Genomic DNA, 144,160 nt, shown 5'->3' on the forward strand with positions numbered 1-144,160 from the left:
GCAAGTTTCTTTTCTCCTTTCCTTTCTTTCTGTTTGGGGGATGGGGCAGAGAGAGAAAAGAGTCTGCTTTCTTTTATTTGGACCACTGGAAGATCAGTCTATTCATTTTTGTTGTTGTTTTGTTTTGTTGGGTACCAGAGACTTTATCAACTGAGTCACATTCCCACCAGAGATTGAACCCAGGGTCCCTTCACAACTGAGCCACATATCCAGTCCTTTTTTTTTTTTTTAATGTTTTATTTAGACAGGGTCTGCTAAATTGCTTAGGGCCTCACTAAGTTGCTGAGCCTGGCTTTGAACTTGTGATCCTCCTACCTCAGTCCACTGGGATTACAGGTATGTGCCACCGCATCCCACCCAAGACACTATTCTTTAACAGAATAATACAAAGTCATCAGTATGCCAAAATTTTCATGACATAATATATAAAACCTGAGGAAAATGTTATATTTTTTTTCTTTTTCCAAGTATTTCTTGGGAATAGATCAGCCTAGGCCTTGCTACTCCATGCTTGCTTAGAGACAGGCTATTGATTCCATATATTCATAGGTGAAAACAGCAGAATCATATAACACATGACGTGAAGCCTTCCCACCTTCTGCGGCTAGAGTGTCCAAGGTTCCCATGGCATGTTGGTAGAGTCCTAATTCTCATTTTTTAAAAAGTCATAATTCCCAATGTCATTTGGTCTACCACCAGCACAATTTCTCTAACTCATTTGGTCTTTGTACATCTCTGAGTCATATTTCTTCACAAATGTTGACTATATTTTTTCTCAGAGGAAGCAGAAATCATAGATTAAAATCCTCTCCTTTTACCTGCTTGTTTATAAATCAACCCTAATCTGCACCTCTCTTCTTATTATTACAATGAAGATGTCTTTCCACCAAATAAAAAATAAAAGGGCTGATTCATGGATGGACATTGGTTTCTGCCCCATTTTTCCTTCTCAAGAACTTTATTTATTTACTTTTTAAAATTTCTTTCTTAGTGGTACTGGGGATTGAACCCAGGTTTGCTCTACCACTGTGCTACATCCCCAGCCCTATTTATTTATTTTTTGCAAGGGGTTCACGAAATTACTGAAACTTTGAACTTGTGATTCTCCTGCCACAGTCTTTAGTCATTGGGATTACAGGCCTGCAGCACTGTGCGGAGCTCAAACATTATCTTTCAGTTTGATGATGTTGATAGACAACCTAGAGATCATGAGATAACCAGACCACCATGGCCAGTGCTATGTGCCATGATTAAGAAAAATGAGGCTGGGTGCAGTGGCACATGCCTGTAATCCCAGCAGCTCAGGAGCCTGAGGCAGGAGGATCCAGAGTTCAAAGGGAGCTCAGCAAAAGGTGCTAAGCTACTCAGCTAAGCTACTCAGTGAGATCCTGTCTCTAAATAAAATACAAAAATAGGGCTGGAGATGTGACTCGGTGGTCAGGTGCTACTTGAGTTCAATCCTCAGTACAAAAAAAAAAAAAAAGAGAGAGAGAGAGAAAAGTGAATTTACCAGACTGATCTCTCTGCCCAGGCACTTCTCATTTTCAAAGTTTATGCAGTTACCTTTGAAAAGAAGGACCCAAAACCCCCAAAATGCATTTCACCATTGGGCTCCCACACTTCTCCCTTTGAATGTTTATACTGCTTTAATGCTTGCTTTCCTGAATAAATCTCTGCTAAATCAATCTTTGTGCTTCACTTGATACACCTTGACATTGCTTTCAATGGTGTAAATCAAAAACCTATAAGAGAGCTGGGAGTGGTGACATATGTCTATAATCCCAGTGACTCAGGACACAGAAGCAGGAAGATCACAAGTTTGAGAATAGCCTCAACAATTTAGGATAGTCCTAAGCAATTTAGTCAGACTCTGTCTCAAAATAATGAATAAAAGGGCTGGACAATCCCAAAAAAACAAAATCTGAATGTTTTCTCTGATATGTAGATGGTAACACATAATAAAGGGGCAGGGAAGAATAGAAGTACTTTGTATTAGACAAAGGGGAATAAAGGGGGATGGGAATAGGAAAGACAGAATGAACCAGATGTAACTTTCCTATGTTCATATATGAATACACAACCAGCATAACTTCACATCATGTATAACTACATGGGAAGTTATACTCCATGTATGTATAATATGTCAAAATACATTCTACTGTCATGTATAACTAAGAAGACAAAGTTAAAAAAAAAAAAAGAAATTATGTGCAAAGAAAAAATAATAAAATAAAAGGGTTGGAGAGTATCTCAGTGGTAAAGTGCCCCTGGGTTCAATCTCTAGTACAGCAAAAAATAAATTAATAAATAAAATAAAAATAAGTAAATGCATAAATAAATAAAATGAAATATGATGTAATAGTTGAAGTGGTTTGCTTTCCTAAGGACATAATCAAAACATAAGTAGTGACAAAAGTCACCTAAGTAGAGCCAAAAAAAACAAACAAACAAACAAACAAACAAACCAAGTAAAAGCTTAGGTTTACAAACAGTAAAATACTAGTTTGTCTGTGATTTTCAACTTTAAGCCATTTCCTAGGATTCAGTTCTAAAAGTATTAGAATGGGCCTGGGGTCATACCTCAGTGGTAGAGTCCCTTAGTGTTGGGGAGGTTCTGGGTTCCATCCAAAGGAGTGCAAAAATAATATCATGACATGGTTGTCATGTCCTATCACACACATTACTTTTTTTTAATTTGTTCTTTTTAGATATACATGACAGTAGAGTGTATTTTGACATACATGAAGTATAATTTATTCTCACACATTACTTTGTTTATATTTAGTTATTTTTTTTAGTTGTAGTTTGGCACAATATCTTTATTTTAATTATTAATTTTTATGTGGTGCTGTGAATAGAACCTAGGGCCTTGCACGTGCTTGGCGAGCAATCAGTAATAATATTGATGATAGTAATAGTAACAAATATTATCAATAAATTCAATTTCTTCAGCTTGGAGTAAAAGTTTAATAGTTGTTTTTTGTTTGTTTGTTTTTGGTACCAGGGATTGATTCCAGGGGCGTTTACCACTAAGCCACATCCCCAGCTCTTTTTATATTTTTATTTAGATATTTAGACACAGGGTCTCACTGAGTTGCTTAGAACCTCACTAAGTTGCTGAGGCTGTCTTTGATCTCATGATCCTCCTGCCTTAGCCTCCCAAACAGCTGGAATTACAAGCATGTGCCACCATGCCCCACTTGGAGTAAAAATTGAAATAAAATTCATATTAGGGGGCTGGGGAAGTGGCTCAAGTGGTAGTATGCTCGCCTGGCATGCGTGCGGCGCTGGGTTCGATCCTCAGCACCACATACAAATAAAGATGTTGTGTCTGCCGAAAACTAAAAAATAAATATTAAATTCTCTCTCTCTCTCTCTCTCTCTCTCTCTCTAAAAAAAAAAATTCATATTAGGATTCAAGGATGACAATTATCCTAAGTTAATCTATATCTTTAGAGCAATCGTGTGTGTGCGTGTATGCGCGCGCGTGTGTGTCTGAAAACTGAACTCAATGGCTCTCTACCACTGAGTTACTCTTTTCTTTTTCTGTACCAGGAACATTATACCTCTGAGTTATATCTCCATATTCCCACTCTTCTTTTTTTTTTTTTTTTTTTTTAATTTTATCTTGAGCAGAGACTCACTGAGGTGGGGACGACTTGGCAAAGTAGCTGAGACTGAAAAAAATGTTCAATGTCTCTATTAATTAGAGAAATGCAAATTAAAGGTACACTGAGGTTTTACCTCACTACAGTCAGAATGGCAACTATCAAGAATAAAAGTAACAGCCAGTTGTGGTAGTGCACACCTGTAATCCCAGCAGCTCTGCAGGCTGAGACAGGAGGATTATAGTTCAGTACCCACCCCCCAAAAAATCCACCAAAACAACTAGGAATGGAACCACCATTTTACCCAGTCATACCACTTCTTGGTATATATCCAAAAGAGTTAAATTCAGCATCATACACTGACACAGGCATACAGATGTTATAGCAGTTCAATTCACAATAGCTAAACAATAGAAACAACCTAGATGGGGGGAAGGGGTGTGCGTGGGGGGAGGGGGTGAAAGGGTGGGGAAGGAGGAGGGGGTGTGGGATGGGAAGCTGAGGTTGGGGGCATGAGGATGGGTGTATGGGGGACCATGGGATGGTGGATGAGGCAGAAGGATTGCAATTAAAATTTAGTGACAGCAGCAATTTAGTGATACTTCATTCAAATATTTTAAGTGCTGGGAATGCAGCCTAGTGGCAAAGTGCCCCTAGGTTCAATTCCCAATATGGCAATGTACAATAAACAAATAAAATCATATTGAGCACCTTGTGGTGCATGCCTGTACTTCCAGCTCATCAGGAAGCTGAGGCAGAAGGATCTCAAGTTCAAAGCTAACCTAGGCAACATAGTGAGTCTCCTGTCAAACAAAAAGAAAACAGCATAACAAGAATACAATCAACCAACTTTTTTTTTTTTTTTTGGTTGAACTCAGGGGCACTTAACCTCTGAGCCACATCCCCAGCCCTATTTTGTACTTTATTTAGAGACAGGGTCTCACTGAGTTGCTTAGCACCTCACTGCTGCTGAGGCTAGCTTTGAATTCGCCATCCTCCTGTCTCAGTCTCCCAGATGTAGATGGCCACAACACTTTTATTTTATTTTATTTTATTTACTTTATAGGCATGTGCCACTGCACCTGGCCAACCAACCAATTTTAAATTGGAGAAAGGAATAATGGTTTCACAACAGTGTGAATATATTCAATGCCACTAAATTGTGTTCTAAAAAATGGCGAAAATTGTAAATTTTATGCTACATATTTTTTAAAGAGGGGGGAGAATTTTTTTTTTAAAAGAGAGAGTGAGAGAGAGAGAATTTTTTAATATTTATTTTTTAGTTCTCAGTGAACACAACATCTTTGTTTGTATGTGGTGCTGAGGATTGAACCCAGCGCCCTGTGCATGCCAGGTGAGCGCGCTACCGCTTGAGCCACATCCTCAGTCCCAACATATTTTTTATTTTTTATTTTTATTTTTTATTTTTTTTTTTAAAGAAAGAGTGAGAGAGAGAGGGAGAGAGAGAATTTTTTAACATTTTTTTTTTAGTACTTGGCGGACACAACATCTTTGTACGTGGTGCTGAGGATCGAACCCGGGCCGCACGCATGCCAGGCGAGCGCGCTACCACTTGAGCCGCATCCCCAGCCCCCCCAATATATTTTTTAAAGAGTTGAAATCATTAAAAAAATTATTTGTAATTGTAGAGTTGTAACTGGATAGCATCATTTATTTTATTTGTTTATTTTTATGTGGTTCTAAGGATCAATCGCAGTGACTCCCACATGCTATGCAATGCTTTGCCACTGAGCCATAACTCCAGCCCATACATATATTTTTTATTACAATAAAAATATTTGCTAAGGGGCTGGGGTTGTGGCTTGGTGGTAGAACACTTGCCTAGCATACATAAGGCACTGGGTTTGAACCTCAGTAACACATAAAAAATAAGTAAACAGGGGCTGGGATGTGGCTCCTAGCATGCATGAGGCACTGGGTTCGATTCTCAGCCACATAAAAATAAAATAAAGATATTGTGTCCACCTAAAAACTAAAAAATAAATATAAAAAATTAATTAATTAATTAATTAAAAGTGTTGTTGCCATCTACAACTAAAGATATTTTTTAAAAAAGATTTGCCAAAACATGGGGAAGGGGAGAAAAAAGGACTTGAATAGAAATTTCTCCAAGGAAGATGTACAAATGGCCAATAAACACATGAAATTGTGCTCAACATCTTTATTCATTCCATAAGGGAGCTACATATCAAAACTGTTATGACATTTCACTTCATACCCTTGAAGAAAGAAAGAAAAAAGAAGAAAGAAAGAAAATAATAAAGGTTGGTAAGAACATGGAACACTTCTTGCAGGAATATAAATAGGGTAATCACAGTAAATATAGTTTGTCAATTACTCAACAAATTAAATATAGAATTATCATATGATTCAGAGACAACCCATTTGAGACAAGGCATTCCTAGGTACAGTATATGCCAAAAACAATTGAAAAGAGGTCAGACAAAAGCCAGGTGCAGTGGTGCACTCCTTTAATCCCAGGGTCTGGGGAGGCTGAGGCAAGAGGGTTGCAAGTTCATGACCAGTCTGGATAATTTAGTAAGACCCTGTCAAAATGAAAAAATAAAAGTGACTAGGGGGGCTGGGGATGTGGCTCAAGTGGTAGCGCGCTCGCCTGGCATGCGTGCGGCCGGGGTTCGATCCTCAGCACCACGTACAAACAAAGATGTTGTGTCCGCCAAGTACTAAAAAAGAAATAAAAATGTTAAAAAATTCTCTCTCTCCCTCTCTCTCTCACTCTTTCTTTAAAAAAAAAAAAAAAAAAAAAAAAAGTGACTAGGAATGTAGCTTAATGGTATAGCACCTCTGGATTCAATTCCCAGTATTGTAAAAAAAGTTAAAAAATAAAAATAATAATTAAAAGACTAATAAATAACACTGAATTGGGATTTGGTAGTAGAGGAAGATATTTGTTGAAAAGTGCTAGAAGTAGGCTTTGTGTGTGTTATGTTTGGGGGTGGTATTTGGAATTGAATTCATGGGCTCACACACTCCTGAGCCCCATCCATAGCCTTTCTTTATTTTGTTTTGAGACAAGGTCTCCCTAAATTGCCTGGGCTGGCCTGAACTGTGGTCCTCTTGTCTCAACTACCTGAGTAGCTGAGATTACAAGCCTGTGCTAGCAGCAGGTACTCATAGGGTGAAAAGAAAAACAAAGATTAGCAGTTGGAAGCCCAAGTTTTTTGGGGGTGCGGTTATAAGGGATTGAACTCCAGGGTACTCGACTATTAAGCCACATCCCCAGCCCTAGGCTGGCTTTGAACTCACTATCCTCCTGCCTCATCCTCCCAAGATGCTGGAATTACAAGGCATGTGCCACCACACTCAACTGGAAGTCCAATTTAAGAGTCCAGAGGGCAGTCAGTGACATTTCAGGATTCTGAACTTAAGGATGGCATTAGCATTCTCACTTGATCACTTCAAAGTTTGTTTCGCAGAAACTGGTTTTGTGTGTGTGTGTGTGTGTTGCTGGGGAATCAAACCCAGGGCCTTGTGCATGTGAGGCAAGCACTCTACCAGTCCTGCTTTTTATTTAAAATTCTTTTTGTAGTTGTAGATGGATAGAATACCTTTATCTATTTATTTATTTATTGGTATTGGGCATTTAACTCAGGGCACCCAACTACTCAGCCACATCTCCAGTCCTATTTTGTATTTAATTTAGAGACATGGTCTCACTGAGTTGCTTAGCGCCTCACTTTTACTGAGGATGGCTTTGAACTCGAAATCCTTCTGCCCCTGAGCCACTGGGATTACAGGTGTCTGCCACCACGCCTGGCTAGAATATCTTTATTTTATTCGTTTATTTATCTATTATTTTTTGGTGTGATGCTGGAGATTGAATCAAGGGCCTTGTATACGTGAGACAAACACTCTACTAACTGAGCTATATCCCCAGTCCTTGTTTATTTCTATGTGTTGCTAAGGATAGTTTATTTCTGTGTGCTGCTAAGGATAGAACCCAGTCCCTCACACATGCTAGCTTTGAACTCTGTGCTCTGCCACTGAAGTACAATCCCAGCCCTTGCAGAAACTTTTTTTTTTTTTTTTTTTAACTGAAGATTGATCTCAGGGGACTTAACCACTGAGCCACATCTCCAGCCCTTTTTCATATTTTATTTAGAGGCAGGGTCTCACTGAGTTGCTTGGCACCTTGCTAAGTTGCTGAGGCTGGCTTTGAACTTGCAATCTTCCTGCCTCAGTCTCCCAACTCCCAAGCCATTGGGATTATAGGAATGTGCCAGTATTCCAGCTTGCAGAATCTTTTGATAAAGAATATTAGACTGTACTTTTTTTTTTTTTTTTTGGTGGTGGTTGTGCTGAGGACAGAATCTTGAGCTAAGCATAGGATGTATCAATGACCTATCCCCAACCCCTCAGATTGTACCTTTGTTTTTTAGACAGGGTTTCACTATGTTTGCCAGGTTAGGCTCAAGTAGTCCTCCTGGCTCAGCTTCCTGAGTAGTATGGACTATATTTATGCACTACCATGTCTAGCAGATTACACATTTAACACCCATAGAGACTAGGAAGTCAAGTCAAAGACTAGCCATCAGATTTTGCATGAAATATTTATAAGTTGGGTGAATTCTTCCCTTCTCCAGAGGCAAAAAGTATCATAAGTCACAAAGGATCTTAAACGACATTCCTTAAGTGACATTCCTTAAATGACATTCCTTACTTTACAATAACCAGAGAGGGACCATATTCGGTCCCAGGTATGAGATACCAGGCTAGTATCCTTCCAGGAAGTTTTATTGGCTCCATATGATCAACCTTAGTTGTTTTTTGTTGTTGTTATTTGTTTGTTTGTACCAAGGATTGAACTCAGGGGCACTCAACTACTGAGGCATATCCCCAGCCTTACTTTGTATTTTATTTAGAGAGTATTTAGAGATAGGGTCTCACTGAGTTGCTGAGGCTGACTTTGTTTGAACTCAGGATCCTCATGCCTCAGCTTTCCGAGCTGTTGGGATTACAGGCATGCATCACGGTGCCCGGTTCAACCTTAGTTCTTTAATGTTGCCTGGTAATATCTGAAAATATGATATTTGAGTCAAAATCTTGGAAATATAAGCAATAATTGTGTCCTATTACAAAAACATCTTCTCATTAAATTTGTGCAAGCTATTATATTGCCATGAAAATAAGAATATTCAATAGTTTCTGCAGTCTAGACGGGATACGTAGGGACAAAAAGTTTGTTCCATCTTTGACTCACAGAGGCATACTTTACTAAATTACTGTAAAATATACATAGCTAGTGGAAATAGTTTCCTTAAATCTGGAGGATGTGGTTGTAACTCAGTGGATAAAGCCTGCCCAGCTTGGGCTGGGGATGTGGCTCAAGTGGTAGCGCACTCATCTGGCATGCGTGCGGCCTGGGTTCGATCCTCAGCACCCCATACAAACAAAGATGTGTCCGCCGAAAACTAAAAAATAAATAGTAAATATTAAAAAATTCTCTCTCTCTCTCTCTCTTAAAAAAAGAAAGCTTGCCCAGCTTGTATGAGGCCTGTGTTAATTATTAGCAACACACACACACACTCTCTCTCTCTCTCTCTCTCTCACACACACACACACACACCACTGCTTAAATGTGGAAAAATAAAATATAAAATAACAAGTAATATTTTTTAAAATTATTTTTTTAGTTGTAGATGGACACAGTAACTTTACTTTTATGTGGCGCTGAGGATTGAACCCAGTCGCTCACACATGCAAGGCAGGTGCTTTGCCACTGAGCTACAGCCCCAGCCCAAGAACGAATAATATTTATGATTTAAAGAAAAACTGATAATGCTACTACATGGTCAAACTTTGAAAATTATATACTAAGTCAAAGAACCCAAACACACAAAAGGCCACACATTGCAGATTCTACTTATATGTCTAGGATGGGCCATTGAAGAGAAAAAGATTAGTGGTGATCAGAGTTTTGATGAGTGGAGTGAGAGGATAAAGAGAGCAAACTGGGCTCTCCTCAAAGTTATCTATGATGCATATAGACCAGTAGTTTTCAGACTTTGCCAAAATTTGAGTTATTCCATTTTGTAAAGCAGTAGTTTGCCATAAGTTATTCTACTTCTAAGTGTTTAGGTGGAATGACTCCATACCTTGCTTGTACAAGCAAACAACCACCATCTGCCTTGCATAGGCATGAAGTAAAAACCAATAAATAAATCCTACTAATAAAAATGACCACCTTTGAACTGACTGAATTAATCAGCAGCACATGAATACATGACATATCAAACTCACATCAGAAAAACCAGGCCCATGAGCATATGGAACACATCAGACCACTGTATGAAGCAGCCCTCCTACCTGAAGCCCCATAAAAGGAGTAGCACCCTGAGACTGGTCATTTCAGTACCCTGACTCCTTCACCTGGTCAATATCATGAGCCTTGTCCAGGAAGATCACCACATCACAAACTTCTGAATGTTGGTCCTCAGGTTATAGCACTGTGTGGTTTCTCTTGCTCATGGGCCACACCAAGCTGACACTCTGAAACTGTGGTCTGACCACACCTTGGTCCTATGCTTTGACAGCTCTACACCCTGAACAAATTCTTCTTCTTTTTTTTTTAATATTTATTTTTTAGTTTTCAGCGGACACAACATCTTTGTTTGTATGTGGTGCTGAGGATGGAAGCCTGGCCGCAGGCATGCCAGGCAATCATGCTACCGCTTGAGCCACATCCCCCGCCCCTGAACAAATTCTTAAGCTAGTCCTTAATATTTTTTTTTTGGTGGGGGGTTCATACAAGAGATTGAACCCAGGGGCACTCAGGCACTGAGCCACAGCCCTATCTCTATATCTATCTTAGATACAATACCTTCATTTTATTTATTTTTCTGTGGTGATGAGGACTGAACCCAGGGCCTCACACTTGCTAGGTAAGCGCTCTACCGCTGAGCCACAACCCCAGACCCTCAGCCCTATTTTGTATTTTATTTAGAGACAGGGTCTCACTGAGTTGCTTAGTGTCTCGCCATTGCTGAGGCTGGCTTTTAACCGTCTCAGCCTCCTGAGCAACTGGGATTACAGGCTTGTGCCACTGCATCCAGTGAGCTGGTGCTTAATATTTTATTTATTTATTTATTTATTTGTTACCAGGGATTGAACCCAGGGGCGCTTAACCACTGAGCAACATCTTCAGCCCTTTTTATGTTTTATGTTCAGCTACAAAATCAGCTTGCAGAACTATTATTTGGTTCCATTCTTATGTCTAGAATACTTAACACAGTGTGTGGCAATTTTAGATTTTCCTTAATTCATGGTAGCAGAGATGGCAACTAGGGGTAGTAGATTTAACAGATGAAACAATAAAATGGTCAGCAAAATAAGAAAATCTTGCTAAATTGTTTAGGGCCTTGCTATATTGTTGAGGCTGGCCTTGAATCTGGGATTCTTCTGTTTCAGCCTTCTAAACTGCTGGGATTAAAGGCCTATGCCACCTGCTGGGCCTGGTCCTTAATCTTCTGACCCCCTACAGTGACTATCTGCTTTCTGTCTTTACTCTTAGTTCAGAGTCAGAACACCTGCAGCTGCTTTAAGCCTTTTTTAGTCTAGTGTAAAGTGTGTGACTTGAGTGTTTTAGCTATTAAAAATTAAGACTTGGGGCCGGGGCTGTAGCTCAGTGGCAGAGCACTTGCCTAGCATGTGTGAGGTACTGGGTTCCATATTTAGCACCACATAAAAATTAAAAAATGAAAAAAAGGCATTCTGTCCATACAAAACTACATTTTTTTTTTTTTAATTAAAAGATTGGAGTAAAGAAACCTGATTGTTTGGCTTATGACCATCAGGTGACCCACAAGTATTCAGTGAACTGACACTGATGAAAACAGTGTAAGTTGTGAATTTATTGTTATTCACTAAATTGTGACACTGTGGAAAGACACCAAACGTGTTTTGTCTATGTAAATGACATAGCTCACTCACGACAGGGAGTTAATAGGTATTATCTATAGGTGTAGGTGTAGGTTTCTTATTTGGGTGATGAAAAGATTTAATAATAACAGCGGTCATGGTGGCACCACCTATGAACACTCAAGGCCATTAAACTGTACACTTTAAAATAGTCCATCTTGGCGCAGTGGCGCGAACCTGTCTGTGGTCCCAACTCTGGAGGCTGAGGCAGGAGGACCGCTTAAGCCCAGCAGTTTGGGACCAGCCTGAGCAACATAGAAGACCCTGTCTCAAAGAAAAGAAAAAAGTCCATTCAGTATGTTAAGTCAAATTTACCTCAATGAAAAAAAAGAGTTGAGACGTCACAGAACATACCCATTCCTCCAACTAAATGTATTGTTAAAAAAAAAAAAAAAAAAGGAAAAAGAAAAATCATAAAATGGCGTCGGCCCTCGTCGGATCACGTGACCGCGGATTCTTTCCTTCCACCCACTCTGGTCAGCCTTTGCCTCAGAGATAGCGCACAGACGTAGCCCGCTCATTGTTAGGCTGAGCCAAGGTAACCCTTCTTCACCGCGTTCTCGTTCTACCAGCGCAGTCAAAAGGGCTAGCCTATGCGGGGCGAGTTGGAGAGCGCGTACGTAGGACGTCAAGCCGTAAGCGTGGTTCCTCTGGGAAATTGGGAAAGGAGGCGGTGAGGAGCGAGAAGGGGAGGTTGGCGCATGCGCATAAGGCTGACGGGTTTTGAAATGGCTTCGGTGTTAGCCGGGACCCGACTCAGGTGAAGGTCTGGTCAGCGCTTGATTGGAGCGCGGTGGGCGGGCGCCCGGGGTTCTTAACACCTGTCCTATAGCGGAAGGGTCGGGAGGCTTCGTTTTGGTGGCACGGAGGCCCCAGGCCGGCGACCGTGGGGCTCTTGTGGGACTGGGGCGGGAGGGACGCGGTCCCTTTTGTGCCGGTCGGACAAGGCCCTGTGCTGCCCGCCCCTCCCCCACCGCCTCTCTCTTTCCCGGTCGCCCCTCAGGTGTACCCAGCGCCCCGCAGCCTTGTTCTGACGGGCTGCAGTTCGCGGTCCCCCTCTCCGGAGCTGCTACGGCTTTAGCCTCGAAGCCCGGGGCGGGGGTGGGGGGCTCCCCGTGGCGTGGGTTTGGGGATAGAGGCTTTCTCCGTCGTGCGCCGGACTTAAGGAGGCCTGAACTCTTGTGTGTCCCCGTGTTGGCGCTTAACCCAGTGTTGTGGGGCGGTGGGTTCCGCCTTCCGCCGTCTGCGGCCCGCGAGGAGCTGGGGCCGGAGGAAGATGGCAGAGCCCTGGCCCGTCAGAATCGCGGCGCCCGGGCGATGTGCGGGCGGAGATGATCGCATTTTCTGACTTGCCTTTGGCGGGAGTGGGGTCTTCGCATTGGTTCTTTGAGGGGCATCCGTTAGCTCAACTGCCTTTCCACACGAGGGAGAGGAAGTCGAGGGCAAAGGAGGTCCTAGTTAATTCCATACCAGAGAAATTAGAGATGTTCGTTATTTTGATGATAAGTACCTTTGTTCGGTGTCTCGTCCAATTTTCCGTTATTGATTTCACCATCACTTTGGCCCCAATCTCCAACTCCATCGCCCAAAGAAACACGAAGGCTACATATCCTGTGAATATGGAGTTGTGAACTTCTTGTTAATAATCTGGTGGATAGAGCAGGTTGTCTTCTGTTTAAATGTGACGGTTTATAGTCATAGAAAGAAGTGCCCTTTAAGTTTGTCCCTAAAATAAGGGTACTTTGGTGATCCAGTTGATGTAAAATGTTTTTGCTGCATTTGAAGTGTTGTTCATTTGCCCTTTTCCTACTTGCAGTTATTCTACTTAGGAAGATGTCCTTGAGACTTTAAACATTTCTTTTAGATAATTGTGATATTTGTAGTTTGGATGAACTTTGAAACGTGGATCCTTTCTTAATAGATTGCTGCTATAGAAGAAAAACAAGTGAAGGTTTTTTTACCCCTTGCATCATGGCTCAGTTTGGAGGACAGAAGAATCCGCCATGGGCTACTCAGTTTACAGCCACTGCGGTATCACAGCCAGGTCAGACTGCTGAACACATGTACTGTAAATGAGTGTGTGGGTGTTGGGGGGAATCCTGTTATAGTTAGGTTATGCATGTTATGGTAAAGTGTTTGCAAATGATGTGTCGTTTATTTGTGAAGACTTTTAAAAATTTATAGATCAACTAGGGAAAAAAGTGATTTGCATTTTGGACAGTTTTATAGGTTTTGTTTTGTTTTGCAGTGCTGTGGATCAGTTCTTCCCCCTGCCCCCCCTACCCCCCCCCCTTTTTTTTGGGAGACAGGATCTCCCTCCTCACTTGCTGAGGGTCTCACCAAGTTGCTTTTGCTCAGGCTTGCCTCAACTTCCTGAACCACTGGGTTTACGCCTGGCTAAGAAGTGACTTAGATTTGGTGAAATCAGTTAGTATCAACTACTGTGTGTCCAAAAGCATGTGTTATGCTCTTATTCTTTAATATACTGTTTTAGCTGACTTTTTTTTTTAAATAAAGTTGGTGTTATTTTATTTGGACCTTTATTTTATTTATTTATATGTGGTGCTGAGAATCAAACCCAGTGCCTAAAACATGCTAGGCAAGCGTTCTACTACACTGAGCCCCAGCCCCTGACTTTTTTTTTTTTTTTTTTAATGGTGCTGGGAAGCAAACCCAGGGCTTCCTACATGATAGACAAACTCTCCTAAGACTCTAGCCCATCTCCAGCCCTTAGCTGACTTATGCTGCATGTTTTGTTTTGGATTCAAATAAAAATAGCTGTTATTATAGAATTATATTGTCTATAGCTATTTACATTTACATTGTGATCATTCGAATGTATGTCATAGACCTTTGTTTTTATTTAAAGATGGATGGAACAAAGGAGATAACAAAGTTTATACAACTTTTTTTTTTTTTAGAGACATTCAGTAATATATAGGTATTCTCTTTTTGGATTTGACAACAAAGACTCAACATAAATAATAGAATTTTGTAAATGGAGATTCCATAAAATATGTGGTACATGAAATTATTTATGGAAATTCTTGGAAATATCATCAATCACAATTTTTCAGAGCCTAAATTTATGCTGCTATATCATCACTTCAGTAAATAAGCATGTTATTTTCTTTATTATTATTAAGTATCTATGCTAGCTTTCTTCTAAAAAGCCTATAATAGGTACTAGTGTTTTGAATAAAATATCTAGATTCTAGTTGCCATATTTTGGACTACTTCCAGAATATTTGATATTTTCTTTCTTTTTATTGAGATTGGGGTCACCCACACTCACCTCAACCTTCCCAAGTAGCTGGGATTTCAGGCATGAGCCACTGCTAGAGTTTTTTTTTTTTTTTAATTTCAACAAGATATTGAGACTTTTTGAGTAATAGTGCCAATTTTACTGTATTAAAGAAATACACATAGCTGGGCATGCTAGTGCATGCCTGTAATCCCAGTGATTGGAGACTGGAGAAGAAGGATCACAAGTTGGAGGCCAGCCTAAGCAATTTAGAGAGGCCCTAGGCAACTTAGTGAGATCCTGTCTCAAAATAAATAAAAAACAGCTGGGGATGCGTCTCAGTGGTTAAGCACCCTTGAGTTCAATCACCAGTACCAAAGGAAGAAAGGAATACACATAGCTGTAATCCCAGCTACTCCTAAGGTGGAGGCAGGATGATTGTAAATTTGAGGGTAGCCTGGGCAACTTAGTAAAACACTGTCTTGAAATATAAGCTAAGTAGTTGACACACTCTTAAACCTAGCTGGGCCATTGAGCAACTTAGCAAGACCCTGTCTCATTAAAATGAAAAGACTGCAGTTATGACTCAGGGGTGGAGTGGTACTTAGCAGGTACAAGGCCTTGGCTTCAATCCCTAGTATTGAAAATAAAAGAAAAAGATATGGCTTAGGGTTGGTGAGGTAGTTCAGAGCAACCATATGCCAGCAATATCAGTATCTGAGTCCAGTGTCAAATTGGTGACCATGCAAATCATACAAAAAATAATTGTCCAATTTTTTCTTTTGTGGTATTTAGTATTGAATCAATAGCCCTCACACATGCTTGACAAGTGCTTTTCCACTGAGCTACATCCCCAACTCTTTTTTAAAAAAATTTTTTTTTAATTTTGATATAGGGGTTGAACCCAGGGGTGCTTAGCCAGCCCTTTTTTATTTAGGGACATAGTCTGGCTAAGTTGCTTAGGGCCTTGATAATGCTGTCTTTGAATTTGGGTCCTTTTGTGTCAGCTTCCTGGAGTGCTGGGATGACATTCTTAGGCCACCACACTCAGCTCTTTTTTTGTTTTGTTTTGTTTTGAAACAGGGTCTCCTGAAGTTGCTAAGGCCTTCCAATTTTCCGCCCTCCTGTGTAGCTAGGTTTACTGTCATGGGCTACCAGGCCTGGTTTTAGCATTTAATTTTTTTTTTTATGTTTATTTTTTAGTTAGTTGGACACAATACCTTTATTTTACGCATTTTTATGTCGTGTTAAATATTGAACCCAGGGCCTCGCACATACTAGGTGAGCGCGCTACCACTGAGCCTCTACCACAGCCCAGCATTTATTTTATGAATAATTATTTATGTTAATTTGCATTTGTACTGTTGTATAAAAAGTGGCTGAAAATTTTAATGCATTTACACATAATGCATTTATACAGATGAGACATGTAAATAATGTTAAAAATATTAGTGAAAGCCTGCTTGTCAGCAGTTTATTGCTGAAAGTGCAAAATTGAAGCTTTGAATTGTTGCTGTTTAGCTTTAATACTGAGCCTATTGAGTTCAGGAGTCAGTAATTCCTGTGTCATCATATGTCATCTTTAATTTTCTTTTCCTTTAACCCCCATCTCAAAGATATCAAACTTTTTTTGTAGTTCTGGAGATTAACCCATTGAATCCAAGGGCTATCTACCACTGAGCTACATCCTCAGGCCCTTATTAGTTTTTGAGACAGGATCTTGCAGGGTTATACAGGTTGGCCTCAAGCTATTGATCCTCAGCCTCCTAAGTCCCTGGGATTATAGGCATGTACAGCCTGGTCTGCCTGACTTTTCCCCTTTTTAAAAATGTCTTGAATTATTCCTCCATCCTACATTTAGGACCAATGCAGTATTTGGATAATTTGATCAGTATTAGATTTCTCCCATTTACTGCTCTTAATTTAAAGTTTCCATTCCAAAGTCTCTTACGTAACTTTTTCAGATCCTTTTATTCCTTTCCTAAACCTTTATATCCTACTCTTCAGTCAGTGTTTAACATCGATTCTTTAGTCACAAAGCTCTTTTTCTCTGTCTTGAGGAAATAGTCTTTATTGTTCTCTATTTATTTTTATTTTATTTTATTTTTTTTTTAGAGAGAGAGAATTTTTAATATTTATTTTTTAGTTTTCGGCGGACACAACATCTTTGTATGTGGTGCTGAGGATCGAACCCGGGCCGCATGCATGCCAGGCAAGCGCGATACCGCTTGAGCCACATCCCCAGCCCCCTCTATGTATTTTTAATTTTATAGTTGTAGTTGACACAATACCTTTAATTAATTAATTTATTTTTATGTAGTGCTGAGGCTCGAACCTGGTGCCTCACAAGTACTAGGTGAGTGCTCTACTGCTGAGCCACAACTCCAGCCTCTATTGTCTTCTATTTACTTATATTTAGTTCGAACTCCTTTTTTTTTTGTACTGGGTACTGAATCCAGGGATGCTCTACCTCTGAGCTACATCCCCAGCCTTTTATTTTGAGGCAGGTTCTCACTAAATAGCTCAGGCTGGCCTTGAATTTGTGATCCGCCTGCCTTAGCCTCCTAGGTAGCTGGGATTACTGGCATGCCTGACTACTTTTATTTGATTACTCTCTTACTATAAATACTACTTCTTATATCTCCTAAATAACCATAGTTTCCTAAAGGATAATTTCTATCAAAATTACTGATTTAAAAAAATTATTTTTATGGTTCATTATTTCTCCCATTACTCCATTCTCTCCTTCATCTACAAAAATTTCTTTAGAATATAGTTCAAACTCCTTGGGATACTATTCGAAGTGTTCTGTCTTTCCAGCTTAATCTCTCATTTCTTCCACAGTTGACATAGTGTTTGTTTTTTAATATTTATCTGATTTTCCGTATCCTGCCTGAAGTGCTGTCACATTATTTTCAGTGGTAGCAATACTAGGGAACAGAACTTCAACTTCATTCGTGTGTGTGTGTGTGTGTGTGTGTGTGTGTGTGTGTGTGTTGTGCTGGAAATCAAACCTTGCCTTGTACATGCTAGGCAAGTACTCTGCCACTGAGTTACATTCCAGCACTCAGACCAGAGCTTTAAGATTTGAAAGTTGTTTTTTTGTTTTAAGACTTTTTTTTTTAGTTGTTGATAGACCTTTATTTTATTTATTTAAATGCAGTGCTGAGAATCAAACCCAGTGCCTCACACGTGCCAGGCAAGTGCGCTACCACTGAACCACAACCCCAGCCCCTGAAAGTTGTTTTTTTAATACTTTTTTTAAAATTTATTTTTATAGGTTCTAAGGATCAAACCCAGTGCCTCAAATGTGCTAGGCAAGCACTCTACCATTGAGCTACAATCCCAGCCCAAGATTTAAAAGTTTTCTGTTGTGTAAGGAGATTTAGAAAAATTTCCAGCAAATTATTGACTGAATCCTTTTTGTTTTAAATTTCAAAACTGCCCTCTCTTTTTTTTTTTTTTTTTTTTTAAGAGAGAGAGAGAAGAGAGAGAATTTTTAATATTTATTTATTTATTTTTAACTTTCGGCAGACACAACATCTTTGTTTGTATGTGGTGCTGAGGATTGAACCCAGGCTGCACGCATGCCAGGCGAGCCACATCCCCAGCCTTTGACTGAATTCTTAGTCTTTTTTTTTTTTTGGTGCTGGGATTGAACCCAGGGCCTTGTGCATGCCAGGCAGGCACTCTACTAACTGAGCTCTATTTCAAGCCCCTTAATTAGTCTTTATATCAATTATTGAGTATAGAAATGCTTTCAGTATATTTCCTTTTTACTGCCTTTTCACTTTGGTCCGATAATTAGCTTTTAAAACTTCCACATTTGAATCAGTGGCATAAATTCCAAGATTCATGCTTTATAAGCAAATAATTACAGGTATAATATGTATATTTGACCAGTATCCCTTGATAGAATTGGATATTTCTAACCTATAACAATTGGTAGAAAAGAAAATTACCACAAAGTATGATAAGTAGCACATGCAGTAATCCCAGCTTTTTGGGAGGCTGAGTTAAGAAGATCACAAATTCAGACCATCTGGAACAACATAGTGAGACCCTGTCTCAAAATAAAAACACAAATGGCTAGGAATATAGCCCAGTGGTAAAGTGTCCCTGGGTTCAATTCCTGGTACCATTAAATGGATAACAAAGGAGATTGCTGCTTATATGAATGGACTTACCCTGTTTAAAAACTGCTAATTCTAAGTAATACCAAATTGTCTCTGAAACATTTTTCTAGGAGTGAAAAAGTACACATAAAAGCAATTAGTGCTGGACTGTGGTTGTAGCTCAGGGGTACAACCTGGCACATGTGAGGCATTGGGTTCAATCCTTAGCATCACATTACATAAATAAATAAAAATAAAGGGAAGGTATTGTGTTCATCTACAATTAAAAAAAAAAAGCTATTAGTGCTCATTACTAATAAATATTTTTTTCTTCATCCTCTGAATGTTCTCATTTAGTGAGAACTGAAAGAGTAGACTGATCTGTTTATTTGTTTTGTACTGGGGATTGAATCCAGCTACACTCCCAGCCATTTTTATTTTTTAAATTTTGAGATGGGGTCTTGCTGAGTTGGTGGATTCACTTAGTTGCTGAGGTTGTATTCAAACTTGCAATCTATTTGCCTCAGCCTTGCAAGTTGTTTGAATTACAGGGGTGTGCCATCCCACCCAGCAAGTGTACAATTCTTATTTGTGAAGTTGAGGCTTTTCTTATACTGTATGTTTTATAATCTGGGATATTTTTGTTCTATTTTAATGACATATATTAGAAATTATAGTGAAAATTTAAATATGAACTTTGGCTGAGAGCATAGCTCAATGGTAGAGTGCCTACCTTGCATGCATAATGTTGTGGGTTCAATCCCCAGTACTATACAAAAAATATTTTTAAATAAGTAAATAAAATTTAAAAATAAACAAACGGCCCCAGGACTGCATAAAAAAATTAAATAGCAATGGTTTGTATCCATTTACAACTAAAAACATTAAATAAATAAAATGTTCAATTTGGATGTTATCAAACTCTGGAGCAGACCACCTTAGACTTGTCCTGAGTTTTCAATTCTTCACTGTCAGATGCTCATTTTGAAATTAGTAAAATATTTTGCTACCCCTTTTTCGGGGGGGTCCTGGGGATTGAACACTGAGCCACATCCCCAGCTCAGTTTTGTGTTGTATTAGAGACAGGGTTTCACCGAGTTGCTTAGTGCCTCACCATTGCTGAAGCTGACTTTTAATTTGCCATCCTCCTGTCTCAGCCTCCCCCAAACCGCTGGGGTTACAGGTATGAACCACCGTGCTCAGCTATGTTTTGCTACTTTTTTTTGTTTATTTTTTAGTTGTAATTGGACACAATATCTTTATTTTATTTATTTTTTGTGGTGCTGAGGATCAAACCCAGGGCCTCACACATGCTAGGTGAGTGCTCTACCGCTGAGCCACAATCCCAGCCCCTGTTTTTCTACTTTTGTGATGGTTTAAATTCTGGTGTTGTGGGCTGGGCATGTGGCTCAAGCGGTAGCATGTGTGCGGCCCGGGTTCGATCCTCAGCACCACATACAAAAAAAAGATGTTGTGTCCGCCGAAAACTAAAAAATAAATATTAAAATTCTCTCTTTAAAATAAATAAATAAATAAATAAATTCTGGTGTTGTGACTTTAGGCAGGGTTTTTTTTTTTTTTTTTAAGCTTTTCTGAGGTTAGTTTTTTCATCTGTAATTTGGGTATAATTACTTCTCACAGGGTGATTTTTGAAAACCAAATGAGCCAGGCATGATCGTGCCCCTATAATTCCATCAAGTCTGGACATTGAGGCAGAAGGATTGCAAGTTCAAAGCCAGCCTCAGCAAATTAGCAAGGCCCTAAGACACTATCTCAAACAATAAATTAAGCTGGGCGCAGTGGTGCATGCTGAGGAGGCTGAGGCCAGAGGATCATGAGTTCAAAGCCAACGTCAGCAAAGGCAAGACTCAGTGAGACCCTGTCTCTAAACAAAAAGTAAAATATGGCTGGGGATGTGGCTTAGAGGTTGAGTGTTCCTGAGTTCAATCCCTGGTACCAAAACATATAAATAACTAAAATTTAAAAAAAGGACTTGGAGTGTGGGTCAGTAGTTAAACACTCCTGGATTTAATACCCAGTACCAAAATAATAATAATAACAACAACAACAAAAATAACAAAAAATAGTAGCAACAAGAACAATAATAATGATTTTCAAAAACCAGTAACAGACCAGGCATGTTGATGCATGCCTGTAATCCCAGTGATTTAGGAAGCTAAGGCAGACAAATTTGAGATCAGCCTTAGTAAATTTAAACTCCCTCCCCCTTACTGTAAAAAAAATGAAGGTCTGGGGTTGTGGTTCTGTGGTAGAGAGCTTGCCTGGCAGGTATGAGGTACTGGGTTGATTCTCAGCACTAAATAGCCTAGCCTTGTGCATGCTAGGCAAGTGCTCTGTGACTGAGATATGAAATAAGCATCCATTGACAACTAAAAATATATTAGAAAAATTAATTAATAAAATAAACCTCTCTGAAATGAAGGAGTGAGAAACAGTAAATTCGATAGGTAATTAAAGAAGAAAGACACACTTGAATGGTACCTGATAGAATTCACCAACAAATAATTCAGTGTTGCATAGAGGAGACTATTGCCTGGAGCACTAGCCATCACTTGATTTTAAGGGAGTGGGAGAGCTGTTGTCTGCTGGGATATTAGATAATTCCATTTCTTTTAATTTCTTTTAATATTTGAGATTGGGTCTTGTAGTGTTGTTCAACCTGGTCTTGGGTTGAACTGGTCTTGGGTTAACTCATGGGCTTAAGTTAACCTTCCACCTCAGCTTCCCGTGTGGCTGGAACTGTAGGCATACTCCACCACACCCAATTTTGGATATTATCTAAATGGTTGCTCTCAGAACCCTCACATAACACTGATTTAGTTAGGATTTTTACATTTTATTTATAGTACAGCACTGTTCGATAAATAGAATATTCTGTGAAGATGAATGTATTCTATGTCTGCATTGTCTGATAGTAGTACTTACTAGGGCTGGGGCTGTAGCTCAGTGGCAGAAGCTTGCCTAGCATGTGTGAGGCACTGGGTTGGATCCTTAGCACTGCATAAAAATAAATAAAGGTATACTGTCCATTCACAACTACCAAAAAAAAAAAAAAGTATTCACTAACCATGAGGCTTTTGAACACTTGAAATGTGATTAGCATTTCTTTTTTTGTACTGAGAATTGAACCCAGGGGCACTCTACCACTGAGCTACATTCCCAGTCCTTTTGTTAATTTTCAACTTTTTATTTTGAGACAATTTTTTATTTTGTTCAGTTGATAAGGCTGGCCTCCTGCTTCAGCCTCCCATATTGTTCGGATTACAGGCATGAATCACTGCATCTGAACTGAATTTCTAGTTTCACCTAATTTTCATTAAATTGAATAGCCACATGCAGGGTATGGTGGCATTTGCCTGTATAATTCCAAACTTAGGAGGCTGAGGCAGGAGGATTGCAAATTCAAAACCAGTCTGAGCAAATTAGCTAGCCCTAAGCAACTTAGTGAGACCCTGTCTCAAAATAAAAAATTTAAAAAATGGGTTAGGGTTGTGGCTTAGTGGTAAAGTGCCCCTTGGTTCAATTTGTGGTACCAAAGTTAAAAATCAACCAATTAATGAATAGAATGACCACATGTGACTTGTTGGTAGTATTTTGGACAATGCAGTTACAGAAGGTTATAGCACTTGGGATTTATTATTATTATTATTTTTAAAGAGAGAGGGAGAGAGAGAGAGAGAATTTTAATATTTAGTTTTTAGTTTTTGGTGGACACAACATCTTTGTATGTGGTGCTGAGGGTCAAACCCCGGCCGCACACATGCCATGCGAGTGCGCTACTGCTTGAGCCACAACCCCAGCCTGGGATTTATTATTTTTAAAATATGATTTTTGTGGCATAATTTCTTATTCTCAAATTAATGATAATGAATACTTCCTATCATTGAGTTCTGTTTAAGGGCATAGCCTAATATCTCAAAAGCTGCAATAGTGAATTGACCAGTGAGCTATATGATTGTGATAAAGTTATCTGTGTACAGATCACCAAAAGTTTTTTGTTTTTGTTTTTGGTAGTGTGTATTGGATCCATGGACACTTTTACCACTGAGCTACATGCTCAGTCCTTTTTTGTTTTTAATTGTTTGAGAAATGGTTTTGTTAAATTGTGAAGGTCTTGCTAAACTGCTGAAGGTGGCCTGAAGCAATCCACGTGCCTCAGCCTCCCTAGTGGCTGGGATTATAGGTGTGCAGCACCACACCCAGTTGTTTGTTTATTTTTTGAGACAAGGTCTCACCAAGTTCCTGAGTCTGGCCTCAAACTTGTGATCCATTAGCCTCAGCTACTACTCAGCAGTAGTAGGGATTATAGGCGTTTAACACCTTGACCAACTAGTTCTTTTTTTTTTTTTTTCAGTATTGGCAACCTAACCCAGAGCCTTGCATATGTTAGGAAAGCAGTGTACCATGGAGCTACATCTCCAGACCTAGAAAGTGACTTACTTATGTAGGCGAATTCCCAGTATCATTATGTTGCTTTCTCTCCAAATAACATGAGACAGCTTTTTTGTTGTTGTTTGTAAGGTATTGGGGATTGAACCCAGGGGTACTTAACCACAGGGCTACAGATCCAGCCTATTTTATTTTTTTGAATACAGGGTCTCACTAAGTTGCTTAGGGCTTCACTGAGTTGCTGAGGTTGGCTTCGAATTTTCAGTCCTTCTGCCTCAGCCTCCCGAGTCATTGGGATTACAGGCGTGCCTGGCTGGGGCTGCCTTTTAAATTTTAAATTGCATGTATTTATCAAGATTGCTTTTTTTAATTAATTATTTTTTAATTCTAATTAGTTATAAAGACTGCTTTTTTGCTATATATATACATATGTGGAAATACAAAGGATAAGACATTACTTGGTATATTAGTGTGGGAATGTAAATAGCTTTTTTTTTCCTTGGTAGTAAGAATTGAATCTAGGGATGTTGTACCTCTGAGCTACATACCCAGCCCTTTTTTATTTTGAGATAGGGTCTTGCTAAGTTATTTATTAGGGCCTTGCTAAATTGCCGCAACTGGCCTGGAACTTGTGATTCTCCTATCTCAGCCTCCCAAGTCTTTGGGACAGGTGGGCATACCACCACACCTTGCTCAAATAGCTCTTTTTAAATTAAAATACATATATGTGTGTGCTTGTGTGTATATGTGTATATGGAGAGAGATATAGATACAGCTTTTGTGATGCTGGGAATCAAACCCAGGGCCTTGCTTATGCTAAGTAAGTACTCTACCTCTGAGCTGCATCCTCAGTCTAAAACAGTAAATTCTATATTAGTAAAATAAGATAATTTCTTCTTTTCTTTCTTTTTTCTTTTTTTGGTCATGCTGGGTATCTAACCTAAGACCCCTAACCCAGAGCCTAGTGCTTGCTAGACAAGTGCTCTGCCACTGAGCTATTCTCTCAGCCCAGATAATTACTTTTTATATTTCTTCCTAAAAATACTTCAGGAGGATATGGTAGTCACTTTGTCTAGATAAGTTTGTGTGGTTTTATTCTGATGTGTAATTTTATAGACTAATGTTTTCTTATATTTACCATGGCATGAACATTAAATATAAAGCCTTTGGGATCTAGAGGGACATGAATCAGTTAAATTTAACAAACATTACTAAAATTGTTCTTTTAGTTTTTTAAATTAGACTGTAATGCTCAATTAAGCATTCTTGGAAAATTCATAGAAGGGATCCAATAATCTTAATTTTTCACCACCCTTTTAATCTCATTTTAGCTGCACTAGGTGTTCAGCAGCCTTCACTTCTTGGAGCGTCTCCTACCATTTATACACAGCAAACTGCATTGGCAGCAGCAGGCCTTACCACACAAACGCCAGCAAACTATCAGATAACGCAAACTGCAGCATTGCAGCAACAAGCCGCGGCTGCAGCAGCTGCATTGCAACAGGTGAATTTCTAATAGGTTTTAATATGGAATATTGAAGACTGTGATATCTGAGTAGCTAGGATTGCTGTCTCCATTTTTTAAAAAAATGAAGAATTGTGGCTCTTGTTATGATTTTTTTTTCTGACGATATTATACTGTATATGCCTAACATGTATAGGGGGAAGTATAGTCATATAGTGAAAATTCTTTAGTTTTTAAATTGGACATTTCTCATACCTCAATTATTTGAAAAAAATTCAGCCTTTGATGGATTCCAGAATATAAGTAATAATAATTTTATGTATTTTAGATGTTTATTCTAGAAAATTTCAGGGTAATTTTGGTTGTGTATTTCTGTGTATATATATCGCTTTTTTTGAGAATAATATGTTGATAGCCATATTTTTCTTTGAATAATCTTTTTTTTTTTTAATTTTTCAGCAATATTCACAACCTCAACAGGCCTTGTATAGTGTGCAGCAACAGGTTAGTTTTTCTTTTCCATGTTAAGAACTGATTTTAAAAAAGCCATGTGTTCCAAAATTCAGTTGACACAGATTTGTATTTATATGTCTTTTAGCTATCATAATATGTGACTTGAATTCTTTGGTGGGAGTAGGGGATATGGAGTAGGAAAAAAGAGAAGGTCCTAAAACCCCAAATCTTCAACTAGTAGCCAGTCTTCTGAGACAGTATGTTGAAGATAATCTGGAATGAACCACTCTGATTCTTTGGACTATGCTCCTGTCTGGACTCGAACCTCTGTGCTACTCTGCTGAATTAGATCACTTGGGAAAAGTAAAAGCTCTTTTTCTTACTTGAAACCTAATCCTTTCGTGGATCACTAGCTTTCAACCTTTATTTTTTAGGTAGTAGAATTTACTGAGTTTTTGTTTCCTTCCCTCTAATGAAATGATGAATGAAACCCAAGATACAAAATATTTAAATAAAACTGTTGAAAATGGGAGAAAGCCTCCCCTTATAGTTTATACCCTATTCCTGGGCATTTTAGAACAATATGAAAATTCTTAACTTAGACTTAAAACATGTTTCTTTGGCCCCTTAAACTCATCCTCTAATCATTTCTCTTAAGGTCTTACATCTGGGAGCTAGGAAGTGGTAAGAATATACACAATTATTCAGGAAGGAAAGTTTGCCCTGCTGAAATCTAGATAAGTTTTAGACTAAGTACCCATTCTCATCTTGTCCATAGCTCGGAGGTAGTGTTCAGTCCTTATGAGTATTATTGTTAAAAAAGTTTTAGGAATAGGGATGTAGCTCAGTGGTAGAGCATTTGTGTAGCTTGGGGTTCATTCCCTAGCACTGCCTCCCACTCAAAGGAAAAAAAAAATTTCCAGGACATATATCTCTCACAAGACGAAAATGGTATACAAAAGAGGATCCAAAAATTGGATCCAAGGACAATATTGAACCAGGTGTGGTGTTGTATACCTGTAATCCCAGCTACTTGGGAAGCTTAAGCCAGAGGATCACAAGTTTGAGGCCAGCCTCAACAATATAGTGAAGTCCTATCTCAAAATATAAAGGATTGGGCTGGGTGTGGTGGCACACACCCGTAATGCCAGTGGCTCAGGAGGTTGAGGCAGGAGGATTGCAAGTTCAAAGCCAGCCTCAGAAACTTAGTGAGGCACTTTACAACTCAGCAAGACCCTGTCTCTAAATAACTCAGTGGTTGAGCATCCCTGGGTTCAATCCTCAGTACCAAAAATAAATAAATAATAAAGGGCTAGGGGTGTTGCTCAGTGGTAGAACACTTGCATTGCATGGGTGAGATCCTGGAGTTTAATCCACAGTACTGCCAAAAAAAAAAGACAGTGTGTAGGAATATTAGGACTTCTCAGTCCATAAGCTCTTGTCACCAGATCCATAGTCTATTTTCATCTTTGGCTTAAGCCCTTTGGGCCTTGAAAAGCATTTCATTTTCTCTGAAGATTACAGTATTTCGCTAGTACTTTAAACTTCTGAAAATGGACAAGAGACTAATCTCACAATTACCTTGTTTTTAAATGCTCTGAGAGGGGCGTTGGAGGGTATGTGGCTCTGTGGGTGGTAGAGCACTTTCCTAGAGTGCACTGAGGCCCAGAGTTCAATCCCGGCACCACATAGAAAACTTGTCATAAATTAAAAATACCTGTAGACTTATATTTATTACGTTATGAAACACTATTAAAGATTTTATGAGCTGGGTGTAGTGGCACCTGCTGTAATCGCAGCAGCTCGGGAGGCTGAGGCAGGAGGATCACGAGTTCAAAGCCAGCGTGTGAGGTACTAAGCAACTCAGTGAGACCCTGTCTCTAAATAAAATACAAAAAAGGGCTGGGGATGTGGCTCAGTGGTTGAGTGCGACTGAGTTCAATCCCTGGTCCTACCCCCACAAGAAAAAAAAAATTATAATAAGGTACGTTGAACCACATAAAGATGGTGGTACTCAGCTACTCTTACAGAAAAAAAAAATAGTATTTTAATAAGATTGAAACTCTTAATAATTGGTTACTGCAGGTAATCTGAGTAGTTTGAATTAGAACTTCATATAGGTTCTATTATCCTCACATATATTGTTTTTATTCCAGAATTTATAAGTTTTCCTCCTCGCTTCAGTTCCTTTTCCTTTCTAATAATGGTGTATTTTTCTATTATCAGAGAAACCATATGTCAGAGTGTATGGTTCTTCATGGTATGCATGTCTATGGCAAATCCAGCCATTAGGAGTGCTTCTCATATTGCAGGATATTTATATATAAATTGGATGGCCAATTTTATTCTTTGGTACAATTACTAAATTGATGATATTGGATCATTTCTGTAGCATGGTAATTAGCATATTGTGGAACTAGAAATCTTTAGGGAATTGTGGACTTTTTAGAAAAATTTTTATGGTGTTATTTCTATGAAATAACAACAGAAATCATTTTCTTTATTAAATATAGCTGTATGTGTGACTTCTTAATACTAGGTATGCAGTTAGAAATAGTTGTAGGTAGACTTATGCTAATTATGTGTTACCTTTCACATTTTTAAAAAAATAATATTTAAAAGTAATTTTTCCATTTATAAAACATCTATGAAACAAAAATTGATCGTTCCTTTTCTTTTGTATGTTTTTTGTTTTGTTTTTTTGTTTTTTTCCTATTTTCAGTTACAGCAACCCCAGCAGACCCTTTTAACACAGGTTAGTTTGGCATTACTTTATTTCTTTTGATTATCTGAATAAAGAGTAGACTAATGTCTTATTTCTATTCTAGTTTTTATTTCAGAGTTTAAAGTTATTTGTTGTATTCACATAATAATTTAGCAGTATATTGCTAAATAAAGGTGAAAATTTGTTATTGTGTTTTGATTGCAAGCCCAGCTGTTGTATAGCTTGAATAAATAAGAATTTTTATTTTAAATTTAATACTGATTTTTTGCTTTTATATTTTCTTTATAGCTAAAGTTTTGGAAATTTTTAGAGGTTTAATTTTTAACTTGACCTTAGTAGGTAAAGTCATCATGTTATCAGTTTGATTTTTGAGCAACATTAAAATATTTTGGAACTTTTGGGCCTGATGGTATAGTTCTGGTAGAGTGCATGTTTAGCATGTGTGAGGCCCTGGATTTAATTCATACCTAGCGCAAAAAATAAAAATAAAGTTTTGAATTTTTAATATGTACTGCTACCTTAGGGCTTGTTACAAACAACTTAGTTTCTGTCATATAATTTTTTTTTCCTTACAACCCTTTAAAAGGTGTTAAAAACATTCCTTGCTTATTAACTAAGGCGTTGGGCTTTATTTGGCCAATGGACCATGGTTCACTGGTATTTTTGTACAGTAAATATTAAGCAGTTGTTAAAAATGGAACAGAATTCCCATGCTGGGGATTGAACCCAAGGCCTTGTACATGCTGTGTACCCCCTCTTACCACTGAGGTCCACACTCATCCCTAGAACTTAAGTATGAATGTAAAATTATATCAGATATGGGAGGTAGAGGAAAAAGTATGGTGCAATATGCATTGTATGTTTCCATTTACTTAAGAGGGAAGAGGAAGATATCATTTATTAGTGTGTGCATTATCTCCAAAAGGCCCTTGATAGTAAAAGGTGATGTGATTGCTTCATGCATAGGAAACTGGGTGGCTGAGGAACAAGGATAGGAGAGAAGCTTTTCACTGTGTAACTTTTTGTATCTTTTTAGTCTTTTTTAAAAGTAAAGGATTAAAAGTATTTTTTAAAAGAAAAATGCACTACATTTAAGAAATCAATTATACTGTTCTTATTAAAGAACTGAAATCCAGTAATACCGATCTTACTTTCAATTCCCAATATGAGAATTTCAAAATTAAATAGAATAGCTGTAGAAGTTTCTTTCCTTACCATAACATCTCCCAGTGTGTGCCCATAAAGTATAACTATCTTAAGATGTTAAAGAAATTTTTTTTTAAGAGAGGAGAGAGAGAGAGAGAGAGAGAATTTTTTAATATTTATTTTTAGTTATCGGCGGACACAACATCTTTTTTTGTATGTGGTGCTGAGAATCGAACCCCGGATGCACGCATGCCAGGCGAGCGCGCTACCACTTGAGCCACATCCCCAGCCCCTAAAGAAATTTTTTGAGGTTTTTTCCCCCCCACTATTGGGGATTGAACCTGGGGGTACTCTACTACTAAGCTACATCCCCTTTTATTTCTGAGGATTGAGCCCCTGAGTGCTTTACCACTGACTTAAATTCCCCAGACCTTTTGTTATTTATTTATTTATTTATTTATTTATTTATTTATTTTTAGACATCAAATTGTATATTTTTATGTGGTGCAGAGGATCAAACTCAGTGCCTCACACATGCCAGGCTAGTGCTCTGCCACTGAGCTATAATACCAGTCCCTTTTATTTTTATTTTGAGACAGGATCTCACTAAGTTGCTTTTGGCTTCCCTGGGTTGCTGAGGTTGGCTTGAACTTATGATCTTCCTGCCTTAAGCTCTCAAATTGCTGGGATTATAGGCATGCACCACCATACCTGCCTTTTTATTTTGAAACAGGGATTTGATAGACTGTCCACAATAGTTGTGAACTTGTGATCTTCCTGCCTCAACTTCCCGAATACTGGTGCACCACCAGACATAGTGGTTTTTTTGTTGTTGTTGTTTTTTGAAGTGGTGTCTTTGCCATGTTGCCCAGTTTCATATAAAACTTATGGATACAAGTATTCCTCCTGCCTCAGCCTCCAAGTAGCTTGGACTACAGGAAGAAATTTATTTATTTTTGGTACTGGTGATTAAACCCAGGGCACATAACCATTGAGCCACATTCCAAGCCCTTTTTGTTTTTTATTTTGAGACAGGGTCTCACTAAGTTGCTGAGGCTGGGCTCAAACTTGCCTAAGTTGATGAAATACTGAGTTCCTTGACTATATTTTGGAGTTTCCTAAACCTTTAGTATGCTGATAAGGATTTTGATTTTTTTTTTGTTTGTTTGTTTTTTGGAGGGGGGGTGCTGGAATTGAATCCAGGGGTGCTTTACTACTAAGCTACATTTTCAGTTTTTTTATTTTGAAAAATGGTCTAAGTTGCTGAGGCTGGCCTCTAACTTGTGATCCTCCTGCCTCAGCATCCCAAATAGTAAGGATTATACAGGTATCTGACATTACACCCAGCTTTTTTTGTTTGTTTTTTTGGTGGTGGTACTGGTGCTTGAACGCAGGTTCTTGCATAGACTAGGCATGTTCTCTTGCACTGAGCTACATCCCCAGTCTTTTCTGGACTTTGAATTTCTAAGAGGGAGTTAAAATAGTGTTTTTACAACTCATTGCACAATGATTCTTTTGCCTTGGAGCAACCCTGAAAACACTCATTTAAGGAAAGTTATGGATGAAATAAGTTAAATAATTTTATAGATTTTCAGACTTAGTTCTCTCAAGGTGTACATACATGTATTTTATAACTTCATATAATTTTTAACATTTTGGGCTAAAATTGTCATTTTTAATTTCCAGGTAATTTCAAGTCATTATCTTAATATGATGTTGATTTTCTTCAATAGCCGGCTGTTGCGCTGCCTACAAGCCTTAGCCTGTCTACTCCTCAGCCTGCAGCACAGATAACTGTATCTTATCCAACACCAAGGTCCAGTCAGCAACAAACCCAACCTCAGAAACAACGTGTTTTCACAGGAGTGGTTACAAAGCTACACGATACATTTGGATTTGTGGATGAAGATGTATTCTTTCAGCTTAGGTAAACTTCATTAGGTGTTGAGATGACTTATTGAATTCTGTATAAAGTACTCGTGATAAAGATAAGCTAAAATTTTCTGTTTTAATCATTCAGTTTGTATTATGGTCCTATCTGTGATGTGTTTGGGTGGAAAAATGTGGTTAAGTATATGTTTTGATTATTGAACACCAACTAATTGTGAATTCTTTTTTTTAGTTGTAGATGGACACAATACCTCTATTTATTTATTTATTTTTTAATGTGGTACTGGGGATCAAACCCAGTGCCTCACACATGCTAGGCATGCACTGTGCCACTGAGCCACAACCCCGGCTCTAATTGTGAATTCTTTATAAATATTTTCTTAGAACTAGGTGGCATTTCTAACTCTTCATGGGCAGACTTTGAGATTGGGGGTTGATTAATTATGACTTTTAATTCCTAATATTCTGGTTTGCCATACTGATGATATAGACTAAGAATTTTTTTTTTTTAATTGAAAAGTTAGTGAACAGGATCAAATGGTTGATGGACAAACATTGACAATAGTACTTTGGTTCCTTTATGGTAGTTGTAGGCAATATGAATTTTCTTAGATATATCAAGAATATTTCTAATGAACTTCTTTAGAATGGTCACATTTGGGACTCAGTTGCTGTAGAAGATTTTTGTATAAAAGGGATTCCCATTTTTTTTGTCTTCTTTCCAAAACCTGAAGCAAATTTTACTTTTGGGCTATAAAAGTTAGTGCCATAAGCAGAAGGGCATAACTTAGGAGATTATGAGGTGGTAAATTATTTCTTGTACTTCAAAACTTCTGTTTATATATAGAGGGTGAAACGTTCAGTTCTGAAATGAGTCTACAGATATATCTACTTTTGTAAGAGCTCTCCAGTCTTCCATTTCTGGTATAGTGTGTTTTATTTATTTATTTATTTATTTTTAGTTATAGATGGACACAATACCTTTATTTATATTCATGTGGTGCTGAGGATCAAACCTGGTGCCTCAATTGTGCTAGGCAAATGCTCTACCACTGAGCTACAACCCAGCCATATAGTGTATTTTGTGTGTGTGAGTGTGTGTTTGTGTGTGTGTGTGTGTGGCTGGGGATTGAACCCAGGGCCTTTTGCATGTGAGGCAAGCACTCTACCAACTGAGCTATATCCCCAGCCCCCTAAAGTGTAGTTTTAAATGCTAAGTGTATAAATTTGAGGGGGGGGGGCGATGTCTTTTTTTTCCCCCCCAAATATTTTTTAGCTGTTGATGGACCTTTATATTATTTATTTGTATGTGGTGCTGAGAATCTAACCCAGCGCCTCACACATACGAGGCAAGCACACTACCACTGAGCCACGACCCCAGCCCCTTGGGGGGCGATCTCTTAATTGTGTTTATTTTTTTTCCCCCAGTGCCGTCAAAGGGAAAACTCCACAAGTGGGTGATAGAGTATTGGTTGAAGCTACTTATAATCCTAATATGCCTTTTAAATGGAATGCACAAAGAATTCAAACACTACCAAATCAGGTACATAAAATATTGAACTAATTATCATGGAAATTTGGTAATTGAGTCTTCCATTTGACAAAATACATTTTATCTCTTTTGTTTTTATTAAGAATCAGTCCCAAACCCAACCTTTACTGAAGACTCCTCCTGCTGTACTTCAGCCAATTGCACCACAGACGGCATTTGGTGTTCAGGCTCAGCCCCAGCCTCAGTCACTACTGCAGGCACAGATTTCTGCGGCTTCTATTACTCCGCTACTGCAGACTCAGCCACAGCCTTTATTACAGCAGCCACAGCAAAAAGGTATTGCCTGCATGTATTCTTGTTTTTAATTTCAGACTAATGTGTGTTATGATTTATTTGTTCAAATATAAAGAACATGCTTTTAATTATAAAATAGGCAGGGACATCCAGGAGGTTGAAAAAGAAGTATCTCTTGAGCAAGTGAGTATATGACCAGACTGGGCAATATAATGAGACCTTATCTCAAAGTATCTGATAGGGACTTTCAGGAAACTTGAAAGGAAGCTTAAATATCCTGAACAAAACATCCTGTAATTCTCTACCTATATGGAAGTAGTTTTGTTTTATTTCTTGTAGTGATAACAAATTCAGTGAATAGGAAATTCAAAGATATGTTTCTTGTGTACTTAAATATCAGAACTGTTATCCCTTGTGCCCCCTTTTGGTATCACATACCAACAATGTTTTATTTATACATGTGAATCTTTTCTTTTTAATTAATTAATTTTTATTCATTTTATTGATTTATTTTGGTACCAGGTATCGAACCCAGGGGTGCTTAACAACTGAGACACATTATCAGCTCTCCCCCCCAATACATGGAGTATAACTTACTCTAATTAGGATTTTATTCTTGTGGTTGTACATGATGTGGAGTTACCCTTGTCTTGTAGGAAAGGAAAGTTATGTCTGAATAATTCTATTGTCTTTTCTCTTTCCCTCTCCCCTCCCTTCCCTTCATTCCCCTTTGTTTAATCCAATGAACGTCTATTCTTCCCCTCCTATCCTTGCTTGTGCATTAGCATACACATATCAGAAAATTTAGCCTTTGGTTTTTTGGGACTGACTTATTTCACTTAGCATTGATATTTTCCAGTTCCATTCATTTACCAGCAAATGCCATGATTTCATTCTTTATGGCTGAATAATATTTCATTGTGTATATATATATATATACCACATTTTCTTTATTCATTCATTTGTTAAAGGACACTTAGGTTAGTTCCATGGTTTAGTTATTGTGAGTTGAGCTGCTATAAAACATTGATGTGGCTGCATCATTCTAGTATGCTGATTTTTAAGTTCTTTGGGTATAAATCAGGGAGTGGGATAACTGGATTAAATGGTGGTTCCATTTCATGTTTTCTGAGGAATCTCCATACTGCTTTCCATAATGGTTGCACCAATTTGAAATCCTCCTGTACATGTGAACTGTTGTTAGTAATTCTGTTATGTTATTGGGGATCAAACCCAGGGGTACTCTACAACTGAGCTACATGCCCCAGCCCTTTTTATTTTATTTTTGGTAGTGGGGATTGAACCTAGGAACACTCTTCCACTGAGCTACATTCCTTGCACCCCCTCTTTTTTTTTAATAGTTTTTTAAAATAAGGGAATGTTTTTTATACCTTGTTTTTATTTATTTGTTTTTATGTGGTGCTAAGAATTGAACCCAGTGCTTCACATTCTAGGCAAGCACTCTACCACTGAGCTACAACCTCAGCCCCTTTCCAGCCCTTTTTATTTTTTGAGACAGTGTCTCACTAAGTTGCTTAGTGCCCTCACTAAATTGCTGAGGCTAAAAGCCTTGAACTTACTATTCTGCCTCAGCCTTCCCAGTTTCTGGGATAGTAGGTATGTGTTGGCTACATCCAACCCTTGTTTATTTTTTATTTTGAGACAGAGTCTTGCTAAGTTGTCCAGGTAAGTTGTTTGGGTTTGCCTCTAACTGTTTCAGCTTCACGACTTGTTGTATATACAATTATGTGCCACTGTGCCTGGGATTATACAGTGTTTAAAATGGCAGTTAGCCTGCTGCATGCGTGATACAGACCTGGAACCCCAGCAATTTGGGATGCTGAGGCAGTAGGATCAAAAGTTGGAGGCCAGGGGCTGGGGTTATGGCTTAGTGGTGGAGTGCTCGCCTAGCATGTGCAGTGTCCTGGGTTCGATCCTCAGCACCACATTAAAATAGAGGTATTGTGTCCAACTACAACTAAAAAATAAATATTAAAAAAAAAAAAAAGTTGGAAGCCAACCTGGACCTGTTTCAAAACAAAAAATAGAAAAGATCTTGTGATGTAACTCAGTGGTAGAGTACCCCTAGGTTCAATCATTTTTATTTATTCATTTTTTAAATAATTTTAGTTGTAAATGGACATAATAACTTTATTTTTTTATTTTTATAGATATATAATTTGGCATTTTCTCTTTCATTGTATGTTACTATACTAGAGCAAAGTGATAAAATGTATAACTCCATGGTATAGCTATAGCAAAATGATAAAATTAGGTTCTAGCATAATGGATTATTAATTTTAAATGAACACCTGATTGTTCACTACTCAGGTCAAAAAATACACATTGCTTGCTGGGCATATAGCTCAATTGGTAGAGTGCTTGCCTAGCATGCGTGAGGCCTTGGGTTCAATCCCCAGCACTACCACCACCAACAACAAAAAACACATTGCTAATACTTGTGTGTAGTTCTGGGGATCAAACCCAGTGCTGTGTTTCATAACTGGCAAACACTCTACCAGTGAACTACATCCCTCAACACCCATGTGCCTCCTTTTTTCTCAAAGTATATATATCCTGAATACAATTTAGCTTTGTCTGCTTTTGAACTTAATATGAGATTCCACTTATATCCTATCTTGTAAGGTTTTTTACACCATTATGTTAAAGTTTTTCCTTCTATTTATTTCATGTGGGTATAGTTTGTTCATTTTCATTGTGCATTTCCATTGTATGAATATTGTACAATTATCTGTTTTCCTTTAGTAATCATTTGGTTATTTCTTGTTTTGGTTTCTGTAAACATTCTCCTGTGTTCACAGACAATGTGTGTGACTTTTTCTAGGGTATGTATCTTTGAATGGAATTGTTGGGTGTGAGGAGTACATATATCTTCTTAGATAATATCAAACTGTGTCCAAACTAATGGTTTCCTCCAAGTATCTGACAGTTAGTTCTCTGATCTCTGATTTTTTTTTCCTCATAGTTTTCTTAAAATATCTTATTTTACAATTGTGAATTGGGATTTGAGTACCTATTTGTTTGTTTGTTTTGATACTAGGTTTTCAAACCTGGATCTCACATACTTAGCACTCTACCACTGAGCTACAGTCCTTGCCCTAAGACAGGACCAGTTCTACAACAAAATGTGTAAATCATGATAACTGTGAATGAACAATTTTATTCCCAATTGTTAGACTAATTTCATCTAATCTCATAATACTTTTGTACTTTCTTTAAATGTGTTAATTTAATTTAATTTTTTTCTGTATTTTTTTTTGAAGCTGGCTTATTGCAGCCCCCTGTTCGTATAGTTTCACAACCACAACCAGCACGAAGATTAGATCCACCATCTAGATTTTCAGGAAGGAATGACAGAGGAGATCAAGTGCCTAATAGGAAAGAAGACCGAAGGTATGTTTTAAGAATATTAATATAGATGGTGGTGGTGATTACTCAAAATGTGAATGCATTTAATGTCACTGAACTGTGCAGATAAAATTGGTTAATGTGATAAACTTCGTGTCACATACATATAACATTTTTGCCGGTTGGGGGGGGTGTACCGGGGAGTGAACCCAGGGGTGCCTAGTCACTGAACCACATCCAAAGCCCTTTTATTTTTTGCTTTGAGACAGGGTCTTAAGGCCTTGATAAATTGCTAAATTGCCCAGCAACATATCATTTAAAAAAATACATTTTTGAAGAGTTAAAAATGTCTTGTTTTTATTACCTATTACATTATTTCTTTAAAAAACTGCCATCATGCCAAAAATATTAGTAATAATTTTATATAAATTTACTTTAAGTCGTGAAAGGGAAAGAGAAAGACGTAGATCCAGAGAAAGATCACCTCAAAGGAAACGTTCCAGGGAGAGGTCTCCCAGAAGAGAGAGAGAAAGATCGCCTCGGAGAGTTCGGCGTGTTGTTCCACGTTACACAGTGCAGTTTTCAAAGTTTTCTTTAGATTGGTAAGTTCTTTTTTTCTCTTTCAGTTATTAACTTTGTAATTTTGTATAGATTAATTTTGAATGTGTTACAATCAGGATATTTTACCTGGGAATATCATTATGTGCTGACATTTAGTGCTCTTATAAGGATAGAAATGCAATTTGAAGTAGTAATTTATTTCTCTGCCAGAGTGTATTATTTATAGTACTCATAACTTTAATAAGTTATCAACCATTCAAAAAGAAAACCTCTAAAGGAAATTCTGTTGTGATGAAATCATTGCTTAACATTAGAATTATTTAAGATCCACATTTATTGATGAAGATCCACATTATATGTGATGAAGCAATAACAAGTAAACCAATTGTTTGTTTCAAGCTTATTTGTGGTAATATAGTATAAAGTATGAATTGGATCTGCGTATGTTCTGAGACTTATATAATATACATGTGTTTGTGTCCATAAATAAATTATTGAGCTTTTGGAATCAGAGGTTGTTACCAAGAACTTCTCAGTTTCAGCTATAAAATCCATTAGCTTGCAGAATTATTGTGTGGTTCAGTATTTAGAGCACCCAGAGTGTGGCAATTTTAGATTTTCCTTAATTGATAATAGTAGTGAGTTATGATGGCAACTAGGGTTAGTAGATTTAACAGATGGAAAAAGCAAATGGACAGTAAAATAAGAAAATCTTTAAAAGCAGTGTCAGAACTATTTGGCATAGGTGCAAATAATGTGTGTACTTGAATGACCTGAGAAGATATTGTTACACTTCAACAAAGAATAATTTTTAATATTTATCATGTTGGCCTATCAAAAGTTGAAATTTCTGCATTTTCAATTCTAGATCTGATAAATAGTGTGATTTAGTGTACGAATACTAAGAAATTCTTAACTGGTGACTTTGCTTGCTTATATTACTTCATTGTTTATTTACTCTTAACTTTGGCCAGATTAGCAAGTACTCTTAATTTATACTAGTTTTGTTATTGTCCTTTGTTACTATTAGGCTTAAAAAAATCTGTTGGTACCAAAACTACTTCATTCCCCAAGGTACTAAATAGAGGAGCTCTAATTTTTATGCATCTTTCCCAGTATTAAACACTATATAGGAAGAGTTGGTCAGATACATAATTGAGGCGGGCGCCATGGCTCACCCATAAATCCTAGCAGGTTGGGAGGCTGAGGCAGGAGAATTGTGAGTTCAAAGCCAGCCTCAGCAACTTAGTGAGGCCCTGTCTATAAATAAAATATAAAAAAGGGCTGGGGATGCGCCCTGCTATCAAAATAAATAAGGATATGAAATAGAACAGCTCCTACTAAGATCACTTTCACAGTTTCACTTTTACTGCTAACAGTATCAATCGAACCCATTACAAATAAACATCATTTTAAAGTTTCCATGTCTCCTTAATCTGTAGTTGTGGAAATCAAATTTTTTATACTAATCTAATTATGAGCACTTATTTGCAATTAATGCTTTATGTGGACTTATGTCTGTTTTATCATAGATTTTATTCCTATGGGGTAAAACTTCTAAAATTCTGGCACTGAGAAACTATTACCTATACTTTGTTTCTTAAAAATAAAAATCAAATATATTTTGCATACTTTTGATACAATCTTTATTTATTTTTTAGTTTTAGGTCGATACAATATCTTTATTTTATTTTTATGTAGTACTGAGGATCGAACCCAGTTCTTCATACATGCTAGGCAAAGTACTCTACCTCTGAGCCACAACCCCAACCCCTTGACAGAAGCTTAACCAGATAAAGTATAATTATATCAGTAACCACAATAGAAAATTATCACAAAATAAAATAAAATATTATTTTATTTTGTGATGCTGGGATTAAACCAGGGCTTTGTATATGCTAGGCAATTAGTCTTGTTTCTAAGCTATATACCCAATGTATCTCTATTTTTTGTTTTTAGGTGTCTGATAAAGACATCTCTACATAGAGATTTTTTTTTTTTCTTTTCTCCTTCCTTTCTTCCTGTACTAGGGACTGATCCCAGGGGCACTTTACCTATGAAGTATATGCCCTGCCCTTTTTATTTTTATTTTGAGATGGGGGTCTCGTTAAGTTGCAGAATCTGTCCTTGAACTGCCCATCTTCCTGTCGCAGTCTCTTGAGTTGCTAGGTTACATATGTGCTCTAACATGTCCAGCAGAATTCATGTATGTGTTTCATTTTTTGTGTGTCTGTGTGTGTGTTAATGGCGTTGAACCCAATGGTACTCTAGTGAGCTACATCTCCAAATCTCCAGCCATTTTTTTTGTTTTGTTTTGAGACAGTCTCACAAAAGTGCACTCTTTCTGTCATAGCCTGATGAGTTTCTAGAATTGGACCACCTCACCTACTCATTATGCTTTTTTTTTTTTTTTTTTTAGTTAGGCACAATACTTTTATTTTATTTATTTTTATGTGCTGCTAAACCTAGTACCTCACATATTCTTGGCACGTGCTGTACCCCTGAGATATAACTCTGACCCTCAATTATGCTTTTTAAAAAATTTTTTTTATAGTTGTAGATGAATACAACATCTTTATTTATCTTTATGTGGTGCTGAGGATAGAACCCAGGGTCTCACACATGCTAAGCAAGTACTCTACCACTGAGCTACAATCCCAGCCCATCAGTTATGTCCTTTTGTTCAATTGTTTATCTTTGAGTTTCTCGCCTTTAAAATCTGCTGTTTACGGGCTGGGGATGTGGCTCAAGCTGTAGCGCCCTCACCTGGCATGCGTGCGGCCCGGGTTCGATCCTCAGCACCACACATACCGCCAAAAATTTAAAAAAAAATTGCTTTTTTGGGGAAAAGGAAACTAATTTTTTTAAAAATTTTTATTAGTTATTGATGGACCTTTATTTATTTTTTGTTTTTATGTGGTGATGAGAATCGAACCCAGTGCCTCACACATGCTAGGCAAGCACCCTACCACTGAGCCACAACCCCAGCCCCAGGAAACTAATCTTTAAAATATCAGTGCCAGATTTAAAAGGCAAGAGTTCTATTTCCTTTATACATAATAATAATAATTAGGTATTGATTTACTTAAATTCTTATAGAGAAGTATAGAGGTGTAGGTAATATAAAGAACACATATATATTTATTTCATTTGTATTTTAGTATTTGATTTTTAATTTAAGTGTAGTGATCTACAAGCTTACTCTAGAATAGAACTTGAATTTTTTCTTTGCTGAATAAGTCTGATTGAGGGGTATTTGAGTACTAATTTGGTATTACTCTTATCCCTTCTTTGTATGTATTTTGTGTGAATTATGATTTTCTCAAGTAACTTACATTTTAAACTAAGTCAAAACTACTTTTGTTTCAATCTTCTCTAGAGCTGTGGGTTTTCTTTATTTCAAAGCGTCTTCTCTAATGAATTATAAGCTACATACAAAAAGTAGAGAAGTAAAGGTAACACTTAGATACTGATAATTCAAAATTGCAACTATATACAAATTTTGAAAAATAAAATTTTCACATGTCTCCATCTGAATTTATACTTCATTTAATTAACTATTTTCAACTTGCTTTTTACTCTGTAAGGTTATTTAGCTTCAGAATTATGTGAATGTATAACCTTTGGTGTAAGGCTGCTTATTCACTACTTATGTCTGTTTTTCAGTCCTAGTTGTGACATGATGGAACTAAGGCGCCGTTATCAGAATTTATATATACCTAGTGACTTTTTTGATGCTCAGTTTACATGGGTGGATGCTTTCCCTTTGTCAAGACCATTTCAGCTTGGAAATTACTGCAATTTCTATGTTATGCACAGAGAAGTAGAGTCATTAGAAAAAAATATGGCCATTCTTGATCCTCCAGATGCTGACCATTTATACAGTGCAAAGGTTTGTATTTGTGATTTACAGCTTAATTTCTTCTAGTTGTTCAAAAATAAGAGGATATGTGGAATCATTCTTTTTTTGGGAGGGGATATGGGGGATTGAACTCAGGGGCACTTGACCACTGAACCACATCCCCTTAAGTGATTTAACCTCTTTGTGCCTCACTTATTATGCAATAAAATAATGGTTGTTTTAACATTTTAATCCTTATAAAAATGTACAGATGAAGTTGAAAGTTGAATGTTATGACTTTTTTGTTTGTTTTTTTAATATTTATTTTTTAGTTTTCAACAGACACAACATCTTTATTTGTATGTGGTGCTGAGGATTGAACCCGGGCCCCACGCATGCCAGGCGAGCGCGCTACCGCTTGAGCCACATCCCCAGCCCTGTTTGTTTGTTTTTTGTACTGGGGATTTAACCCAGGGACACTTTACCACTGAGCTACATCCCCAACCCTTTTTATTTTTTATGACTTTTGGCCCCAGATAAAACTTAATATTGGTTCAATGTACTAAATTTTTGTCTTTAGGATAACATTCAGAATATGGCTTATCAGAGTTAGTTTTCTTTTGGTTTAAAACATTGTTTGATCTAAAATGCATCCCTTAAATCTCGAGTGGTGGCAGGCAGACATTCATAGTCAGGTAATACAGTTTGTTGAGTCAAGTTGGCAGTTGTGAAGGACTCAATTTGGTTTGTTAAGAGATGCCCCAAGCTGGGAGTGGTGGCTCACGCCTGTTATTCCAGCAGCTCAGGAGGCTAGGCAGGAGGATCTCAAGTTCAAACCCAGCTTCAGCAATTTAGCAAGGTCCTATCTAATGAAATACAAAAAGGGGTTGGGGATGTGGTTCAGTGGTTAAGTGCCCCTAGGTTCAATTCCTGGTACAAAAAAAAAAAAAAAAACAAAAAAAACCCCCTCAAACCTGATAGAAAAGAATTCCAGAATATTTCTATGAAAATAGCAATAGATTTTGCTATAATGGGATTTAGAATGTCTTTGGATGCTGTTAAAGTTCTTTTGAAATTAACCTACCATCCCTATTAATATCATCATTGTGGGTGGCTCAGTACTTTTTGGCAAAGGGTTTGAGAACCTCATGAGGTAAAATTTTGTTCCATTTTCTTCCAAAATATTTTCTATTTGTAAATTAAAATAATTTCAAAAATTAAAAAACTTCCCTTGATAAGTTAAAACTTTATAAGGTATTTAATATTTTAACTTATTTCTGTAACATTTTGCATCCATTTTTATGAGAAATTTCAAATAACTAAAATGTGAGTTTAAGTAGTAGTGCTTCTCATTTTTTTTTTACATTACATTAGACTTTTGACAGGATTGAATTATTTGACTATAATAGGTAATGCTGATGGCTAGTCCTAGTATGGAAGATTTGTATCATAAGTCTTGTGCTCTTGCTGAAGACCCACAAGAACTTCGAGATGGATTTCAACATCCTGCTAGACTTGTTAAGGTAAAATAAACTATTTGTTTTATCTTTAGGTGTATATTCATTTACCTTAGTGCTTACTGTATATATGTGAAATTTAAAAACAGCATATTTTTAATCTTGTTTAGTTACTAAATGATTTTAGTATTATTAAGGTACTCACAATTTATTGATACAGATGTCTTTCTCACTGCAGATTGTGGCTATACTTTATTTGTGTATAATGACTTCAACTGTCATTTTGATTTGTTCATATTTGTAGCATATTAAAATCTTAGTGATAATTGGATTTAGAATGTCTTTGGATGCTGTTAAAGTTTGCATTATAGCTTGTTTGAATGCTAACTGAAGAAATATTATAGAAGGATGAGTTATGATGTGTAAATCCTATTCCATTGCTGAAATGCAGTGTGGAACACGATGAACTGAACTCTTCCTTGACTGACAGATATCTGAGGTAGTAAAAATGATATTGGAAAGGTTTGTACCTTTCCTTTTCAAGTATTTATTTGTAATTTCACAAGTTATATAATGTATGTAAGTGATTCTTTGTTTTAAATTAGTTTTTAGTGGGCATGAAAGGCAAGGATGAAGCCATGGCCATTGGTGGGCACTGGTCTCCTTCGTTGGATGGACCAGACCCTGAAAAAGATCCCTCCGTGTTGATTAAGACTGCTATTCGTTGTTGTAAGGCTCTGACAGGCATTGATCTAAGTGTTTGCACACAATGGTAAGTATCAATTCATTTCTTGATTAGAAATATTTAATAGATTTGTAGATGTTCTTATCGATCAGCCTTTTCCCCTTCCTTATTTTAGCAACACTGGTCATGCAGGTAATCTCAAAGGAAAATCCCCATTTGTAGCAAAAGTTTATTTGGTGCCAAAAATGTTTTTTTGGAAAAAGGATTAAGAACTAATCAAAATATACTGAAAATTTAAATGTTTTGTTATGCTGTACTTTGGAAGTTTGGTTGTATGTTGAAAATACTTTTCATTTCATGTATAGCTGGAGAAGATCGTCAAGAGAGAACTTCATTTCATTATAATTCTTTTGTTATTAAATGATGTAGTTGCTGATTATTTTTGTTCAGCCATATTTTCTCTTGAGGCTTATTTGTCCTATGTATTTTAGTATATTTCTTGTGACTTAATTGAGAATATTCTTTTTTAGCACATGAAATCTGAACAGCTATCCAGCTTCTTCAGGTATTATCTAAAATATGGGTAGCTTTGTAATCAAACTTGAAAATGTGTTGTGGGAACTTATTCTTTTATTCAATAAAATATTGTACAAATGTACCAAAAGAGGAACTATGGCTTCTATAATTTTTTTTTCTTTAGACCAACCTCAAGTTCTTGCAGCAAAATTTCTTTACTTGATGTGCTACAAGTGAACTAGGGTCTTTAAAATGTATTTTAGAATTTTTTTTCCAACATGCTTCTTCCCTTGCAACAGGTACCGTTTTGCAGAGATTCGCTACCATCGCCCTGAGGAGACCCACAAGGGGCGTACAGTTCCAGCTCATGTGGAGACAGTGGTTTTATTTTTCCCGGATGTTTGGCATTGCCTTCCCACCCGCTCAGAGTGGGAAACCCTCTCCCGAGGATACAAGCAGCAGCTGGTCGAGAAGCTTCAGGGTGAACGCAAGGAGGCTGATGGAGAACAGGCACTGAACGCTAATCCCTTTTTCTATTTCCGCTTCTCACAGGCACAGGAACACAGGCACAAATGCACACCACACACTACATAACAAACACACATGGAGGAACATAAGTGGTAACAGCGACTGGTAATCCAGCTTTCAGCAGTATAGTTGAATGTTCTTTTCTCTTAAAAATTCTGTCTATTATGCTAACATTGAGAGTGTTGAGACCTCAAAGGAAAATAAGTTGTGCTTAAATTGCACAGAATTTTGTTTCTACCATAGATCTAGTTGCTGGAATCTGGGACCAGTTGTTGAGCAAGATTAAGTATTAAGCCATTTTAAACATTTTGCCATTTTCTAAAATTTAAAAGATTTTCTCTTTCATGGTCATCAGTTCTAGTCATGGATATTTGAAATTGGACAACCACAAGTCTGAGAGATTTGAAATTTCAGGCTATGTGGCAACGTCTTTGGTACATTTCAAAGGTCTGACTAAATCAGTCTTTGGGTGGCTTGAAAATTGGGGCAAGATCACACACTGTGTGGTTAGTGGAGACCGGCAGTGTTTGTGCATCCCTGATATCCTTTGTGTTGTAATTTATCACCCTTTTGTGTTTCACAGATCTGGCTTTGATTGGCTGATGAGTGTCTTTGTGATCAGTTAAAAATGATAGAATGTATGTACGTGGACTTGCCTAAATAATAACTTTAGGAGAAGACAATCTGAAACATTTGTGACCTTGCACAGATCAGCAACAGACTTTTAAAAGTGAATTAATTTTATTTTAAGGTTTCAAAATAGTAATTATGTTCTTAACTTTGTATATTAGGATGAAGAAGAAAAGGATGATGGTGAAGCTAAAGAAATTTCCACTCCTACCCATTGGTCTAAACTTGATCCAAAGACAATGAAGGTAACTTTGAAAATTATGGTTTTTAATTTGAAATCTCTTTAACAGGAATACATAATATTGGTGAGAATGATGGTAGTATGTTTTTCAAATAAAAACCATTCAAAATGAAGTCTGTCTTGGCACCATGGCACACATTTGGAATCCCAGGTTCTTTGGAGGCTGAGGCAAATTAGAGGCCAGCCCAGGTAATTTAGCAAGACCCTTCCTCAAATAAATAACAAGGGCTGAAGATTTAGCTCAGTGGGGTAAAGTCCACTTTTTTTTTTGGAGTTTGTCCCAGGCCCTTTTGTGCTATACAACCACTGTACCTCTGAGCTACATCCCCAGCCCTTTTTATTTTATTCTGAGACAGGATCATGCTACATTGTCCAGCCTGGCCTCGAACTTGTGATCCTCCTGCTTACCCTGTGCCATCAGGTCTGGCTGTTCACTGATTTTATATAACTATAATATATTGTATTTACCTGTGAATATATACATACATGTATAAATAAAAAGTGATGTTAAATATCAGTCTAGCTAGTAACTGTAAAATGCTTGCAATTTCAAAGTACCTGTAGTATCAGGAATATTGTTTTCTGGTTCAGTAATTGACGAAGAAGGCAGAATTTATCACTGGGCACAGTGGCCTGTATAATCCCTGTGGCTTGGGAGACTGAGGTAGGAGGAGCACAAATTCAAAGCCAGCCTAAGCAACTTAGTGAGACCCTGTCTCCAAATAAAATATAAAAAGGGTTAGAGATGTGGTTCAGTGGTTAAGCTCTTCTGGATTCAATCCCTGGTACCAAAAAAAAAAAAAAAAAAAAGGAGGTGGGAGGCAGCAGAATTCTTACACTTATGGGGCTGGAGTTGTGACTCAGTGGTAAAGCACTTGCCTTGCATGTGTGAAGCACTGGGTTCAATGTTTAACACCCCATAAAAAGAAATAAACAAAATAAAGGTATTGTGTCCATCTACAAGTAAAAAATAAAATTAAAAAAAAATATTAAAAAAATAATTTCTAAACTTATGTAACTTAAATTCAGGGGTCAGAAAAGAAACAGGAAAAAGATGAACTTGATTTAAAAATAAATTTAAGAGTAAAATGTAGAGTGTATGCCTCTAAACTGTGAAGGAAATAATTTAATAATTTATTTGAAAATAAGTGGTTAACCTGCATTGGTTTTTTTCTTCTGGGTGTCTCTAGCCCAGTTATCTTAGTATTATTTCTGCTGTTTTGTATTTCCGAACTATAATCTATGGTCAAGATAGAGACTGATCTTTACTTCACCTTTTACAGTTTGTTGTTAGCAAATGCCTTTTAGTTGACTTTTGTTCTTAGCACAAAACAATTTTTCTACTTAGTTAGGAACAATTTCTTTCTGGATTTTTGTTGTTTTGTGTTTGTGGGGTTTTGGGGGGTTGGGGGGAGACTGATTTTTTTTTTTTTTTTTTTTCCCTTTTAGTACATAGGATTGAACCCTGGACTACTCTATCACCACATTATATCCCCAGCACTAATTTCATTTTATTTTGTTGTTTGGGTTTTTAAGAGTTATAACACATCTCACTTAGTGTTGAGTTTGGCCTTGACTTGTGAACCTGTTATCTCAGCCTCCTAACTCATAAGTAGCTGAGATTACAGGCATGCCCCACCTAGCAAGGCTTGAACCTTGACTTTAAACTCATTGATTTTTTAGTAAGTAGACAATGTATGTCATAAGAATGTCTTATTTGTTGAGAACCACAGTTTAGTCAGAATGATGCCTGGCATTTTTACCAGAGGGAATGGTTGAAAGGTGACCCTGCTCCGGGATTAGGGTAGATCCTGCTGGGAATAGGGCAGCTCCAGGATTAGGGCGGATCCTGCTGCCTTGGGCACAGGAGTTCCCTTTCAGTTCTCTTGGGGTTCTGAGAATTGGCTAATGGAGCCCAGTGTAGGCAGTGTGTTCCCAGGAAGTGTGTGTAGAGTGCTGGTGAGAGTTCGGGAATAAAGGTTGCTGAACCTACAAGGCTGTGTGGTGGTTATTTTGTGCCCAGCCACACTGCGGCAGTTATTCTTTAATTACTTCCAAGTTGTCATCATCAATATCAGGTTCATATAGGGTACTCAAAAGATTATAAAAACATTGACAATAAGACTAAGACTATACCCAACACTTTTTTTTAAAACTGATTGTTTTGATGTTAAGTTCTATATTTTATTTTTATTTATTTATTTTTTTGATACTGAGAATTGAACCCAGGGCCACTTTACCACTGAACTACATCCCATAGTCCTTTTTAATTTTTTATTTTCGAATAGTCTTGGTAAGTTGTATAGGGTCTTGCTAAGTTACCGAGGGGTGCCTTGCCTCGACCTTGGGTTCCTCTTACCTCATTCACCCATGGAGCTAGGATTATAGGTGTGTGCCACCACATCCAGATTCTGTTTTCTTTTTTATAGGATACAAGTAATATATTTAGTTGGTTGATTGGCTCAAATCATGTTGTATTCAAAAGTTGGATTTTAATCATTTTCATTTAACGTCTTTTTTTCTCATGTAATTGTTTTTCAATTTTATATTCTATATAGTTTATGTATTAATACTTGTTAGATATTGCTTTTTATTGAATGTGCAGATTCTATACTTTTTTGAAGTGAAGGACTGTTGTAAGTAAATCTAACAAGGTGTGCTGGTGCAACTCTGTAATCCCAGTGACTTTGGAAACTCTGCAGCAGAAGGATTACAAATTCTAGTCCAGCCTCTGAAACTAAGTGAGACCCTATCTCAAAATAAGGTGAAAAAAGGGCTTACCTAATACCCGAAAAGGTCCTGTGTTCAATTCCTAGTATTTCCAAAAAAAGGTTAATAATTAGTAAATCTGTTTTTCTCCCTGAGTTCAGGATATTTCACACACACACACACACACACACACACACACACACACACACAATTTTAATAGTTTTATTTACTTTTTTGGGGGGGCGGTACTAGGGATTGAACCCAGGCACTCTAGTAACTGAGCTATATTCCCAGCCCCTCATTTATTAATCTTTATGTCAGCTGAGGATCAAACCCAGTGCATCACACATGCTAGGCAGGCCCTGTACCACTGAGCCATGATCCCAGCCCCCCAGGATATTTCTTTAGGTAAATTCCCAGAAATTAGAATTACTGGGTCAAGGGTTAGGGGGGATAGATCAGTGGCAGACCACCTGCCTAGCATGTGCAAGGTTCTGGGTTCAACCTCTAGTACCATTAAAAAAAGGAACAGTAAAAAAAACTTTGAATCATCTTAAAATGTTTTGAATTATTTTCCAAAATATTCTATACATATCACCTGTGTGGGTTTTTTTTTTTTTTTTTTTTTGGATACCCAGAATTGCACTCAGGAGTACCTAGCCACTGCCATATCACCAGTCTTTTTTTACCATTTTATTTATTTTTTATTTTTTGGTACTGAGTATTGAACTCAGGGGGCACTTAACCACTGATCCACATGTCCAGCCCTATTTTGTATTTTAGTTAGAGAAAGGGTCTCACTGAGTTTGCCTAGCACCTCAGTTTTTCAGAGACTGGCTTTGAAATCACAATCCTCCTGCCTCAGGCTCTGGAATTAAAGGTGTGCACCACATTGCCCAGCACCTTTTTATTTATTTTGAGACTAAGTTGCTCAGGGCCTTGCTAAATTGCTAAGTTGGTCAGGGTCTTGCTAAATTGTTTACTAAGGCTGTCCTTGAATTTGAGATCCTCTTGCCTCAGCCTTCCAAGTCACTAGGATTATAGGCATGCTCCAGCACATCTGTCTTTTTTCATAAAATTTTTTTTTAAATCAGGTAAAGGTATATAGTTTGTTTATATCCCATTTTTTTTTCTATGTTGCATACATTTAGGTAAATGATCTCCGAAAAGAACTAGAAAGTCGAGCCCTTAGTTCCAAAGGATTAAAATCCCAGTTAATAGCTCGATTAACAAAACAACTTAAAGTAGAAGAACAAAAAGAAGAACAGAAGGAATTAGAGAAATCTGAAAAAGAAGAGGAAGAAGAGGATGATAGGAAATCTGAAGATGATAAAGAGGTATTTATTCAACATTTGAATATAGTTGTATTGGTATTTCTCTTAGTATGTTGGGTATTCATGGAATATATGACTTCACTTTGTGTTTGTGTGTGTGTGTGTGTATTGTTTTATTAAGGTATGTAAGGTAAAAGTCGAATTTTTTCCCACAGGTGCTTTACTACTGAGCTAAATCCCACAATCCTTTTTATTTTATTTTTTAAGTTGTGTATGGACTTAATGCCTTTATTTGTTTTTATGTGGTGCTAGGATCAAACCCAGTGCCTCACACTTGGGAAGCAAGTACTCTACCACTGAGCTACAACTCCAGCCCTCCTTTTTATTTTTTGAGACTGGGTTTTTTCACTAATGAGCTGAGGGTGTCCCTAAGTTGTTGAGGCTGACCTCGAACTTGTACTCCTGCCTCAGGCTTCTATGTAGCTGGGATTACAGGCATGTGCCACTGCACCTATCTAAAAATTCATACCTGTAATGAATAGTTCTGCAATTTTTTAAAATTATTTGTTCTAATTAGTTGTACATGACAGTAGAATGCATTTTTTAAAAAATGTTTTAGTTATAGTTGGGCATAGTACCTTTATTTTATTTGTTTATTTTTATGTGGTGCTGAGGATCGAACCCAGCTCCTCGTATACGCTAGTCGAGCTCTCTACCGCTGAGCCACAGCCACAGCCCCTAGAATGCATTTTGACATATGATACATATATAGAATATAACTTCTCATTCTTGTTGTACGTGGTATAGAATCATACCAATCCTTTAATCATATGTACGTTCAGTAATAATGTCCGATTCATTGAACTATCCTTCCTACTCCTGTACTCTGTCTCCTCTCTTCACTCCCCTCTGCCTATCCAAAGTACCTCTGTTCTTCCCTAACCCCCTGCCCTCATTGTGAATTAGCATCCACTTATCAGGGAAAAAAAAAAAAACATTCAGCTTGAGTTCCAGTGAAATGCTCATGCCCTAATTGTGATGCTTCTAAAGTAATATTTTTGATTGGATTCTACTCAAGAATAGACCAAATTATTCAAGCTCTTTTGTACCTCAGTTTTATATCTAATACATTTATTCCTTAGTGCATAAGTTTATTGTGTTCTCTGAAATTGAGAACTAGTGTGTTTTAGCCCCAGTAATTGGATAAACCCTTAGGGTTTTTAAATGTGATGTATTATAAAATACCCATCCACAGTTCCTAAAGAAGTTCTTTGAGAAGTTAGTGACATAGATCAAATTGTAAGGAAAACAATTGGGTAAATCTGAAAAGTGAAAAATTTTATAAAGCAAGTTGTGTGAACTTTTCAGAATGTGTCCACATTAAAGAAAGATTCTTAGGAGCTGTCTTAGATTGAAGAAGGTTAGTGAATTTGACTGGATCTGGGCTAGGGAAAAAATGTCATTAAGAATGGTATGTGGGGGCTGGGGATGTGGCTCAAGCGGTAGCGCGCTCACCTGGCATGCGTGCGGCCCGGGTTCGATCCTCAGCACCACATTCAAACAAAGATGTTGTGTCCGCCAAAAACGAAAAAAGAAAAAAGAATGGTATATGGGGCTGGGGATGTGGCTCAAGTGGTAGCACGCTCGCCTGGCATGCGTGCAGCCCGGGTTCGATCCTTAGCACCACATACAAACAAAGATGTGTCCGCCGAGAACTAAAAAATAAATATAAAAAAATTCTCTCTCTCTCTCACTCTTTCTTTAAAAAAAAAAAAAAAAAAGAATGGTATATGGGGGGCTGGGGATGTGGCTCAAGTGGTAGCGTGCTCGCCTGGCATGCGTGCAGCCCGGGTTCGATCCTCAGCACCACATACAAACAAAGATGTTGTGTCTGCCGAAAACTATAAAATAAATATTAAAATTCTCTCTCTCTAAAAAGTGAGGAGCTAGGCAGCTCAGTGAGATCCCGTCTCTAAATAAAATACAAAATAGGGCTGGAGATGTGGCGCAGTGGTTGAGTGTCCTTGAGTTCAATTCCCAGTTCTGGGGGAAAAAAAAAAGAACAGTATAATTGGAGAAATTTGATTGTATATGTAGTTGTTACATTAGATATTATTGAAGTTTTATTAAATTTTGTGGGTGTGATAATGGTTTTGTGATTATGTAGGAGAATTACCTTTTTTTAGACAATACATGAACTTGTGATTTCTTATCAATTGGGCGATAAAATACTTATTTTGGTGATAACATTTTTTCAGAATTGACCAGTGGGAACCCTTTTAAGTTATATGTCCTTTTTACATATCCTCATCATTTTTTGAAGGATTTCTTACTTTTTGGCCTGATAGGATGTTTCAGTCTTATTGTGTACAGTTCTCACTTTTGGTCTTCAGTCTTTTATGGTCAGGAACCCCAAAGAACCTGGTGTAGTAGTACACACCTGTAATCCTAGGGAGGCTGAGGTAGGAGAATTATAAATTCAAGGTCAGCCTGTATAACTTAGTGAGACTGTTTCAAAATGAAAAAAATAATGGGCTAGGAATATTGAGTAGTAGAATGCCCCTGGGTTCAATCCCCAGTACAGCAAAAAAAAAAAAAAAAATCCAAAAGATATCCAGAAGAAAGAATTCGGACCCATAAAAGCTACTACCCTTAGTAAATTTGAACTGTTCTCTTTTTTTTAACCCTTATAGTTGTTTTGGTCACTCTAAAGAATTTTAGGTATTTTGCCATTTTTCTTTATATGGTGTACATTTTTTGAATACATACATATTGTACATGAAGGTTTAAACCATGAACTAAAATTTCAAAATCCAGGAGGAAGAAAGAAAACGTCAAGAGGAAATGGAACGCCAGCGTCGGGAAAGAAGATACATTTTGCCTGATGAACCAGCCATCATTGTGCATCCAAATTGGGCTGCAAAAAGTGGCAAGTTTGATTGTAGCATCATGTCTCTGAGTGTCCTTTTGGACTACAGATTAGAAGATAATAAAGAACATTCGTTTGAGGTAATGTTTTATGTTTGAATCAGGATCCAGATAAGGTCCACATATTGTGTGTCTCTTAAATCTCTTTTTCTCCCAATTGCTAATTAGGAAAATCAACAGTTTATTCTATAAAGTTTTTCATATAAATTACTTTTGTTGATTTTTTTAATCCTATGGTATAGTAATACCATATGCTTGTGTCCTGTATTTTCTATAAATTGATAGTTAGATCTAAATTCTTAATCAAGTTGTGGGCTTTTAAAAGAATTTTGAACTTTTTGAAGAATCTATTGAAATCCTGAGTCTTAGCTTTAGAACTATTTAGATAAGGCCATGCATGGTGGTACATACCTGTAATCCCAGTAACTCAATAGGATTGTAAATTCATTGCCAACTTGGGTAATTTAGCCCTGTCTCAGAAAGATAAAAAGGAGAAGGGGATGTTGCTCAGTTGCAGAGCGGCCCTGGGGTTTTTAGTCTCCAGTGCTATAAATAAGTATATTTTAGTGTATAAGTTGATGAATATGTGGTAGCTCTTACCATGGCTCTCTGCATAATAATAATAATGGATATTCCATACTCAGGGTTTTTAATTGTTTCAATTGCCTGAAATGTTCTTCTAGATATCTTCATAATTCATTTATTCACTGCCTTCTAGTCACTTTTTTGGGGGGTGGGGGGTACTGGAGGTTGAACCCAGCGGTGCTTAACCCACTGAGCCACATCCCCAACCCCTTTTGAATTTTATTAGAGACGGGATCTTGCTGAGTTGTTGAGGCTGGCTTTGAATTTGCAATCCTCCTACTACAGCCTCCTAAACTAATGAGATTACAGGCCTGTGCCACCATGCCCAGCCTTCTGGACACTTTTTAAATGTCAGAAAGAGACCTTGTCTAACTACTCTTTCTCACTTTCTTTTTATAAAATACATGCTAGGCAAGTGCTTTACCACTGAGTTGCATCCCAGTCCCTTTATATGCTTGTTTTTCTTGTATTTTGATATTAATTGGGTTATTTCTTATACTAGGTTTGTTACCTTTGTGCTGAAATAATTTTTTTTTTTTTTCTTTTCACTGCTGTATTCCCAGCCCATGGTACATAGTAGGCATTTGATTAAAAACTTATTGACTGGGTCTGTAGTCATAGCTTAGTAGCAGAGAGCTTACCTAGGATGTGTGAGGCACTGGGTTTAATCCTCAGCACTACATAAAAATAAATAAATTAGCTAAAGGTATTGTGTCCATCTGCAACTAAAAAATATGTAAAAAAAAAAAAAAAAGTATTGACCAACAAATGGAAATATAAACAAACCCTTATAGAATAAATAAAGTATTGTGAAGATTAAAAGTTTCGTTAGGAGTATAGAATTCTTTTTTTCTTTTCAGATTTTCTATAGTAGATTATATTATAGTATTTGACTAAAACTATACTAACCTAATATTTTATATCTTTGAAACATTGTTTCAGCATTTTGAGTCTTTGACATCCATTATTATAACTATATTTTAAATGTACTTAATAGATTCAGCAAATATTTATTAAAATTATTAACTGCTATATTTAATATTTCTGTTGCATTTGTGTTAATTTTCATATCTTTTTATAGGTTTCATTGTTTGCAGAACTTTTCAATGAAATGCTTCAGAGAGATTTTGGTGTCAGAATATACAAATCATTACTCTCTCTTCCTGAGAAAGAAGACAAAAAAGAAAAGGATAAGAAAAGCAAAAAAGATGAGAGAAAAGATAAAAAAGAAGAAAGGGATGACGAAAATGATGAGCCAAAACCCAAACGGAGAAAATCAGGAGATGATAAAGATAAAAAAGAAGATAGAGATGAAAGGAAGGTCTGTAATTATTTCCATAATTCCTTCTTTTAGATTGTAACAAATGATGTTATTTCCATCAGAATATTAAAATACGAAGCCAAACTGTATTAGAAAATTTGTCTTTTAATTAAGCCAATTTCCCAAACTGCTGAGGACCTCAATAAGTTGCTAAATTGGTCTCCAATTTGAGATTCTCCTTCCTCAGCCTCCTGAGTTGCTGGGACTATAGGCATAAGCCACCACTCCCAGCTATTGTTACTCTTAAATGTATTACTTTGTGGATGCTGTGGTTATGGCTCAGTAGTAGAATGCTTGCCTGGCATGTGTGAGGCACCACATAAAAATAATTAATTAAATAGAGAAGTGATGTCCATTATACAACTAAAATAAAAAAGCTTTACCTTTTTAAGAAATTTATAGTTTGAAACTATTTTAAGTAAATACCTTTTTTTTTTTTTTTTTTTTTTTTTGGTGATGCTGGGATTAAAACCCAGCTCATTGCACATATGCTAGGCAAATGCCCTACCTCTGAGCTACATCCTCAGTCCTTTAAATAAATAAATGTAATGGACTTAATGTTTTCTTACTAAATTTTAAACTACAGAAAGAAGATAAAAGGAAAGATGATTCTAAAGATGATGATGAAACTGAAGAAGATAATAATCAAGATGAATATGACCCAATGGAAGCAGAAGAAGCTGAGGATGAAGAAGATGGTATGATTCAAATTTTCTTTATTCTGATTATGTTTGAAAAAACATTTGTTTGCTGACTTTGTAAAAGTGAAATCTATGATTTTGATATTTTTTATTAGAAAGTTAAAATATTCTCTAATGAAATATATTAAGTGATTGTTGTTCACTAATTTTTAGGTGAGAAGGCTATATTTTGGTGCTTTTGGTTTTTGTTTTTTATACTACTGGTAATTGAACCCAAGGTCTACAAAAGCTCCACAAGTGCTCTAAACATTAAACTGCATCCCTGACCCTTTTATAGAATTTAACTCAGAGAAAGGGTCTTGCTAATTTTCACAGACTGTACTTGAACTTGAAATCCTCCTGCCTCAGCCTCCCAAGTAGCTGGGATTACACGTGTACACATATGCCCAGCCAGAATATATTCTTTGAAAAATAATTTGAGTGGTTTATTTTTATTTTTTTTTAATTTGTTTTTTAATATTTATTTTTTAGTATTTGGCGGACACAACATCTTTGTTTGTATGTGGTGCTGAGGATCGAACCTGGGTCGCACGCATGCCAGGCGAGCCTGCTACCGCTTGAGCCACATCCCCAGCCCTAATAATTACCCATGGTACCTATTAACCTATGTCATAAAAACCATGTACGGGCGGGCTAGGGTTGTGGTAGAGCACTTGCTTAGCATATGTCAGGCACTGGGATCGAGTCTTAGCACCACATTAAAAAAAAAAATCAGTAAAATAAAGACCCATCAACATCTAAGAAATATATTTAAAAAAAAACAAACATGTAGGGTTGACATTCTAAATACTTTTTTTTGTACCAGGGATTGAACCCAGAGGTGCTTAACTACCAAACCACATCAGCTCTTTTTAAATTTTTTTTAGAGAAAGGGTCTTACTGAGTTGCTTAGGGTCTTTCTAATTCGCTGAGGCTTGGTTTTCAATACTCCTGCCTCAGCTTTTCAGGTTGCTGGGATTACAGGCATGTGCCACCATGTCTGGCTGACACTCTAAATACTTTCTAGTAAACATTCTGATCAGTAGTAGATGTTGGCCATAAAGTATCTCTGTGTAATACCTTACCCATATCTCTTTATTTTGATGTGACTTGAGAATTTTGTCTTTTTTTCATATCAGAAAACTAAAAATCTTTTTTTTTTTTTAACTTTATCTATGGATTATACTTCTTATTATTAAAGGTTATTTTGGTTTGCAGCTTTTGGGTTTTTTGGTAGTGGGGATTTAACCCAGGGGCGCTTTACCACTGGGCTACATCCTCAGTCCTTTATTTTATATACGTATTTTTTATTATGAGACAAAGTCTCAAAGTTGCTGAGGACCTTACTGAGTTGCCAAGGCTCACTGTGAACTTGATATCCTCCTATCTCCACCTCCCCAGTTGCTGGGATTGTGGGCATGTGCCACCCTGACTGGATCATCACATTTTCTCCTCATGTCATTTCATTTTTCTTATTGATGAAAATATTCACATAAAATGTTGAGGGGGTTGGGAATATAGCTCAGTTGGTAGAGTACTTGCCTCACATGCACAAGGCCCTGGGTTCAATCCCCAGCACCAAAAAAATAAATAAAATGTTGAGAGAATTGTACAGTGAACACCCATATGTCTTCCAATTAGGATTTAATATTCGTTAGTATTTGACTTATTTATTTTGTCTTTTTTCTGATCCATTTGAAAGTATGAATTCTTCAACTTACTTGGGAGGCTGTGGAAGGAGGATCAATGTTTGAGGCCAGCATTAGCAAGTTAGTCCCTAAAACTTAGTGAAAACTTGTCGCAAAATAAAAAACATAAAGGAGATGTAGCTCCATTGTAATGTGCTCCTGGGTTCAGTTCCCAGTACCAAGAAAAAAAAAAAGTGAAGGAAAGAAAGGACATGCTTAATCCCACAATCATACCTTTATTATGCAATAATGCCTTAATAACGCTTAATACCTGTTTTTGCTTTGCCCTAATAATAGCAATGACATGATACACATTCACCAATTTTGCTTCATATCTCTTCTGTTGTTACATGGCACAGTGCAAACTTAGCCCTATTACAGCCATATTTCCCCCCCATATTGTTTTTTTTTTGTTTGTTTGTTGTTTGTTTGTTTATTTTGTGGGGGGCAGGGGTTACTAGGGATTGAACTCAAGGGCACTGGACCTTTTTGTTTTGTTTTGTTTTTTTAAGGTACTGGGGATTGAACTCAGGGGGCCACTCAACCACTGAGCCACATCCCCAGCCCTGTTTTCTATTTTATTTAGAAACAGGGTCTCAGTGAGTTGCTTATTGCTTCACAGTTGCTGAGGCTGGCTTTGAACTCTCTATTCTCCTGTCTCAGCCTCCCATGCCACGGGGATTACAGGTGTGTGCCATTACGCCTGGCTACAAGTCCAATTTTTATCATACCAATTTTTATAAAATACATATTAGTTTCAGAAAAATTAGATTTAATTAAGAGTTAATCATCTTTTTTTTGTTTGTTTGTTTTAGAGAGAGAGAGAGAGAGAGAGAATTTTATTATTTATTTCTTAGTTCTCGGCGGACACATCTTTGTTTGTATGTGGTGCTGAGGATCGAACCCGGGTCGCACGCATGCCAGGCGAGCGCGCTACCACTTGAGCCACATCCCCAGCCCTCATCTTTTTTTCTTTTTTTTTAATTCTTAAATTTTTTTCCCCTCCAATAGCCTCTAAATTTGTAGGTCCACCCCATACTGGTCCTAAAAGATCTTTTGGATTCTGTAATGCCTCCTCTAAACACACCTGTCTGCCTGAGCAGATTTTTTTTCAAAGCTCTGTTGTCCTCAGGTGGATGATTGACGAATTGCATTGTCTACTCTTGCACTTCTGGAGATTTAGTTTCATCTGAAGCCTGCAAGACCTTTTCACTGTTCCTATGTTTAAAACTTTTTGTAAATCCAATTTAAGGGTCCCACTTAACGCTTTGAGAGCCTATCTACTGCTGAAGATTTTATCCAGTTCATGATTTCAAACTGACCCCATCCCATCTCCTTGTGGACAAATTTGATCTCATTCTCTGGAGTCATTAACTTGAAATTGAATGCTGTAGTAAATTCTGCTGCAACCAATGTCCAACCTTCAACAGTGTAACACTTATTAAAGGAAGTCTCATAATTCTCGTTGTTTTGTGTGAACATAGATAATGCCACTCCATCCTCTGGAGTTCCTAGTGCTTTTACAGCACTCAGATTGGATCCTGAAGAGAAGGTATTTTTTGTCCCACAGATAATGAGGCTTTTCCCTTCCATCCAGTTTTCCAACTCACTTGCAAATATTATAACATCATAAATCTGAAAAGGCATTAATTTCAGTGGTATTGTTCAGAGTAACAATGCCAAGTCCATTTTCTTCCTTTTGCAGATCAACATATCCAACAGGAAACCACTAAAGCATCACTTCTTCATGGAAGCCATGAGATGTAATAAAGTGATACTGCCCATCAATGTAGTAGTTTTGTCCTTACAGAGATGATATCTTCAAAAGACTTATTATTTTTAAGTTGGAACAAGGCTTTAAAGGTTTTCAGAAATCAAATAAGTGCTTATTTAGTTAAATAAGATAAAAGAGTTAGGCCTTTTTACACTTTAAAAAAATGTTAAATGTGGTATTTCTCCACCTTCCCTGAAAAGTTTTTCAGCACCCTCCTGCACCTCTGTATAAACCACTGCTTTCCCACTCCCAGGAGGGTACATTGGGCTTCAGCTGCCATCTAGCTGGGAAGCCTGGAGGCTCTCTGTGTGAGGTTCACTGGGAAAGGTGCTAACATCCATTCCACAACCACCTTCTGGGATTCTCTTCCTTATGACACTTTTAAAAGTTATGACCAGCTCTTAAATAGAGCCCTGGAGGTCTCTGGGGTGACTTCCCTTTCTGCTTTCCTCCATCATCTTAATTAAAAACATCTCAGTTTTTCATGTAGTTTTTCCTTTTGGCTTCTAGAAAATATACTTCACCTTGTTTGTTCAAGTTTGTGTTATGTTTTTCAGTTTTATCTATAGAGTTAATTTTATCTTTTGAAATATGTCCTTCAGATATTTGTAAAATTAATTTGATTTAATAAATCAATTAATAAAGTCATTTAATTGATTTAATAAAGTCAGTTTGGTGCTGATAGTGACAAGAATGCTTGCCTGTCATATGCAAGGCCCTCAGCACTGCAAAAAGAAATAATGAAATCAATTTGTCCCTCTAGTTTTTCTCCCATCCCCAGTAGTGGGGATTGAATTCAGGGGTCTCTAAAGTAAACTACATCCTCAGCCCTTTTTCTTGTTTGGAGAAAGGGTCTCACTAAATCATCTATGCTACTCTCAACTTTATAATCCTCTTGTCTCAGTTTTCCAAGTTAATGGGATTACATTCATGTACCCTTGTGCCAGATCACCCACTATATTCTTCCTCTTATTTTTTGTAATTGTTTTTTTTCACATCTACACTATTTTTATTTATATATTTATTTGATATAATTTGAAAATTTGTTCTGTAGTGGAGGAATAGTGGTTTTTTGTTTTTTGTTTTTTTTTTTCTGTGGTGCTGTGGATTGAACCCAGGGCCTTGTACATGCAAGGCAAGCACTTTACCAACTGAGCTATATCCCCAGCCCATGGAGAAATAGTTTGTTTCTACAGTAGTTAAAAATATCTCTGTTGATGAATTTTTGCTGCTCTTACATTTATTTTTATAGATCGGGATGAGGAAGAAATGAACAAACGGGATGACAAAAGAGAGATCAACAGATACTGCAAGGAAAGGCCTTCTAAAGATAAGGTATTTATTGAATATTGTTTTCTTTATAATGTGATGATCTGTATATTTTACATAATTAAATTTAATTTTAAAATATAACACAGTCATGAAGTTTATTAGTCTTCATATGCCTACATACAACCACTTAGCAAAATGCAGTTGATGGGTTTTTGGTATTTGGGACTGTCATATAACCATTTTGTTTGATTTTCTTTCTCTCATATTCATATAACAAATGAACTTATTTTATTAGGATGAAATAATGATCTTTTAAGATTGTTGCTATTATACTGGCATAATTTATACTATCTTTTATTTCTGTATCTTCTTTAGGAAAAAGAAAAAACTCAGATGATCACAATTAACAGGGATCTATTAATGGCCTTTGTTTATTTTGATCAAAGCCATTGTGGTTATCTTCTTGAAAAGGATTTGGAAGAGATACTGTATACTCTTGGATTACATCTTTCTCGGGCTCAGGTAATCTATTCTGTGAATTTAAAATAAAAACCGTTTTTATTACCATTTTTTTTTTTCTCCCTGTGCTGGGGATAGAACACAGGACTTGCTAATGCAAGTGCTTTAGCACTGAAACTGCCTCTCCTGTAACTTTTCAAGAAGTTACTTTTTTTTTTTTTTTTGGTACCAGGGATTGAACCCAGGGGTGCTTAACCAGTAAGCCACACCCCCAGCCTCCAGCCCTTTTTATTTTTATATTGAGATAGGGTCTCACTAAGTTGTTTAAGGCTTCACTAAGTTGCTGAGGCTGGCACTGAATGGCCTCAGCCTCTTCAATGAATGGGATTACAGGTGTGTATCACCATGTTTGGCTAAGAAGTTACTTTTCAAAGAAAATATAAATAGAATAAGTTAATGTATTCAATTCCATAGGTAGGTGCTCATTTTTTTACATCTCTATTGACTTTTTCATTAAAAAAAAAAAAACATAATAGATATAAATTGTAAGAGTCAAGCAGTACTGAAATTTACAAAGTAAAAAGGTTAAAAGTCCCTCTTTGCTCTTCTACTCCTCAGGCCCGGCACATAACCTTCTAGATTTTTTTGTAATCAACTAAGTTTCATTTTTCTAAACATAATATGAAATTATGTTATACATATTGATGAAACTCTTTTAAAATTTTCTAATATATCCTGGACATTTGTGCCATGAAAATAGAGATCTCATTCTTATAGCTGCATAGTATTCCATTATATAGGTGTATAATTTATTTAACTACTCCCTTATTACTTATGGTTTTCATATTTTGGAATTATAAACTTATGCTGTAATAGACACCCCTTGTTACATTTATTTTAATATATATGTTAGTGTTTCTAATAGTGTTACAATTTTTAACAATTAAATTTTTTTTTCAAATATAACTTGGAAGTGATTGAGTAGGAATGGGTACCTGAGAAAGCAGTTTCCACAGATGTTCTTCATTTCTGAAAATTAGAACACAGTTGTTCAAGGAAAATCAAAACACATTTTCATCTTATTAATGTGTTTACTTGCTTATATTATAGGTAAAGAAGCTTCTTAATAAAGTAGTTCTCCGTGAATCTTGCTTTTATCGGAAATTAACAGACACTTCAAAAGATGAAGAAAACCATGAAGAGTCTGAATCATTGCAGGAAGATATGTTAGGTTTGAGTATATTGAAATCTTGCTTTTTTATAAATATTCATTAGTTAAAAAAGAAAAAAAGTCTTACTAAAGTGTATTGTCTTTTATTATAGGAAATAGGTTGTTACTGCCAACACCAACAGTAAAGCAGGAATCGAAGGATGTGGAAGAAAATGTAGGACTCATTGTGTACAATGGTGCAATGGTTGATGTAGGAAGCCTTTTGCAAAAATTGGAAAAGAGTGAAAAAGTAAGAGCTGAAGTAGAACAGAAGCTGCAGTTACTAGAAGAAAAAACAGGTGAGGGACAATATGTGTATGTTAGTACTTTTAAAGCTCTGTTTGTGTGTGTGTGCACGTACATACATACCTCACATTTTGCTCTGGACAGTGTGTAACTCTACTTTCATCTGTTTCTATTGGAGACAATAAAATCACTTAGTTTTATAAGAATTTTTCTTGTTCATTGGGGTGTAGTGGGGCATGCCTATAACTAGGGAGGCCGCTGTAGGAGGATCACAAATTTGAAGGCAGCTTAACAAGACCCTGTCTCAAAAGTAAAAAGGGCTGGGGAGGTATATTGGTGGATATTAGTTGTTCATTCTCAGATTCACTTGATATTCTGTTCTATCCTTTCAGACCTCTGCTAGTTCCACTTACTTTTTACTGGTTCCTATTTTCGCTAGTTTGTGCAGTCATCTAAAAATTGAAACTGGGTTTAGAAATACTAGTACTTAAAACAATTTCAATAAAAATAGTATTGCATTGTGCTTTAGGTAACTAATGAAGTTGGTATTTATGGGCATTTTAAAGAATTGCATCTGCTTTTTATTTTCATAGCTTAAGTATTTTTAACCTCAAGCTATACTGGAAATTATAGAGGTTCAAGTGGTTTGTTTTGGACTTTTTTTTTTACTAGATGAAGATGAAAAAACCATATTAAATTTGGAGAATTCCAACAAAAGCCTCTCTGGTGAACTCAAAGAAGTTAAAAAGGACCTTAGTCAATTACAGGAAAACTTAAAGGTTTCAGAAAACATGAATTTGCAATTTGAAAACCAACTGAATAAGACAATCAGAAACTTGTCTACAGTAATGGATGAAATCCACACTGTTCTCAGAAAGGTTTGAAATTTTGTACTTTCAACATTTTCAGAGTTAGGGTTAGGGTTATTTATAGCATTTTTAATGTACTTTAATGTTATTTTGCTCCTTGTAAAAGCTTTTCCAAGAAGCAAATGATAGCATTCCATCTTCTTGAGACAAGTCAAAAGTAGTTCGCCAAAGATTATATTTTTTTAAAACTTAATGATGAATGTCAGTATGGTTTATGTGTACAGATTTTTTTGAGGTTGACCTCAAATTTATTTTTTTATTCACATAGATTTCAGATATGTCATTGTATTTAATCATCCCAGTATCCCTATTAGTTAAGCATTGTTTTATTTTTTTTAAATACACGACGGCAGAATGCATTTACAATTCTTATTACACATATAGAGCACAATTTTTCATATCTTTGTATATAAAATATGTTCATACCTGGGTGTACAGATTGTCTGAAGCAAATGTTGAACTGGAGATGTGGCTCAGTGATAGAGTGTATGCCTAGCATTTTGTGAGGCCCTGTGATTATTTCCCAGCACCACAAAATTTATTTGTATTTCTTTCTAAACCAAAGAGTATTTTTGAACTAAGATATGAAATCATTTGGTTCTTTTAAACCATTTATTGTGAGGCAGAATTTAGGAAAATTCTTTGGCATCAGATATTAAAATGAATTTATTAGTATTTTTTAATCACTATAAAAATTTTATAATTGAATTACATTATAAAATACCTTCAAGTAACATAAGAAAATGTAATAAAATATACCTTTTCCTTATCTATTATTTTACAGGATAATGTAAAGAATGAAGACAAAGATCAGAAATCTAAGGAGAATGGTGCAAATGTATGATAAAATTTGTGTCGTGATGAAAAATGCTGTTAAATAATGTAATATATAAAAATCATGATACAAGAATGTTTGAAGGTGATGCATGTTTTAGTAGTATAAATTCTGTTAGTTCAAATGATGTATAAAGTTTTATGAATGTTGAGTCTGCTTTTGAAAATTGCTTGTAATTTCTAGCATTCAAATTATTAAACACTCCTTGAGTGAAATAATTTTGCATTGCAAAATGTTTTAGGATGAACTTTGTTATAGTTTTAACCCCAATAAAGTTCATCAATTTACTTGACAGTAGTATTTAATTACCAAATGTCTTTTATTAAAATGCCTAAATTTTTTTTTGTTTTTTATGCATAAAAGTTTTTTATTTTATTTATAGAATTATCATTATTTACCTTTTAATTTTGTAGTCCATCTTTTAAAACTTCACTATAAATCATAAAATAGCAAGCTGCTTAAATTTTTGACCAGAAGTATTTTTACTCTTCACCAAAAATTCCCTCTAGTTATCAATATCTAAAAACATTGTTAAAAATTCAGTTCACCCAAAAGACAGTTCATTAAGAACTAAGAAAGCAGTAGACAACTGGTATTGGTATTTTGTTTGTTTGGCTTTACGTAAAATTCATAGACCTGATGTTAATGTTAACTGTTAACTGCTTTCAATTAATTGTTCTACTTTCCCAGAGTAGCACTTCTATTACTTTTAATTATGAGGGTTTCTTTTTAAAAAATTCAGTGTATGTCAAATGTACAGTTTAGTACCAAACCAATAGATGTCAGTATGATGCCTTAAGTTAAATTTTTAATTAAAAATGTTTTTTTTTCTTAGTCTGTGTATATACTTAAGAGTTTCAGAGGTGTTTAAGAGTTCATGTAACTGTTGAGTGAAAAAAAGAAGGAAATGTGATGTACTCTGCAACAGTGGTTCTCAACAGGATGTGAATTTATCCTTCAGAGGGCATTTGGCAATGTCTGGAGATCTTTTTAAGCAATTGGGTGGGGGGCTACTAGCATCTATTTGTTAGAGAGTAAGGACAATTCCCCACGATGAGGAATTATTCAGTCCAAAATGCCAGTAGTGCCCAATTTGAGAAATCCTGCACTTAAGGAATATAAGGTTAAACAACATTTTGTCTTTATAAAGTTATACTTAGGGAAAACTTAGCTGAATCTGTAGATGATTATTTTTTTATACTTATAAAACTCGAAGTGGAATGTTTTGCTCTCATAAAAGTATGTTATATTAGAGTTTATTTCATTTTGTTTTACCTTTCATTTTGATAGAATAATGGCCAAATATTCTAAATAGGTGAATATGAGACTTAATATGTGACTTAAGTCAAATGGAATCCATATGGCTCTTACTGAGGAATGGATTAAAACTCTTCAAATTCTTCAAACCACTTTTTGTCTTAAAGTGATATTTCTTCTCTTCAGGTCTAGTTGAACCTCTCCAAAGTCACTTTACTTCTTGAGCCATAATTATATCATTAATATGTAAATGTTTCTTCATCGTTGAGATGAGAGGAAACTGTATAGGTTTTTTAGTTTGTTTTTTGGTACTATAGGGATTTAAACCAGGGTCGGATTTTATTTTCTTCTTGAGACAAGATCTTGCTAGGATTGCCCAGACTGGCCTCAAAACATGGGATCCTCCTGCCTCAGCCTCCCAAGTAGCTAGAATTACAGGTGTGGGCCTCCATGCTCAATAAATTATATGGAGTTTTTTAAAGCAAACACTTTACCTCAGAGTTATATCCCCAGCTCTATTTTATTTTGAGACAGAGTCTTACTACGTTTCCCAGGCTAGCCTTGAACTTATAGTCCTCGTGCCTCTCCCTCCCAAATTGCTAGGATTATGAGTTGGTATTGTAGCTTGCCTACCCTGTGAGAAACTCTGGGTTCAACCCCTAGTACTGCAATAAGAAAAATGTGGTTTACCAATCTGCTGGGATTGCCATATGCCACTGCAGCTGATAGGAAACTTTTAACTAAAAGATAGTAATGATAGAGTTTCTGCAAAAGTATATTTTTAAATGAAAGATCAGGACTGGGACATGGCTTAGTGGTATGCCACTTGGCTAGCTTACATGACTCCCTCATTTAAATCTCTAATAAGAGAGAGATCATACAAAGGCCAACTATCAGCTTTATTTTTGTACAATAAATTTTAAATAAGCATAAAGTAGGTATTATGGAGGAAGAATCTAAACCTTCCAATTTTATTTTTACTTACAGATATAATTTCTTTTTTTGAATGTATTTTTTTAAGACACTAGGGATTTAATCCAGGAGTGCCCTACCACTGAGCTACATCCCTAGCGCGTTTGTATTTTTCTTTTGAGACAGGATCTCACTAAAATTTGACCAGACTGCCAATTAAGTTTCTTGTAAATGAGTGTCATCCCCTGGAGTAACAAAGGAGTAGTCCTAGCAGAAGAGGTAACTTGTGCTTCTCTTTCTCAATGAAATTGATGATGAACTGTCAAAAGGAACAGTAAACTACTTGGTAGAAATAATTCCGACATCTCTTTTGTTGTTAAATTAAAATTTAATTTCATGATTTGGTGCCAGACTGTTTGGATAAGCAAAGTGTAGGCCATGATGCTTTGAAAATATTCAGCAAAGCCATTAAATAAAAATTGAAAATAACCCAAAGAGTTAATGTTATGGGATGTGTATCTTTCAGAATATTTGGAATACAATTTGGAGAAATGGATAAGGGAAAAGAACTTAGTGTAGACTCAGTTAAATGATACTTAAATCACTTATTGGAATTGAAAATATCAGGTGGTTTTGGTAATAATCTAGATGACTCCAATTTTTATAGGTTTTTTCCTTTCTTTTTTTGACACTAGTGATTGAATCCAAGTGTACTTAATATCTGGGCCACATCCCTAGCTAGACCTTTTTTAGTTTTTATTTTGAGACAGGGCCTCACTAAGTTGCTGATAACTAATCTCCTTCTGTCTTAGCCTCCTGAGTCACCAGGATTAGAGGTGTGCACCAGCAGTTTTTTGGGTTTATAGTTTGTTTTTTACATAATTGACCTCAACAGTTAAAATTGTGTTCCAAAATTGAATTCCAAAAGTTTTTTCAAAAATAAACAGAACTTCATGTGCCATGGTATACACCTATAATTCCAGCAGCTCAGGAAGCTGAGGCAGGAGGATTGTAAGTTCAAAGCTAGCCTTCAAAGCAAGGCCCTAAGCAACTTAGCAAGAACTTGTCTCAAAATAAAAAATGAAATGTAGGCTAAGGATCTGGCTCAGTGGTTAAGCAATTCTGGGTTCAGTCCTGGGTATCAAAAAAAAAAAAAAAACCAGAACTAACTAACCCCAGCTCCATGTCGTAGTACCAACCTGTAGACTAGCTACTAAGCAACGTAGTAAGACCGTGTGTTAAAAACAAACAAGCAACTAACCCAAGGCTCTTTACAACTTACTTTTAGTTAATTGTAATACTTTAGAAAACATTTTCTAAGTGAAAACTTAAAAAATATGTAAAGACCCTGAAATGGATGAGCCAGACCAAATTGTACAGATTAGTTGTTATCCTCTCTGTGCACCCTGATATCTCCTAATAATACCACATGTCATCATATAACTACACCTCATCCCTGGCACATATGCTTGAATTTCAAAGAACATATCAGCAATTGTGTGACTTTGGGCCATTTTTTCTTAAAACTCAAAGAGTGATCAGAATATAGGATTATACCTTTGTTTAAGTGCCAGACTTTGGGAACTTTTACCAGAAGTGTACTAAGGAGGGAAGACAAAGATCCGTATTATATTTTTAGTAAATCTTAATGTTTACATTCAGCCTCAGTGAGGACAAGTGAACTTGGACCTGAGTCCCCAGGCATTGTCACTCTTTAAAATCTCAACCCTCTGGCAACTTCCCTGTATTTCAGTTCAGGGGGAAGTCTCAAGTGTCTTAGTCCCCTAGGCCACAGAGCTCTAGCAGAGAGCAAAGGGATGAATAGGAATTATTTTTGTCACAGTCACAGTATAATTGTGTTATACCTCACTACAGAGTTGGTCGCTTCTTTCTGGTAAGAAAGTAATATTTATGTAGAAAGTGAAACAGTGTTCTGGAAGTGGGTGATTTTCTGCTAAAGGTATTTATATTGTTAAACAGATGGAGTTGGCATATTAAAATGTGAATAAAATGTGTAATAATTGTATTAGAGAATCTACCCCTGAATAATGTTCACTAGCCATTAAAGCATGATGAAAACATCATGCTACTTGTACATAGCAAATAGCAAAGATATTTTCTTTAGATACCTGAATATGTATTAATTCCAGCAAGAAAGAAATTTCATCTTCAGTGATTGACTGGTTCCAGGCCAACCTTGGTAAGTTCTCTGGTGATATGTGATTCCTGAGAAACTTCTTGGAGCTGAATCCCCTTAGCTAGTTAGAACTCTAAATACTGGTTAGAATATGTCAAAAATATGATAGTAGGAACTATAAGTTCCCTTCCATGTGGTCTTTCTGGCCCAGCATGCTTCTTCCCCCACCTCCTATACTGGAGGTTGAGCCCAGAGATACTCTACATCCCCAACTGTTTTTATTTTGAGACAAGGTCTTGGTAAATTACTGAGGCCGCCTCTAATTTAAGATTCTCTTGCCTTAGCCTTCTCATCACTGAGATTATAGGTATGTACCACTATGCCCAGCATAAACTTGGCTTAAACTGGGAACCTTTTGAAAGAAAAGGGGGGTTGCCAAAAATACCTACATGACACCAGATACAAACCAGGACTGTCCAAGGCAAAGTGGAAGATAGGGTTTATGCTTATTTACTTTTTACTTTAGGGATAATATTGACGTTTTGGTGTTCACTAATTTAAAAAACTAGCCTCAGGGGCTGTAGTTCAGTGGTAGTGTGCTTGCCTTGCAGGAGCGAGGCACTGGGTTCAAGCCTGAGCACCACATAAAAATTAAATTAATAAAGATATTGTGTGTCCATCTACAACTAAGAAAAAAACCTATATACTTAGCTTTTCTTGTGTGTATAGAGAGCATATCACATCAGATAAGATGGGGTACTACTTAAATCACTGAATCAGCTCCTTATTTCAGCCCCATTAGTAGTAGAGTCTGAATGTATTCATTATGCCTGTTCAGAGTTCTTGGTTCTCAAACTAGTTTGCATCCGAATCACCTGGAAGGCTTGTTAAAACAAATTGTTGGGCTTTCCTCTCAGATTCTTTCTTATTCAAGATTTCTGGGTTAGGGTCTAAGTATTTGTACTTCTAATAATTTGGAGAACCTCAAAACTAAGATTTCTCTACTTAAAATATGTGATTAAAAACTGGGAAAGGAGTAAGTTTTCTTGGAGATCAGGCTTTTTCTGTAGGTGTAATATTTCTATGTTGGATATGCCATAGTATGCGCTGAAAAAAACTTATTGAGTGAATGAATGAATGTCTAGGATGTTCAGACATAATGGTTTGTTAAGTGGTAAATGCTTGGTAGGGAGAGTATATAAGTAGTGAGTGCTACTAGCTGGTTTGAGGAAGAACACTAGAGGGAGCCAGGTATGGTGGTACACACCTGTAATCCCAGTAGTTTAGGAGGCTGAGGCAGGAGGATCATGAGTTCAAAGCCAGCCTCGGCAAGTTAGCAAGGCCCTAAGCAACTTAGTGAGACCCTGTCTCTAAATAAAACATAAAAAGGACTGGGGATGTGACTCAGTGGTTAAGTGCCCCTGGGTTCGATCCCCAGTACAAAAAACCACTAGAGGGAGTAGGTTACTGGACTAAAGGGGACAAAATTAAAGAACCAAGATGGTCAGCAATGCGAAAGGCGATTACAGGCAAAAATGACAATGGAGAAATCAAGAAAATGGCAAGGCAGGGATTAGGCAGATGTAAGAAATCTGGGAGGGTCTCTTAAAGGAATATGAATTGTAAAGAAAGACTCATTTACAGAAAGATAAGGTCTAATCGTCTATTTAAATTTAGGGGATAGATTTATGCATATGCCTTTGTAATTGAAAACAAAGTGGAATTTTCAAGGCTTATATTAAGAAAACACTCGTCATTTAACCTTTAGGAAGAAATTTTTAGGAATATGCAAGGGATGTTTCTTAAGATTAATATGCTCTTTGAAACCTCATACCAGCTGAATGTCCTGTCAAAACAAAGTTTCTCAGGCAAAAATTACAGCACTACTAGCTGGGCATCATGGCATATACCTGTAATCCTAGCAACCCAGGAGGCTGAGGCAGGCCAGCCTCAGCAACCTAGATTCTGTCTGAAAAGAAAAAATAAAAAGAACTGGGGAATATAGCTTAGTGGTAAAGTGCTCCTGGGTTGAATCCCCAGTACCAAAAAAAAAAGCTCCTACCATCTCATTGTCATAAATAAGTTTCTTATGTACCAAAGAAAGAGACCTATCTGCTCACAAATGTTTTGGTTGTTGTAATTTGGTTACTGTGCAAGTATCCCTTGAGGCATATTAGAGTTTCGAGGAATGAGAATTAATGACCTAAAGTATATTGATAGTCAGTAGAACTGATGATGTAAGGGGCATTTTATTTGCGTTGCTCTTCCACCAGCACCCCCATTCCAGGAGTATCAGATAGTCCAGATTTGTGTGTTCAGGCCAACTTCACTTTCCAGAGGTCTCATCTGGTAGGTAGGAAGAGAAAGGGTGAAGAGATGGTAGTCTTCCAGTCAGTGTGTTACTAAATCCATACAAATGTTAAATTTCAAGGAAAGTTTTTCTGAATGACAGTTCAGCTAGGGGCAGAGCCATGAAGTCATAATGTGGCCCCTATTGTAAAGATGTCATAGACTGTCAGGGAAGATTCAGACCTGGACTCAGCAAATAACTTTGGAAGAGGCCAGAAACCGCAATAGGGGTTCACGCTATATTTAGGGCACTTAAAGTATAAATCCATTGGTATGATGAATTCCTAACATGTCAGACACAGTTTAAATTGTCTCAGAAACCCAGTGAGCTTAAATCTACAGTTTGAAATTGGGGATATACAGCTCAGTGGTAGAGTGCTTGTCTAGCATGTGTGACACCTTGGGTGCAATCTCAAGCACCCAGGGGGATTAAAAAAAAAAAAAATGAACTTTAAAGCAGACAGCTTGGGGCTGGGGATGTGGCTCAAGTGGTAGCGCGCTCACCTGGTATGCGTGCGGCCCGGTTCGATTCTCAGCACCACGCTGATAACTAAAAATAAATATTAAAATTCTTTCTCCATCTCTCTCTCTCTTTAAAAAATAAATAAATAAAGCAGACAGCTTGAAGAAAACTGATACTTCAGCTAGGCAGGGCTGAAATGAAGGTTTAAACTTGGGTGGGGGGGCTGGAGTTGTAGCTCAAGGGTAGAGTGCTTACTTAGCATATGTGAAACAAACTTAAGTTTGATCCTCAGCAACACACACACACACAAAGTTATAATAAAAAAAGTTAATATCAATATTCCATTGGAACAGTTAAAAAAAAAGACTTGGTAGTTTTACAGAAAGTTACTAATTTAAAAATCTATCTTAATATATTTAATATGTTTTGTTAATATAAGTGAGCCTAATTTCAAATGGAGTAAAATGAAATCCACAGTAACTAAAACTAAAGCCCCTTTTTAAAATTTTTTAAAATTCTTTTTAGTTATACATGACAGTAGAATGTATTTTGATTTTATATATATATATATATATATATATATATATATATATATAATACATACATACATTTATATATGGAATATAACTTCACATTTTTATGATTGTATATGATGTGGAGTTACACTACTCATGTATTCATATAAGAACATGGGAAAGTTGTAGATGAACACAGTATCTTTATTTTTTAATATGGTGCTGAGAATCAAACTCAATGCCTCATACATGCTAGGCAAGCCTTCTACCACTGAGCCACAACCTCAGCCCCTGTTAATTTATTGTTTTAAGGCTGTCATATTTGGCTTTGGGTTGTCTAGGACCTCTAGTAGTGTGCAGATAAACATCACTGTAGGCAACTGAGGTAAAAATTGTGATCCATAAACTTGCTTTCCCAAGCATTCAACATTGCTCTAGCAGTACTCTTAAGTGAATTCAAGACCAATAAACAAAATTAATGCTTTTAAAGAGTAAATGTGTTTTTCATAGGAGAGCCTAAGCTGCTGGGAAGTAAGACATTTTATTGATGCAAAGTGTATGAGTATGTCAGGACAGCTTCTCTTTTTCTTTTTTAAATTTTGAGACAGGGTCTCATTAAGGTGCAGAAATTGACCTTGAACTTGAGATCCTCCTGTCTCACTCAGCCTCCTGAGTTGCTAGAATTACAGGCATGCACTACCATACTCAGTTCCCCTTCTCATTTCTCAGTGGATATTTTAAAACATCTATTCCTTATGAGGATATTTAAACTTTAAAAAATACATATATTTCAGGGGTTGAGGGCATTGCTCAATGGTTCAGCATATGCTTAGTTTGCACGAGGACTGGGATCAATACCTGCACCAAAAAATACAAAGATAACTTACTAAAGTATAGGTTTAGATATTTCAATTGATTGTTTTACAATCTCCTGAGAGCAGATGGCTTTCCTGTTCACCAGTAGCCTATACCTAACAAGGAAGAGTGCCATATGATCACTTTTATTTTTCTCCCTTGTTTCGCTAGTACAGCAGTTTAATTATTTGTAGATGGTTATGAGGGTACCTGTATGAAGTTTGTTATAATTCTCAAATTTGAAGGATTTAACTTCAGAATTCAATTCTTTTCAGCACCCCTCCTTTTTTGAATGTTAGCATTTATTTGTATTTTCATGGCCTTTTCCTTAAACTTGAGTGCAGATTTTACCTTTGGTTACACATGTTACACATTTGGTTCCAGTTAAAACAGATTGATATGGTAGTGTTACTATTGTAGTTGAGGCAAAGGAAATTTCATAAAGCACAGGGAACATCTAATTTGATCTATAGAAAGCCATTTTTTAAAAGGTCATTAAAATACTTATCTTGGAGTTCAGAACTTTTAAAAAGCTTTCTTACATTTAAGGACACTGAAGGGGCTTGTCTAGCATGCACAAGGTCCTGGATCTGATTCTCAGCACAGTACTGGGGATTGAACCAGGGTTGCCCTACTACTGAGCTACATCCCCAGCCCTTTTTATTTTTTTTGAAACAGGGTCTCACTAATTCTCCATACTGCCTTTGTACTTGTCATCCTCCTGCCTCATTGTTTTAGAGTTTCAGGATTACAGTGTATGCTGTGGTGCCCAGCACACAAAAAAAAATTTGTGAAAGAGATTATATATGAATAATTTGCTTTCCCTGGCTCATGATCTTTCTAAATTTCAGTTTGAAGATAAACTTAAAACAAATTTGTCTTGGAATAAGTTTGCTATGACAAATTCTCCTTTGCAAGGTCTAATTACAATTTGGAAAATTAATATAGCAGTTAGTAATCTAAATTTCAGTGAGAAACTGCTTGTTTTAGTCCCCATTCTAAAAGTGAGAAAAGGCAACAACAATAACAAAATTTTTGTTTTCATGATCCCCAGGTAAATGCTAAAGGAGTTAATGTTTCACATCATTTGGCCTTAGTAAAACCATAAGTCCTCTTCCTAATTGAGTCTATTCAGAAGAGCTATTCAAGATTGTATTTCTAAAGGCAGATTATTATTAGTTATCTCTAACAATTTTCATTTTTCTTTAGGCAAGGGGGAAAAAAGGCTCCTAACATGAAAGAAATTATTTCATGGCCATTCATTTTCTTACTCATAGATGCATAGACCTGGCCACACAAAGACCACTGCTGTTTCTGGCTATAACATAAATATTTAATTAAAGGAAAACCTACTTTGAACCATTCTTCCAAAAGACATAAAGTGTACTAGCCTTGGGCTACACTAATGTCATTTCCCAAAAACATCTGTTACTTATCCCAGGGTTTTTGCCAGTTTTGCAAACTCAGAAAGCTTTCACCTGGCTATCGAAATGTGTTTAGGAAATGAATTTTTAACCTTTGAGCTGCTATATCCTAAAGAGAACAGCCAACCAATTACCACTATTAGAATCTAAACTTAGAATAAAATGAGAGAGTCCTGCTGGGTGAGGTGGCACACACCTATAATCCCAATGGCTCCGGAAGCTGAGACAGGAGGAACTCCAGTTCAAAACCAGCCTCAGCAAAGGCGAGGCACTAAGCAACTCTGTGAGACCTTGTCTCTAATAAAATACAAAATAGGGCTGGGGATGTGACTCAGTGGTTGAGTGCCCCTGAGTTCAATCCCCAATACCAAAAAAAAAAAAAAAAAGTCCTCCTAAAAACCAAGCTTTTAGCCCCATTGTTCCTCTGTTTTAAGTTTGGCCATGTTTAGCTTTTGATTGCCTGGAAACTCCAGTAATCTGCAGATAATGCTTTAATTCATTGTTGCTTTAGTAGTATTCTCATTTTAAATTACTAATAATGTGTTGTAAATAAATGACTACGGGGTAAAAATGGGAGTTCATGACCCACTTGAATCAAAGTGTGAAATATGATATATCAAGAACTATGTAATGTTTTGAACAACCAACAATAAAAATTAAAAATAAATAAATAAATAAATAAATAAATGACTACTTCCAAAGATTCTTCTTTGGGCTGGGGTTGTGGCTCAGTGGTAGAGCGTTCACCTAGCACATGTGAGGCCCTGGGTTCGATCCTCAGCACCACATACAAATAAATAAAATAAAGGTATTATGTCCAACTACAACTAAAAAAATATTTTAAAAGAAATAAAAATAAAAGATTCTTTAATAAATAACAAACTGGTTCTTTTCTGGAAGCCATTCATTATTTACCTGGATCAGACAAAGATTTTAAAGAAAGTTATTTCCTGCTGAGTGCAGTGGCACATCCCAGTAATCTCAGCAGCTTGGGAGGCTGAGGCATGAGAATCACAAGTTCAAAGCCAGCCTCATCAATTTAGCAAAGTCCTAAGTAATTTAGTGAGACCCTGTCTCCAAAATAAAAGGGCCGAGGATGTAGTTGAGTTTTAAGCACTACTGGGTTCAGTCCCTGGTACCAAAAAAAAAAAAAAAAAAAAAAAATCATGTGATTCCATTTCCCAAGATTATGAAGTCATGTGTACATTTCTCTTACAGTTAGAGAAAAGTGGTGGTTAGCTCTGTTAACTAGTTCAAATGGCAATTGACAAAAGTAAGATGTGAGGTATCACAGCATAAGCAAAAGGGATAGGAGTTTAATAAAGGTACAGTGCATGGCATTAAGTCAGTGTGGACAGGAAGGCTTGATTGACCTGGCATATTAAAATGGGTTTCATTTTGGATAAAAAACAAATTGTAGGGCTGGGGTTGTGGCTCAGTGGCAGAGCGCTTGCCTAGCATGTGTGGGGCACTGGGTTCGATTTTCAGCACCTCATATCAATAAATAAAGGCCCATTGACAACTAAAATAAAAAAAAAAAATCATTGTGAATTCAACCTCTGGCTCCATTCTACACTTTAAAGAAATGCTAATTCAGGTAAGCTGTGATTTAATTCTCATTGAAAGTTAAACTTCTTAAAATAGCAGAGTTGAAAGTTAAGTTGCACTGTAAGAGCCACCCCTCTGTTTTATAATCTTCTTAAGTGCTATTTTTTAAAAAATATTTTTAGTTGTAGATGGACACAATACCTTTATTTCATCTATTAATATTTTTTTTAAGTTTTAGGTGGATACAATATCTTTATTTTACATTTATGTGGTGCTGAGGATCGAACCTAGTGCCTTGTACATGCTAGGCAAGCACTCTACCACTGAGCCACAACCCCAACCCATCATTTATTTATTTTTATGTGGTGCTGGGGAATGAACCCAGTGTCTCACATGTGCTAGGCAAGCGCTCTACCCCTGAGCTACACCTTGAGCCCCTTAAGTGCTGTTTTTTTAAATTATTATTTTTAGTGTAGATGTGGACACAGTGCCTTTATTTTGTTTGTTTATTTTATGTGGTGCTGAGGATCAAACTCAGTGAAGATTTTTACATTTTAAGACCTTTACATTAAGACTTACATTTTATTTTGCTCCTCTACAGACTGTTGAATAAACTAAATCTGTTCAGTTCCAAATCAGGGTTGACACTAACTTGATCTAGTCATCCTGCTTCACACCTTTGTCTTACCATTTTGTTCAGGGAACCATTTTCTTGATTTTCACTGATACTGTCAGGATGTAATAGAGGGTATATGGATGAGGAATCCTGGATTACTGCTGTTAAGGAGCTTAAAGAGCTTGGTGTGGTGGCACACACCGTAATTCAGTTCAAAGGTAAACTAAATTTGTTTAGGCTCCAGGACACTTGGTGGCACAAATATTTGACAGGGTGATGCTCCAGCTTTCCCTTAAGAAGTAATATTTTTTAGGCTCTAAGACCTGCCTTCTGACCCCAAGTTTACTGGGGTGATAGAGTGGTGGAGTCTTCCACTGAGTTGGAAGGCTTTTTGGCTTTGAGTGGCCCGAAGAGCCAGCTGCCTTTTCTCTCCTTCCTCTTGCTGGAGTCAGAGTTCAGTCCAGTCTCTCTCCCCTCACTGCAGTAATCCTCACCTTGAATAGTCTTCCTTGCTATCTTTGGCAAGTGATATGAATAATTCTTTCTTTAAAGTTCCCTATCCCTCACCTCCCTTTCTCTGTCCTCTGACTCAACACAGTTGCTTAGTGTGGAGTCTTACATTTCCCTTTGAGAAGACAGTCTCCAGGTAAGTTTTTTTCCTTGTGATGAGAAGAAAGGTGCTATAGAAGAGCATAATACAGATAATGCAGATGAGAGATGCTTTCTAGCAGGGTATGGTGGTGCACACCTGTAATCCCAGTAACCAGAAGGCTGAGAAAGGAGGATCACAAGTTTAAGGCCAGCCTTAGCAATTTAGCAAGACCCTCAGCAACTTAGGAACACCCTGTCTCAAGATAAACAAAAGGTCTGGGAATGTCACTCCGTGGTAAAGTGCCCCTAACCCTAGATTCAACCCTCATCTACAACGCCCCCCACCCCAAAAAAAAAAAGAAAGAAAAAGATTTTTCTGTGTTAAAAGGAAATTCAGCATATGAACTTTAGTGTGGAAAAAATTTTTTGAGACAGTTAATCCAAACATCATTCTCACTATAATGTGTGCAGTAAACAAACTGGGGAAAAGCCACTAGAACCCAGATGTCTGGGTGTGTGGTGAGGCTGTTCAACACTTAAGGCTTTGCCTTGGTCATTGACTGGATAACCAAGCAATTCACCCTTCTAATGAGAAATGCTCTTGTGTATGGTGACATAAGATAGTGATAAAGTTACAAAAACAGTGTTATCCTCCTTCAAGTACTAATTAAATTGGATTTGCTTTAGGTTGAATAAATTTATGTGACAAGCACTGGGCTAGGGCTGGGTTGCAGAGATGAATCAGGTAGGAACCTGGCCTCAAGGACTCAGGTTACCTGATGAAGCAGGTAACTAAATATTCTAGACCCTTAATACTTAAGTGTTATGAAAGGGTTAATGATGTGCTTGAGAGTAGATGGAATCTTTCTGGATGTGTCACAGATTTTTAAGAGCTGGGTTTTATAAGATACCAATTGGTAGAAAAAAGGAAGGGTATTCTAGGCAGAAGAAATAGTGTAAGTAAAGATGGGAATACTTGGGACTGGGGATATAGCTCAGTTGGTAGAGTGTTTGCCTCACATGCACAGGCCCTGGGTTCAATCCCCAGCACCACTGCCCCCCCCCCAAAAAAAAAAAAAAAAAAAAAAAGATTGGAACACTTGTTCTTAAAACCTAATGTGTGGCCGGAGCAAAATGTCCTGTTGTGTATTGGGAGAGGAAGAAATGATGGAGTTGGAGAGGAAGCTAGAAAATAAACCAGGTCAGAGTGTGAGTTATATTGAATGCCTCTCTTAGGACAGACACAAGGTAGATGTGAGCATCAAAGGACCAAGTTTATCTTCTATACCAATTATCATGGCAGGTATGAATTTGTTTCCCTTTGGTTAATTTTTCTAAACCAAATAATTTTTTTTTTTTAAACCAGGGATTGAATCCAGGGGGCACTCAACCATTGAACCACATCCCCAGCCCTTTTTTATGTTTTATTTAGAGACAGAGTCTTGCTGAGTTGCTTAGGGGCTCACAAGTTGCTGTGGCTGGCTTTGAATTCACGATCCTCCTGCCTCAGCCTCCCAGGCTGCTGGGATTACATGCTTGTGCCACCACACCTGGCTTCTCAATCAAATAAAATCTAACTCTCAGTTTTATTTGTGTGAATTGGCCAAAAATTGAATTTTGGGTACTGGAGCTGTGGCTCAGTGGTAGAGCACTTGCTTAGCATGTGTGAGGCCCTGGGTTTGATTCTCAGCACCACATATAAATAATAAAAATGAATAAAAATAAAAAGGTCCATCAACATTTAAGAAAAAATTGAATTTTGTATGAGGTAGTAGTTGGGGGCAATCTTGAGTTTTCCAAGAATCTTAGGGTGGGGGAAATTTACATGGTACTCAGGATATGGGGAAAAGGAGCCCAATCTTTTTGGGGTGCTCATTATAGTTACCTTGGTACCTGCTGCCACACTACTGATGTTGAGAGCTACTCCTTTATTTCCTCCAATCATCCAGCTCATTAGATTTGTGTTGGCTCAGAGAGGCCTCCCCAGTCGTCCTTCCTGCATTGAGGTGCTTCGGAGTCTCTGTAAGTATAGGCAAGTGTCCCTCCATCTTGGGCACTTTGGGGAAAGGAAGCTCCAGTAGTGTCACCTCAATTCAAAGATACTAGCTTCCCATTTTTTTCTAGGACAAGCCATCTTAATCTTCAAGGCCAAAAGTTCTGTATAGATCCTGTCCCTTGAAAAACTGCTGTACTTTTGAAGTCAATGGCAACTTGGATGAGCTAAATAAATCTTCATCAAAACTATGATAATGGAGGCTGGAGCTGTAACTCAGTAGTAGAGTACTTGGCTAGTATGTGTGAGGCAGTGGGCTCAATTATCAGTACCGAATATAAATAAGTAAAGGTACATCAACAACTAAAAAAAAAATTTTTTTAATATGGAATTGGTGCCAGGCTCAGTGGCACAAACCTATAATCCCAGTGGCTTGGGAGGCTGAGGCAGGAGGATCCCAAATACAAAGCCAGCCTCAGCAACTTAGCTGAGGCCCTAACCAACTCAAAGAGACCCTCTCTCTAAATAAAATACAAACAAGTGCTGGGGATGTGTGGGGATGTGGCTCAGTGGTTAAGTGCCCCTAAGTTCAAATCCCCAGTACAAAAAAAAAAAAAAAAATATATATATATATATATATACACACACACACACACACACACACACACACACACATATGATAATGGGAGAAGTCATGTATCTTTATAGTGATATCTCCGTTTTTTAAGGGAGAGCTGTCTTACTAGAAATTTCAAGCCTAACAAGGAAAGGAAAAAAAATGAAGTAAATTGTTATAAATTATTTACTCTGGAGAGAATAAATTGGAGAGTTATACTATTTTTCAAAAGGACAAGAATTAATCTCTTACTGCCCTGAAATATGTTTTTGAGAATCTCTCTTTTTTTTTCCCCCCCAATGCTGGGGATTAAATCCAGGTCCTTGAACAAATTAGGGAAGTACTCATTACTGAGCTACATTCCCAGCCCTTTTTTATTTTTGTTTTGAAACAGAGGCCACTAAATTGCCTTGGTTGACCTTAAACTTGAGATCCTTCTGTCTCAACCTCCTAAATAGCTGGGATTATAAACATAAGACACCAAACTTCTATTTTTGCAACATGTTCTATTTTTTAGCAGTTTTGGCATATTTGGGGGAATAGCCAATTCTTTGGGGGAAAATGTAGGAAAGTATCTGGCTATAGTTTAAAATTTATCTCCTTTTTTTTTATTGTTAAGAATTTCTTACATTTAAACAAAGGATTCCAATGCTTAAGATAGTTCTACTTCATAATTTTAGGACAAGGACTGGGGATATGGCTCAATGGTGGTGTGCTTGCTTAGCATCATGAGGCCTTGGGTTCTATCCTCAGCACCAAAAATTTCCATAATTTCAGATCCTGAAATAGCTAGCTTTTACATTGTAGCATCTTTTCAGCTGCAGCCCCTTGCAAAAATCCTATACATCTCTGTATTTTCAATTCAGATTCTTGGAAGAGGTAATCAAACTAAGAACGACTTTTTACACCAGGCCACAGGTCTATTGAGTCAGGGGATGGTCTTTTGGCCTCACCTTCTCATGTGTGTGAATGAGAAGACACTGGAATCACTGCTTTCACCATTTAGTGCTTTGTCCTCCTGGACCAGCTGTCTATACTTGCTGACCTTTTATTTTGCTGCAGGAGATGTGATTTAATAATATTACTCTTTCAGAGAATTAATTTTGCAGATAAAATTAGATCACAAAGGTAAAAACATTAGCAGAGTCCAGGTACAAAGTGAATGGATAGTAAACAAATTGTTACCATCTTTGTTGTGAGAAAGACACTGTCCTAAATGTTAGCAATATGGAGATCAAAGTCCCAGTTCTCCAGCATGGGAAACACAGGAAGGTCACCCTTGATCCAGTAAGGTGAGTACCATGACAGAACCAGAGAAGGAAGTATTATCCCCCAGTGGGATTACACAGGCAAAGGAGATTATTACATTTGTCCTTTGTATTTATCCATCTATCCAGCTTGGAATCAGAATTCAGATGCGGATGGTTATGTCAGGTTTATGTCCTTATTTATTTATTTTTGTGGTGCTGGGAATGGAATCCAGGGCCTCACACATGCTAGTCCAGGATTCTATCACTGAGCTGCATAAACTCTAAGCCCTCATGTGCTTATTTGAAAATGAAGTCAGATTTATTTGTAGGGAAGCCGACTTAACTGGTTATCTGACTTCATTTCTTACCACCCATGTGAAATGAACGAGCTGCAATTTCTTCTGTGGAAAAACAGATAATAATGTAGGTTGAATATCCCATATCCAAAATGCTGAGGATAAAAAACAATTTAGAGTTCAGATTTTTTTTTGGATTTTTGAATATGTACACATGCACAATGAGCCATGTTGGACGGGTCCCAAATCTAAACACAAAATTCATTTGTTCCATTTACCATATGCATATAGCCTGAGTCATTTAAACACCGTGTGGAATTTTCCACCTGTGACATCATGTTGGTGCTCACAAAATTTCAGATGGTAGAGTTGTGAAATTAATACTATTGTTATTATCTGTCATTTGTTGTGTGCTTACTAAGAACAGGCTATGGATTAACCTGAATTATTATAGTTAGGATGACTGATGAGCCCAAAGTCTGGAATGACTCCCAGATCTTGCTAAGCATCTTTATTCCCTCATGATACTGAGTAATAGTATTAAGCTGGAAGCCCTGCCTTTCCCTTTTTGAGCTAGTTTGTTTGCTTGCTTGTTTTCTTTCCTCTCTCCTTCCCACCGAGGTCATTTTCAAATGCTCCTTTTCCTCAAGGAACCCTCATCCAAGGCCCCTCAGGGTTCCAGCCTCTTTGTCCCTTAGCATTTGAATTGTTCCTGGCTGCTCTGAGGCAAGGTCCATTGTCTACCTGGACAGATCACACGCTTTCCTTCCTTCTCCCCCTCATCCTGCCCCAGAGTGGCCTCTGTCTTCTCTACATCCCCAGGTTCAACCCAGGGCTGAGTCCCATGGATTTCACCTTACACTTCACCTCTTCAACACTTTACTTTCCTCATTTCTCAAGAGTAGGGAAATCCCTGGGCGGGAGCAGATTCTAGAACTTCAGAAAGTCATGGATAAAAGGATCCTGAGTTTAACACTGTGGAGCACGCCTGTAATCCCAGCGGCTCACGAGAGGAGGCAAGAGTATCGCAGGTTCGAAGTCAGCAACTCAGCGAGGCTGTAAGCAACCTAGTGAGTCCCTGTCTTTAAATAAAATAAATAAATAAATAAATAGGGCTGGGGATATAGCTTAGAGGTTAAGCACCCCCAGGTTCAATCCCCGGTACAAAAAAAAAAAAAAACTTCAGTTCACTTTCCTGTAAAATGAGTTTCTCCAGTTCTTGAACCACACAGAACCCCCACTCCCAACCCCTCGCAAACTGGGAACAAAATTCCTGCTGAGAAAGGAAGTTGAAGGTCTGCAATCCCTAGCCTTGACAGCCAAAGAAGCCCGGGAGCCGAGATCTGTCCCCTGGCCCCGTTCTAAGTTGGGATAACTAAATCTTCTCTGGTACAGCATCTGCTTTTTGTTTCTACAAATTGAACTGCTTTTGGGGGGCTGGTGGGGAAAAGTAATCAAGTTGGTTCTCTCCACTTAGATCAAACTGCATACATAAAGTTTATCTTTTTGAGTATTTCTTATTCGAGTGAGGGGTGGAATCTGGCAAGCCAGATCCAGGTAGGAACCCTAGGCTAGGCTGCCGGGGACATTCTAAAGTTAGAGAAGCGAAATGACTTGCGCAGTTTAGGAGCAGATTTGAGACTTAAACCTGGGTCTCTTGACTCCTGGCCACAGAGAAATCCACGATTCCCCAGCTCCGGTCCTCACAGGAGCAGCCCCAAAGCCAAGGTGACAGGGACAATCCTGATCCTCTCTGCTTCGGGGCTTTAGTGCTACAGCTCGCGCTGCCGTTGGCGACAGCTTAGCTATCCAGGGGACTGTGGGAGCTCCCCCGGGATTTGGAAAAGCTCCAGCGCGGGCCCTTCGAGCATAGGGATGTTTCTCCGGGCTGCCTGAGGCTGGGAAATGAAGCGGGTCGCCCGGGGCGGCGAACAGAACCCAGGCGTAGGTGTAGAGACCGAAGCTCAGCTCTTGGAAACCCCTCAGAGGCGCTGCGCGGGCTGGAGCAGTGGCCGTCCCACCCCTGGCTTGTCGGCCCCGCCCCCTGCAGCCCGTTCCCCCGGCAGCCCGGGCAGCGCGCAGTCAGTCGATCCCTTCCGCCGGGCGTGCAGCGCCCGAGCTGCCAGTGCAGTCGGCCGCTGGGCTAGGCAGCGGGTTTTCAGTCGTGCGCGGGAGGATGGCCAGCCCGGTGCAGCTGGCGCCCGGCTCGCTGGCGCTATTTCTGTGCCGGCTTGAGGCGCAGGAGGAAGCGGGGACTGCGGAGGAGCTGGGTGGGCGCGCGGTGTTCCGTGCCTTCCGCCGAGCCAACGCGCGCTGCTTCTGGAACGCGAGGCTAGCGCGCGCCGCCTCGCGGCTGGCCTTCCTGGGCTGGCTACGGCGCGGAGTGTTGCTGGTGCATGCACCCCCCTCCACCCTGCAGGTGCTGCGCGATGCCTGGCGTCGCCGAGCGCTGCGCCCACCTCGCGGCTTCCACATCAGGGCGGTGGGTGAGTGCAGGGCCCCGAAAGGAGCGGCGTCCCGCGCAAGCTGCAGGGACCGGTATGCGATCCCCTGCCACAGGGATGAGACACAACCCAGAGAGAACAGGAGTTAGGGGGTGAGGGAGCTAGTCGTGTGACTGGAGGAGGGCTGGCTTGCTGAAACACTCTGGAGACCGTTCCTCCTGTTAGGCCACTGAAGCGTCAGCCCCCAGGGTGTGCCTAGCTCCAGGATGCCTCCTTTCCGCAACTCTTTAAAAGTTCCTACAACGGTTCCTGGAGGAAGGAACTTTCTACTTAGAAAAGTGATGCTGTGGGCCGCCAGAGCTGCAGTCAGAGGGCAGGGGCTCCGGTCTACACTTCATAGGAGAGCTTAGGGAAGAAGGATCTGTCGAATCTGGCTTCTCTCCCCCTTCCCCCGCCCTCTCTCTTCTAACTAAACTACTGACTTGGAGTGTCCTGCTGTACTGCATGGTGTGGTCGTTGGGGTTCAGGGTCTAGCAGGTTTTGGGTTCTTAACTGCTGGGGAAAAGAAAGAGGTGGTGCTCTGGACACAATCCCTCCCATTAACTAAATAGACAAGCTTCCACATGCCCATTCTTTGTTAGAAAACAGACGGCAGCATTTTGCCTGTGTAAAATAGCTTCTCATTTGAGAAACCAAGACTGCACCAGTGAGTGGTCACTGATACTGGCCACTAAACTAAGGTAACAATACCGCAACCAATCATATAGCCTAGTATTTATGTGGGTTGTATTTATATGGACTTGTGAGGTCCATTTGATAGAATGTTGTTGACAAACAACCAGCTGTTCCAGCCCTGAGTTTTGATTCCAAGGAACTCCTCTATCTTAGTCCATAAATCTTCTTCCTCCTTCCATCTGAGGAGGAGGAGCAGTAAATAAACAATTGTTTCAGTCCCCCAGGGCAAGAGAACAGGGGAGCAGGAGGCACCTGATGCTGGGTGTCATCTCTCCAAGGACAGCTTAAGCAGCTACAGGCCAGTGCAGCTAATTTTTGTTTGTATTTTAAAATTATTTGTTTGTTTATTTTTGCTGTACTGGGGTTAACCCAGGGGCCCTTTACCATTAAGCTTTTTTATTTTTTATTTTGAGACACAGTCTTGCTAAGTTGCCCAGGCTGGCCTTGAACTTCTGCCTCAGCCTCCCAAGTAGCTAAGATTACAGGTGTGTACCACCATGCCTGATCAGTGCAGCTAAACCTTGGCTTCTCATCTCTATTCTGTCTGCCTCCTCCCCACTCCCACTTTTTTTCCTTAAAAGTAGCAACTACAACAAAAAGCACTCATTGCAAAACCATATATGCACATTTTGTCTTCTTTTACATGAAGGAGTGAGTGAAGAAAATAGTTTTCTGGCTCTGAGAGCAGTGAGCCAAGTAGCCAAGCCAAAATCCTCACAGGGAAGGGGTCTTTCAGACAGGCTGAATGAAAAACTCTTTTCAGTTCTGTGTCCTGGGTTTTTCTGGTTTTAATTAGTGGTTACATTCTCTGGTTCTCCCACCCCCCACTCCCCTTTCAAAGGGTAAGCATAGAGTCTATTGCAGTGAGGGAGTAGGATGCAGTGGGGATCTAGACCTGGGAGTGAAATAAGAGAGGGCTTATGCTAAGTCAGAGGTAGCCATGATGCCACTATCTGGGCCCACCAAGCATTGCTGAATACTGATATAGAGACAGAAAATTTCCTTCCTATCATAATGGACATTATTGAAATCCCTGTAACAAAAGACAGATGTTGGTACACACCTGTAATCCTGGCTACTCTGGAGACTGAGGAAGGAGAATTGCTAGTTCAAGGACAGCCTCAGTAATTTAGCAAGACCCTGTCTTAAAAGGGTGGTGGTGGTGGTGGGGGCGCAGTGCTGGAGATATACATCAGTGGTAAAGCACCCCTGGATTCAATCCCCAGTACAAAAACAAACAAACAAAGTAACAAGAGAAAAGCACAACCGATTTATTTAATCAAAGTTTTGCATGACTTGGAAGCCTTCAAAAATGATCCAAAAGAGGGGCTGGGGTTGTGGCTCAGCAGTAGAGCACTTGGCTAGCTAGCACATGTGAGGCCCTGGGTTCGATCCTCAGCACCACATAAAAATAAAGATATTGTGTCCAACTACAACTAAAAAATAAATATTAAAAAAATTTATTTAAAAAAATGATCCAAAAGATCCAGGGAGGGCTGTGGCTGTGGCTCAGTAGTAGAGCGCTTGCCTAGCATGTGTGAGGCACTGGGTTCACTTCTCAGAACCAAATAAAAATAAATCAATAAAATAAAGGTATTGTGTCCAATACAACCATGAATTTTTAAAAAGAATAGGCCAGAGAACCAGGTAGGTCTTAAAAAGAGAGAGAGAGAGAGAGAGAGAGAGAGATCGATCCAGGGAGAACTGCTTGTTGTAATGCTCAGATCGAACAAAGAAGGGACAGCCACGTAGGAATGAGACTGGGCAAAAAGCTATGATCTGATGGTGATGGACGGATGGGGGAATCCCAGCAAGGCCCGTTTGTTCAGATACCCTTGGCTTCTCTGTGCAGCGTTCCTTCCTCATATATGTAGGTAAGGACCCCTCTGAAATGAGAGTCTTATGATCTACTATCAGACAAAATAGGTCAGAAAATTTCATTATGGCCAGATCTTAAAACACAGTAAGGTAGGGGAAGGTTAGAGGAATATTTCTAGGTTTTATAGTTGTCTTTGGAAGAAAGAGGTCTAATCTCTGTGACCCACCTTGAAGAAAAGGAATCCTTAGGTCTGCTTTGGAAAAAGTAGAACTGGAGAAGGAAAGACTTTGCCTCTGAGGCCATCCTCTATTCAGAGTCCTCAGCATGCCAAAGCACCAATTGTTCTTCTGATCCTTGACACTGTTATGTGGGTTAGTCCTCTGTGTCGCCGGTGTCCCCATCCTGCGCCCACTAGGTAGTGCTGCCTGTCACACAACTCAGAATGCAGTGGACTCCATTCCGTGTTTTTCTCCTGGGTCATCATACCTGACCTGCATCCCTGGACAGGAATAATTTCAAGGTTTTTAATTATGTCCTTTCAGGAATTTGGACATTCAGCTGGAATTTGGACAAAACCATTCATGAATGTGTGACACCCTTGGGTTTAGTGCCCCAAGAGGGAAAAAAAAAAAAAAAAAAAAAAAATCCATGAGAACATTTTGAGGAGCAAAATTGGAGAAGAATCTTATTTGATGCCAAGTGATGGATGCACCAGGGGGGGTTTGTGGGTTCTCTTGTTTTGAATGGTATTGTTAATTACTATCCAATTTGGGATCCTGGGATCAGATCAATAGAGAAGAGTTGTCAGGGCAGCTTTCAGGCCACCATTAGAGTCCCAGAGGATGGTGAACACAGAAGAAGCATCTTTCCCCCAAAAGAAAAATTTCCAGTCTGCTTGCTTTATGGGCTTCCAAACCAAAATGGGCTTCCAAGAAGGTGAGCGAATAGCTGCCGTGGACACAGGTTCTCACTCTTGTTACTTTGTGGGAAAGAGCAAAATGCTAGAAAAGGACACGAAGAACTAATGTGGTCTCTTTGCTGTCCAATTTTTTTTTTTAAGGCTCATATAGTCCTGCATTAAACCATCTGGGCACATGGAGTATTGCTATTGGTCACTGCTACAAAAGATGCAGGAAGAGGAAGAGGCAGGCCAGATTTATAAACCCAGCAGTCATATGGCTCCAGGGAGCCTGCTGGCTGTGCAGACAGGAGTGACCCAAGTCCCCAGGCGCAGACCTAAGCATAAGTCCTGAATTTATGCATTCTCCAAACTTTGTGCCTTTTCTTTCCCTCTTCATTTTCTGTACATCATCTTTCCTCTAGTGAGAAAATCGATGCCAGGAAGAATATTTTTCTAAAAAGAGGGACAGTTGGATCTTTAGTTTGATGACAGGGAGCTCATTCTTCTTTTGTGTGCTAGTCCCCAAGGGTTTTGTGTTTTGTTTTTCATTAGCAAATGGCATTAACAAATGAAAGGGTGCGTTCTGGAAACTGCCAAGAGACAGCTGTTTACCCAGCAGCTGTGTGTGCAGGGAGTGGAGTGGTGAGAGGGGACACCTGCCTTTGTTTGGGAGACTCTGTTGCTACTGAGACCATACCTACTGTGACACCGAAAGTTAATGGTGGGAGGCCACTTGGCCAAATAAGTTTGTTACATTCTGAAAATTAGAGCAGAGGTGTCACCACCCTTTCACACCCAGCAGGGCCTGGCATCTTTTCTCATTGAGTAAAAATGCCCCAAATGTCCACAGATCTTTTATTTATAACACTAGCTTTATGAATTCATTCATGTGCCAAGTACTATTCTAGATGTCTCTGTGGTGTTTGTTTTGTGGTACTGGGGATTAAACCCAGGGCTTCAGGGTACATGTGAGGCAAGCTGTCACTGTCTACTACTGAGCTACATCCCGCTCTGTTTAGATAGGTTCTCCCTAAATTGCCCAGTTTGACCTTGAACTTTCAATCCTCCTGCCTCAGACTCTTGGAATTACAGGCTTGCATCATCACACCTGGGTTATATTTTAATGTATCTTTCAGACTTACCTGTGCTCAAAGATAAGGTGGAGTCAGTCTGTTTCTTCCATTCAATTAGAGAGGGTACAGCTGGGCTGCAGCTGTGGCTCAGGCTCAGTGGTAGAGCGCTTGTCTCACACTGTGAGGCCCTGGGTTCGATCCTTAGCACTACCTAAAAATAAATAAATAAAATAAAGGTATTGTGTCCATCTACAACAACAACCACAAAAGAGGGTCTGGTCAAGTGGGAGGCCATGTTCCAGAAGCTGACTCTTGCACACAGTCTTCTCCATCCCTCCATCCCACCGTGATTGATACACAGGCAAAAGTTCCCTGGTGTGTGTTTGGTGGTAGTGCTGGTCAGGCAGGACAGCCTGGCCAGGGGGAAGTGACGGGAGGACCTTTCCACTTTTCATGTACTTCCTATCTGTTCCTCCAGACACCTTTGAGTGCAGCCTTCTAGTCATAGAGATATCAAGGTGGAACTGTAAGTGCTTGTGCTGGAGTGGTAGTACTCTTGCCTGGCATGGGTTTGATCCCCAATACTACCAAAAAAAATTTTTAAAGTTTTATGTACGATAGCAGTATAGAGACCATTACTAATTAATGTTACATGTCAGTGGTTGATTCCAGGATCTATCTTGGTTTGGGAGAGGAGGAACAGTTCAGTGAAACTTGGTGCCTGATGGCAAATCTCTGATACCTTTTAACTCTCCTGTGACCTGAGGAGTGGTGTCGGGGGAGAGGAAAGGGAGTGAAATGACTCTAGCTCTGCCTTTTTTCTGAAGTCCTACTTGAATAGCAGTAGGGCCTCTTGTAGGGGTTAGCTAATGGAGTTTGTAAGTGAAATTTTTATTTAGTGAACTGCATAATTTTTTTCAATGCTTTTTGTAACTTTTTTTTTTTTTTTCAGACAGTTCTCAATATTTTCCTAAACTGGCCTTGAATTTGCCATCTTCCTACCTTTGCCTCCTGAGTAATTGGGTTTCAATGTACCATAGTATCCTGCATGAAATGCACAGACATTAAATGTACTTTTTTATATGTGTGGTGAACCCAGGGGCACACTACCACTGAGCTCTATTGCAAGTCCTTTTTAATTTTTATTTTGAGACAGGGTCTTGCTAAGTTTCTGAGGCTGGCCTTGAATTTGCCATCCTCCTGCCTCAGCCTCTGGAGTAGCTGGGATTATAGGAATGGGCTACTGCATGTGGCATTCTGATTTTTTTAAACCATAAATAAGTTTCACCTGTTCAAGAATGTCACATAAATGGCCTTAAGTAGTATGAACTCTTTTGTAAGAGGATTCTTTCTCTTGAATCTTGAAATTCTTCCCTGTTTTTAGTTTGTTCCTTTTTGTCACTGAGTAGTATTCTATTGTATGAGTATATTGTATATCATAGATTATTCATTTTCCCTTATGTAGACACCTGGATGTTTCTAGTTTATGGCTATTATGAATAAAGCATCTGTGAATATTTGCATAGAAATTTTTTAATGCTTTTACTTCTTTTAGATAAAATACCTAGCAGAGAAATTTCTAACTCATAGTTTACATTTAGTTTTATGATTGTACAGTTTTATACTCCTAACAAATGTGTGACAATTCTAATTCTCTACACTTTGCCAACATTTAATATTGTCTTTTAGCTCCTCTGCTGATATTCAGAAATGTGTTTGTTTATTTTTTGAGTACTGAGCATTGAACCCAGGGTGTTACATATACTAGATAGGTATTCTATCACTGAGCCTCATTCCTAGCCCTTCTTTTTATTTTATTTACATGTACTCACTAAGTTGCTTAGGGTATCCTTAAACTTTTTTTTATATATAATTGTTTTAGTTGTAGATGGACACAATAACTTTATCTTACTTATTTTTATGTGAGGCTGAGGATTGAACCCTTGCCTCACACGAGCGAGACAAGCTATTTACCACTGAGCCACCACCCCAGCCTTGTCCTTAAACTTTCTTTCGATCTTCCTGCCTCTGCCTCCCAAGTAGCTAGGATCATAACCATGAGTCAACATGTTTGCCAAAACTATTATTTCTAAAATGAAGCCAGTCTTGGGAAAACCAGGATAAATTAATCATCTAATTTCAAACTGATCTGTAGTATAAAAATATAGAAAGAAAAATAAAGTGAGGGAAAGGATAGAGACCAACTAGAATGGTTGGTCTCTAGTCTTAGTTTATCATTTTCTATTACTAATAAAAAGCTTCTTGCTGGCAGAGTTCCAAGATGACATAGAGCATAGTAGGTGAAAGGCAGGGAGAGAGTGTGTATTTTGGTCTCTTTCCTCACAAGGTCATCAGTATTCTATAATGGGTTTCCACTCTAATGACCTTTTCTAATCCTAATTACCCTCCAAATGCTCTATCTCTAAACACCATAGTTAGATTATCTAAGTTTCTACCCTCTTAATATCTCAGAATGGAGATTAAACTCTTTTTTTTTATTTTTTAAATATTTATTTTTTTAAATTGTAGTTGGACACAACAACCCTATTTATTTATATGGTGCTGAGGATCGAACCCAGGGCCTTGCACATGCAAGGTGAGTGCTCTACCACTGAGCCATAACCCCAGCCCCAGAGATTAAACTCCTTTTAAAAAATATTTATTTTTTGGTTATATGTGGACACAATATCTTTATTTTATTTTCCTGTGGCACTGAGGATCGAACCCAGTGCCTCACGCATGCTAGGCTAGCACTCTACCACTGAGCCACAACCCCAGCCCCAGAGATTAAACTCTTTTGAAGGGGGCAAATGATATTCAATCCTAGTATCATAGTATTATTTCCTTTTAAGTTCAAATCTAGTATCCTAGTATTTCTTTTTAAGTTGAAACCTAGCCTCATAGTCAACCTAATTTGGGTTTTACTATCTTTACTATAGTACATGTGAACATTGTCTATCTCTTCATTTATTTGAATGTTCTTAATTTCTGTTAGCAGTGTTTTGTAATTCTTTTGTTAAATTTATATTCCTGAGAACTTTCTTTTTCAAATGCTACTATAATTTTTTTTATTTTTTTAAGTATTGGGGATTGAACCCAGGACCCTGGGTGTGCTAAGCATTTGCCCTGCCGCTGAACTGCATTCCCAACCCTCAAAATTTTATTTTGAGACAGTCTTACTAAGTTGTCCAGACTGGCCTTGAACTTACAGTCCTCCTGCTTCAGCCTTTCAAGTGCTTGGGATTACAAGGCAGAGGCCACTGTGCCCAGCATAAATATAACTTTTAAAATAAACTTTTAATTTTGGAATGAGTTTTGGTTTATAAAAAACTTGTAAAGATAGTACAGAATTCTTCTATGCCCATCAACCAGTTTCCCATAATTTTTCCCACATTTTTAGAAAATTAGAGTGTGTTACTCAGCTTTCTATCACTGTGACAAAATACCTGAGAGTAGCAACTTAAAAGGAGACTATCTAATTTTTTTTCTTTTGTTTTGTACTGGGGACTGAACCCAGGAATGTTTTACCATTGAGCTACATCATGAGTTCTTTTTATTTTTTATTTTGAGACAGGGTCTCATTAAGTTGCTGAGCTTCTCACTAAGTTGCCTAGGGTGGTCTCAAACTTGTGATTCTCCTGCCACAACCTCTGGAGTTGCTGGGATTATAGGTGAGCAGCAGCACTGGCTAAAGGAGAATCTCTTTGGGCCTGTGGTGAGGCAGAACATCATGGTGGGGAGTGTATGGTGTAACAAAAGTCAAGAGCTCACGACAGCCAGGAAGCAAAAAGAGGGAGCTCACTTTTTTTTTTTTTAATATGGTGCTGGGCATTGATCCCTGCCTCATGCATGCTAGACAAGTGCTCTACCACTGAGCCACCACCCTGGCCCAGGGCTCACTTTTAAAACCAAGTCCCTTCCCCAAGCCCATTTAGCCAGGAAACTATTAATAAATGAATCCATTCATGAAGTCAGAGCCTCATGATCCAATCGCTTTAAAAGACTCCACCTCTGATCATTGCTGAAATGGTGACCAACCTTTAAAACATTTAGATCCAAACCATAACATTTAAGATATAATTCACGTAACATAAAATTATTCATTTCATGGTTTTTTTGTTCTGTTTTGTTTTGTTTTGGTGCTGGGGTGCTGGAAATTGAACCCAGTCCTTATGCATGCTAAACATTTATTCTGAGCCAGGCACAGTGGCACATGCCTGTAATATCAGTGCAAATTCCATGATTTTGTCATTTTTTTAATGCAGAGTAATACTCCATTGTGTATAAATGCCACATTTTTTTTATCCATTCATCTACTGAAGGGCATCTAGGTTGGTTCCACAGTCTTGCTATTGTGAATTGTGCTGCTATGAACATCGATGTGGCAGTGTCCCTGTAGCATGCTCTTTTTAGGTCTTTAGGGAATAGACCAAGAAGGGGAATAGCTGGGTCAAATGGTGGTTCCATTCCCAGCTTTCCAAGAAATCTCCATACTGCTTTCCAAATTGGCCGCACCAATTTGCAGACCCACCAGCAATGTACAAGTGTACCCTTTTCCCCAAATCCTCGCCAGCACTTGTTGTTGTTTGACTTCATAATGGCTGCCAATCTTACTGGAGTGAGATGGTATCTTAGGGTGGTTTTGATTTGCATTTCTCTGACTGCTAGAGATGGTGAGCATTTTTTCATGTACTTGTTGATTGATTGTATGTCCTCCTCTGAGAAATTTCTGTTCAGGTCCTTGGCCCACTTGTTGATTGGGTTATTTGTTATCTCATTGTCTAATTTTTTTTAGTTCTTTGTATATTCTGGATATTAGGGCTCTGTCTGAAGTGTGAGGAGTAAAGATTTGTTCCCAGGATGTAGGCTCCCTATTTACCTCTCTTATTGTTTCTCTTGCTGAGAAAAAACTTTTTAGTTTGAGTAAGTCCCATTTGTTGATTCTAGTTATTAACTATTGTGCTATGGGTGTCCTATTAAGGAATTTGGAGCCTGACCCCACAATATGTAGATTGTAGCCAACTTTTTCTTCTATCAGATGCAGTGTCTCTGATTTGATATCAAGCTCCTTGATCCATTTTGAGTTAACTTTTGTGCATGGCGAAAGAAAGGGATTCAGTTTCATTTTGTTGCATATGGATTTCCAGTTTTCCCAGCACCATTTGTTGAAGATGCTATCCTTCCTCCATTGCATGCTTTTAGCCCCTTTATCAAATATAAGATAGTTGTAATTTTGTGGATTGGTTTCTGTGTCCTCTATTCTGTACCATTGGTCCACCTGCCTGTTTTGGTACCAGTACCATGCTGTTTTTGTTACTATTGCTCTGTAGTATAGTTTGAAGTCTGGTATCGCTGTACCGCCTGATTCACACTTCCTGCTTAGAATTGTTTTTGCTATTCTGAGTCTTTTATTTTTCCATATGAATTTCATGATTGCTTTATCTATTTCTACAAGAAATGCCGTTGGGATTTTGATTGGCATTGCATTAAACCTATAGAGAACTTTTGGTAATATCGCCATTTTGATGATGTTAGTTCTGCCTATCCATGAACAGGGTATATTTTTCCATCTTCTAAGATCTTCTTCTATTTCTCTCTTTAGGGTTCTGTGGTTTTCATTGTATAAGTGTTTTATCTCTTTTGTTAGGTTGATTCCCAAGTATTTTATTTTATTTTTTTGAGGATATTGTGAATGGAGTGGTTGTCCTCATTTCCATTTCAGAAGATTTGTCGCTGATATACAGGAATGCCTTTGATTTATGCGTGTTGATTTTATATCCTGCCACTTTGCTGAATTCATTTATTAGCTCTAGTAGTTTCTTTGTAGACCCTTTTGGGTCTGCTAGGTATAGAATCATGTTATCTGCAAATAGTGATAATTTAAGTTCTTCTTTTCCTATTTTTATGCCTTTAATTTTTTTCGTCTGTCTAATTGCTCTGGCCAGTGTTTCGAGAACTATGTTGAACAGAAGTGGTGAGAGAGGGCATCCCTGTCTTGTTCCAGATTTTAGAGGGAATGCCTTCAATTTTTCTCCATTCAGAATGATGCTAGCCTGAGGCTTAGCATAGATAGCTTTTACAATATTGAGGTATGTTCCTGTTATCCCTAGTTTTTCTAGAGTTTTGAACATAAAGGGATGCTGTACTTTGTCGAATGCTTTTTCTGCATCTATCGAGATGATCATATGGTTCTTATCTTTAAGTCTATTGATGTGGTGAATAACATTTATTGATTTCCGTATATTGAACCAACCTTGCATCCCAGGGATGAATCCTACTTGATCATGATGCACGATCTTTTTCATATGTTTCTGTATCTGATTTGCCAGAATTTTATTGAGGATTTTTGCATCTATGTTCATTAGAGATATTGGTCTGTAGTTTTCTTTCTTTGAAGTGTCTTTGTCTGGTTTAGGAATCAGGGTGATGTTGGCCTCGTAGAATGAATTTGGAAGTTCTCCCTCTTTTTCTATTTCCTGAAATAGCTTGAAAAGTATTGGTATTAGTTCTTCTTTAAAGGTTTTGTAAAACTCTGCTGTATACCCATCCGGTCCTGGGCTTTTCTTTGTTGGTATTCTTTTGATGGCTTCTTCTATTTCCTCAATTGATATTGGTCTGTTTAGGTTGTGTATATCCTCCTGACTCAATCTGGGCAGATCATATGACTTAAGAAATTTATCGATGCCTTCACTATCTTCTATTTTATTGGAGTATAAGGATTCAAAATAATTTCTAATTATCTTCTGTATTTCTGAAGTGTCTGTTGTGATATTGCCTTTTTCATCCCGTATGCTAGTAATTTGAGTTCTCTCTTCTCTTCGTTAGCATGGCTAAGGGTCTGTCGATCTTATTTAATTTTTCAAAGAACCAACTTTTAGTTTTGTCAATTTTTTCAATTGTTTCTTTTGTTTCAATTTCCTTGATTTCAGCTCTGATTTTAATTATTTCTTGCCTTCTACTACTTTTGCTGCTGTTTTGCTCTTCTTTTTCTAGGATTTTGAGATGAAGTGTGAGATCATTTATTTGTTGGTTTTTTCTTTTTTTAAGGAATGAACTCCAAGCAGTGAATTTTCCTCTTAGAACTGCTTTCATTGTGTCCCATAGATTCCGATATGTTGTGTCTGTGTTTTCATTTATCTCTAAGAATTTTTTAATTTCCTCCTTGATGTCTTTTTTTTTAATATTTATTTTTTAGTTTTCAGCGGACACAACATCTTTGCTTGTATGTGGTGCTGAGGATCGAACCCGGGCCGCACGCATGCCAGGTGAGCGTGCTACCGCTTGAGCCACATCCTCAGCCCCCTTGATGTCTTCTATAACCCATTGATCATTCAGTAACCTATTGTTCATTCTCCAAGTGATGAATGATTTTTCCTTCCTTCTTTTATCGTTGATTTCCAGTTTCATTCCATTATGATCAGATAGGATGCATGGTATTATCTTTACTCCTTTATAATTTGTAAGAGTTGCCCTGTGACATAATATATGATCTATTTCTGAGAAGGATCCATGTGCTGCTGAGAAAAAAGTGTAACTGCTTGATGTTGGGTGGCATATTCTATATATGTCAATTAAGTCTAGGTTATTAATTGTATTATTGAGTTCTATAGTTTCCTTATTCAACTTTTGTTTGGAAGATCTGTCCAGTGGTGAGAGAGGTGTGTTGAAGTCTCCCATGATTATTTATGGTGATCTATTAGACTCTTGAACTTGAGAAGAGTTTGTTTGATGAACATAGCTGCACCATTGTTTGGGGTATATATATTTATGATTGTTATGTCTTGTTGGTGTATGGTTCCCTTGAGCAGTATGTAGTGTCCCTCTTTATCCCTTTTGATTAACTTTGGCTTGAAATCTATTTTATTTGATATGAGTATGGACACTCCTGCTTGTTTCCGAGGTCCATATGAGTGATATGATTTTTCGCAACCTTTCACCTTCAGTCTATGTATGTCTTTTCCTATCAAATGGGTCTCCTGTAGGCAGCATATTTTTTTGAATTTTTTTAATATTTATTTTTTTAGTTATTGGCAGACACAACATCTTTGTTTATATGTGGTGCTGAGGATTGAACCCACCCAGGCAGCACGCATGCCAGGTGAGCGCGCTACCGCTTGAACCACATCCCCAACCCTCCTTAGATTCTTAAAGTCAGTAAGACTCTGAGTTTCTACCAAAATTTAGCTTCTTTCCTGACTGCTACTGGCAACTTCCTCCAGGTAAAGAACTATGAAAAAATGTGAAGCTGGGTTGGGGATATAGCTCAGTTGGTAGACTGCTTGCCTCAAGTGCACAAGGCCTTGGGATCAATTCTCAGCACCACACACACACACACACACACACACACAAAAGTGAAACTTACCTTATAGTACTCCCTTCCAAAATGGGTCTTTCCCTTCCCATTGCCTCTGATTTCCAGTGGTTTGGGTTGTTTCCAGTACCTTCAATAGGTAATGTGTTTACTATTTGGTCCAAAAATTACAGTGATATTTACAAGAGGGTTGATCTAAAAGAATTTAGCCCACTACTGAAAACAAAATCCCATAAATGATTTGATTGATTGAATGAGGTACTGGGACAAGTGTTCTTCTACTGAGTTACACCCCTAACCCTTCTTATTGTTTATTTGAGACAGGGTCTCGATAAATTGGTCTTGAACTCATACTTCTCCTGCCTCAGCCTCCCCAGTTAACTGGAATTCAAAGCATGCACCACTGCTCCTGGCCCATGAGTGAATATTTTTAATTCCTGTCTTCTCCCCTTTTAAAATGCCATTCTGGGGGCTAGGGACATAGCTCAGTTGGTAGAGTGTTTGCGTCACATGCACAAGGACCTGGGTTCAATCCCCAGCACCACAAAAAATAAAATAAAATGCCATTCTGTTGGTGAGAAATGTCGAGCCATAGAGAAACTAATGGCCATGACAAGATTGTTTGGACAATCACTAGAAACAAATGCCTCTGTTTTACCTTGTCCTCCTTCTAGACACATCTTGGCATCTCTCGAGTCATTAGGAGCCTGATTATCCCTTCTTTCTGTTAGGTGGTAAGCTGGAATGATTCTGCCTATTCTGCAGACAGGAAACAGAATCAAGGGTACGAGGTGGCTGGTGCTGCTTGAGTTTATTGACTCCCTCTCCACTTTGGTCCTCCCAGGTTCCCACAAAGGCTCTGGTATTTCTTGCCAGTGGGTGCTGGCATTCACGCTCCTCAGGAGGTTGTCAGATTCCCACCGGGCCTTTAGGCCCTCTAAGGCCTGGGAAATGGCAGAAACAGCTGCTCTGAGATACCCCTGCTCTCATCTCCCCCCTCCTTCTCACCCAGGCTCTTCAGCCATGTTTTTCTAGTTTTGTTCTGCCAGATGCTGCCTTTAACCCTCTACTCCTCAGGGAAGCTGAAGGGCTACAGCGGGATGTCTTGCAGGATGTCTTGTGGTCATGTTGCTGTTCCCAAGATGGATTGATTTGTATGTAGCATCTGGGTGGTGAGCTCACATTTTGATTTAGCAGCTGGTGGTTCCAAGAAGACACTTCTAATTGCTGCCTTGTATCCTTGAGGTGCAATAGGATGAAAAGAGGCAATCACTTGAAAATCAGTGTGGATTGCGTCCCACTCCCCCGGTGCCCCAGGTCATTAGGCCACCAAGCCCCACAAGGCTTAATTCCTCTGTATCTCTCATGCCCATCCTAAACCTTTGTCCACCCAAGGTCTCACCATTTCCTACCTGGATTGTAGCTCCATCTTCCTGGTTGTTTTGCTCTCCTGTCTGTCCCCTGCACACCATCCAGTTCACTCTCCAGCCTGCAGACTCCTGACATCTGAAACACAGATCTCATTCCACTCTTCACTTGCTCAAATAAGTTCTTCTGTTCCCCTTAGTTTTTTAGGAAAAGTTCATGGCTCTGTTTTTTGTTTTTGTTTTTTTTTTCAATTTTTAATTTTTGGAGATTTGGGTCTGAGACTTAAATTTTTTTCTTTTGGTAGTTGTACACAATAATTTTATTTTATTTATTTTTATGTGGTGCTGAGGATCAAACCCGGGCCTTGCATGTGCAAGGCGAATGCTCTACCACTAAGCCATAACCCCAGAACCCTGAGACTTATTTTGAAACTTGGTCTGCCAGGCTGGCCTCAAAACTCCTGGGCTCGGGCTGGGGGATGTGGCTCAAGCAGTTGCACGCTCGCCTGGCATGCGTGTGGCCTGGGTTCGATCCTCAGCACCACATACAAACAAAGATGGTGTTGTGTCCGCCGAAAACTAAAAAATAAATATTTAAAAAAAATTAAAAAAAATAAAAACAAAAAACAAAAAACAAAAAAACTCCTGGGCTCAAGCAACCCTCTCTCCCCAGCCTCTGGAGTAGCTGGGCCAATGGCCATGCACCCAACTCAAGTCCAGAGCCTTTGACATGCACCTCAAGGCTCTTTGGAATCCAGTTCTGGCCTAAGCCTCCCCTTTCTCCCCACATCTGAAAGGCAGCTTCCTTCCTGGTTCCATCAGGGTGCAACAGAGAAACAGGACCAGTATGAGAGAGATCACAGGGAACTGGCTTTGTGCAATTGCAGTCAAGTCTAAATCAAACTCATGTAGGTGAGGCATCCTGAAAGGTAGCCTGGAACTGTCAGGCACAGGCTAAAGCTGCCATTCATAGGTGGAATTTCTTCTTTACCTAGAAAGCCTCTATTCTGTTTTTAAATTTTTTTGACTGATTCCATCAGATCCACTTAGATTAATCTTTCTTCCTTCCTTCCTTTTTTTTTGTACTGGGGATTGAATCCAGGGGCATTTAACCACTGAGCCACAACCCCAGCCCTTTTTTATATTTTATTTAGAGACGGGGTCTCCCTGAGTTGCTTAGGGCCTGACTAAATTGCTGAGGCTGGCTTTGAACTTCTGATCCTCCTGCCTCAGCCTCCTGAGCCACTGGGATTACAGGTGTGCACCACCATACACAGCTTCCTTTCTTTTTTAGTACCAGGGATTGAACTCAGGGGCACTCAACCACAAAGCCACATCCTCAGCCCTATTTTGAATTTTATTTAGAGACAGGGTCTCACTAAGTTGCTTAGCACCTCGCCATTGCTGAGGCTGGCTTTGAACTCACAGCCTCCTGAGCCGCTGGGATAACAGGCATGCGCCACCGTACCTGACTGAAAACTGTATTTTAAAAGTTTCCAGAACCACTCTAGGTAGTGAACACTCAGATTCAAATTCCTTCCCTGCCAGTTATAGATGTGTGACCTTGAGCTAGTAACTTAACTCTTAGGCTCATTGCCTGCATAGGTACAACTGAGGACAGAATAGCTACTTTTCAGATTTTTAAAAAAAAATTTTTTAACTTTATTTATTTATTTATTTAGTATTTGTGTGTGGTGCTGAGGATTGAACCCAGGGCCCTGCACATTCGAGGCAAGCGCTCTACCTCTGAACCACAACCCCAGCCCCTTCAGATTGTTGTGAAGATCAGTTATCTTTTTTTTTTTAATATTTATTTATTTTAGTTGTATACAATACCTTTGCTTTTATTTATTCATTTATATGTGGTGCTGAGGATCGAACCCAGGGCCTCGCATGCACTAGGCGGGTGCTCTACCGCTGAGCCACAATCCCAGCCCGAAGATCAGTTATCCAAGTGCTCAGCCAGTGCCTGGTACAGTCAACTTCAGAATATGGCAGTTTCTAATATGAAGGGGAAAGAAAACAGGTATATGGATTCTTATTCTCCAGACAGCCTGTCTTCCCTGGGGCTATGCTAATTCTTACTAGCCTGGCATATTCTTCTGTCCTAGATCTGTCTGTCCCTTTGTATCATCCTTCCTGCTATCTTGCATTCTTCCTAATATATTGTAGACTCCTTGGTGCTGGCCAGGTCCACAGCCCATTGCTGTGCTGTGCTGTGGTGCTATAGAAGGAGCTCTGCCCTGCCCTGAGTTTGGAACCAGCCCTGCTGCTCAGTCTCTGGGAGCCCCCTGGCCTGTCCTCTCACTTCTCTTGGGCTCTGGCTATTCAGCTATGCACAGCTCCTCCCTCACTTTGATTCTGTTGACTGCTGAGGTTTCCTGGCTCGGCACTGGCTTCCCCCTTACCTGTGTCAGGAGGCCCAAGTAAGAGCAGACAAAAGCTTGCATTGAAGTTACTTGGGATATTTTCCACAGACAGTGTGTTTGGGCCTTTCCACTAGTCCTGCACATGCATCTGGGTTCTCTAGTGCCATTTCCCTTCATGGGGCATTGTTAAAGAAGCTGCACCTGCGGGGTCTCCCTTGCTCACATACTCACCTATCAGGTATACAAGGAGCATTTACTGTGTGCTCAGGCCTGGGATGGTCAGTTGACACAAGGGTCAAAAGGCTCAAACCCTGGGGCTGGGGTTGTGGCTCAGTGGTAGAGCGCTTGCCTTCATGTGTGAGGCACTAGGTTCCATCCTCAGCACCACATAAAAATGAATGAAATAAAATAAAGACATTGTGTCCATCTACAATTTAAATAAATAAGTATGTAAAATAAAAGCATTGTGTCCATCTATAATAACAACAAAATATTTTTTAAAAAAGTCTCAAACTCTGATCCTAAGCAGCTCACAGACTAGGGGCCAGATGGAGGAATAAGGGATATGTAGTCTTTGGGAGTAATAGAAGAACTAAGGGTCTATCGTGTGCATGCGTGTGCGTGTGCGTGTGTGTGTGTGTGTGTGTGTGTGTGTTTTGAAGGAAAGCTTCCTGGACAAGTGATGCCTAAGATGTGAAGGATGAGTCAACGTTAATTTTAAGTAGAGGGGGAGGGCATGTATTCCAGTTGAGTACAGTCAGAGCATGAAGTGGGAGGTTGTTTTTATTTTTGTTTGATAACAGGGATTGAACCCAGGGACACTTAACCACTGAGCCACATCCCCAGCCCTTTTTGGTATTTTATTTAGAGACAAGGTTGCACTGAATTGATTAGGGCCTAAGTTGCTGAGGCTAGCTTTGAACTCAAAATCCTCCTGTCTCCGCCTCCCAAGCTGTGGGATTACAGGCATGTGCCACCATGCCCTGAGAAGTGGGAGGTTGGACAGTGGCAAAAGGGGCCTGGAGAAGGGCTGGCTTGTGACAGGCCTTGATTGCTGGACTGAAGGGTGTGGATTTGACTTTGAGGCTCCTGAAAAGTATTAAACAGTACAGTATGTGTGTGATCACATTTATAACCTGATTATAATATATAGGTTTATATGTTATATGTGATAGTTACTTCCCTGCCTCATGGGTGCATTATCTTCCACTGAGAGTGTCACCTGCACCAATGGTACCTTTGTGAGGTTATGTAAGTCCCCATGGAGCTATTGGAGTTTATGCCATTAGTGCTTGTTAAGTAGCAGATCTGTTATCTGAGTAAGGGCATAAAAACAGATCATAGGCCATGCAGGGCAAGATCTAATCTTCTGTTACTAATCTCATCCAGGTCTCTTGGGTCTTCCTGGGCCTTCATCTGTTGGTAAGCATTCCATCTGTCCTTTCTACTTCCTAGAGTTGGCATCAAGTTCAAGTGAGATATCATCTGTGAAAACACTTTGAAAAGTATACAGTGTAGCTGGGTGCAGTGGCGTACACCTGTAACTCCAGGGACTCCAGAGTCTGAGGCTACAGGGTCACAAGTTTGAAGCCAGCCTCGGCACCTTATCAAAACCCTAAGCAATTTAGTGAGACCCTGTCTCAAAATAAAAAGTAAAAAAAGGGCTGGGGTTGTGGCTCAGTGGTAGAGGGCTTACCTTGCACCCATGAGGCACTGGGTTCAATCTCAGCAACACATAAATATAATGAATGAAATAAAGGTATTGTGTCCGTTTTCTACTAAAAAAAAAGTTTTTAAAAAGACTGGTGATGTGGCTTTTCGTTAATGCACCCCTAGGTTCAATCCTCAATGGCAAAAAGGGAAAAAAGAAAAAAGTATCTGATGCAAATACTAGGATATCTTTCCATTTTTTGTGTCACCTTTGATTTGTTTTATAGTTTTCAGTGTACAAGTTTTTCACCTCTTAGTTTAATGTATTTGAAGTTTTATTTTTTTGTTTCTGGGTTTTTTTGTTTGTTTTTCCTTTTTGGTACTGTGGGTTGAACCCAGGGGGCTTTACCACTGAGCTGTGTTCCCAGTCCTTTTTTTTTTTTTTTTTTTTTTTGAGATAGGGTCTAGTTAAGTTGCTGAAGCTGACCTCAGACTTGGAATCCTCCTGCCTTAGACTTCTCTGAGTCATGGGGATTATAGGCATGTGCTGTGCCTGACTATTTTCTTTTTAATGCTGTTATCAATGGGGTTGTTTTTGTTTGTTTGTTTGTTTGTTGGTATTAGGGATTGAACTCCAGGGCACTGAGCTACATCCCCAGCCCTATTTTTTTTTGTTGTTTTTTGAGGGAGTTGGTACTGGGGATTGAACTCAGGGGCACTCAACCACTGAGCCACATCCCCAGCCCTATTTTGTATTTTATTTAGAGACAGGGTCTCACTGAGTTCCTTAGCGCCTCCCATTGCTGAGGTTGGCTTTGAACATGCGATCCTCCAGTCTCAGCCTCCTGAGCTGCTGGGATTACAGGCGTGCACCACCACACAGGGCCCTATTTTGTATTTTATTTAGAGACAGGGTCTCAGTTGATTAGCACCTCACTTTTGCTGAGGCTGGCTTTGAATTCATGATCCTCCTCCTTTAGCCTCCCAAACTGCTGGGATTACAGGCGTGTGCCACCATACGCTGCAATTGGGTTGTTTTTTACATTTCCTTTTTGGATAGTTCATTATTTAGTAAATAATAACACAACTGTTTTTTTTTTTTTTTTGCATATGATTGTACATCTTACAACTTTACTGGATTCATTTATTCCAACATCTAAAATCAAAAAAGAAAAAATATATACAATGCAAATGCTGAGATACCTTTCCAGGTGTATCTTGTTTTATTTGAAGATCATGTCATCTGCAAGCACAGATGACTTTGCCTCTTTTCAGATTTGTATGCCTTTTATTTTTTCCTTGCCTGATTGTTCTGTCTAGAACAATGACAAAAAAAAATTATAAATACATGTGGGAAGGAAGTGAAAACACAAATATTAATTGTGGTTATTTTATCTCTGGTGTGGATTATGCCCTTGGGGAATATGCTCATGTGTATTCACATTTGTAAAGTTTTTATGTATATTTTTAATTTTTTGTTTGCTTTATAGTACTGGGAATTGAACCCAGAGGCACTCTACCACCAAGCCACATCCCTAGCCACTTTTAAACTTTGAAAAAAATTGCGGGGGGTATTGAACTTGGGCACTCAACCACCAAGCCATATCCTCAGTTCTATGTTGTATTTTATTTAGAGACAGGGTCTCACTGAGTTGCTTAATGCCTCACTTTTGCTGAGACTGTCTTTGAATTTGAGATCCTCCTGCCTCAGCCTCCTGAGCCACTAGAATTACAGGCATGCACCACCGCATCTGGCAAACTTTTTTAAATTTTGAGGCAGAGTCTAAGTTGCCCAGGCTAGACTTGAACTTGGTCATTCTCTTGCTTCAGCCTCTCAAACCCCTGGAATTACAGGCAAGTGCCACTGCACCAGACCCTTATGTTTTTAATATTTTAAAATATGTTACTCTTAGCTGTATGCAATGGCACACACTGTAATCCCAGCAGTTTGGGTGGAGTGCCCCTGGGTTCAATCCCCAGTACTATCAAAGAAAATTTTTAAAAAGGTATGTGTTACTTTTTTTTTTTTTTTTTTTTTTTGGATACCCAAGGACACTCTACCACTGAGCAAAATCTCCAGCCCTGTATTCCTCTTTTAATATTTTAATTTAATATAATGCTTGGGAAGCACATTCACATGGTACAGAAGGGTATACAGTGAGAGTCTGTCTTTCTCCTGCCCCCAGATACCTACTGCCCTTCTCCAGAAATAGCTGCAGTGACTGTTCCCTAATCCTTCCAGAGATAATGTATCCATCTACAAGCACTACAGATAGATATATCTGCCCCATTTTTTGCATAGATTTTAGTATATTACATGCATTATTTTTTTTCTTGGAAACAAAAGTTTTCTAAATAAGGTCATTAAGTAATAAACATAAGCCAGGCGTGGTAGCGCAAGTCTGTAATTCCAGTGGCTCAGGAGCTGAGACAGGAGGATCGCAAGTTCAAAGCCAGCCTGAGCAATGGAGAAGTACTAAGCAACTCAGTGAGACCCTCTCTCTAATAAAATACAAAATAGGGCTGGGGATATGGCTCAGAGATTGAGTATTCCTGAGTTTAATCCCCAGTACTAAAGTAAACAAAAATAAACATAAATGCATAAAAGTTAACATCATTGTTCTAAGTGTGCATAAACACTAGCTCTGTGGAATGTAAATAGGTTTTATGTGGAGGAGAGTTTCCTAGTTGAGTGAGCTAAGTGGAAACCATATGCAAATAACTTTGCTTAATGCAAAGGCTTCAGGGGACTTTGACATGCTGATTGTTTATATCAGAGGGCTGCTGTCTCAGCCCCTTGAATGGGGGTTGATAAGGACAAGCAAAAATTGCCACCCCCAATCCCTGGAAGTGTGTGTGTGCTGGGCTGAGGATGGAACAGGGCTGTGGAAGGAGGGCTGGACACAGAGTCTGACAACCATAACTGTGTGACTTAGGGCAGAGTTGGCCTCCCCTGGCAAATGATAGTTACCATGTGTGTCCTGCTCAGAGGCTGATGTGTTACTGGGTTGTAGAAATACCTATTTGCAGATGTTATTCTCCCCACCCTCGTCCCACAATGGAGATTTCAAGTAGGGGCAGAGTTTGGGTGTCCTGTAGGTTCACGGGTTTCATAGATCACAGGGCTTTTTTGTTTTTGTGTTTTATGTGCTGGGGATTGAACCCAGGGGCACTTAACCACTGAGCCACATCCCCAGCCCTTTTTTGTATTTTAGTTTTAAGAGACAGGGTCTTGTTGAGTTGCTTAGGACCTCACTAAGTTGCCGAGGCTGTCTTTGAACTTGCGATCCTCCTGCCTCAGCATCCCAAGCTGCTGGGATTATAGATGTGCACCAGCTGATCACAGGACTTTCAAAGGGATCCTGGAAGTTCAGTGAAATTTTGTGCTGGTAGAGAAAGTCAGACTTTTGAGCCTTTACAATGCAGAAGGGTCTTTAGCTCAGCCAGCCTCTTACAGACAGGAAACAAACTGCTTGCCAAAAACACTTGCAATATTGAGCTCATTCTGTGATAACTGACTTTTTTTTTTTAACTCATCCATTGGAAAAATTTTGCAAAAGTTTCTTTTCTTGTTGATGCAAGGCACCTCTCTATGGCTCTGTACCATTTTTTAAAAGCAGTTATTTAAGGATCAGTGAAATTCTTTTTGAAACAAAACAACCTTTGACTCACCTCATCTATAACCATCAATAGTGACCGTATTCATTCCATGGATGGGAGGAGGCAGAGTCTGGCAACAGATTTTTCCATGGCTTATATAGTGGTAATTAGTTATAAATTATGTGTGTGTGTCCCGCACACACAAATACACAGCACTGGGGGTTGAACCCAAGGGTGCTTTACTACTGAGTTACATCCTCAACCCTTTTTACTTATTTATTTATATTTTTTGAGAACTGGGTATTGAACTCGGGCACTCAACCTCTGAGCCCTATTTTGTATTTTATTTAGAGACAGGGTCTAACTGAGTTGCTTAGCACCTCAATTTTCCTGAGGCTGGCTTTGAACTCATGATCCTCCTGCCTCAGCCTCATAAACCGCTGGGATTACAGCCATGGGCCACTGGCTCAGATTATCCATTTCTTAAAAAAGAAATACTGTTGGGATTTTTTTTAGGATTGTGTTAAATCTGTAAGTCAATTTGGGGAGAGTTCATGTCTTAACAATATTGAGTCTTTTTTTTTTTTTTTTTAGAGAGAATTTTTAATATTTATTTTTTAGTTTTTGGCGGACACAACATCTTTGTTTGTATGTGGTGCTGAGGATCGAACCCGGGCCACACTCATGCCAGGCGAGCGCCCTGGCCACACTCATGCCAGGCGAGCGCCCTGGCCACACTCATGCCAGGCGAGCGCCCTACCGCTTGAGCCACATGCCCAGCCCAATATTGAGTCTTTTATGGAGGTGATATATGGCTCTGTTAAACCTTCCTTGTTTCTGATATGTTACAAATGTAAATTTTGACCTTTGACTTTTGGAGTCTTTGAACACCTTCTGTGAAATTTAATCCGTTCCCACTACCAAGGAATGGCAGTGCAGGTGCCTGAGGAAGCAGAGAAAATGGAAACTCCAGAAGACCCATTTCAGTTCTCCAGAAACACAGGGGCACAGGAGGATCAAAAAGGAACAAATCCCTAGGCAGAATTAGAAAATCCCTGTCAACTGAGGGGGGAAATATTTTGAAAGGCAACAAAAGATGACTCCAGAGTAAGTTTAAAAAATATCAGCAGACATGTGCTATTGTGGTGGCTTGGGTTATTGGGGTATTTGTTTTCTTGGGCTGGAGGAGTGGGTTTGGGGATTAACAGGTAGATATATTTTCAAGTCTTCTCCTGCTACAGGCTGTCTAGAATCAATCAAGCCTTTCCTTTCATTGTAGACATGCTGTGGGGCTGGGGATATAGCTCAGTTGGTAGAGTACTTGCCTCACATGCTCAAGGCCTGGGTTCAATCCCCAGCAACACACACACACATAGAATCATGCTGGGGGGCTGGGGCTGGGGCTGGGGCTCAGTGGTAGAGTTCTGGTCTAGCATGTGTGAGGCACTGGATTTCATCCTCAGCACCTCATAAAGATATTGTGTCTACAGCTAAAAATATATATATATTTTAAAAGTTATTTAAAAAAATAAGCATGTACCAGGTGCGGTGGCACATGCTTATAATCCCAGCAGCTGGGGAGGCTGAGACAGGAGGATTGCAAGTTCAAAGCCAGCCTCAGAAACAGTGAGGCCCTAAGCAGCTCAGTGAGACCCTGTCTCTAAATAAAATACAAAATAGGGCTGGGGATGTGACTCAGTGGCTGAGTGCCCCTGAGTTCAATCCACAGCACTGCCCCCCCCCCAAAAAAAAATATGCAGGTAGACACAGGCAAGGGTACTGAGTCTCATTGCCCTGTGGATATAGTCAAGGATTTGCTGCCCTGGGAAACATATTTGTCATTTTTCTTATTTTTCTTTCAGGACAGAGCTCACAGAGCCTGGCCCTTAGTTCTGCTCATTCATCACAGCTAGAAGGGGCAACTCTGGAGGACCTCAATCAGGTCAGGCCCAGGCCAGTCACATTGTTGCCCACCTCCTAAGCCCAAGTGGCCTGCAAGGAATCCTTGCACCTGCCTTTCTGGGGCTATTCATGCCATTGCTTGTACCTATGATGCCACTGGTCAGTCAGATATTTAAGAAGGGGAAGGGGGAATTTCAGAACAGCACTCAATATATGTGGTGGTCAAGAGCACCAGCTCTGGAACTAGCCTGCCTGACTTCGAGTCCCATCGCAACTACTGTTAGTTTTGTGTGTGTGTGTGTGTGTGTGTGTGTGTGTGTGTTGCTGGGGATTGAACCCAAGGTCATGTGCATGCAAGGCAAGCAACTACTGATGGTGAGACAGTGGGCAAGTTTGAAACTCCCTATGCCTCCGCTTCTCCTTCTGTAAAATGGAGGCAGTAAGACTATCATCTCATGGAGTTGTTCTGAGCATTAAATGAAACAGTACACATCTGGCACTTAAGAGAGCGCCCAGCACCAGTGTGCTGTGGGTGATGTTAGCAGTTAATTATTATTGTGGACCTCACTCGTTCCAAGGCATGGGATCCAAATGTAGCCTCTGATGCTGTTTGGGAGGTCTCATTCTATCATTCTGGAGTATGGCCTTTCACTATCTTGATTTCATGTGCTAAAAAATCACCAGATTTTTAGGCACAGATGCAACTTTCTTCCTTATTAGGATTATAGATATGTGGCCCTGGCTTTGCTTTTTCAGATTCAACGAGGAATTATTGGCCCTGTGAGTCCATGGGTTTTGGATTCCAATCCTAACTTCTCCCCCAGCTGGCCACTGGACTTTAGCTTCAGTGTGGAGTAGATATGTTCCAACTGATTCTTTTAGGTCAGAAATTCCTGAACTCTTCATATTGTGTGATTTTTTAAATCACTGTTTCCTAAAAATATGGAATGATCCATATGATTTTCAACTTAGAGTGAATAAAAAGTATATCTTGAAAAATGGAAAATTGTGTGGTTTCTGCCCACTGTCCATTCAAGAGATGCACTTTCAGTCTCTGGGGTCTGTGGAAGGAGCTTTCAACCAGAGAAGATTCATCTTTGGATCATGCTGCAGGCCCAGGGAGCCCAGGCCACTCTGCCTTCCTTCTGTTCTGAAAGGCCTCTCTCAGCCCAGAACAGCAGCTAGTGAGGGTGGAAACTTCCAGGATGAGGCGTGTTGCTCAAATACTTACCATGATTGTTCTTTCATTGCCTCAGCTTTTGATTCCTGTTGGAATACAGTTTGAAAATTACCTGCAAAAAGCAGTTTTGTTGTCTTTCTTTGATTGGTTTGTCTCACCATTTGGCAGGATCCTTTTAAACTTTCTCTCATCTGACACTCCATGACCTTAAGGATATAGCATGCTCTTTGGTATATTCAGGTCACATTCCATAGCCAGATTCTGGATAGTAGTAGAATTTCCTTATGGGACTTTATCAGAAAGTCCAATGCTGTTTTTTTTTTTTTTTTTTTTTTTAAACTGACCTTAAATATCTATCTCTGCAAATGCTCATAGTTATATAGTTGCTGGCTGAAAGCTTTGGTAATAAGGACTTCCTTCTCTCTCCCTTTTTAGTGTTTTATTTTTATTTTTTAAAAATATTCCACATAGTTTATTACAAAGGTGAACTCTGATCTTTGTGATGGGCTTATCAGTAGGACTTCTGGTGGTGAGCACGAACCAGGACCTCCAAACTTTGGACTCACAGCGACTGGGGTCAGCGACCAGCAGGGTCCGGTCATATTGGATGAGGATGTCTTTGTTCTCCTTCTTGGAAGCCTCATCTACATATTTCTGGAAATTGGCGGATAGCATAAATCTGGGCCACATGATCACCACCCTTCACACGGACCCGGATGTCCACGCCAGCAAACCGCTCCTTGCCCAGAGCAGAATGGGTTCCAATAACTTGTATTGCAGCATGCGCGGCTCCATCATCACCAGCTCGATCATCCCATTCACCTTGATAAGGCCATTGCCCGGTTTGCAGTGCGCCACAGAGGTGGCCCGTCTTCTTGCATCCGAAGACTTGTACAGACTTGGCCAGCATGACTGCGAGCATAGAGAGCAGTCCTCTCCGCGCGGTGCTGCAGCCGGAAAAGGGCTGGGTTTTTTTTGTTTTTTGTTTTTTTTTTTTTAATATGTTTTTTTAGTTGTAGATGGACACAATATCTTTATTTCTTTGTGGTGCCGGGGATCGAACCCAGTGCCTCACGCATGCTAGGCAAGCCCTCTACTACTGAGCCACAATCCCGGCCCTGCCTTTTTAGTGTTTTAAGTGACTCAGAGTACTACAGAGGTTGGTGGTGACTTGATGTTTAAAAATTCAGAAAAGTCAAAGGCCTCCTTCTTAGAAGGCCAGCTGGTTCTTATTCTTAGAGCACTCTGCAAAGTCAGTGCCTTCTATTGTCCATATACCCTTTCATCCCATGCAATGGATTTGGGCAGTATTTCCCAAAGTTTGGCACAGATATCATTGTGGTGGAGCACGATCTGATTTAGACATTTAAATGCACTAAGCAATATCTCCTATAATAGCAAAGGGGTACTGCCTTTCTACTTAAAGTGAGTACATAAGGTTTCTTTTTTAATGATTTTAGTAAAACTGATTTAAAAACAAATATTACATATGTGGATAGGTCCCAAGACCCAAGCCTGATCCAGATGATCGAGGTTTGGGAAATAGAGTATCTAAGACACTAACTTTTCAATTTCCTTAAACTATAAGGAAGCTTCTGATGGGTTTTGTGTTGTGAAAGTTTCTGTGAAGTTCATACTGTGGGACAGTATTTTAAAGATGACACTTTGTCAGTAACTGAGAATCTCAGGAAATCTTTTATTTATTTTCATGACATCTTATTTGTACTCAGACTTTGTGTGTAGTTTTGTTGGGCCATTCGGATTGTAGGGACATTGTGGAGGGCTGTGGCTACAAGGAGAATATCACTCTGAACACAGCCTCAGTTACACAGGGTGGCAGGACAGAGAATGAAGGGAAAGCAGTGAAACAGGCCTCCATATAAAGTCAGACAGACACAGCTCCGTACTTGAAAAACAAGTGAGACATTCTAGAAACATTCCATAAAGCTTAATGCTCCATGAGTAAACTTAGTCATGGGTGTCTTACTTTATAATTTAAAGTCATTTTTAGCTGAGTGGGATGGTGCACACCTATAATCCTAGACACTTGGGGAGCTAAGGCAGGAGGATTCCAAGTTCAAGGTCAGCCGCTGCAATTTAGCAAGACCCTGTCTCAAAATAAAAAGGACTGGGGATATAGATGAGTGGTAAAGCACCCCTAGGTTTAATCCCCAGGACTGGGGAGGTGGGGGAGCCATTTTAAATAGGTTGTTTTTAGTATTCATTTATTTCTCTGGAATGAGCAGATTAGTCTTTCATCGATGATGAGAAATCAGCTGTTAGTTTTACTGTTATTCCCCTGTATGTGATTAATTTTTCTCTTTTTACTTTCAAGATTTTCTTTCATCGCTTTTACTCAGATGTGTGTAGCATTAGCAGATGTAGAAGGATGGTGGGTTTTAGACCAGCCTGGGCACTTAGTGAGACCCCATCTCTGTCTTCATATCTTCTTTTCCTTCCTTTTACTCTTTGAACATGTTATGGCTCCTTGGCAGTCTTCAGACCTGACCTCTCATCCCTCACAGGCAGTTTCTGTTGCTTGCTGTTTTTTTTCTGCATATGGGCCACATGTTCCTGGTTCTTTGCATGTCTTGTGATATTTTTGTTGAAAACTGAACATTTTAGGTAATTGTTTTATAGGTACTGTGGATACTGATTCCTCTTCCCCCCACCCCCTTTTTTTTTGCTTGCTTTTGTGACTTGGCCAAGATGTTCTAGTGACATCCACTTCCCCTTCACGTGAAGCCTTGGGTGAGGCTCCCTCAGAGGGCACAGCCTTGGATGTACTGCTATCACCCTGGGATGACTGAGGTTTAGCGGGGCTCTCTTTGTCTCTTTCCCATACCTCTGTTAAGATGGCTACTTCATTTGGTAATACACCACACACATTAGGTTGGCTAATTATCAGCTGATTCTCTGTTGTTTTTAACAATACCCTAGTGGTAAAATTGCTGAATCTGATTCCAATTAAAATTTTTTGGGAGAGTGGGTACTGGGGATTGATTGCTGATGTGCTTAACCAACTAAGTCACTTGCCCAGCCCTTTTTGAGACAGGGTCTCGATGAGTTGTTTAGGGCCTTGCTAAATGCTGAGGTTGACTTTGAATTGGCAATCCTCCTGCTTCATCCAACCAAGTTGCTGGGATTGTAGGCATGTAACTGACCATGGTTGGTCATTATTATTAGCATGATTAATTTACCAGTTTATGTCGTATGGTTGTGCCAGACAGATGGCTACTTGTACAAACAAGGTGGAGTCATTCCACACTACATTCAAAATGGAGTAGCTTATGGCAAAATACTGCTTTACAAAATGAAAAGTTAACACAGGTTTAGGCACAGCCTGAAAACTGCTATTCTCTACCTTATAGAGTAACTCAGAGCAGAGCACAACCTGCTCTCCATATCTATCTGGAGTGTCTTACGTCAAGCTGAGATGGAGCTGGGGTCCCTGTGTGGCAGAAAGTGGGTCTTAGCTCAGTTTTCAGAGACTTGCTATTCTTGGCAAAATTTAGTAGATTTGCTTTAATGTTTGTTATATGCCCTTAGAACTATTCCAGAGACTTTGTTTTGTTTTGTTTTTCTCTGAGATAGGCACTTGGTATGTTGCCTGGGCTAGTCTCAAACTCTTAGGCTCAAATGCTCCTCCTACCTTGACCTCCCTAGAAGCTGGGACTACAGGTGCACACTACTGCATCAAGCTTCCAGAGACTTTAAAATCATTGTTTTTTTTTTTTGTTGTTGTTGTTGTTTTTTAAAAAGAGGGGGGGGAGAGAGAGAATTTTAATATTTATTTTTTAGTTTTCAGCAGACACAACATCTTTGTATGTGGTGCTGAGGATCGAACCCGGGCCACACGCATTCCAGGTGAGCGTGCTACCGCTTGAGCCACATCCCCAGCCCCCCTTTTTTATTTTAATTTTTGAGGTACTGGGGATTGAACCCAGGGCCTCACACATGGTAGACAAGCACTGTACCACTGAGCTACACCCTCAGTCCTAAGTCATGGTTTTATATCATTTTTGCCAGCTTCATTTTGCTGAGGAGTGGAATTCATAGAGTTTTTCACATTGACATGCTGAGGGGTTTCCAGATTCATTATTATATATCACCTGAGGTGACACCATGAAAAGCAATGGAAAAAGCTCTCAAACAAGTCGCTAAATGAGAGGCAGTCAGGGGAAAAGGGACAGGGTGGACGAGCTCTGGGACCATAATGCATAACTTGTTATGTGCGAAAACCTTTCCCTATCCTTCCCCGTACTGTTGAACAATGTATGAAATGTGCCTTTTTCTCCACCCTCCTATTAAAATTTTTTTTAGTTGTTAATGGACCTTTATTTTATTTATATGTGGTGCTAAGAATGGAACCCAGTGCCTCACACATGCTAGGCAAGTGCTCTACCACTGAGACACAACCCCAGCCCCCATCCGTCCTATTATTAATATAGAGAGCAGGTGCAGGATGACACCATGCTATCTCCAAGGATCTTCTACAAAAAGAAATTACTAAAAAAAATCACCATACTCATGATCAGTGGAAAAATAGCGGACCCTAGTGCGCACGCCAGCTGCTTCCCTTCTCTGTTTGGGGATCCACCATCAGGAGTATTCCCCCTTTCCTCCATCTGAACCCCTTCCCCCTTTTTCTTTTCCCAATTAAAGCCTTGTCTGTGCGCTCAGTACTTTCTGACCCAATTTTGTTTCTATCGTCAAAGGTTCCTGTCCCCATTACCAGGTGCTCCATAGGCATGGGACTGACAAGCATCAATTTTCGATTTTCACTTTGTATGCACAGGACAAAGGCAGTGTCTCTCCCTCCTCTCCCCAAAGGAGGGGGAAAAACCTTTGTTGCTTGGAGACAGGATGGAAAGGATCTGGAGCCTCTCTACCCTTTTGGAATGTAAATACATCTCTCCAGAGGTCAGATAAGCCCTGGTGGCTCCTGCTTTATGACTAGAAATGTCTTGGGCTTCATGGTCCTTTAAAATATATACCCATCCCCTGGAGCTGGGCAAATCTGTCTGGAGTTTCCCATCTATAGAGTTGTAGCTTAATTTTCCAAGGCTTGCCCGGGATCCTAAGTTTTCAGCACAATTTATTCAGAAAGCTCTAATTGTACAGAAACACAAAATTCTTTTGTCTAGAACCCAGGATTTCATCTCTTGTGTTTCTCCATAGTTGGCTACTGGTAAATTTTCCATAATATGTTACTCCACTAGTCAGCAAGTACTAGGACCAAATCCACTTGATTTGTTTTAAATAGCACTTACCCAGGTGTTGCCTGCAGAACTCCAAAGGCAGGATGAGGTCAACCCTACTGCATTGGTTTTAGCTTCTCTGTCCAAGACTTCTGGTTTTAGTCTATCAAACAAACCTCACCATAAAATCCTACCTTACAAAGCCTTGTAGCTTCCTCAGGTTACTGGATTAATCTGACGGAAGGCAAATACCCACAATTATAGCTGGATATATGAATAACAATGCACGGACTTTGTGATGGCCTGCAAGGAAAAACCTACAGCAAATTTGTCTTTCATGTAGCTGCTACCAGATCCAGGTTCCCTCTTTGCTTCTTGAAAGCCGATACTAGGGACATGAGGAGTTGGTGGGGAGATGGAAGAAGCTGCATCCTCAAAGCTCCATCTTGGGGAACTCAGGTCCACCAAAGGACATTTATAGGAAGGGAAAGGAGGTACAGAGGGCAGGAAGGCTACCTGCTAAACAGTGTCTTGGTCATTTAGGGTGTGTGTCTCCTCCCCCACCCCCAAACATCATAATGGACCTTGATCTCCTGGGTCTAGTTACAAACATTAGTTTTCTGCAAGTTAAACATAAAACAATATATATGTTTTATGTTAGTTAATGCACAGAATTAAAGAATAAGGAGGGGTGTTACACATTCTGATGTTATCTGAATGAAGGTCACCAGATATTCTGGTACTGTAAATCGAAAGAAAGATTATTTAGCTGGACTTGGTGGCGCATGCCTGTAATCTGTGACTTGGGAAGCTAAGGCAGGAGAATCACAAGTTTGAGGCCAGCCTCAGCAACTTAGCAAGATCCTGTCTCAAAATAAAAAGGGCTGGAGAAGTAGCTCAATGGTAGAGCACTCCTGGATTCTATCCCCAGTATCATTAAAAAAAAAAAAAAAAAAAAAGTCACTCAGCAGTTCACATCTTAAATCATTTAAGTACAACTTCTCTTTAAAATATGTAATCCTGGGCAAAGGGAGGGAAGTACCTTGCAAAGGACACCTTGTAAGCAATAGCCACTGTTATGTAACTGGTCAGGGAGTTGAAGCCCACCCAAATGTCTTTCAGGCTGAGCAGAGTCACAAATGACTTCAACCAAAGTGAGAAATGGATGTGTCCCACCTTTCTTATGGCGGATGACTTGTAGACGGGCACACTGTTCTCAAAGCACATCTCAAGGTTGCTTGATCTACCTGGGTTTTCCTAAAAATGTTTCTGATTACTAAGCATAAACCAAGTTAAAGTCTTTTGTACAAATAACCCCAGAGGGCACACATGGCAAGCCCTGGGAAACAAAAAGTTTACAGTTGTTAGGGTCCCCAAGGGATACACCAGGCAGCTCAAGTGCACAGGATGTTTAATGGGGCCTCACACTCTACCAATTGGTAAGTTTTAGGGACCCCCGACTTCAGCTCTAGTAATGTGGGTTAATTCAGTGCTTCAGTCCCTGAGGGGGACCACCTGCTTGCTCACAACACCAGCTCACCTGTCCCCACTTGTGGATGACATCTGGAGGTGTTCTGTGTGGAAAATGCAGAAATAGAAAACCTCAGCTCCTCTCTGCAGTCAGAGCTGTTGGGTGGACACAGCAGGTTTGAATTCAAAGTGTTCACTGCTCTTAGGAACTGAGAGGCAGCTGGGAGAGTGCCAGCCAGTGTTTTCCTTCTGGGACAGGGCTCCAGAAGCAGATTCTGAAAAGCAGACCAACAATCCCCCAGCCTATCCTCCACAGTCTAAAGTTTGCCTCCCTGGGGACTTGCTCTAGGTTTTTCTTCCATTGCTACAAAATCAGTGTATCTCATTACTGTAACTTCACAATTTTCCAGTCATCTTCTCGGCCAGATCTTTTGTCTAGAAGGGATGGGTATAAGACTATGAGTCTTCACCAAATATTTTCACCACATTTTTATTATTATTATTTTACTTTTATTTGCATTTCTTTTATGCTGAATTTATTCTTGTTGTTTCTTAAGTTTCTTCTGGGATATCTTTTCCTCCTCTGCAACCTCCTCTTCTGGTTTAGGAATAATTTGTTTCTTTTCCATGAAGATCATCTCATTGTGGTACCAGAGCTCACATATGGGTGAAATCCAGCTATGAGCTCTGTAAGTACATCTTGCTTTGTTCATCTGGATTTGTTCAAAGACCAGAGAATCAATATCTAAACCTTTTTAGTTGGTGCAGCAAAGCTTCAGCACCCTCTTTGGACCACTGACCCTGTGTCTGGCCCCACTGTTTGACCTGGGCTCACAACACCTTGCTCACAACATCAGCTCACCTGTCCCCACACCTCTCAACTCCACTGTTATAATGCTGGAACAGCACACCTTGCTTATCTAAAGTGACAGTTTTCAGATTGTTGGTGGCAGCTTGGTGGCTTTTCAGATATGCATACCCTTGATGTCCTGGGCAGTTCCACAGGTGAACCCAAATATTTTAACTTCTTGATTTCTTGATTTTGTGGGGTTTGCTGGGCCAAGTGAATAGTGAACCTTTTTTTTTTTTTTCAGATCACTTCAGGCCACTTGCAGGAAAAGTCATTTTCACACAACTTAAACAGAATTACTTAAATCTGAATCTCCCAAGATCCTTTCTAGGCAAGCTGGTTTGGGATTACTGTACGTGGGGAGAGAGAGAGAGAGATAGACTATGTCCAGGAGAATTGTCAAGGCAGAATTCTGAGTTTAAAAAACTTGGCAGAGGAACTCTGTTGTCCTCTTCCACCCCCTGTCCTCCTCATCCTGATCATGACCCAGTATCAGGCCTAGAGAGAGGATCGGCCACGTCTGACCATGGCCGCATTGAATAATCAAGTACCTTCCTGAGGTGTGTGTACCAGGCCCCGGAGTCACCTGCGGCTGACTGTTGCATGACAGACTGCAAAAAGCCGACAGCAGTGAGATTTCAAGAGGAGGCCCAAAGTCCCATCTGACTCAAGAGCCAGCAGAGGAGAGTTCAGCTTCTTGTGATTTGACCTTCCCCGCCTTTCAGCTTCCACTAGAAACCCCACCAGGTTCAATCAGCAGAGGCCTCATCAGAAAGCAACCCTTTCTTGTGTGAGGTCCAGACAGACCCCCAGCATTCATGATTTGCTTCCGTGGCCCACAAAGGGATTTTTTTTTTTTTTAAACAGCCTCAAGAGTCTGGGTCCTCCTGCTTACTGAGCCGAGTGGCCACACCTGTTTTCAGCTTTGTAGAGCTGAAAACAATAAGAGGCACCCAGGCTCCAGAGCCCAGGTAATTGGAGGAAACCCTTGGCCCTCAAAAGCCAGTGGCTTTTCCTTGTTTCTCCAGTAGAAGGGGGTAGCTGCCCCCTTCTTATCCAAGCGGAGAGCCTGCCTGGCTAGTGAGGCCTTTTGGAAGCAAGATTTTTAAAAGCTCCTTTCACCTGTCAGTCATATAATCTGAGTTGACTGCCCCCCTCAAAGGGGCATCTGATTTGAGCTTATTAGCAAGCCTAAAGTCAGCTTTTCGAAAGGCGTGACTCTATGTCACAAACTCCCAAAAGTATATCTCCATCTGGAAACTGCCCCCCTTTCATGCTTTTTTGGCACAACGCCTTTCCTTAGACAGAAATTTAAAAATCCAGCACTGACACCTGGTCTGTCTCCCACTCCTAGAGTCCAGTGAGATTCCAGGCCTTCATTTAGTTTCTTAAGAAGTCAGCAGTTTTCTCTGTACCGCCAGAACCCCAGGGTTAATGGGCATTCATCTCACCCAAGAGTGGCAAAAAGAAGTCTTTGTAGACTGTGAGTCTCTTTCCAGGATCGATGATCCTTACAAGGATGTAATATCCAAATCAATTTTAAAAACTCCTCTTTTTCCTCACTCCAAAGTTTGCACAAACTCCTCTTAGATAAATTCAGTGTTTTCAGGGATTCAGTCACAGCTGCAGGGAGACGCTGTTTCCTCCTTGCCAGGGAATGCAAAAGTGACACGCAATGCAGGCTACAGGAGCCCCCTTTCCCTTTTCTGGTGCTCATGGAAGTTTCCCTCTACATTCCTTGGCATCTCCATCGACTCTGTGTTCTACGTCCCCTCTCTGCACAGGCATATGGGGGCTGGTTTTCAACAGAGCTGTCAATATCTCTACTCCACGCACTTGTTTCACCTGTGTAAAGAGACTAGTGTTCCTGTTGATACAGGAAGATCAGCCAGAGTCCAAAGGGAACTAAGGATCAGAAGCTTCTCCAATGCAGGAGGCCACACGCCCCACCCCGGAGAACTAAGACAGCTTGGCTCTGCAATCTCAAACCTGCTCTGGCTGTAGCCACTAATCTACCCTTCCTCCTCTCACGTGTAGGAAAGAGCAACATAAACTTCTCTTTTCCTACCTAAAGCCCATCTTTAAAAATTTGTGGGGGGCCCTTCCTCTCCCATGCAAAGTAGAGAGCCAAATCCAGAGGCACCATTTGGGCTGCATTTTCTAATCCTATTTCCTAATACCTGGCTGACAAATTTCCCATGGATCCTGGTTCCCATGGATATTGCTCAAGTCTTGCTAACCAGTCCCAGAGCTCTTAGCTGTCTGGTAAACCACTTGACAGATAGGATCCTGTTCTCTTCACCACTGTAACTGTTGGGTGTTAATATTTACCCGTATTAATTTTATTCTGAACACATGGCCTGAGGTGTTATGGTTCAGAGACAGATTAGTTATGAGTTACACAATAAGGTAAAGTAATGTTATGTAAATATAACTGTGTAGGCACCTTTGCTCCAGTGTTTACCCTAGGGTGATGTGAAGGAACGTGACAAGAGACCCAAGGTGAGGATGGAGAAAAGCGGATTTTTAAATCATTATATACAGGAGAAAGAGGCAACTGCTTCCTCTCCTAAAAGGAGGGAGGGAAAACTTTTGCTTCTTGGAGATAGTGAAAGGGTTCTGGCTACTCCCTCTAACCTTTTGGAATATAAGTACATCTCTCCAGGAGCCAGGTCAGCACTGGGGGCTTATTTCCCCCTTGAAATGTAATCTCATCTTCTGAATTGGGTAAATCCCTCCAGAGTCTCTCACTAAATAGTTACAACTTAGCTGATGATCCCAAGTTTTCACCACTGTGTTTCCAGAAAGCTCCAGCTCTTCAAGAACAAAGATTCTGCCTCTTGCTGACAGTTGCTCCATTGGGCCATGTTGGAAGCAGGCTGGGAGCAGGAGTTGAGACCCAGGAGTCTGTGCTGCGCAGGCTCCCTGGGGCTGACTTTGCTCCCACCACTGGAGTTGCAGCGCCTACTCACTGGGCTGCCAGGCAGGAGCCTGGGATAGGGAAGGAAGGAGTGGCAGTGGGCCAAGTGCTGGGTTGGTGAAGGGAGTTGGAGTTAAAAAGCTTCAGCTTGTGGAGAGTCGGAGTATTTATCTGTGGTGCCCTTGGGAGAGAGGTCAGTTTATGAATAAATAGAGAGTGTTGACCTTAAGATACCTGAAAAAGAGGAAAAGAGGACTAGAGAAACAATAAGCTAGGAAGCAAGTATATTTTAAAAGATGCTGGAGCTTCTTCCCTGGGCTGCAACCCAAGGTGTTTTTCTTTAGTGGGGGTGGTGGCTTTGAGCCGTGTCCCTACGAGACCAAGGAAGAGGTCAGATAGCCTTTGCAGGGTATTCTAGTAGGTTCTTCCTGGCCACACTCTGGGGATATCTTCTGGATGACCTGGGTCGAATATGCAGTGGTAGATGGCTTACTGTGAAGTGGGTGGTCAGCTCCTAGAAGCAGCAATCAAGTGACCCTCTCCTATAGAGATCAGAGTTGGTGGCCTAGAGCCCCTTTCAAGACTTCTCAGGGGTTGTGAACTTTACATCTGATTTTAAAGGGATTTGCCTTGGGAAAAGAGGCTGAAGTCCTGCTGAGGTACAGTCACAATTGCCCAGATGAAATATGAAGACTTTTACTTCTGGGCTGAAGAAAAAGGAATCTGCAGTTTAAAAAATTGAACCCTTTGTATCCCTAAAGTTTCTACCAGCCTAGAAATTCTACTCAGTGAAACTGCGTTTATGTGAATTATTTCCCCAGGGTGGCTTTTATCTTTTAAATGTTAATATCTCAGAGGCCAGAGGAGTCTGATCAACTTAAAAGAGGCTGGAACAGGGCAGATGGTCTGGGGACTTGGAAGGGACCACTGATGCAGAAACTCAATGATGCTTTTCAGATTGGGCCAGGAGGGAAGGTGACCAGCCTGGCAGAACAGCCCTGCTGAGGCGGCATGGGGAAGTATCTGTGGGCATGGAGAGGCCTTCTGCATCCTGGGGCAGATCCTGCTCATTGCTCTGGTTTTCCCAGTACCCTCCTCCATCAATAGGAGGGGCAGGTGGCTGTGATTTCGGTGATGCTTTTGGTAGAGTCTGTGAACATGTGTATAGTCTGGGGTAGGAGATTGTATGTTTATCTCATGATGCAATGTGGAGCCCTCTGCCAGCTCCTGTTACCACAGAGCCTGGTTCTCATTGGAGCAGGAGGCCTCTGCCGGGCTTGATCCACTTCTAGGCAGACCCAGCCACGGAAACCTGGGGCCAGGGTGAGTCCAGGCTCTTTCAGGATCAACAAATGGCAGGGCATTACCCATTCCTGAAGGATAAATGAGGTTGTCCATATTTGCTTCTAAGTCCTGAGTTAATTATTAATACATGGACACTAGTGGTCATATTGGCTTCTGGTCTCCATTTCACAGACTTCCTTTCGGGAGAACCTGAAAAGCATCTTGTGCTCAGGGCTGTAACTATCAATTTCCAGAGCAACCTGTTCTGTGATTTCCACACACAGTAAGAAACTCTTTCTCCTCTGGAAGAGTGCTTATTGCAAATTTTTTAGTGCAGATTTCCCCACGCAGTTAAAACCTAGCAATACTAGTCAAAGCTGAAGCTTCTGCCTCTCCCAAGCCTCTGTAGCCCAGCCTGATGTGATATGTACAAAGCTACAGGAACCCAGTACATTTTCTGTAAATATCCATCCATGTGGCATTCTTGCTTCACAGTAGTGGAGGTGCCCAGGAGAGCATCTCCTGGAGGTCGGACCCAGAAACTTTTATTGAGCCCTTAGCAAGACAAACATGTTACTCACAGCAGAAAAAAAAATGAGGCAATAAATGTCTTTGGGTAGGGATTTTGGTTAGAGATATGTTATGTTGCAGATTCTAGAAAGTCCTCTAAAAATGACAAACAAGTGAGGGGTCAATTTGTCTCACATGGGAGAAACTTGAAGGCAGGTAGCCTGGTGTGAGCACAGCTCAGCAAGGCTGGCTTGGCAGGACTCCAGGCTCACTTGTTCTGCTTTGACTTCTGTAGTGGGTGACATCATGCTTGTCCTCTCACAGTCACAAGATGGCTGCTTTCTCTTCAAGATCCAAGGAGAAAGAAAGAATCAAGGATGAAAGTAATAGATGAAGGAAGGGTCTTTTAAAATCCCATTGGCCATAGTTGTATGTCACATGTCTTCTAGTTTTAAGTGAGTCTGGAAATTGAGTACTGGGCTTTCCTCTTTCCACACTAGAAGAAGAGGGAAAAAGTGATTGGGAGTGAGTGTGTGGATGGGCCAACCTACATGAATTGTGTCACAGTGAAATATTAATGAATAGGATGGGATGTGGAGGTGTATACCTCTAAAAACAAGGTACAGCTAACAGTAGGCTTTACCCAACATAAACTGTTACCTCCTGGATGAGGGGAGGGTCATGGTCAGAATTGGTGTCTGGTCAAATAGGCTAGGATAGTTGGGAAAAGTAAAGCCATGATTGGCCGAGAAATCCACCCATGTACCTAACTAGTGCCCTACAAGAAAAACTTGGGAGTACTAATAATGACATGGAACAAGGGATGATCAGGTGTAATATCCCTAATTTGGGAAGAAAATTAAAGTTGCTAAATATTGATGGAAGAATGAACCTGTGTCAAATCTTTTCCCAGGTATTTTCAGATGTTTTCCCACAAAAATTTAAGCAAATATTATTATTCATATTGAACAGCTGAGGTCAGTAATTAACACTCAAAGAGGGCACACAGTCGGTGGAAGTGGAGGATTTGAGCCCAGGTCTGCTTAATCAATTTCAGGACTTCCTTTATTATCCAAAGCTGCCATAGGTGCTGCAAGATCCCACAGGGAAAATCTGGCTCTTCTTCCTCATGATGGTCCTGCCCAGGCTCCCCCAAATGTCTGAGAATAGCATTCAGGTCACCAGTGCCTCTAACCTCTGCTCTTCACTAGAATTGAAGCCCCTTGAGGGTAAGGACTTAGTCTTATTCACTGTGGTTCCCCTGATAACTGGCATATAGTAGGTACTCAATAAATATTTGCTGGATAAGGAATGATGGAGGGATGGTGTTGTTATATCAGCATACTCTGAGTACCCAGCTTGAAACCATGGTACCCTCACATTAAATGTTTCTTAAGTAGGACACAAGAGGAAGACACCATTTCCAGCTGCTGGGGTCAGAGAACATTCCATGATGATCAGCATTTGAGTCAGGTCTTAAGTAAGAGAAAGGCTTTTGAAACACTGAATCATGGGGAAGACTGCTGTAGGTGGAGAAAATGTGGACAAGGACATAGAGATGAGAAAGTGTGAACTATTCAGGGAGAGGCTAGTGTGAATGGAGAGAAATTGTAGTTGAAGGGCAATAATAGGCATTAGTTAGGAAGATGGAGTTTGTTGTCAAATGTGATCAGAAACAGGGTTAAATAAACTAGATTGTTCATTACAGAAGTTCTCGGAGCCTTTAACCAGGTCATTTTGACTCCAAGCAGGATTTCTCAAAACATTGGGACCTTTGTTTCTTGCAGAACTTTACAGAATGAATGTTCCTCAGAATGCGTTTTGGGAAATGCTGATCTAGCTCAGCCCCAATGTACAGGTGAGGGAACTGAGACAGAAAAGAGAGGTGGCTTACCCCTCCTACAGGGCCTATTTGTAATGTGAGGACTATGGGAATCGAAAAAAAGTGTTGTTTTTTAGAAAACCTTTATTAGTCTATTATTCACACAACAATGTTGGTCTGAATTTTCTTCCCCATTTTGTACAGTGCTATTTTAATTCATCACCGTGACTGACAGTAATAAGAGCTGCTGGTCACTCCCTGCCTGTTTGGCCTCCAGAATCTTGTGAAGAAGATTCACTTCAAAGCTGTCCCCAGTTTGCCTGAAGGGCAAAGAAATAATATGCCCAGTCTTTTTAGGGAAACAGGGCAGTTTACAACTTTTGTCTTTCTCCTTTACTATTCCTTGTCCCTATCCTTTATGCCTGTAGTAGGTCCACCAAAGATGTCCCCATTCTAATCCTGGAACCTGTGAATATGTTACCTTATGTGGGCAAAAGGGACTTTGCAAAGGGAATGAGGTTACAGATTTTAAGTTAGGAAGATTATTCTGGGTTATTGGGGTGGACCCAATCTAATCACATGAGTCCTTACAAATAGAGAAATGTCTCTGTAGAAGTAGAATAGACATCATAAGGGTAATCAGAGAAAACCTCAGTGTGAGAAGGAGCCACTGCTCCTTGAAGATGAGGGGGTCAACATGGAAAAGACATGTAGATGGCTTTGAGTTGCTGAGAGGGCCTCACATCTGACAGCCATTGAGGAAATAGGGACCTTTAATCCTCAGTCCTACAACCATAAGGAACTGAATTCTGTCAGAAACCTGAGATTCTTCCCCAGAGCCTCTAGGTAAAAATCACAGGCTAACCAAATCCATCGGTCAAGCTGCCAGACTTCTGACCTATAGATTGTGAGATAATATATTTGTGTGGTTTAAACCACCAAGTTCATGGTAATTGCTTGTCAGTCATAGAAAACTATTACAACTGGGTGACGTCATTAGTCATTAACATATCCAGAGTGGAAGCCTTGAAGGAAAAGAGGTTAGGAAAGAGCACCTAAAGACCTAACTGGCTTTTTTTGTTTTTTTTTTTTTTTTGGTACTGGGGATTGAACCCAGGGTTATTTAGCCACTGAGCCACATCCCCAGCCCTATTTTTTAAACATCTATTTTTTAGTTGTATGTGGAACAATACCTTTATTTATTTTTAAAAATGTGGTGCTGAGGGTTGAACCCAGCGCCTCATGCATGCTAAGTAAGCACTCTACCTCTGAGCACAACCCGAGCACCCCCAAGCCCTATTTTGTATATATTATTAGAGTTGCTAAGTGCACCGAGTTGCTAAATGCCTTGCTAAACTGCTGAGGCTGGCTTTGAACTCATGATCCTCCTGCCTCAGCTTCCCAAGCTGCTGGGATTACAGCAGTGAGCCACTGTGCCTGGCATGTTTTTAAAGAGTCAGCTGGTTTGAGCATTCACCTCCTTTCTTCCTAGCTGAGACCTCCCTTTATCACAATGAAGGTGGTAGTCTCAAAGAGCACCCCCAAATAGGACTACCTGTCTTCTCTGTGCTTCCAGGTGCTGACAATCAGACTATGGAGTCTGTCATAGTTCGTCCAGGGCCTCTGTGACTCAACTGATATTTGATATTAGTGGACAGATCACTTGAAAAGGAGGCTGCTAATTTAGGAATCCAGACAGGCTGAAGTGTGGTTAAAAAAGATCACTGAGGACTGGCTGTGAAACAGCTCAGCCTCCTTAATGGAAATCATTACCTTTCAACAGAGGGCATTTCCCAGAGGGGAGCCATTTGTCTGAGTGCAAAATAAACATCACCTTGCTTATGAAAGAATTTCAGCTTCCATGTCAGATAACCTGACTACCCTTAGATCTACAGCCAGCTTCTGATTCTTGGCACTCTTGTTTCTACATGTGGAGGAAAGTGTTTGCATTCTTCGATCAAACTAAAAGGGAGACATGGAGGGTGGGGTTGGCTTTGCTCGCCTGAAACCTTTCTCTTTTTCATTTCTATTTTGATTGGTTTTCTGAGCCTATTTGAACTTATGATACAACAGATTATTTAAAGTCATTGAGGTTATTGCATAGCCCCTTATCTCTGATGAGGAGTGTGTTGTTACAAAATGTTTTTGGTTTCACAAGTCCAGGATTGATTTTGATGTTAAAAAAAAATTGGTGGAAATTCTGTATTGGATAAAAGAGAAGTTTAAAATCAGGGAAACTTCTTGGATTACTTTGAACAAAACATCCTTTTTTAAAATTAAACTTGAGTGTATCTGCAGGCTGTTTTATTTGCGCTCTATTGTCATCTCTAATGTGTGTAGAAGATACCTTTCCCACAGTGGGATTCAATACTGGCGCCCAAAAAAGATGGTTTCAGATTTCATGTGTCCGGGTAATTAGCCCAGTTAGAGAGGCTCAGTTAAACCATTTGAAGGTCAATAATGCATGAATTTCTGGCAGACTGCCTAGCACATAGTCCATAAACACGTTTGTATGGTGATTAAATGTTTTCATGGTAAAGATTATATCTTATTTATTTTTTTTTATATTTATTTTTTAGGAGTAGTTGGACACAATGCTACAACCCCAGCCTCAAGATTGTATTTTTTTTTAATTTTTTTATTTTTTAGTTTTAGGTGGACAAAATATCTTTATTTTATATTTATATGATGCTGAGGATCGAACCCAGTGCCTCATGCATACTAGGCGAGCACTCTACCACTGAGCCACAATCCCAGCCCCAAGACTGTATTTTAAATATGAGATAATATCAGGATTAGTTTTATCTAAAGTCTAATGTTATGACAAATTCATATTTTAGTGTGACACATAAAAGTTCAGATTTGAGTGTTTTCCAGATTTGCAAAGAAATCTTTCCATTATTTTGCATATTTGGTAACAAATGCCCCAAATTAAAATGTCAGAATTTAAATTCTAAGAGCAGACACTCTTGGAATTTGTTAAAGTGACTTAAGGACATAAGATAAATGTAAATGTAAGCATGATAGTTATTTTTTCCCCATAAAGGTATAGTTCTGATGTAAATCTTTCATTTTCTCCCTGAAATTTTACTAATCATTCAGATAGAAAAATATACGCTCAATTGTCATAAAGATGCATTTACACGCTCAATTGTCATAAAGATGCATTTACTTCAAGAGTTTTATCAGTGAACAAAACAGACACAGTATGATTGGGTCAGGCAGATCATACCTTGATTTTGGTTCTGTCTTTTCTTACTCAGTGACCTCAGGTCACAAGCTTTCTTTTTGTCTGGCCGTTTCCTCTAAAATGATAAGGATACCAAACCTCATCTTAAACTACTCATAGTCACCTTCAAGACAGCGAGTGAACATGCTAAATTGCTGCCCTGTGTCAGAGCTTCACTTAGGGTGCTAGGGACCTTCTATTGGCTTGTGCTTCCCACACCCACCAACTCTGGAGAAAGTGACCGCACTGCCAGATCAGTATGCTGGCACCAACTTTCCCACTTGAGACAGTGCAAAGTTGAGTCTTGTTTTACTAAAACTTCCCACTGACAATCTGTAACTGGCAGATTTTAGGAGTCTACTGTCCCTGTTTGAAGATTTTTCCAGTACTACCATTCTTGGGGCAGGTCTGCTTGCACCACTCAGCTGTTCCAGTGGGCCTGGTGAAAGGCAGTTGTCCTGTGACCGAGCTTATCATAGGTGTACCTCTTGATACGTTATGTTGAGGCCTGAGTATTTACACCTCATGGATTTGCCAGGAAACAGATCTTTGAACCACTTCTTTGGCCTGTGGCTTCTTTTGCTGGAAAACCATCAGCATAGGGTATTTTTTCTAGAGGTCTTCCATCTGAGGCTTTAGAAGGGGTCTTTGTATCCTCACAAGAAAACTGCCTCTTTTTCCTTAGAACTTTGATGAGGGCTTGGATTGCATAGGATTACTGTTGAGCTATTGTCATCAACTCCAGGAGCATGTCACACTTTCCCAGGGGCCTGTTCCCCCTGGACAGGCACTTTCTAAGCCACTTTCAGTAGGGGCATGGGAGTGAGGGGGACAGGGTCTGATTGCCTGGGTTTATATGAGTCTGTATCCATCACTGAGCAGGCTGATTCTAGTTACCCTGGACTTTACAGGATGTTATCAGTTTTCACCAATGAAGAGCTTAATATTTTGGCGATGGGCATACATCTACATGCTACATACCAATTTGTCTTTCACTGCCCCCGTGAAAAGGTATGCTTTCAAAAAATACTTTTATTTATTTTTATTTTTTATTTTGAGAGAGAGAGAGAGAGAGAGAGAGAGAGAGAGAGAGAGAGAGAATTTCAATATTTCGGCGGACACAACATCTTTGTATGTGGTGCTGAGGATCGAACCCGGGCCGCACGCATGCCAGGCGAGCGCGCTACCGCTTGAGCCACATCCCCAGCCCTCAAAAAATATATATTTTTTTAATATATTTTTTATTAGTTGATGATGGACCTTTATTTCATTTACTTATTTATATGTGGTGCTGAGAATGGAACCCAGTGCCTCACACATACTAGGCAAATGCTCTACCACTGAGCCACAACCCCAGCCTTCAAAAAATATTTTTAAACTCATCATCCTTTGCTTTCATTATAACTTGAGATTTAAAAAAAAAATTAATATTTTTCTGACTGAAAATATTTTATTGATTATTCTGTTATGTTTCTCTGCTACAAAAGTATGTATTAAAATTAAATTTCCCTGACTTTACACAATGCACATATTTTTGCGAATAATTATTAAATAAAGGATAAATTAAAAAAAAAATTAGTACAAACCAAATTCTTTCCGAGTAAAGAATCAGTAAATTAATAAGAATAAAATCTGTTGCAGAAAATACATCAGACCCAATGACCTCATCTATATTGTTGTACTTTGTTGATATTTGCCTTCCAGCCTAACCACTTTTTCCATTTCTGAAGCACCCTAGAGTACAAAGCTTTATGTTAACAGAGAGAACATTGTTGTCAACTGTTTACTCTCCGGCCCACAGACTCTCTTTAGCCTTCTGATCCCTGGTGTAGCTCCAGGGTCAAAGGTCCACAGCAGGCCTGGACTTAAGGGTACTCTTTAATTACTGCATAGTAGTTGAGGATAAAGCCAAAGGGCTGGCCATCGGATTGTGAAATCTGGTTTATATCTATAAGTGAGATTTTTGTGCACAGAAAGTTAATTTTGCATTCCAAAAACCAAAGGAGGGCAACAGTCACTGAAACAGACCAGTGCTGTAGCTTGGAAATGATCCCCGCATCTGTCACAAAAGTTCTCTGTTAGGGTTCACTCTGCTTTCAGGCACAAAGAAAACTTGATTTATGCACCTGAAGGACGTATCTTAGCAACGGCTGTGAAGGAAATGTACTGAGAAACTTTTCTAGGCTTTGTCTAGAGGGAGTGCCACAATGGAGGTTAAAGCAATTTAACATGTTCTCTACAGTGCAGTTTATATGTAGTTGTATTAATTTTAAGGAGAAAAAAAAGGCAATTAGTTTTCCTATTTGATAGTAGATTTGTTTATTCTTAAAATACACATCCCCATGCCATGGTAGGAATTATGAATAAATTCTCCAAAGAGTATCTTCAGATTTTCCAAGAAATGTTAGGATTCTTTTAAGAAGTTGTTTAGAATTCTTAAAAAATGTAAGATAAAATTCCACTTCCCATACATTTCTGTTTGTTAATTTAAAGTATAGCTTTCTGGGGAAAAAAATATTTTCTTCTGAAATAACTAGAAATTCACAGGAGGTGGGAAAGAAATGTATAGGAATGTCCTCTGCACCCCTCTTCCAGTCCCATAAAAAATCATGACTGTTGGTTTTCTTGTGAAATGAGAAATTAAACTTAAGGATCCAAGTAGAAAGTGGATTTCTTCAGTTCTGGCTCCAGGGTGAAACTGGAGAACAGAGCACAGCTGGCTTCTGATTCACTTGCATGGAAATGGAGAGTCACAGCAATGGGGCAGCAGGGGCATTGGACAGCACACCAACTATCCAGCCACTGTCTCTCTCCTTTCAGGGTCCTCCCTGCTCCCATCTCAAAATTCAAAGCAACTGGGTTTAGGGAGAGTGTGAGGCGAGGCTCACATGGGTATAGTGCAGTTAGGCAAAGTCTTTAGGTTTTGCCCCCTCTTCTTCCCCAGGATGCTAGCCCTTGTCTTTGAAGGCAGCAGACCTACCCCCCCCCACCAACCTCCACCCCACTTTAAAATTAAGGGTCCCTACCCCCACCAAGGGTAATCAATTCAAGATCACATGCAAAGAAAAATATTTGTTTGGGAGGAGCTGGAAAGAGATACAAAAATTTTAAGTCATTTATTTTAAACTAAGCACATAAAATTCTACCAAAGATGCATTAAAAATATTTGAAATTGCACTTTAATTTCATATTTTGTCTGGTTGAGGAGGGAGGTGAAAAGAGAAGAAAGTAAATGTCAATTGCAGAAAGAAAAAGAAAGGGAACAATGAGAGGGGTTGGGGGAGAGTTATCACCCTTAGGTCAGGGGTGGAGTTTCAAGGAGAATTTTGACTTTTAGGTAAGTTAATGTCCCATGGAAGAGTGAGTTTCAGGGTGTCATGTATTGAAATGTTAATTAATGGGTTAACCATTCATCTGACTTCTTGGACTGCTACAGACATAAGAGCTTCACCCAGTGGGCTACAACTGAGCCACTTGACATCACCCCTCCTCAGGAAACTCCAAGACCAACTTTGTTGAACAGTAGTTACTTTCACATTACTATCCTTCACACACACCCCCATCTCTTTCTCACTCCAAAGAGTGGCAACTCAGATCTGCAGTAGGGACATCCCCTGGGAAGTTGTTAGAAATGCAGAATTACAGGGGGCTGGGGATGTAGCTCAGTTGTTAGAGTGCTTGCCTAGCATGCACAAGGCCCCAGGTTCAATCTGAGCACCACCAAAAAAAAAAAGCAGAATTACAGGTTCTGCCCCAACTGACCTTCTGAAACAGAATCTGATGGTCTCTGTAGCTTTTTTCTTATCCTTTTCCCTTCCAGATTGCCACCTGTCTTGCAGAAACAAGGCTTAATCACTTGGAGAATCTTACTTCAAAAATCTTATTTGGTATTTTCTAGTATACCTCAAGGATAGGTTCCCCAGCTCCCTTTGCACCTGTTTTCTCCTCATTCCTGTCTTTTTCTCCTCTCATGATTGTGCCATCTCTCTAACTTTAGAAAGATCAGATGACCTGGCTGTGCAAATGCTCCCCCCCCCACACACACCCCACTCCTTCCCCTCACCTCCCTCCCTCATTCTGCTGTGCCTCAAAATATTCCTGGTCTCTGCCACCCTCTATTCTTAAGTCTCAGATAAAGTACCATCTTCCTTATTTCTTTTTTTTTTTTTTTTAAAGAAAGAGTGAGAGAGAGTGAGAAAGAGGGAGAGAGAGAGAGAATTTTAATATTTATTTTTTAGTATTTGGCGGACACAACATCTTTGTTTGTATGTGGTGCTGAGGATCGAACCCGGGCCGCACGCATGCCAGGCGAGCGCGCTACCGCTTGAGCCACATCCCCAGCCCCATCTTCCTTATTTCTAAGCAAGTTTGAAACACTTTCTCTTTTCCCTTCTCAGAGATCTTGCTGTCTTACTAGTCTTCTTTTTCTGGGAATTATTTCTGTCATTTCTACTAAGCCCTTCCTTTTTGCATCCAAAGGTGCAGAGAGATCACAACACACACAGTCATATTACTTGTTCCTGTTCTTCTCTGGTTTGTAATCTGTTTCACCCCTTTCACAGTCAGGTTTCTCATAAAATGGTCTGGAATACTGTTTCCAGGTTGAATGATTTTGCGTCCTGGCTCCAGGGACATTTGGCAATGTCTGGAGACATTTTTGGTTGCTTCAAATTTAGGAAATTCTATTGGCATCTAGTGGGCAGGTAGAGTTGAGGTATGCTATGAGATATCCTACGATGCCCATGACTGCCCTCTCCCCAACAAAGAATTACCTGGCTGGGATAAACAGAGATCCACAGTTTGCCTTTGATTTTTCTAGTTACAGCACTGAAAATTCTGTGACTCAGGAAAATTCTTAGTCCTGGGCATAACTGGGACTACTGGTTGCAAATGACTCCAAATGTCAAAAGTGTCAAAGTTGAGAAACTCCAGAAGGAAGACCCATTAATTTTACTTTTTTTTTTTTTTTTTTTTTTTTTTTACTAACGCCCTTCATAGGATGTGACCTTTAATTTTTATCTTTTCTATTGAAACTATTTTCTTTCCTCTTTCCTTTATTTATTTATTTAGTTTTTGGCAGTACTGGGGATCGAAACCACAGTGCTCTACCACCAGGCTACACCTTCAGCCCTTCAAAAAAAAATTTTTTTTTTTTGAGTCAGGGTCTTGCTAAGTAGCTGAAGCTGACCTCAAACTTGAAATCTTCCTGCCTTGGCATCCTGAGGCACTGGGATTATAGGTGTGTGCCACCATGTCCTGCTTTATTGAAACAATTTTCTTGAAAGTCAGAGATAGTCAAACCAATAGTCATTCTCCTTCAACCAAGCTTTTGACTTGACTCTGTGTGTGTGTGTGTGTGTGTGTGTGTGTGTGTGTGGTGGTGGTGGGGGATTTGGCATATAAACCCTCAAACATCCTAGGCAAGCACTGTACCACTGAGCTATGCCCCTAGCCCACCCCTCTTTTGTGAGATAGGGTCCCCCCTATGTTTCCCAGGCTGACTTGGAACCCCTGAGCTCAAGCAGGCCTCTGCTTCCCACTTTACTATTCATTTTGAAGCTCTTTTTCCCTCATTCTGAGTTCTCCCTTCTAACCTCATTACTGTGTCTTCTTTCTTTTGTATGTTTTTATTTGTACTCTCTTAAATGCATATAGTCTCTTAGTGATGTGTTCCTTGTCTCTTCTTTATTAAAGAAGTCTGACATTGGTAACTGTCCAGTAGAATCTGAATACAGGGTCTCACTAAGTTGCTTAGAGCCTTGCTAAATTGCTGAGTCTGACCCAAACTTCCAATCCTCCTGCCTCAGCCTCCTGAGTCACTGGGATCACAGGTATGCACCATGTGTTCAGCAGGATAGTCAGTCTTATGTGCCTTGGGCTTTCTTCTTCCATGGTTTTTCTCCATGTCTTCTTGATAATTGAAAAAATACTTTGGCCCTTTTCTGTTTCAGATCTTCCTGATTAGCTAGGAGTGGTGATACAAGCCTGTAATTCCAGCAACTTGGGAAGTTGAGGCAAGAGGACCTCAAGTTTGAGGCCAGTCTTGGTAACTTAACAACTTAGGGAGAACCTATCTTAAAGAGAAAAAAAAAAGGGGGCTGGGATGTATCTCAGTAGTAAATCCTGGGTTCCATCCCCAATACCAAAACCAAACCAAAAAACAAAAATATCTTCCTGATCACCTCCATTAGGAAGGTGTGGAATGGTGAAAATATACCAAATTAGGGCTGGGGCTGTAGCTCAGTGGTAGAGCACTTGCCTTACATGTATGAGGTCCTGGGCTCAACCTTCAGCATCACATAAAAATAAATTAATAAACAAAGATATTGTGTCCATCTACAACTAAAAAGAAAGAAAGAAAGAAAGAAAGAAATTTACAAAAATAAAGAAAGGAAGCCAGGCACTATGGCAAACGCCTATAACCACAGTGGTTCGAGAGGCAGAGGCAGGAGGATCATGAGTTCAAAGCCAGCCTCAGCAATTTAGTGAGGCACTAAGCAACTCAAGACCCTGTCTCTAATACAAAATAGGGCTAGGGATATGGCTCAGTGGTCAAGTGCACCTGAGTTCAATCCCCAGTACCCCCACCCCCAAAAAAGAATGCCAAATTAGGAGTCAGAAGATCATTCTCTGTCACTTTACTTGCTTTTAGACTTTTAAAATTTTTATTTATTTATTTTTAATTTTTTGGTACTGGGGATTGAACTCAGTGGTGCTTTACCATTGAGCCTCATCCCCAGCCCTTTTTATTTTTTATTTTGAGACAAAGTCTCCCTGTGTTGCTTAAGACCTCCCTAAATTACTGAGGCTGGCCTTGAACTTGAGATTTTCCTGCCTCAGCCTCCAGACTCTGGGATTACAAGTGGGTGCCACTGTGCCCAGTAAATTTTTGTTTTGTTTTATGGAGCTAGGGATGAAACTTAGGGCCTTGCACATGCTAGGCAAATGCTCTACCACTAAGTCACACTCCAGCATGTGAAATATGCTTTGTAAGATGTGAACTTCTATATAAGCATGTCTGACCTCCTGAATTTTAATAGACATTTTGCCTTCCTGTGGCAGCTTACTGTTTCTTGCTCATAAGTTAGTGACAGATACTACAAACATCTGAAAAGCAGAGACCATGATGTAAATCTTTTTCTTTCATAGGACTATGATTGTACATGTCATGTCAACAGATTCTGAGTAAAGATTGATGAAAGAAAGAATTTCTAACAATTCCACAACTCTCTTTGTAACTATTCTTGGTTCACTAAGTCCAAACACTTTTTACTGTGTCATACTTATCACCTACCCTCCTCTTTTTGATTTCCAATTTAGGTGATGTCTTTCCAGTGCAAATGAATCCAATAGTTCAGTCTCAGTTTGTTCCATTGGCTGAAGTTCTTTGCTGTGCTATATCTGATATGAATGCAGCGCAGATCTTAGTAACACAGGAATCACTTCTGGAGCACTTGATGAAACATCATCCAGGTAAGGTGATGAACTTTTCTGAATTTGCATCTGTTAAGTTTCTATTTATAACTAATCATAAACACATAAGTAAACTAGGTGATATCCTTTTTTTCTTCTTCTATAGAATCTTATATGAAAACTCTGCTAGAAAAAGTCCTGCATCAACAAATTTGATGAGGGAATTTCTTTTACTTTCTAGATGCATTTTTTTTAAAGTAAATGGTTATGACAGTAAATAAATCAAACTCTAGAAAGGAGTCAACGAAAAAAGTGTATCTCCCCCACCTTTCATTTTTTCCATTCCTATTCTCAGAGATGACAACTGCTTTGTTTATAGTTATTACATATGACTTTATAAATTGCACTTAAATAAATATATAACATTTTATAATATAAATGGGAACATTCTATACATTCTCCTTGTACCTTACAAAAATTTTTTTTTCCCTTACAAAAATTGGAGTCATGAAGCTGGGGCCTGGTAGCACCCATCTGTAATCCCAGTGCCTTGGGATGCAGAGGCAGGAGGATCTTGAGTTCAAAACCAGCCTCAGCTATTTAGCAAGGTGCTAAGCAACTCAGACCCTGTCTCTAAATAAAATATAAACCAGGGTTGGGGTTGTGGCTCAGTGGTCGAGTGCCCTTAAGTTCAATCCTCAGTACCAAAGGAAAAAAAAAGTTAAAGACATGAGGCTATGATTTTTAAAAATTCCCATGTTTGCTCATCAAGAATGCCTTCCAGGACTAGGGCTGTGGCTCAGCAGTAGCACACTTGCCTGGCATGTGTGAGGCACTGGGTTCGATTCGGAGCACCACATATAAATAAATAAAATAAAGGTCTGTCAACAACTAAAAAAAATAAAAATTAAAAATAAAAAAAATAATGCTTTCCAGGGGCTGGGGTTGTGGCTCAGTGGTGGAGCAGCACTTGCCTAGAAAGTGTGAGGCACTGGGTTCGATCCTCAGTACCACATAAAAATAAATAAGATAAAGGCATACTGTTCATGTACAACTAAAAAATGTTTTTAAAAAAGAATGCTTTCGGGGAATATATGCTTTGGGGATATAGCTCAGTTGGTAGAGTGCTTGCCTCATATGCACAAAACCCTGGGTTCAATCCCCAGCACCACAAAAACAAAATAAAAAAAGAAAAAAAAGGTTGGGCTGGGGTTGTAGCTCAGTGGTAGAGAGCTCACCTAGCACGTGTAATGTACTGGATTCAATCCTCAGCCCCGTATTAAAAAAAAAGGTATTGTGTCCACCTACAACTAAAAAATAAATAAATATTTAAAAAAAAGAATGCTTTCCAAGCAGGTGCAGTGGCACACCCTTGTAATCCCAGTGGCTTGGGAAGCTGAGGCAGGAGGATCTTGAGTTCAAAGCCAGCCTCAGCAAAAGTGAGGTGCTAAGCAACTTAGTGAGACCCTGTCTCTAAATACAAAATAGGGTTGGAGATGTAGCTCAGTGGTCAAGTGCCCCTGAATTCAGTCTCTGGCACCCCTGTTGCCCCCCAAAAAATGGTTTCCTCAAATATTATTTTTTTAATGTGCTCAGCTCGAATCCAGGGCCTCATGCATCCAAAGCAAGCACTCTATCACTGAGCCACACTCCCAGCCCTCAAAAAGTTTAAATTTAAAATGGATTTGTACTTTGAGTAAATTCAGATGTTTTTCTCTATTCAATCATTAATGTATCTTTTCAGGGATCAAATTATATTGATGTTATTCAGTTAAATTATGTCATTTTTGCTTCTTTGGCATTTTAATTGAATATATTAATTGTGTTATAATTAACCCTGAGTTCATCAAGCAAAGCAAATATGAGGTCATTTTTTTTTAAATTGATACTGTGGATTGGTACTCACTTTACTATTGAGCCACATCCCCAGCCATTTTTTTTTTTTAAATATTTATTTTTCAGTTTTTCGGCGGACACAACATCTTTGTTTGTATGTGGTGCTGAGGATCGAATCCAGGCCGGCTGCATGCATGCCAGGCGAGCGCGCTACCGCTTGAGCCACATCCCCAGCCCCCAGCCATTTTTATTTTTGAGTTTGGGTCTCACTGAGTTGTTTAGGGCCTTTCTTAGCTGTTGAGGCTGGCCTTGAACTCGTGATCCATCTGCCTCAGCCTGTCCAGCCTTACAGGTATGCACTACCATGCCCAGCTGTATGATTATTTCTAAGTTGCTAATTTTACTCCTTATAATGTTCCTTGTTCAAAATCTGTAAAATGCTTGTTTGTTTTAGGTATTGCAATTCCATCTCAAGATGTTCTCTATACCACTCTGGGAACTCTGATTAAAGAAAGGAAGATTTATCACACTGGAGAAGGATATTTCATAGTTACTCCTGAGACTTACTTCATCACAAATGCAACAGCTCAGGAAAATAAGAGAGTCCTCCTATCAGATGAAAGTCACCTAGTGCCCACTTCTGTGACCTATCTGGTGAGCATGGAGAACGGTGCAGAGTCCACCAAAGAGAATGCTGTCCCTGTTTCCCATTGTCGGTCTTGCCAGTGTTTCCCTGACACATGCAGTCAGGGTGTTGAGGAACCACCAACTGCTGCAGATATGATTAGAAAAGACCAGAAAAGTCTTGGGGAATCCACGCCTTTCGTTCAGAATCAGACAATTTCAGCATCTGAAGAGAATCATATCCGTGAGAGCCCTAAACTTTTACCATACAAAGACAAAGAAAAAGGCAAGAAATTTGGCTTTAGTGTTTTGTGGCGCAGCATATCTAGAAAGGAAAAGCCCAAAACAGAGCATAGCAGTTTCTCTGCCCAGTTCCCACCTGAAGAATGGCCTGTCCGAGATGAGGACAACTTGGACAATATCCCACGAGACATAGAACATGAAATAATCAAGAGAATTAATCCCATTCTGACTGTTGACAACTTAATCAAACATACAGTCCTAATGCAAAAATGCGAAGAACAGAAAAAATATAATAGCCAGGGCACTTCCACTGACATGCTGACCGCCAGGCTTAAGTATCCTTCCAAAGAGGGAGTTAAGAAAAGGCCCAGTCGGTCTGTCAAGAAGACTCGCAGGCGGGGCCATTCTCATAGGCAGAGACACAAAGTCCGGAGTTGGGGGAGTGATCTTCAGCCAGAAAGTGTTAGACTGGAGAGGTACCCCAAGCTTCCTGCCACCCAGCCTGGCCCCAGAATTAAAAGCCCCAATGAAGTGGAAGTTCAGAAATCACTTGGTGAAAATCCAACAGTGCTAGATTCCCACGTGATTTACAAGAAGCGAATCAGTAATCCTTTCCAGGGCTTGTCTCTCCGAAGAGAGACCAAAGGGTACAACACTCAAAAGAGCAATGGTATGAAACCCAATCAGATTGGACCAAAGGAAAAGCCTTTCCAAAAGTCAAGGCTTTCAGATTCCTCAAGAATCTTTGATGGTGAAACCCAACAGCCATATCCTGAACAATGTCATGATAAATTGAAAGCAGAATCCATTTATGTGACAAATTCTACTGTCCAATCTGTCAGTGATGACTTCAGAGCTGACCTCTTAAATTCCCCTCAATGTAGTGTTTTGCAAAATGACAGTCAGTGCTACTCCTTTAGGGAAAGCATGTTGAGATATGATGCGCATGGTGGTGAAAATAAAGTCATCTCTGAAGTCTTGGGAGAAAGTCATTCACACTTTGACAAGTTAGGGGAGACCAAAGAAACATGGCATATCCTGCCATCACGAGGTTCCTCCTCAGCAGGACCAACATCCTCTGCTAATAGATTAGTTGATAAAACAATACACCAGTTTCAAAACCTTGGCCTCTTGGATTACCCATTTGGTCCAAACTATTTGAGACAATCTGAGACACAAGATAGAGATTCAGAATATCTAATGAGAAAGGCATTTGTCCAGGAGGCAAAGACTGCAAATCTAGAAAATGAAGGGCTTTTTGATGATGACCAGGCCTTGTATCAGGACGAAGTAGAGGATCACGATGGGGCTTGCAGTTCATTATATCTAGAGGAGGATGACTTTCCTGAGAATGATGGCTTGTGTCAAATGCTACCTGGCCGCACTCAATATTCCTTTTTAGATAGAAACAAGTGGAATCAGTTGGAAAGACGACAAGTGACTGAGAGATCGCTGACTGAGCGTAACAGCAAAATGGATAGGTTTGAGCTTCAGGCACATAGAAGAAATGAATGGTATAAGCCTACTGGGTTGCTTATAAACCCAGATGAAAGACAAAACCAGAATCTCTCTGCTGAAATCCATACCCAGTTTGATTTCAACAATGAAGAAGAACCCAGTGTTACTAAATATGAACAGGCCTCACCACCACCTGCAGCTGGAAGTTTATTTGATTACTATAGTACAAGGAAACTCAATATTGAGGCTGAAATCCTACAAGACTCTGTTGGTGACACAGTAAAGAAATCTGTGAGTCAGAGTCCTCAGAATCAGGAAATGGGAGAACATTTCACACAAAAGTTAGAACTTTTCAATGCTTCACATATACCAGTATTGGCTCAGGATATCCAGCATGAACACCGTCTCTTGGAAGGAACAGAAAACCATAGCATGGCTGGAGATAGTGGAATAGATTCTCCACGGTAAGCACATGTGAAAGTGTTTGATTAGCTACTATGCCACAGGAGTTATTAAAATCAAGGGCATAGTGAATTGCTTGGTGAGAGACTCCTGATATAAGTCCACCAGCCTTAGTGAATAAATTGTTTAATGTCACAGTGGGATCTCATAGAATAAGATAGAGTTCTTTGTTTTTTTTTCTTCTTTTTAGTACTGGGGATTGAACCAGGCATGCTCTACACTGAGCTACACCCCAAGCCATTCTAGAGACAGAGTTTCACTAAGTTCACAAAGCTATCCTTGAGCTTATGATCCTTCTGCATCAGCCTCCCAACTCACTAGGATTACAGGCATGTACTGCTGCACCTGACAGGATAGAGTTCATTTTTAATTTGAACCAATATTTTTTTTTGGTGGGGTGGTGGTACTGGAGATTGATCCAGAGGCACTTTACCACTTGAGCTATTTCCTCCGTCATGTTTATTCATTCATTCATTTTTGAGACAGTATCTCCTTAAGTTGCTAATATCTTTCTAAGTTGCTGAGATTGGCCTCAAACTTGGGATCCTCCTGCCTCAGTTTTCCGAGTACCTGGGATTATAGATGTGTGTCACTGTACCTGGCTGGAGGGTACATTTTTGACATGTGTATCTTACATTTTTGTTTCATTTTTGTGTTATTGGGGAACCCAGAGGGGCTCTACCGCTGAGCCCTTTTTATTTATTTTTCATTTTGAGACACATTCTGCTAAATTGAGATACATTCTGCTAAATTGCCGAGGCTGACCTTGAATTTATGATCCTCCTGCCTCAGCCTCCCCAAGTAGCTGGGATTACAGATGTGCACCACTGCATCCAGCTGTATCTTTTTTTTTTTCCTCTCTCTATCTCTCTCTCTCTTCAAGTTTGTAGATGGATACGATACCTTTGTTTATTTTTATGTGATGCTGAGGTTTGATCCCAGTGCCTCACACTTGCTAGGCAAGCGCTTTACCACTGAGTGCAACCCCAGGCCTCCAGCTGCATCTTTTTTTTTTTTAAGAGAGAGAGAGAGAGAGAGAGAGAGAGAGAGAGAGAGAGAGTTTTTTTTTTAATATTTATTTTTTAGTTATCGGCGGGCACAACATCTTTGTTTGTATGTGGTGCTGAAGAACCCGGGCTGCACACATGCCAGGCCAGCGCACTACCGCTTGAGCCACATCCCCAGCCCATGCATCAATATCTCTAGATGGAGAGGAGCAATTTGGGAAAGGGGGAATGTTAAAAGCAAAGATAACAGTGAGACTGGGGGTGTGGCTCAGTGGTAGAGGGAGTGCTTACTGTACAAAGAGGCCCTGAATTTGATCCCCAACACTAAAAACTAAATGAAACAAAAACAAAAATGGTAATGTGACATAGCTGAAGCAAGGCATATGTGTTAGATAAGGAATGTAACTTACAGATCCTAAGAAAACAATTTTGTCAATATGAAAAATATAATGGTTGGCTTTTTCCTTTTATGACTTCTCAAAAACAAGTCAGGGATGTGGAGATATTGGCCACTTTAGATATATAGAAGAGTTTTTCAGGGAACTTATTGTTTCTGACTAGCATATACTTGATATTGGATTGATAATGGATCTGAGATCAGATGTATAGAAAATGTGAACTTCTTTGAAAGCAGTATAACTGAGGTGCTACCATGAAGCCTTTAAAATATAAAGAATACTGGTTTTTTAAATTTATTTTTTAGTTGTAGTTGGACACAATACCTTTATTTTATTTATTTATTGTTTTATGTGGTGCTGATGATCGAACCCAGGGCCCCAAATATGCTAGGGGAATTCTGAGCCACTACCCCAGCCCAAGAATACTAAGTTTTTAGTTCTGTTTGTTTTTGGTGGTGGTGCTGGGGATTGAACCCAGGAAAACTTGTGAATGCTAGGCAAGCACTCTACCAACTGAGCTATATCCCCAGCCACCAAGAATACTAAGTTTTTAAAGATTAACTTATTTGGTAAGTGTACTTTAATGTTAATGTACTGCTTCAATATAACAAATGAAAATATAATGCCTTCATTACAATTCCAGGTCCCTTTTGAAGGAAATAAAATTGTGTTATTTTTAATACATCTAGGACACAGAGCCTGGCATCTAATAATTCAGTCATTTTGGATGGACTTAAGAGAAGACAGAATTATCTGCAGAACGTTGAAGGCACAAAGAGAAGTCAAGCACTCACATCCAGTTCCTTACTACAACTAACTCCAGTCATAAATGTTTAATTTTCTTTTGGAGAAAATTTTTTGTAAAAATGTACAGAAGGATTCTATAGAATCAATCAATCAAATGAATATATAAAATTCCTCTAAAACCAAGCATATGTACTATTAACCTCCTAATTATATATTTTGTTCCAATTTTTCTAATTTTCTAATTTTTTTCCTTTTTTGATATTGTAAAGCAGATTTTAGCAGATTAGGAATTTCTGGGGAATATTTAGATTGCAATAAAAAACATGGAGTCATTGATCCTTTTCCGATTAAATGTCATTAATTTTCGTTCATTGGTTTCTCAAATACTTAGGATGCTAATTTACTATCTAGTAGTGACTTTTTTTTTTCTTTTCAGTACTCGGGATTGTACCCAGGAGCTGCTCTACCACTGTGTTACATTCCCAGCCCTTTTTATTTTCATTTTGAGACTGGGTCACACTAAATTGGCTGGCCTTGAACTTTGGATCCTCCTGCCTCAGCCTTCTGAGTAGCTGGCATTATAGGAGAACACCGCCATGCCTAGCTAGAGGGTGTTTTTTCTAAAAGTTTTTTAATAATTGCCAAAGCTTAGATCTTAAAAGTGATTGAATAACTGGAGAGTTCTGATTCTTACCATCCTGAAGGTCCGAGTAAAGCTCAGCATTGTTGGGAGCTACATGCAGGTTCTGTGGAAGTGCAGAAGGGGGAGGTCAGATTTACTGTTTAGCATTGGTCAGACCATTCCCTCCTGACTGCTGGTTTTCAGTGGGCCTGGCCAACCTACCATGCATTCTAAAATTAGCCATGGTCACAGGGACTTGCTCAAAGTTCTTGTACCAATAAGGGTAACCTGGCATAAGGACTTGTGGGGGAGGTAAAAGCAGAGGCTTTTTTTTTTTTTTTTGCATTACTAGAGATGGAACCCTGTTGTTGTTTTGGTACTGGGAATTGAACCCAGCTTTACCATCCCTGTTTTTTGTTTTGTTTTTTGTTTTTTTTGAGATAACTTCTTGTTAAATTGCTTAAGGTCTAGCTAAATTGCTGAGGATGGCATTAAATTTGCAATCCTCCTTCCTCAACTGGGATTATAGGCATGCACCACCTCACCTGCTGTATTAGGGAGTCTTACAACATGGTATCAGCACCAGTGAATGGAAATTAGAGAAATAATTCAACTTGGTATGAGAACTTAACTATTAAACAAAACTATTTGAAGACGAAGTAGGTAGCTTTGTAAAATAATAAATTTTCTGTTACTTAGGGGATTCAGCCAGAGGCTTGGTGATCCCTTTGCTGCTACATTGCAGGTTTTCACAATTTAGCTTAACATAATGGCTAACCTAGGTAACTGAGGAGTCTTTCCATATCTAAGGTTTTATGCTTATGAAATTTGGTAAGTATCTTATGAAATATTGAACTCATACAAAATTCCTGAGTATTGCTTCCAGTTCTCCATTTTTGCATCTATCTTTGCCAATTATTGGAAAAGAGGGTTTTATCTTTGAGTTTTAGATTAAGACAAGTATCTTTAGAGTGAGGAATCTAAAGGAATTCTTTTGTGACCTAGGAACTAATGATACCCATCTCATTCTGCCACTGTTACATTATGATGCTCTAATTAGATGTATTAAGTGAAAATGATTGTGAAACAATAAACTTCCCTTCATAACATTCAGAATCTCAAATATTAAAGAAAGATGGGAATATGACCTATTAAGTTGTTTTGGAGATTAATCTTTAAATCAGGTGCATTTTTTCTGAATAACATATATGTGTCTGAACTTTTAGTTCTTCATTTTTATTCCCTGTTGCAGTCTATTCTCTAATGAGAAAACTGTTTTCTACAGGCCACTTGATTATTTGAGCTTAGGAGGAGTAAGACCCAAATTTGAATTCCAATTCCAGTTTTAGTACATTGATGAAGCAAGTTACCAACTTTCTCTGATTCAGTTTTCTCATCTATAAAAGGGAGAATAGAAATGATATCTGCCTGGCAGGGTGATTGTGAGGTTTGGGGATAGCTATCCTATCAAAAGTTTCTAATGTAAGTGGTGTTTATTATTATTAAATGTGTGTGGTTGTGTGTATGTATGTATGTGTATGTGTGTGTGTGTATATATACACACTTTTTTTTTTAAAGCAAGCTCTGGCAAGCTTTTGGTTGTTATATGTTTTTGGCAAAATTTTGTTTTTGTTTTTGGTACTGAGGGTTGAACCCAGGGGTGCTTCACCACTGATCCACATCCCCAGCCCTTTTTATTTTTTATTTTAATATAGGGTCTTGCTAAGTTGCTGAGGCTGGCTTTGAACTTGTGATTCTTCTGCCTCAGCCTCCTAAGTCACTGGGGTTACAGGCATACCCCACTGCACCTGGCTGCAAGTTTTATTAAAAAATTTTACATGGCTTTATCTTCACCAGTCTGTTCTGGCAGATTTGTAATGATATCCACTTGGTTTGAGGATAGCCAGTATGCATATTCTAGTACTTTTTGCATGCTGTGCCCAATTCATTATTATTGCTACTGTAATGGTGGACACCAGTTTTGACTAACATGGCACAGTACTTTATTTCAGATTTTCTCAAAGCTGGGCAGTTGGTGAGGATGACCAATTTTGCTTTGCACTGTCTGATCACCTTAAGAGTCTGCTTGTACCCCAGAGCATACTTTCCACTTTTCATAACAAGCTGGAACCTAGAATTCATCAAATCCAGGGACTTTTTCATCTTCTTTGCGGCCACCATCTTCCTGCCTTAGGTGTGGGATAGCTCCCAACCAAGAACAGCCACCAAAATAGTCTGGGAATAAGAAGGGAAGCTACGTCTTTATTTTTAAATGTTATTTATGTAGTCATAAAACTTGCCTGAGATGTAAATATATGACTTACTATACAGGTTTCCTGTTTTGTCAGGTTGTCTAGATCCTGTTATGGATTTAAGATTACAGAAAGTATCCTCCATCAAAATTGAGGTTATGATGGGAGAATACAGAAAGTATCCTCCATCAAAATTGAGGTTATGTATGGGAGAAGTATTATGTCTTTAACAAGTTTCCAGTTAATACTTTATTCTATAAATAGGAACACAGTATGCAAAGTATGGGCTTATTTTATAAATTCATATAATGTGAGATACCTTTCATTCATCCTCTTTCATCTGGGATCTCAGACTTTAAGAAAACTCAAGATAAGTTTATTTTTTCTGCAAGCTGTTTTTAATATATTTCCTTTGCCTAACTCCTTGTCAACTAAACACTTTAATTTCTTAGCTAATGAAATTACACCAGCTCAGCAATGTTACATTATCCCTTCTGTGTATCTTATTCATAGATTAGAAAAATGACCATAATTCAGTTATGACTAAATGCAATTTAGCAGAATAACTATTTTAAAATATCAGATCTATAAGGAAAAACAATGGAAAGACCTTGTAAGAAGTGAAAGATTGCTGAAAACCAATCTACAGGTGTGTGATAAGTCTTTAAGAAATGGGAAAAGACAGACTATTGCCTAACAGGTATTAGAAAAAGAGATATAAAACAAATGAGGGAAGCCAGATTTGGTGGTACATGCCTGTAATCCCAGCTACTCAGAGGCCTCTAAGTCAGTATGATAACTACAAGGCCAGCCTGAGCAATTTAGTGAGAACCCGTCTTAAAATTTTAAAAAAGGGCTGGAGATAACCCCTGGAATCAATCCGCAGTACTAGGAAAAAAAAAAAAAAAAAAAGAATGAGTATCAAAGACAAACTCAGGACTACTTTGCTAGACTTGTTTATCTTCCTGCTTTTGAAACACTGCAATTTTCCCTCTAGCAGAAGCAGCTTCCAAATATTTCTTGGGTAATGGTGCCCTCTTCTGGGATAACTGATGTGACTCTGAAACCCTTCTTATAGCTTGATTCAGAATATCTACTAAGTAACTGATTTAAAGAAACATAACTCCCTCCAAAGGTTAAATATTTTAAAACTATAATGATTTAAATTAGGAGTTAAATTCATATATAAATATACATGTTCTAAATTGCTCAAAGAGGCCTCCTTTCCAATGCTTCAAAACCTTAAGCTAGAGTACCTTTTTACCTCATTTCTGTAGTACTGTTTGTATTAGCAAATCCTCCCAATTTCTTGCACTGTCAGAATTACTGTTCTCACTTTATTAACACATTTTTAAAGTTGAGTTGGCCAAGATTACATGGCTTGCAATGGGAGAGATATTCTCTTCCCTTACTTTCTTTGTGCTTCTCCTTAGAACCATCAGTATTCTCTATCCCCAAAGTCTCTTATCAATTTATAAATACTCCTTAAACTATTTCTTGTCTTAATATTTTAAAATGATGGTTAGATTCCTGTTGTCACAAAAGTTCTACATGCAGATGTAAAATGTTGTACTCAATGGCTTTTTTTTTTTATTCAACTTTCTAACTGTAGAATAAAAATTAAAATTTAGCCCTGTTTGTTTTGTGATGCTGGATATCTAACCATGGGCCTTGAGCATGCTAGGCAAGACTTCTACCACTGAGGTACATCCCCAACCCTAGCCCTGTAGTTTTAAAAATAACCACAGAATTACAGAATTAAGTTTAGAATTAGTCATCTTGTTTTAGATCTTAAAGGCCACAGAGTATAATAAGCTAAGGCCAAAGGCATGGAAAAATCTTTACAGAATTTTGGACAGAGAGTAGCAGATAAAACACTGAAACTCTTAAAATTTTGCAAAAGAGATTATATCAGTGACTCTTAAGATATATGGAAAATATGTTCTAATAAGATTGTATTTTGGAGCCAGGCACTGTTGAGTGTATCAGTAGATCTAGCTACCAGGAAGACTGAGTCAGGGATGCTTGAGCCCAGGAGTTCGTGATGATATTTTGGATTATTATGAATTTTAAGTATTCACCCATAGTATGCCTTCCCTTGTTTCCAGATCTCATCATCAGAAATAAGTTTTTGAGGCTTTTTTTTAAAATGAAAAAATAATTCCCCACTTCTGTTTTCTAGTTGACTGATGCAAGATGATATCCACTCATAACTTATACATGTCACCCAAATATTTTACAGCTGAGCCACTCCTTGGTCATGCATAGCTTTCTTTACACTGATCCTTTCCACCTGGCACAAATTAGGTAGAGAAAATTTAGGGATTAAAAAGGGCTTGTAGAGTACTGTGGCAGAAGGTCATTCTGGAACATACTATTAGTTGCTTGAACAGAAAAGGCTAGTACTTTTTTTCAGATCTGCTGTTATGAGCTCTGACATACAAATGAGTGCCTAGAGTCCTGAGGAGTTAAAACTTTATTTCATTCACGTGTGATCTTCGACCACAGATATTAATATTTGTTCCTTTTATCCCAATCTATGTGGCATTCTACATCTACTTCATGTTTCTACGCACATCATACCCCTTTGTAGGGCTACAAAAACTACCACAGTAGGATTGGCAGTGGGTGTGAGGAATTGGGACAAAAGAATGTAGAAAAGCACAGAAACGCATAACTAATCTCATAACCTAGGGAGACGAAGATGCATTTTCCACCAACATTAACTGAATACTCCCTGTGTTCATAGTATTGAATCCATAAAGTTACATTTAAACACGTTAGCCCTTGACTTCAGGCCAACGCCAACCCATAATTGCACAAAAGGCCTAAAGCAATCACTAATTTGAAGTTCCAGTTGTTACTCAGGACCAACCCTAAATTCCACATATAACTTTGCTAAGGCTCAAGTTTCATGCTCCTGTTAAAAGGCTTGTGTGTTAAAAGATACTGTCAAGTGTTTTATGAGACAGCCTTGCACCTACATCAGTTTGGTTTCTTGTTCTCCATCCAGGAGTACAGTTGTCTGGTTGAAGACATCATGAAGAGTCATGGTTCTGAGAAGAAAGCCAGGAGCTAACATTAATGATATCAGAAAAGGTAACATGCTAAGACAGTTATCTTTTCTATTGATAAAAATTTTCAGTTGTATAAGATTGTG

The 144,160-nt window shown here is 39.1% G+C and overlaps 2 protein-coding genes, 3 non-coding genes and 2 pseudogenes across 8 annotated transcripts; 4 read left to right on the forward strand and 3 right to left on the reverse strand.

Moving 5' to 3' along the window:
- The first annotated feature begins 12,254 nt into the window (after window positions 1–12,254).
- Ccar1 (cell division cycle and apoptosis regulator 1) lies at window positions 12,255–65,143 on the forward strand. 4 transcript variants are annotated; one of them, XM_076835153.1, is made up of 25 exons: window positions 12,255–12,327; window positions 13,489–13,611; window positions 24,668–24,840; window positions 25,261–25,305; window positions 27,977–28,009; window positions 30,859–31,052; window positions 32,444–32,558; window positions 32,651–32,843; window positions 36,086–36,215; window positions 36,611–36,772; window positions 40,398–40,623; window positions 41,982–42,095; window positions 42,635–42,801; window positions 43,530–43,740; window positions 44,550–44,633; window positions 48,490–48,675; window positions 51,430–51,621; window positions 53,207–53,446; window positions 54,033–54,144; window positions 58,841–58,923; window positions 59,236–59,382; window positions 60,430–60,550; window positions 60,643–60,828; window positions 61,448–61,653; window positions 62,429–65,143. In XM_076835153.1, the coding sequence occupies exons 2-25, from the start codon at window positions 13,539–13,541 to the stop codon at window positions 62,486–62,488; spliced, it is 3,453 nt and encodes a 1,150-aa protein (XP_076691268.1). In that variant the 5' UTR covers window positions 12,255–12,327; window positions 13,489–13,538; the 3' UTR covers window positions 62,489–65,143. The 4 variants fall into 4 exon arrangements, with proteins under 4 accessions (XP_076691268.1, XP_076691271.1, XP_076691269.1 ...); XM_076835154.1 differs by having other exon boundaries at window positions 12,262–12,333; XM_076835155.1 differs by lacking the exon at window positions 27,977–28,009 and having other exon boundaries at window positions 12,262–12,333.
- Window positions 32,129–32,205, reverse strand: Trnav-cac (transfer RNA valine (anticodon CAC)). Its single transcript has one exon. It is a non-coding gene; the product is annotated as a tRNA-Val (tRNA).
- On the forward strand, window positions 42,440–42,504 carry LOC143381674 (small nucleolar RNA SNORD98). Its single transcript, XR_013088848.1, has one exon. It is a non-coding gene; the product is annotated as a small nucleolar RNA SNORD98 (small nucleolar RNA).
- On the reverse strand, window positions 57,169–57,461 carry LOC143381490 (ethylmalonyl-CoA decarboxylase pseudogene; annotated as a pseudogene).
- A 10,987-nt stretch (window positions 65,144–76,130) lies between the features above and the next one.
- Trnav-cac (transfer RNA valine (anticodon CAC)) lies at window positions 76,131–76,208 on the forward strand. The gene has a single exon. It is a non-coding gene; the product is annotated as a tRNA-Val (tRNA).
- A 5,269-nt stretch (window positions 76,209–81,477) lies between these two features.
- On the forward strand, window positions 81,478–138,216 carry Stox1 (storkhead box 1). The gene is made up of 4 exons (XM_076835148.1): window positions 81,478–81,787; window positions 131,259–131,411; window positions 133,642–135,976; window positions 138,069–138,216. The coding sequence occupies exons 1-4, from the start codon at window positions 81,478–81,480 to the stop codon at window positions 138,214–138,216; spliced, it is 2,946 nt and encodes a 981-aa protein (XP_076691263.1).
- Window positions 138,217–140,582: 2,366 nt separating this feature from the next.
- LOC143381047 (large ribosomal subunit protein eL30 pseudogene) lies at window positions 140,583–140,929 on the reverse strand (annotated as a pseudogene).
- Window positions 140,930–144,160: the final 3,231 nt, after the last annotated feature.

Source organism: Callospermophilus lateralis, chromosome 15 (assembly GCF_048772815.1).
Source record: "Callospermophilus lateralis isolate mCalLat2 chromosome 15, mCalLat2.hap1, whole genome shotgun sequence".
Classification (NCBI taxonomy): domain Eukaryota; kingdom Metazoa; phylum Chordata; class Mammalia; order Rodentia; family Sciuridae; genus Callospermophilus; species Callospermophilus lateralis.

What these genes read in the sequence shown, in the direction of transcription:
- Ccar1 (XM_076835153.1), top strand. Translation starts at nt 13,539, where the DNA reads ATGGCTCAGTTTGGAGGACAGAAGAATCCGCCATGGGCTACTCAGTTT. An exon ending in AGCAGACCCTTTTAACACAG is followed by an intron (nt 28,010 to 30,858) that starts GTTAGTTTGGCA and finishes TTTCTTCAATAG; the next exon opens with CCGGCTGTTGCGCTGCCTAC. An exon ending in ACAGCAGCCACAGCAAAAAG is followed by an intron (nt 32,844 to 36,085) that starts GTATTGCCTGCA and finishes TTTTTTTTGAAG; the next exon opens with CTGGCTTATTGCAGCCCCCT.
- Stox1 (XM_076835148.1), top strand. Translation starts at nt 81,478, where the DNA reads ATGGCCAGCCCGGTGCAGCTGGCGCCCGGCTCGCTGGCGCTATTTCTG. An exon ending in CTTGATGAAACATCATCCAG is followed by an intron (nt 131,412 to 133,641) that starts GTAAGGTGATGA and finishes TGTTTGTTTTAG; the next exon opens with GTATTGCAATTCCATCTCAA. An exon ending in AGTGGAATAGATTCTCCACG is followed by an intron (nt 135,977 to 138,068) that starts GTAAGCACATGT and finishes TAATACATCTAG; the next exon opens with GACACAGAGCCTGGCATCTA.